At 41.2% G+C, this 128,966-nt stretch overlaps 2 protein-coding genes across 2 annotated transcripts in view; one reads left to right on the top strand and one right to left on the bottom strand.

The window, feature by feature from the left end:
- Positions 1-6,630, bottom strand: part of LOC308306750 (uncharacterized protein) — a gene marked incomplete at its 5' end in the record, with an annotated part of 52,002 nt that extends 45,372 nt beyond the window's left edge. The window contains 2 exons of the mRNA XM_080751795.1: positions 3,788-3,969; positions 6,569-6,630. Coding sequence (XP_080607921.1) covers positions 3,788-3,969; positions 6,569-6,630 — 244 coding nt within the window. The remainder of the gene's footprint in view (positions 1-3,787; positions 3,970-6,568) is intronic.
- Positions 6,631-11,566: 4,936 nt separating this feature from the next.
- On the top strand, positions 11,567-47,419 carry LOC308306749 (cyclic nucleotide-gated channel beta-3-like; the record flags this gene model as incomplete). The annotated part of the gene is made up of 19 exons (XM_080751794.1): positions 11,567-11,680; positions 13,607-13,655; positions 15,839-15,989; positions 18,225-18,385; positions 19,275-19,607; positions 22,729-22,937; positions 24,166-24,216; positions 25,353-25,439; positions 25,595-25,659; positions 26,246-26,368; positions 27,196-27,337; positions 29,240-29,399; positions 29,735-29,832; positions 30,929-31,012; positions 31,551-31,669; positions 32,532-32,684; positions 37,955-38,105; positions 47,133-47,199; positions 47,319-47,419. The coding sequence occupies 19 exons, from the start codon at positions 11,567-11,569 to the stop codon at positions 47,417-47,419; spliced, it is 2,418 nt and encodes an 805-aa protein (XP_080607920.1).
- Positions 47,420-128,966: the final 81,547 nt, after the last annotated feature.

Raw genomic sequence — 128,966 nt, 5'->3', positions numbered from 1 at the left:
CAACATTTAATCACTTAAACGATAACCTAACCCTAACCGATCTACTTTGTCGTATTACTTGAAGATAACCGATCTACAAGCTCTACATGCTCACAGTGAGGCATGCTGTGAGCTTGCAGATCTTTTTTTATATATATTGACATATCCTTATTCAATTAAAAATAAACCAATAAAGAAAGAGGATCATATCAAGGAATGAAGAAGGGACTAGTATAATACAACTATAAAGGGTATGCACCATATGCCACTCAGGATCAACACCATGGACAGACTGAGTGGCAAAACATAAAGCAGCATGAAAAAATGTTGTTTGGAAGCGCTCCTCCTCACTCCTATACTGACTCCTCATGACACCTGCTGACTCCTCATGACTTCTACTGACTCTGTTTTTGCCACTCAGTGGGCGTTCATGCATAACTTCCGGTTATGTTGCACGCCTACCCTCTATAGCAATGGTTCTCAACCTGTGGGTCGGGACCCCCAGGGGGGTCCCCAAATTGTTTTGGGGGGTCCCCAGATGATTAACTTAATGTGCAACATTGTTTTCTCACTCAACAGTAAACAAACCAACATAAAGTTAAAGCGTATAGAGGGTATCTGCACATTTCAAGTGACATTTTAGGACTTTTTAATACCTCTAAAATGACAAATTAAACATTGGCCAAATTGTAAAATATTAGAGGCTGAAATTGTGAAAATAGCAGATCTACATGCTCACAACGCCTCGCAAGAGTCGTTGCGAGGCGGTGTGAGCATGTAGATCTGCTATTTTCACAACGGAACCATGTCATACAAAATGTAATGCCTCAACTATTAGTGCTCGTCAGGGTAGGGGGTCCCCAGTTAAAATATGATTATTTTGGGGGTCGCGGCCTAAAAAGGTTGAGAACCACTGCTCTATTAATAGTGGGACTTCATTCGACTCTTAATTTCTGAGTGAAGAAAATAGAACCGGATGGACTTACAGGTCCATTTGTTTCCATTCCACTATGGATACTAACTGTATACAGCTGAGCACTGAGTCTGCAGAAACGGGTGTGAGCACTGAACTGCACCTGCTGAGCAAGGTGACACCTGAGGGAGTTTGCCATGCCTGCACTGAGTGAGTGCCGGTGGCGAGTCAAAGCCCAAGCCCGAGCAAGGGCACATGCATGCTGACACTGGGTGGTGCCCATGCTGGCACGAAGCAGTGGTGGGAAAAGTACTCACATTCTTTACTTATAGTATCAATATCAATATCAATAATATCAGTATCAATACAGCAATGTAGAAATACAAGTAGAAGTCTGGAATTCAAAATGTACTTGAGTAAAAGTTTGGAAGTGCGTCAAAATGTACTTAAAGTAGCAAAAGTAAATTACAAAATGTTTGAAAATAGACAATGTACAAGCTTGTAGATCGGCTATTTTCAAATAGCCTAGGTATAAAATAGGGCTAAAGTGGATTAACGTATGTTTTATATTAGAATTTAAATCTGCAAATTAAATAGTAACTAAAGTTTTCAAATAATAGCAGTGGAGTAAAAGTACAATATTTGGATCCGAGGTGTAGTGGAGTAAAAGTAAAAGTATTGGAAATTGGATATACTCAAGTAAAGTACAAAATACCTCAACGTTGTACTTAAGTACAGTACTTAATTAAATGTACTTAGTTACTTTACACCACTGGCACGGAGCTTGTGCCAATGCCCACACTGAGCTTTTGCCCACACTGAGCAAGTTCTCGTGCTCACGCTGAGTGGGTACCCACGCTGAGTGGTACCCACGCTGAGTGGGTACCCACACCGAGAGCCTGCGGCAAGCAAATGACCAAGCTGGTGTATTTGACAAGTAGGGCATGAGAACATGGCAACTTGCCGATTACCAGGTTGGGCACAACTTGTGAAGGATCACAAGCGTGGGCATTATGATCCGTTATAATCATATTAGTGTGTGTCATCAAATGACAGCTGGTCAGCTGGTCACTGCCAGTACAGATAACAGGGACAAGTTGTACCAGGCACAGCCTGCCAACATTTAATCACTTAAACCCGATCTACTTTGTCATATTACTTGAAGATAACCGATCTACGATTTTCATATATTGACATATCCTTATTCCTCACTGGGCATTAAAAATAAAAAAGGCTGGCTCATCTCTTTCATCCCTTTCATATCCAGCCATGCCAGAGACTGTTTTGACATGACGGTCAGTGAGGCTGCTGACAGCAACATGCTGCATGAAGAGGGTCATTAATATTTATTGTAACTCAATTGATTGAGAATCAAAACAGGAAGAGAGCAATGGATACACAGATGGATGGAGAGATTATGTGAAAGACAGACATTTCCTATACTGTAAAGCCCATGACTACATTGCATGAAAAACATACATAATGCATTATCTTCGGCTTATAACACTGTGTAAGATAGTATAGTTATAAGAACTCCTAAGTAGTCACAACAATAATCATAACACAATATAAAACATTGTAGAATTACCAATATGTGAAATATGTCACAAATAAAACACATTCTGATCCTTGAAAAAAAAGGCAGTGAGTCACCAACAATTATTAAAGGAGCTATAGTCAACTTTTTCATTTTAGGGCCGACACTTTGTTTACATCCTAGTCTATAGACTAGAATGGTCTGACAATGGCCAAAAATGATTATTGTATCATTATTTTAAGCTTTTTTTGGTCATTTTTGAATAGAACACATATATGAAGCTTATTTTTTTATAAAATATTTTCGAAACATTATTTTTATTTTAGCACCCGTTTTTCAAGAAAAAGTTGACTATAGCTCCTTTAAGTGTTACTTGACCATATGATTAATGTTATAAAGATGTTATGAGTATTTATAAGTGCTTATAACTATACTTAGTGTATTATAATGCATTATAGCTATGTTTGTATTGCATTATATACATGGTGTTAGCCATCGCGTGCAAACACTGAGGTCAACAGAAGTGTGCAGAAGTGGTTGGTTCTGAATGAATGTGGAACAAAGATGATGGAAAAAGAGCTTCATGTGGAGAAACCAAACTATAATAGTTTAAATCAGTTACGTTGAAACATCTTAAATGAATAATGCCTCTATTACAGAAGCATTCTTCAAAGAGTAATCATCTTACCTCCAACAAAACAAAGTTTACATTGTGAAATGCATTATACTATACTACGCATGGCCAAATAATAAGACCCTTTCTTGTTGTCAGCTACAGTAACAGCCTGGTCAGTCTCCATCAGAGTGAGCAACATCTCAATAACTCATAACGCTGAGGCTATCACATTTAAAGATAACGTGACTTCACGTGTTCTTTGGTCCAGGTTATACTGTTCTTTTGGTTTAAGGTTATACGCAATCCTTTTGGTACACTAGTAGTGTTTTGGTTACACTACTCTGATCTTTTGCTAAAGTTTAGACAAGCTTGTAAATCGGCTATTTTTGGTGAACGTTCCCCCCGGAATAGGTATGCTGGGGTTTAAGTGCATGGTCAAACGCCAAATATAAAAGTTATTTTCAATCTGTTCTAATGGAAACTAATTCTAATTCTCTCAAGTTTTCATTGTAACATATACTGTATCTTAGGGCTAACGATTGACATACTGTAAATGTAAGGCGCTATAAAGTAACAACACAATTCAGGGGTGTCGTGGATGAAAACGTTATTTACAGGGGTGACCCGGTAAAAAAGTGAATGAGAATACACCAAACACACAGACAACAAACACACAAACACAGAACCCACAATGTTTCTCCTTCTCACAACTGACAAGTCTTTATGGGGAAGTCCTCCTTACCTTGGAAGAAGCTCTTGACACGCAGATATGATACAGCGAGGCGGAGGACAGACAGCTTGTCCAGCTTGGCGATGACGTCCGGGGTGAAGGGCAGCAGGCTGGCCAGGCGGTCCAGCTCGGCGTTGAGGCGGTCCCGGTGCCGCTTGGATGGGTTGGTCTTCTCGCTGTTAGCGGACGCTTTCCTGAGGAGAGGACGAGGAAGTGTAATGCAGTGATGTTTCAAAATTGCCCTATAGAAAGGGGTGACATTGCCACTCTTAATTTAACTATTGTACAACATCACTGTCATCGAGTCAAGGTCAATGGTCTCGACCAGTTTGCTGTGACTTCCCTGAAAACAATGTGGCGGAGTCTCTCGTGAGCCAAGGCCAAGATGAGCAAGGTATTCTTACCTAGCACTCACAGTGTGCCAAGTGTTTCTATATGAGCATCTTGCATCCATAGTCAGGATTGATGCTACGATCCTAATATGTTCTGTCTGTCTCATCTCTATTTGAATTGTCACAAATACATACGTATTTACATATGCGTATGTACGTATTTGAGTAAATATTTACTCAAATACATACGCAGGGTAAAATGTTGCATATCACCACATAGTATAGAAATACCATTCCAATAACAATTGAATAGTATATGATCTAAGAAGGAGTGTAAATGCTTCTTCTTTCGTGTATCATCTGAATTTCCATAGCAGATGATGGACTCCACTGCTCCGGATTTTCTTTTCTTGCAGACCAACTCACTCACTCGCTCGCTCACTCACTCACTCACTCACTCACTCACTCACTCACTCACTCACTCGCCTGTCAAACCAACCCTTCCTTTGCTGCTTGTACTTGCAATTAGCCAGTTACCCTCATTTGCTATAGGTCACACTCTTAACATTAGTCGGCTGAAAGTGATTATATTAAATGTTGAGGCTGTAATTGTATTTGACTGATTGCTTATCGCTTATACAGTACAATGACCAATCCCTATAGGCTTGAGACTCAGTGAGTCATTCGCAGTTCGCACAAAACAAATGATAGATTTATCTCTCCTCTAACCAAATACCTTAAGCCTTAGGTTCAAGATACTTGTCTCACAAGCGCTGAATGTGGACTGTCCGAGAGGCTCTGTTCTGTCAGAGACTGTCTGCCCTCAGACCTCCATATTAAAGGAGTAGTTCACCCCCAAAATTACTTTTTTTCTAGTGATTAGTCACGCCATGGAGAGTAGAGTTCAATAATATTTTTAGTTTTTTGTCGCATTCCTAAGACAAAAATGAGATAACAATAAATGTACCCCCATTCGTTCCGTATGGGGACCCGTTTCGAAACAGGTCCCCATCCGGAATCAGTGGGGGTAAATTTACTCGAATCAAATTTTTGTCTTAGGAATGTGACAAAAACCCAAAATTATTATTGAACTCTACTCTCCATGGCGTGAGTAATCAATAGAATAAAAGTCATTTTGGGGGTGAACTACTCCTTTAAGGCTATTGCGATTATCAAAGCAATAATGAAGTGTAATGTTCTATGCTTATATGTCCAAGTATGTGATACAACCTGGTCTATATCCTGGATACTGAACGTCTTTGTTCACACGGACAGCTCCAGCCAATAGCCACTGCCTTTAAATAATTTGATGACCAAGTCCTGTTTCATGTGAAAATGTTGTGCATAATGAGTGTTGTCTGTGTGCGCAACTGTATCTATTTTTCCTCTTATTAATTTTTTTCCTTTCTCACAGAGATGTTAACTTTGTGGATACATAACATATTATAAATCACAAATAAGTGAAGGATTAAATAAGTATAGAATTTTCTGCATTTAAATTATATGAATTCCAAACCCTAATAAGTTTAAGTAGTTCACGTTAATAAATAGGAGTACATTGGAATACAATGTGACAACCAAACAGAGTCGAAACCATCAAAAACACATGAATACTTATACAACCCTTGTACACTACAAACCCTCTTACATAACCTATTTTGACAGCAGCTGGCAAACTTGTACCAAAAGTTTCCCTGTCAGGGTACATCATGCCGAGAATAGCTCAAATTATTCAAATAAAACATAATGTCAACACTCTAACTTTGGGTGAATGCCATGGCTTCAACACATAGAATTATTCTTAACTGCATTACCAACAGTTCAACCCTTACATTATTATGACCGGCTGACTAGCTTGAAGTTGGCTGGAGCCAGGGATCCCTGTATCCAACAACAACTGAAAGCAGCATCAGCAAATGCGTGCCATAAGATTGCACCAAAAATGGATTAAACCAGGGGTCTTCAACGTTTTCAGGCCAACGACCCCTTAGTTGAGAGAGAGAGAGAGAGAGATGAAGCAGGGACCCCCACAACCCATAGATTCCATATGGTTTCATCGTTTGACGGCATAATAATCAGTGTATTTTGGATTTGTGTCAATTTGTGTTTTCAGATATTTAACTACTTGAACCGTCAATAGCCTACTTAGTAAACTTGCAGACCTTTCACTCTGTACTTGGTCTGCCCTTTTTCCCCTCTACACCAAACCGTTTTGCCAAAAATAGCCGATCTACAAGCTCACAACGCCTCAATCGCGCTGCGAGGCGTTGTGAGCTTGTAGATCTGCTATTTTTGGCTAAAGTTCTCAGGATATGTACACTAGGGTTCAAGTGCATGCATATAAAAAAGGACAAAAAAAAAGTTTCTATCACACAAAGATTTGGAGGAACCCCTGTAGTAACTCTGAGGACCCCCTGTTGAAACATTGGATTGAACATTGATGTAGAAAATGCCTCTTAACTGTTTCTGGACGGGCTTCCTCCTCTTTCTGCCTGCGTACATGCAGTCCCCTGGGGGAATCATCCTGACGCTCTCCTCCTGGTTGCAGGTAACAGGTGCGCTGCAGCTCTGCGGAGGAGAGAGAGACTTCATCAACTTCATTCCCCATCATCACGTGGTGCATGGGAGAGAGTGGAGAGAACAACAATAATACACTCAGTTTGGGGTTATTCACATAACAGAAAATTACTAAAACACATGTTTATTAAAAGCAATTAATGCATCTTTTGGATTGATAAATACAGTAGCCTAGCCTAAATTGATTGATTGATTGATTGATTGATTGATTGAGTACTTGATTAGAAGTTTGCATAGGAAAAGGTACAGGACAGTAGGCTATACAGTTCACTGATAAAAGGTCTGCTATATAGGATAAAGACCACAAGAATGCTGTTGGGCTTGATTGCATTGGGGTCCCTTCAAACTCAATGCATACAACATTAAATCAAATGACAGGCAAAAGAATGCACAATAAAATGTACAATAATAGGCAAATATACTAGACAAATCAATAAACTTTTGTCAAAATAGAAGTATAGGCTACTTACCAAAAGGCTCTAAGAATATTCCAAAAATAGTTTTGCTTTGTTGTGTCATTCAACCCAAAATGCAGGGAAATAATATGATGTATCTCCGAGTCAAATTAATAATAATAATAATATATTCCAAGCAAATGAAGCGAAAGTCATTCTCGGATGGTTGTTTTCATTGCAATGCTTGGGGCAGATGTGCTTTCTGATGCTTTATAAGTCGCCTTCACTTCCTCGCGTCTCAGGTGGCAGTCAGTGGATTCCTGTGAATGACATGTCAGAGCTCTTCGCACGCAAGCTCTCGGCTGCCTCGCAAACATGCCGCGAGCGCACACACACGCTCACACGCGATCCTTCTCACACACATCCGATCCGCCCACCGGCTTTACTCTGATGATGATGGTACGGCCCAACCCCCCCCCCCCCCCCCCCCCCCCCCCACCCGGCCGCCACGGCCACACGCACGCGCACGCGCACGCATCCAAGCCAAGGAGTCGTGTGTGTGTGTGTGTGTGTGTGTGTGTGTGTGTGTGTGTGTGTGTGTGTGTGTGTGTGTGTGTGTGTGTGTGTGTGTGTGTGACATATTTGTGTGCAGATCGCATAGAGGAGGGTTCACACGCAATGTTTCCAGCAGCCAAGACCAGTGGAGTATACAGTTCTCTCTTCGAGGCAGCAGAATGCAGACAGCTTCGTCAGTCCGGGTTTGGCAGTCTCTCGGTGCAGTCGGGGCTAGCTGCCAGGGCTGTCCCGTACAAGTCTCACACAGTTAAGGATAGCGACGGATACTTTTTGAAGGACTATATTATTAAACAAACAAGGCTACGGTTCTTGGATATCATGGTTTTTATTATGGACTGGATTAAAACTATACTAGTATGTAATTTGATCGGATATCATTATCCATGTCTTCCAGGTCGAGTCGGTCGTGCGTTTGGAATCTGGATGTTGTAACTGTTCTAGGGCGGTATACTGTTGTTGTTGTTGTTGTTGACTCTTTAGGAACAGCGCTGCCCAAATGTGAGGTTATTATGTGAAACAAATGGGTTTGATCGAAATAAATACAGGCCTATGTGTATTCTGAAAACAAGTCAATTTCTCGGGGGGTACATTCATCAGGCTTTTATTTATTTATGTAGCCTATTTACTGACCCCAGAATAGTCGTAGGACTAATGTAGGCCTATTTATTGTCAAGACATTCTAGCTCACCTCACTTTGCTTTCATTTGAATAAAGTTATTTTGCTATTCGTTCAGTTGTTGTTTTAATGTGTTTTCACCCGAATAATCTCATAGCCAAACCCAATGAAAGGTTTACTCTAATGTATGTTGCAACTTGCCTGTATTGTAGCCTGCCTATCATGGCGCCAAAGGCCTAAACGCATTAAAACTATTTGCCAAAAAAAAAGGAAACAAAAATAAATAAATGGTGTTATTGTGTTGTATTCTGCAACCTTCTGTTAATGTCCTTGTAATTATCATGGGCCATGACTTTGGATGGAGACTCATATGACATTGGAGCTGCAATGTGCATACAGTAAATACATCTACGAGAGTCTTAATCTAAGGCAACAATAATGTCATTAATGTGCATATACAATACTTTGCATGTCGAGGTCAGGAGGAAATGAGAACCAAGGCGGTTAGGAAGGAGGAGCGTCAACTGTCACAATGGCCACACGCCACAACAAAGATGGTGTGGATTATGGAAAGATCAGCCACCTCGAAAGTGGCTTCAGTAACCGATTTACCAGATCGACAGACCTGAGACCAGATTTGAATCTAACAGAATTATAGAAAATAATAATTCTCTAGGCCTATGTAAAATATATATGAGCAGAGCAACTGACTAGTCGTAATATGCTGCTGATATGCTGGAACACATATTCACATACAATGTCTTCATATATTCATAGTCTCCACCGTAAAATAATAATAATAATACAATAATTGTATGGACATTATTAAAAAATAAAACTGAAAAAGAAATGAAGAAAATGCTGCTAACAAAGTATAGGAGTTAAATCAACAGCCTACCAGACATATTCAATAGCATATTAGATATTAGCTACACGTCCAGTTTGACCTGTTTCATGCCATCGGCTTGTAAAAGTAAATATTGTCAACATTGCATATCTTCGACTTTCACACCATCTTTGACAGCTAGAAGGAGGAGGCGGACGATACCTTATTTTACCGACAGATGGCAACCGAAAGCATATTGACCGAGTCAGTGTTCCACAAGAAGAACTGGGGACTGATGTGTTCCACACAATGCTCAAATGAGCCGATTAATTCATACCCCTTTGTAAGTTATTAGTTTCATTGCAATATTGTGAACCACACTATTTTCTGATAATAACGTGTGGTTATCATAAAATCCCTGAACTTTTCTCACATTAAAGTGCCACTGGTAAAAAAGAATCTAGCCCAACCCTACCCTCCCCTGCCCCTTCTTTGTATACTGTTTGTTTTGACTTACTGTCTTCTATTTTGTTTTTCTTTACATATCTACTGCATAGTACTGTGTTCTATTTGTCTGTCATTCAATGTTATATGAGATACTTCAATGGTTTCCAGTGGAAATAAGCTTAGTCTTTTCATGGATCTCCTTTTAGTAGACCTTGTACCAGTGAACTGTACCGTCATGAAACTGTACCTTTTCCTATGCAAACTTCTAATAAAGTCTTCAATCAATCAATCAAACTCTGCAGTCAGCACAGTATCCGGACGGAGACCCCGGAACCATGCAAGTTTAAACAGTCTAAATGGTATGATTTTCAATCTTAGAGGTGACTGCTACAAATGAAAACAAAACCTCCCCCCTGATCTTTCTATTGCCATCATCTATTTTTTCATTGTGTTTTTTTACGACTGTTTTTCTGGTGAGCTGGTATTGGCAAAGGCAATACTAATAATTGTGGGTGTATTTCATTTGTTGTGTTCCAGAATGAACAGCTGCTGGACACTTGTAAGGTCATGCTGCCAGACACATATGTGCAACATAAACACCATGACCTTCAGCTGTGTGTTTACAATATCACAATGTCTACTAGCTTTGATGAGTATGGAGATAACTACATTGCATAATTCTTGATGAGAGGTGGTTCCACAGTGTCAGAGTGGATTTGTAAATGCACTTCTGTCTGACAGTGTCTGTGTGTTGTTGACAGCAGTGGAAAGTCATGCTTCGAGTGCCCTCTGCTGGCAAAATGTGTAAACTGGCAAACTGGATATAGGCCCATTACATCTTTTTATACTACTAGGGCTGGGATGCGATTAAAAATTTTAATCTAATTAAATACAGGCTCTGTGATGAATTAATCGCAATTAATCGCATTTTAATCGCACATCAATATTTGACCTGAGAAGCATTTTTTTTTTCAAGTAAGTGTACGAGTGAATCAAAGAGTGAGTTTTTTTAAATCTAAATTTCGCATCCACTGGGCCAAGCAAAGCGCTCTGATTGGCTACTTCTCCTTTTGCGTTTGTTGTCTCTTCTTGGGTGGTGCATCGCTATGATTGGTATGCCCGAAACTGAAGGTTCTGTGGTGCAAAAACTAAGTGCGATTAAAATGAGTTAATTTTTTTAATCACGTTAATTTCCTGTAATTAATTAATCGCAATTAATCAGTTCCAGCCTTAATATATACATATCCATATATATACACATACATACACATACATATATATATATATATATATATATATATATATATATATATATATATATATATATATATATATATATATATATATATATATGCATATATGCATATATATATCCATGAATTCAAGTGTCCATGGGGTGAGTAATCCATGTCCCCTATGTATTTTGTGTTTGTAGCACTAAAGTGGTAGCCTAAGTGAACATAGTAGATCTACAAGCTCACAACTAGCTTGTAGATCAAAATGTTTACCTCTTTCTTATATTCTTTCTTATATTATTTATATTTGAAAATCATGTGAGGACCCCCCCCCGGGGGTCCCGACCCACAGATTGATAACCCCTGACCTAAGTCTTTACAGACCTCATTCACATTGTGTTGTGAGTCCCCCAGGCTGCCCTCGCACTAAACTCAGCTTCAGAGGTGCTATAATCCTATTGGTTCTCGGCTATATGATAGGTGGTGATGGGGCTTAAACAGACCCAGGAGCTGCGCTGCCAGTGGTCAGAGAAAAAGGTATTAGTGATTCTAAAAGCACTAATAGCATCAAGAGTCCACATGTCACTTCTTTGACAAACAGAGAGAGAGAGACAGACAGACAGACATAAAGAGAGAGAAACGCACACAGAGAGATACAGAGACAGACCACAGCCTCAGTCTTCAGAACTACCGATGAATTGGTAGGGTGTGTTCTTTAGCTATATGCTCACCTTTATGTGGATATAGTGGATTTAGGCCTACTGTACACAGTTAGGTGTCTCTCAACATGTTCAGCAAGTTTAAGGGCCTCTTTAAAGGGCCCCAGCCTCCGGCACCATCACCACCACCTCCAGCACCACCTGCAGCACCAGCCCCTGCTCCAGCTCCAGCTCCTGCACAGGTGAGGTGACTAGTACAATGGGTCGTATCATATCATATGGATACAGGTCAGGTGGGCACTAGAAACATCTGGGCACCTCGATGTAAAATGTGCTATTTTGTCCAAAATGTGGGGAGAACATTTTTTTGTTTGTTGAAAAAATGGCCTTAAGTAATGATGTGAACATGCACGGTAACATCATTATCAGACTTCATTTTATTCTTCAACTTCTTGTTTATGCCTCAAAATGACTGGATATTCAAGTTTTGTAGCAATGTTTTGCTCAGAGCTGAAAGTGCGGAAATCACAAATTAGGCCTATCAAAATTATCAAGCAATGAACTGTGCACTGCAGACATTGAAACAATCAACAGTATTACAGCCAGTTCTATTTCTTATTTGGATCGGATATTTCCAAAGCATGCTAATAACAACCTCGACTCAAATTAAACATCTATAACACTCATCCAAAAGGGAGGTATTGGGTAAAAAAAAAAAGAAAAAGAGAGAGAGAGCACTCAAAAATGTGGAGGAGTTAAAGTTAAAACAAATGTTATTCTATACAGCCAAAATGTTTCGACCGCTTAAGGTCTTCATCAGGGCAAGAGCAGTGATGAAGACCGGTGATCCTAAGCGCCACAAACATTTAAGATCTTTTTGAGCGGTGCTCCTGGAAGAAGCTAGGCTCCAACATCTGGCTTTGCCTGGGACGAGAAGCGTGGCCTACATCTGGCCTACATCTTGGCACGAAGCGCTCAAAGTTTGTTGTATGCCCAGTGTCACATTGGCCAAGCTTTGCGGGGTGCTTAACCCTAGAACACGAACACTTTTTTGTAGAAAACAGAGGGTAAGGAGTGCATCTGTTTGGCTGTAGAGTAAAAATCTCCCACACAAGGTGCTCTTTGGTAGTCAGGTGACAAAATTGATGCAAAAAAAGTTAGACCAAGGCACTCTTGAGGGACAGTTAAAAAGCCTTTATTTTAGGGCTAATGCATAGCAAGAAATATAAAAAAGCACCTACGCGTTGCGGCACAATGCCTTCTTCAGGGTGACTCAAGTCAGACTCAAGTAAAATAAAGGCTTTTTAACTGTCCCTCAAGAGTGCCTTGGTCTAACTTTTTTTGCACGAACACTTTTTTGTTGTTGTCACACCATCACTAACGCCGGGTATATTTTACCCGATATAATACCACCTCGACTCAAATTAAGCCATTTAGACATGGAACGCATCTGTGTCGCGTTAGACTTGAACCGCTTTAAGTACAACAATATATGGCAATTTGGCACTCTACTTTAATATTTCAACATGGAATTTCACAAAAAAAAACTAAAAGCAGATATCATGGGGGCTTATCATGGAGGGCAACATTTTTGAAACAATTGGGTATATATTTTAAAAAATATATATATATAAAAAGTAAAGGCGCTGGGAACTTTTCCTTTTAGTCCAGCCAAGAATGGTCCAGTGAAGGCAAAGTCTACTGCCAATAGTGGGAGTATGTTTTTACCCTTTATTACTAACGCTGGGTGAAATTCAATTCCAACCTGCCTGTGGAATAAAAACAGGAAAGGGGCAGGGAAACACATGCACCTACCTTCTATGATGTCCCACTGAGCATCCTGAAGGTGCAAGGACCCAGACATCTCAGACATCAGCAACATTATGAAAATCACATAAGCATAATTGTCCGGGTGAAAATCAGCTGGCGTTAGTGTTCTAGGGTTAATGAAATTAACTCTAAATAGCACCGCTCACTTCACACTAGGTGTGATTTTTGTATCTCTTGTGAGCACCCAGTTGGCCTCTGTTTTTCTCGGGGAGGTATTAGGCTTCTGTTCTTCAGGCAGGGCTACTCTAATTCCACTCGCTCAGTCTCATGGCCTTTATTTTGTCAAAATGAAGCCAATCATTGAAGTTTGAGGACAGATCTTTGTTTTGTTTGTACAGGAGGAAAAACCCAAGGAGAATGAAGCCAAGACCGAGGACAAGCCACAGGGTAAGCTAGCGTTCATCACTATCACTGTTTCTGATTGACAGGTATTTGCACATACAAGGACTTTGTCTATGTGAGGTTAATGCTTCAAGCCTGATCCATTCTTCATGGTAAATGGTAAATGGTGCATTTATATAGCGCCTTTATCCAAGGCGCTTTACAATGATTGTGCATTACATTCACCCATTCACACACACATTCATACACCGATGGAGGAGGAAACCATGCAAGGCACCAACCTGCTCATCGGGAGAAATTAGGGGTTCAGTGTGTTGCTCAAGAACACTTCGACACTAATTCTGGGGAGCCCGGGATCATACTGGGAACCCTTCGGAACCCTCCGTGTTCTAAGACGGTCACTCTACCCCTGAGCCTCTGCCGCCCCCCACGTACGATGGTGTCACGCCATGTTGTGATTTTGGACCGGATATCTGCTATTTCTCGGCACACTGAAGCAATAGTATCAACACATTAATTATTTAAAAGTGTTTACACAAAATATAAAGATGAGAAAACAGAAGCTATACTGTAGGGCTACATGATATGTATATAATAGTGTATTGTCCAGTTCCCATTAAGGGATAGTTCACCCCAAAACATTCCTAAGACAATAATTTGATGACCAGCGTGGTTCCCTATTGGAGACACAAAGAGCCTGCTTTATTCCCTATGGAGACACAAAGAGTCTCCTCAAATTATTGGTTTAGGAATGCGACAAAACAAAATATCCATGAATTCAAGTCTCCATGGGATGTGTGGTGTTCTGAGGCACTCTTAAGAGAATGAAGTTAGAGTTTCAAAAAAAAGAAAAAGAAAAAAAAATGCATCCAAGCCGTAAAAACTATAAACGGGTAACACACCTGAAATATTGATATGCACATAGGAGTCGTTTTTGTTGTGTGTGCCTACATGTATGGCCTACTTGTGTGCCAGCTAGCAGACCACGCCATGGTCCACGCCGTGCGCTCACCACTGGCATCACCACTGGCATCACCAGGAATGCTGGTCCCTCATTGGCTGTTAATGATGACTTTGCCAGAAATGCTGGTCCCTGATTGGGCTACCGGCTTAGCTACCCACCTACCTACTTACGCAGCCAAACGCAGTACGTGTGCGCTCTGCTGGCGCAAGTAAAAACACCTGCCAATGCTTCAAACAGCTAAGAATAAAGCTCCAACTCAAGGCTTGCACTACCAGTGGTGTAAAGTGACGAAGTACTGTACTTAAGTACAATTTTGAGGTACTTTTACTTTACTGGAGTATTTCCACATGCCTCTCTCCTGAGAGGCAAGTGAAAAAGCTGAATTATTATTAACCAGCCAGGGTCAAGCACCACCACCAAGTTAGCCCACTAATGATCTTGGAGGCTCGACATGCTTCCCTTTCCTGAAAAATGCAAATAATGGAGTTGGCATGAAAAAAAAGATATATATTTCACCCACTTCTTAACTGTAAACCTGTGAAGTGACAATACATCTGATTCAGATGCTGCCAGGGCCCTTTCTATGTTGATTAATTCTGTACCGTTTCCCCTGATATGATTTGTTGAGGCTTTACATTAAAACCATCAAGCCTGAGTGTGACTGGGCAGCGGGTCTCCTACCAGTGGGACGTGTAGCGAGCACCTCCCTATGGAGACGTTCCTAAGCTGGCTCCTTACAAGTGAAGGAGCAGCGGTTCTACTCCAAGTCTCTCTCTGGTGACTGAACCTCTGACCATATCTCTAAGGGGGATGCCAGCCAACCGTCTGAGAAAACTCATTTCAGCCGCTTGTATCCGCGACCTTATTCTTGCGGTCATGACACACACTTCATGACCATAGGTCAAGGGTCTTCAACAGGGGGTCTGGCACCACGCCTCGCGCTGCGAGGCATTGCGAGCTTGTAGATCGTCTATTTTTAGCAAAGAGATTTGAGTGGAAAAAGTGCAGACTAAGTATAGTGAAACGTCAAGTTTATTAAGTATTGACGGTTCAAGTGGTTAAACATCTGAAAACACAAATTGACATGAATCCAAAATACACTGATGATCGAGTTGTCAAACGATTGAACTATATGGAATCTATGAAAAGGTTGTGGGGGTCCCCGCTTCATATCTCTCTCAACTAAGGGGTCCTTAACTAGCTGGACACATTGAAGACCCCTGCCATAGGTTATTCATTTGTTTATTTATGTATTATGGAACAGAACCAGCAGCAGCAGCACCAGCCCCTGCCCCAGAACCAGCAGCTGCTCCAGCACCGGCCCCAGCACCTGCCCCTGCCCCTGCACCTGCCCCTGCACCTGCCCCTGCACCTGCCCCAGCCCAGACTAACCCTGAGCAACCTGGAACAGAAGGGTAAGAGCATAATGTTTCACCCCATACAACCTGGGTCTCCAGTGCAGGAGACCAACGACCAAACGTCAAGGACCCCCAAATTGACACTTATTAGCCTGCAGACCCCCATTTTAAAAGATATATGCCAGGGACACCCATAAGAGAAGATTTTCATGGCTATAACAGTGATTTCAAGGACCCCCAGTTTGACATGCATTAGGCAACAGACCCCCCCATTTAATGTCATTTCTACCCCAATTTATATAGTAAAATCAATGTTAATCTAACTCTGAGAGTGTACAAATGGAACCAAAATGAGTGTACAAATGGAACAATTTGTACAACCTCTGAGTTAAATACTAGGGGTGTAATGATACATTTTAACAACGATACGATATGCATCACGATACATGGTTAACAATACGATACATGGAAAATATTAGTTCATTCATGGCGATACGATGCGATTCAGTTCAATGATTTTAAATTGATATAGTAACTATTTAGCAAAGAAATAAAAATTGTGTAAAACGTTTAAAAATACATGGATGGACATAATATTTCAATACATACTGTATGGACAAACCCACCTTGACATGAATACAGAGATTACACACATTTATCGATAGACCAAGATTAGCTATACCATATGGAATGGAGAGGTAATTAGACCCCTCTTTTTCATTTTGCCAAATACAAGGCACAAATACATACAATCAATTATTTGCATTGCAAAACGATTCGATACCGGGGCGCCCGCTGGCCTGGTGATCTAGGCGCATACCACATACTAGGCTATGATGCCTGCTCAGTAAGGGCAATTCCCGATCCAGACGACCTTTGCCACATGTCATTCCCCATCTCTCTCCCCATTTCCTGTCAGTCTACTGTATCCTATCAAATAAAGGCATAAAAAGCCCCAAAACAAATCTTAAAAAAAAAAAAAAAAAAAAAAAAAAAAGATTCGATTCCGATTACCACATTTTAAAACGATACGATACGATACAAAGCCAAAACGGTACGATATTTTACTTTTGCAAACGATATAGTAGATCATTGCAAATTAAAATCGATTTTTTGATTCAGTTACTATATTGTTACACCCCAATTAAATACCCATAAGGGTCCATTTGGTTCCTAACTATCATTTAGCTGGGGACCCCTTTGAACTCCCTCAAGGACCCCTGGGGGTCCCTGGACCCCACTTTGACAACCAATGATCTAGCCAATAGGGATCCACACTTGACTAGATTGGGTTTAAAAGTTTTATGTAGGGCTACTTGTCGGTCGGTAGGTGTCCTACCCAACTCCAGGGTCTAAAGGTCTCAATGAATAGGGAGAACTACCTCCAACCACTGCAGATGAGTTAGTAATATTCATTAGCATACTCTACCATACAGATGAGTTAAAAGAGAGTTGGGTCGACACTAAATTGATTAGTTGAATCAACCATTTAACCCTGTATTATACTTCATTGTACAAAGGGGCATGTAAACATCTTTTTGACAATTTTGTTGCACTTCTGTGCTGCTTTGTGTCGGGTGCAGGTTTTCGGGAAATGTATAATTAACCACACATACAGCTATGGTAACCATTTTCAATTAAACAAAACATATCCTTCATAAACTCTGGACCCCATGGGGGTCCTTTAGGGGGATTCAGCACAGAAGGTTTCTATGTGTGAGTGCTAGAGTGCTCCAACGTGCAGATCAGATTGGAGAAGCTCAAAGTAGCTTAAAGGCTTTTCAGCTTTGTATAAGCTCAGCGAGGCTGCTTAAGACGGAGCAATCAAACAAGTGAAGATAGATAGATACACAATCAGTACACATGTAGACATGTCCACTGAGCTCATCAAAATGCATCAGTTCATGGCACAAAAAATTAAATAAAAATAAAGAAAGATATGTCTAGTGTTGAAGTGGCTTACGTCACAGAGGTTCCCAAACTGGGGTCCAGAGATCCCCAGGGGTCTTTGAGGTGGTTGCAGGGGGTCCCCCAGCTAAATAAGCTAATATAGCACCAAAACAGTTTAACCCCTAAATACGTACAGTAGGCTATTTGAAAAAAGACAATCTTCAAGCTCACAATGCAATGCATTGTGAGTTTGTAGAGCTGCCGTTTTCAAAATAATCTTGAACACAAATCCTGAATTGGGGTCCCTGGCACCAAATATTTTGACATGAGAAAGTATGAGAACCACTGGTTTATGTGATTGCAAGGTTAATTTCAATCAAGGCATGTTGTGTTGTTCTTTAGGCAAGAGGGGGTTCCACCGCCCCCACGGCCCATAGTGGTCAACAAGTACTCTGATGAGATGATGAGAGATATCATCAAACGCCTGAGAGAGCGCACAGAATTGTACAAAGAGAAGGTTGTTGACCAGTACGCCTCCTCCCCAGAGATCACCCCTCCTGTTAGTAAGTACACACACCGACCCACGCATGCACGCATGCACACACGCACACACACCCTCAATTCAGGAGTTTTTGCTTGTGTGATGTTGTAGGTCCATGTTGCGAGCACACATTTCTACCTCCGCCAGGAGATACTATGCGCTTGCATGTGTGCGTGTGTGTGCGTGTGTGTGCGTGTGTGTGTGTGTGTGTGTGTGTGGGTGACGGCCATGTTGGCAAGAGAGCAGAGTTGTAGAGAGCACACTAGTATATTGGCTGATGCTACTGGATTACCTGGAATCCTAATTTATTGAGGCACTACACTGTCTCTGCATTTTATGTGATGATTACCTTGCTCATTGTAAGTGAAGAGCATCTGCTAAATGCTTAAATTGTAATTGTAAATGTAACTCATGGCTTTACCCACCATCAATGGAGACTGTAGCATCTCTTCTCATGTTTAGTTTAGTTTATTTAGCACATTGTTATAACAATATAGAACATATCAAAGAAAACAGGTTACCGTGCGAGGAAAGGAAGACACCTGTGGGATTTGGAATCAAATAGGTCATTAAATAACATTGATTAAAAGTTCAACTAGAAAAATACAAAAGACTACAAGTTTACAAGGGGGGCAATAGTGCAATAAATAGATAAAACACAAAAGCTGCAGAATAGAAGAAAAGAACAAAAAACTAATTTGTAAGGATTATACATCACAACTAAATCATATGGACTAAAGTGAGGAAAAAATGTGATATTGTTTTAGATGTTTCTTAAATATTGCCAAGGATAGTGATGACTTAAGTGACGCATGTAGAGAGCTCCACAACCGAGGGCCTCTAAATTTGATGCTTTAGAAGTACGACAAAAAGGTAAATTTAAACCATCACTTTGATTTGTATTCCTCCAGCGCCACGGCTTCGCAAAGACAGGTACGCCGAAGTGATAGAGGAGAGGAAACGGCAAGCGGAGGAGGACCAGCGCAAGAAAGAGGAGGCCGACAAGAAGAAGAAAGAGGAGGCGGAGAAAAAGAAGCAAGAGGCGGAGCAGAAGAAGAAGGAGGAAGAGGAGAAAAAGAAACTAGAGGCACTGACGGAAGAGGTGAAGGTGGAGAAGCCGCCCATCATGACCAGAGTCAAGGCCTACGTCCACACCAAATTCTGGACCACCTTGGATCTGGTGTTTGAGCCAATAGAGAACCAGATGGACTCAGTGCTGGGCAACACCATTGACCCGTTTACAGGTCTGAACATTCATTACAAAATGGAATCAATTCCGAATACATTTGGGTCCCCATCCGGAATCAATGGTGGTACATTTATTGCAATCAAATTTTTGTCTTAGGAATGCGACACATACAGAAAAATATTATTGAACTCAAGCCTCCATGGCGTGAGTAATCAATATAAAACTAGAAGCAGTGCCGAGCACAGGTCTCCACCAGGTCAGGTTAGGTTATTTTTGCCTCCTGGTGCTAGAATAGGCCAATGTGAAGGGAGCGTGTCGATATTGCGACATAGCATCTGTTCAACGGTCCATTCCTTCGACACAGGTGAATGTTAACCTGGTGAAAAGCTAACCTGCCGACGTGGGTGAGTAGCTAACCTGCCGACGCGGGTGAATGATAAACTCTATGCCTAAACCTAACCCTAACCCTAACCTCAGTAACCGCGACACGGGTAAGTAGCTAACCTGCCGACGCTGGTAGTCGAAATTCCCCAATGTGAAAAGTGTGCCATGTCTTGTTCGGCCCTTCACGGCAATCGGACGCTGCATGCATGATTTGAGGCATTTTGTTCCAAAAATGTGTTTCACAAAAGTCTAAAAGTCGGTGGCGCTATAAAAGGCCAATGTGAGAAAGGTGACATTTGTTTCTTGACCTAGTGGGAATATGCGTGCAAAATTTCACGAAAATCGCAAGCTGGGTTCATGATTTGAGGCATTTTGTTCAAAACGGACCAATCCTGCAAAATTTGGAAGCCAATATTAGCCAATTAGGAGGAAATATCGGACAGATCCGACTTCATAGAGATACTGTGTACTGATTTGCGTGATTTTGGGATAAAATCTGAAGGAGTAATATCAAAAGATGTGTTTTAGATAAGTCGGCCTCCTTGTAGCGCTATAAAAGGCAGATGTGAAAAATGCAGGGCAAAGGTCTTTCCATTGCCTCTAGGGAGTGAGCATACAAAGTTTTCCTCTGATGGGTGGAATTATAGGTAAAAAAAAAATGTTTTAGTGGCATTTCTTCCTTTGCCTAGTGGAAACCTGCGTGCCCAATTTCAACAAGATTGAATTCTTTGTTCAAGATTTGAGACATTTTGTCCTGCAAACAAAAATCGGCCTAATGGTGGCGCTAGAACAGGCTCATGTGAAAGATGTGGAGCAGTTCTGAATTGGCATCCAGGGAGTGTGTGGCCAATGGTGCCGGAGAGCGGGTAATAGATGGACGGAAAAAATCAATTTCCAATGATTCCTTGTGGGAAGTTTTCTGCAGACTTCCGGTTCCCATTGCATTTTTTCCCATATTGCTTGTTTGGTCAAAACGTCCTGTTTTCTATGGGCCATAGCTTACACACTGATCATCGTGGCCGATGAGTTTGTGAGTCTTTATGTAGCATGAACTGCAATACCGCTGGGTGGCCAGTGGCAGGCCTGGGTGACCAAGTGGCGCTGTTGACTCTCTCACACACACACGCACGCACGCACACACACACACACACACACACACACACACACACACACACACACACACACACACACACACACACACACAGGTCTGCCTCCAACACTGACCGAGTGTTGTTGCATGCACAAGACACACAAGCACCACAAATTCCACCCCCCACACTCACATAGTGACGGATTTTCATGCTCAACATAAGAATTCCTATATAGGCTATTGCTTAATGAAATGAAAATGCACCGCTCACTTCATACTGGATTTGATTTTTCTTCTCCGCGTGAAAGAAAAGACTTAAACGGCTATGAACCGGAGCCGCCGTGCGCACAATAGGGACTTTAAGCAAGGACGGATACGGCAGTCCGCTACGGTAACCAGAAATGGATCAGTACTCGATAGATAAACCTGCTTGGCGTCAAAGAGTTCAGTAAAATTGGTGGTAACCCGTCACCGACGGCTGTTTGCTTAATGATTTTGACTGCTACGGCGATTGTGTCATAGCAGCTGTACTTCCGCCTAGCGGAGCCGCCCTGAAATCTGTCCTCGCTTTAAGTGCCTACTGCCTAATGTGCACGCGGTAAATACAATAGGATTTGCCTATGGCAGTCAAATTGTTGTTAAGCCCCGTTTACACGTTTTTGAGCGGTGAAAACCGCTCCTACGTTTCACTTTGTGTGTATGAGCACGGATCTCCATGTATTGATAGCCAAAATGTATTATCCAATATTATATTAGTCCGGATCTCCATGTCTGATCATACACATGAAGTAACTGACATCAAAGACGTGTGTCGTGTTTGCACCGCTCACTTCACACTGACAGGTGCGATTCCTCGCCTCGGTTTTTGACCGGACAAAGCCAGATATTGGAGCTATAGCTCCTGTTCCAGGAGCACCGCTCAAAAAATAATATCTGAAACATGGACATACAAGGTTCTGCCCAACGGCAACTGTTATGCCCTCCCCTTTTAATTTTTGAGCGGTGGTCACACCGTCTCCATAGCGTGGCCGTGTGTGTAGGTAGGTATATATGTTTGTTTGTATATATGTATGTATGTATGTATGTGGGTGGGTGGGTCTGTATGTAGCCTCAAGCCTGTGGTGTAGTACCTTTTCTGACCACACATGTTAAGGGAGGGGCGCTGTTGTCTCTTTTTAAAGTGGGAACTGGTAGAAATAACATTAAACAATCTTTGCTACACATACAATACAAAAAACAAACAACAAAATAGAGCATCAATGATACTCCACAAATACAGTACCTAAGATAACTCAAAAGTGATACACAATATAAACGCAATATCAAAAGCCAATATGCTTACATGAAGTAGAAACACACAACCTGTACGAAGAAAGAAAGAAAAAACTACCACGAGGCTAATAAACATCTGAGCAAGAGCAATTGTTTGTGAATATATCTAAGGTGATCCTTTTGATGCGTCTCGGGGAATTAACGCAGCCAACAGGGACCAAAGAAAGAGAGTTTTTTGTACCCCCGTGGGACCATTCCAAACCAGTTTAAATTTGGAGGAAATATACTGTAGGAGGGGAGATCACCAAGAATAGCTTTATAGATGAAATTATACCAGTGTTGGATGTCAAAGAAGACCGTCAACTGAAGCATACAACATGCAGTGGTGTGTCCTACCACCCTGTCTCACCCTCTCTCACCCACTCTGCAGATCGCCGCTACGTCGCCTGGCTGGCGCTGGTGACGCTGGCCTTCAACTACAACACGTGGTTTTCCACGTCGCGTCTGTGCTTCAACTACCACACCCCGGACATGATCCCTTACTGGCTGGCCGCCGACCTGCTGGCTGACTTCATCTACCTCGTCGACTTTATCATCTTCCAGCCACGCAAGCAATTCGTCAAGGGGGGCGATGTCATCGTAAGTAGCCAATTTGACCCCCTTTTCGCCCCAATTTAGTTGTTATGACAATAAATTACAGTTTACAGTTTAGGCATTTAGCAGCTCTTAATCCAGAGCGATTTACAATAAGCAAGGTAATTTCAATACAATAAGCAAGGTAATACGACAATACATCAACATCAATACAACAATTGCATAGAAATATCAATCTAGAAAAAAATAAATGTAGATAGACCAAGCACCTAATCAGTAAAAAACGTTATATAAAACCTAGGAATGCTATCTAGCTTTCATGTATGGTCATTGAGGGTAGGCGAGTGCTTTGGTAAGTGCTATGGGCTTGGATGGAGTCTGAAGAGGTGAGTCTTCAGGCGATGGCGGAAGATAGGGAGTGAGTCTGTCGTTCTAAGTGCGACAAGGGGTTTATTCCACCGCTTGGGAGCCAGGGGGGGCGAATTATCTATAGGAAGAGTGGATCTTTGTCCTGGGGTTTTTAGCGAGGGTTCTGTCAGCATCCCTGTGTTAGCTGATCTGAGTGAACGGGTGGGATTGTAGGGGTTGATCAGGCTGCTTTGAAGGCCAGCATTAGTGTTTTGTATTCTGTGCGGGCCACAACCAGGAGCCTGTGGAGGGAGCGGAGAAGGGGAGACACATGTGAGAATCGTGCCGCGGCATTTTGGATCACTGCTTTGCCACTGTTTCTGCTTCTGCCAGTGAGGAGCAGGGGTCATCCTCATGCTGGCTTGTGGTGGACATCTTTTGACAGCTTTGCTCTGAGCTGTGTTGTGTGTAGAGCATAATAGTGAATCATAGCGACATCCTGGCAAGCGCCGCACTCCCTGCGTTCTCATTGGCTGAATGCAATACTGAGAAAACATGGAGCGAACGAGTCGCCGTGTCGAGTGTTGCGAAGGTCGCTTAAGCCGTCTCAGCGTCGTTGGAGTTATGTAGGCCTACAGATAGGGACAGAATAGTAAATCATGTTTGGGGTGAACTGTCACTGAGAGTGCCTCTGGCCAATCACAGCGTGTCTTTTCCGGGACTTGCCTGAACGTCGCTATCTTCCACTATCATCTGTAGAACCCTTGGTCCCATAGCCGGGGAGGGGGGAGGATACAGTCGACTGAGACAGTGATTGGTTAAGCCAAAACACGCCCCACCATCTGAGCTAAGCTTTGCCAGCAACAAAGCCATTTCATGACATCTTTAATGATCAAAGCTAATTGTTTTATTTTGCCCTTTTCAGAAAGACAGGGTGAGCACGAAGAAGAACTACAGAGAATCAGCTAGACTCACGGTACAGTATTATTGGAGAGCTTTATACTGGACTATTTTGGGAATGTCATTATAGGCGAACAAGCTTGTAGATCAGCTATTTTTGCTGTTTTAGAAATGGAGCTATGGCTATTTTTTGCCACCCCTATTTCTTTCTGAGATGACGCCTCTGTGCATGAACTAACTCTTCAGGCTTCATGTCACATCATTCTAGGGCAGGGGTCGGCAACCTTTTTGACAAGAAGTGCCATGTTTTTATTTTCTTGAAAGCCAAATCGAATACATTTAGCCTAATTATGACACCACATCAGAAATAAAATATTTCCAACATCCGTATATATAACAACCTTTATTTCTTCTTCTTCTTAACTATATACTTTCACATCAGGATATAATGAGCATTAGACGCAAGCAATATATAGCAAGAGCAATAACCCACCTATCTCCCAGACTCCCTCTCCATTCAGAGTTCAGAGTGTGAATGAATGCAGGATTATGTGCAGGATGTCATTTGCATAGAGATGTGAGGGGACTTAAAAAAAAACTCTGTCTCACTCACACTCATGCCATGTGCCAGTGTGCCAGGGATCACCCTCCCCTGTGCCAATGTTGGCACCCGTGCCTAAGGTTGCCTAGCCCTGTTGGCAGTGGTTCTCAACCTGTGGGTCGGGACAGGGGGGTCCCCAAATTATTTTGAGGGGTCCCCAGATGATTAACTTGATGTACAACATTGCTTTCTCACTCAACAGTAAACAACCCAACATAAAGTTTAAGTGTATAGATATAGAGGGTATCTGCACATTTCTAAAGTGACAATTTAATTATCACAACATTTACAGATGTAACAATAAAACAGTAAAAGAAAAAGAAAAAGACAATACAATACAACACAAAACAATACAAAATAAACAGAACAAAAAGACACAACAATGACAAATTAAACATTGGCCAAATTGTCAAATATTAGAGGTAGAAATTGTGAAAATAGCCGATCTACATGCTCACAACGCCATCAAACAAAGTACTGAGGGCACACACCAGTATTGGTGTGGTGCTGCTGCTGACCTTGGTAAATAAGTATAAAGGTGAAGAAAAAGGCTGCACACCCGTAGCCACGTTCACCTAAATGACAATTTTCTGTCTCTTTCTCCTCCACAGCTAGACTTGATATCTCTTGCACCGTTCGACTTGCTGTACCTCCAGTTCGGATTCAAATCCATTTTCAGATTTAATCGTATATTAAAGGTATATTATGTGATACTGACCATATCACAAACTCCTAAATAGTTATTTAACAAGTATGTGATGCATTTCAACAAATACATTGTAAATGTATAAGTTAACAAATAGTTACCTAAGTTTTAGCTATGTGAATTGTATTTTGATTTTGACTTTTGAAGGCGGACACATTCTTTGAGTTCAGCGATCGTCTGGAAAGCATCATGGCCAAAGCTTACATCTGGAGGTGAGACCAAGGTTATAATAGTTTGGGATTTTTCATTATAGTTTAGTTTTAGTTCGTTTTTACACACTTTTAGTAATTACTAATTCAGTTAGTTTTCATTCATTTTTAGAGCTAGTTTTCATTTTTGTGACATTGCGTAGTTTTAGTTATGTCGCAAGTTTACTATGAAAACCGGCACAACTTGTCTGCTTATCTCTGTCTGTAGGTCACACCTGACACTGTGGTTCCCCTGACACAGTAAAAGTCCATATATTGGTATTCCCCAGAATCCCTTTTATGCCCATATATGAAGATCCCTAATGTCATCGATATACATCACTGGCAAGATGGCCAAGTCATGGCCCATATCTTTGTGGCCATGTATGGGCATGAAAGGGATTGTACGTTGTGATGTCATGGGAACCACTCCAAGAGAATCCCTTTTATGCCCTTATATGGAGATCCCTGATCTCAACAATATTAAGCCCATATCTAACAGGACTTCATATGGGAATGCCCATATATGGAGGAAGACAGCCCATATCTGCTGTAGCTATGTTTCTATAGCATGAAGCGAAGCTTACTGGTTTGTGTTTCGTATGTTTAGAGTAATCCGCACCATTGGCTACCTTCTGTTCATGCTCCACCTCAACGCCTGCGTCTACTACGTTGCCTCGGACTACCAGGGCATCGGCAAGACCAAATGGGTCTACTCTGGCCTGGGGAGCGCGTACGTATCCTTTAATTATGTTTTTCATAATTCTATGGTCATTACAGTACATGTGTTTGTGTCTGTAGTCAAACAAGACTAAAATGTATATTGTTTCAGTGGTGGAAAGTAACATTTACAATTTTAGATTTTTTACCTTACTGGAGTATTTCAAAATGTCAGTACTTTTACTTCTACTCCACTACATCTCAGAGGCAAATATTGTAGGCTACTTTAATTTACTCCACTACAATTATTTGAAAACTTGAGTTACTTGTAGATTTTGATTATTATTGCAAAACATACATTAACCACTTCAACCCTATTTACATTATTTGAAAATAGTCGATCTACAAACTCACAATGCGTCGCGATGCGACACATTGTGAGCTTGTACTGTAGATCTGCTATTTTGAAAATAATTGAAAACTTGTGAAATGGGACATTCTGCATGAATTGTACTTTCTACTTTTGATTCTTAAATACATTTTCATACCAACACTTTTGTACTTTTACTCAGGTGAATTTTGAATTCCGGACTTTCACTTGTAATAGAGTGCTTCCACATTGCAGTATTCCTACTTTTACTCAAACGTAAAATATGTGAATACCTTTTCCACCACTGATTAGTTTTAGCTAACTAGTCGTTAGTCGAGCCACAAAGTGATGGCATTACTATTAGTCTGTTTGTCTGTCTATCCACAATGACTCGTTACACTGTGTCAGGCCTGGTGTCAGGGGCTCAAATGATGAAAAGATCCACTTTCCATATTACAGAATATTTACATATCTCTTCTTGAGTTTTTACTTGTAAATTTATATTTTCCAATTGTTTACTGTTGCCATAGCTACCTTAGCTGCTTCTTCTATGCTGAGAAGTCCCTTCTGATGGTGGCTGAGTTACCAATGCCGGACACCGTGTTCGGTCAAGTCTTTCAGATGACAAACTACCTCTTTGGGGCCTTCTTTTTGTCCATCGTTCTTGGACAGGTAGTCTCATAGTTAATTTACTTTTTATGTGGTGTTTTTCTACGATTTTTTTTTCTTTCTTTGCTTCGCCCCTTCACCCCCTTTTTTTATCAACTACGTTGTTTTTGCAACCCATCAATGCAAATTACATTGAAAGGTCTTAATTAAAAGTCCTTAAATTGTCACTATGTTGGTTTGTTTACTGTTGAGTGAGCAAACAATGTTGCACCATTTGAGATCCACTGCTGTAGATGTAAGCTTCCTTTCTCTAACGGCCCAACACTTCTCCACAGGTACCTGCGCTGTTACTACTATGCCGTCCGCAGTCTGATCAACATTGGGGGTCTTAATGAGCCCCACACCGTCTTTGAGATTTCCTTTCAGATGACTAACTTTTTTACGGGTGTCTTTGTGTTCTCCAGTTTGATTGGACAGGTAATATAGAGAGACGTATAGATAGAAGAAAGGCTTATGATCCCTTGAGGTCCCGTAGGAAAGCCGAGGTCCCACAGCAGTCCAGATGAATCTAGAACCTATTGTTACGCCCAAACTCACACCAGCAGCAATGCAGCTGGCTCTGACTGAGCTTCGGGTTTCAATGCAAAGTAAATAATGAGGAGCGTCTCTGCGCTTTTCCACAGCGCCGCGATGCTCGACAGTGAATAGCTTAGTGTCAAAGTAGAGGGAATCGTTAACTGTGACACTAGTCCACTAGCGTCCAATAAATCAATCAATATCTCCCTCTTCTCCATTTCTCCTCCCACTAGGAAGATTTTTTTCTCCCCGTCTGCTAAATGTTACACACCGCATTAAAACCAGGAAATAATTACCCTAACTCTTTGCAACCATGAATTTGTTTTGGATTTTAGCTGTTAATCTGTGTAAGTATAACTATAAATATATATAGTCCTCAGTGAATACCTTATTTACACCAACATTGCTCTTGTGAAGCAGTTTGTGTATGTTTATTTATTAACATTGGAAACTGCAGTGCTGTAAGCGAGCGAGGCCAATCTGCTTTGCTCAGGCAGAGCTCGCTATAGGCGTCGTCCAGTCACACACATAACCTTAGACAACAAATTATTGCATGTAGCATTGCGGACCAGCGTGGATGCATTGCTGCTGGTGTGAATTCAAGTGTCATATCCGACCCCGTCGGCAGAGAAATATTTTGCCATTGTACGTTTCTGCAAATCCCGGATACGTTGAATCTCGATGTTTCTGAATAATGTGTGGACCACGTAGACTCAATAACAATAACAAGGTAGGCCAATGGCCATGATGGCTGTGCTGCCAATTCAACGGCATCCAAACTGTGTGGCAATGCAAAGGGAGCATGGCAATCAGTTACATCATAACCTATAAATTGACACGGTCAACATTTTCAGTCGACATGGTCTGCAACTAGAAAAGATAAAAAACCATGCTTTATAGTTGTCTCAGAAATGTCGACATTCAACACTTCTATGATTTTTTTAAGAATGAAAAAACTCTGGCGACCAGGTTGGTGTACCCCCCCCACCATGCATTGAAAAGGTGCTTTAAATAATAAAAAGGGATATTCACTCGCAACCCATTGTTTTGGAAACACTACTCTAATAGTGATAAAAAGATATTTAGGATTTATTTTCTGAGCAAGGCAACAAGTTATGACCAAAGCGTATCGACCTAAGAGGTCTTCATCAGGGTCTTCATCAGAAACCCTGCTCAGATAAATGCTTTTATTTTTTCACCATTTTCAAGTCTGCAGTCCACAACATTTTGGATCTAAGCATCTTTGAAAACCCCCTTTTTTACATGTTCCTACTTGTATCACCAAAGAGCACCTGTCTATATAGAGCCACTGTCTCTTTTTAAACTGCTCTAATAGTCGTGGTACATTTTCCTAGTGTTTCTTATATCTGACGTGTGTTCTTGTTCCAGATGAGGGATGTTATCGGTGCCGCCACCGCGGGCCAGACTTATTTCCGCAGCTCCATGGATGGCACTGTCGCCTACATGGTGACCAACAACATCCCTAGCTTCTGCCAGAACCGCATCCGCACCTGGTACACTTATACCTGGGACGCCCAGGGCATGCTGGGTCAGTATGATACATGTTACTGACCATTATACTGACCATGATACTGACATGATTCTGACCATGATACTGACATAATACTGACATGACACTGACATAATAAGTGGTGCGATGTGAGCTTGTGGAAAGGCTTTGTTTTATTGTATTTAACATTTTAACGCCATTTCTGGAAAGGGGGCACAGCCAGAGACTATGGCTAGCTGGGATCCTTGTCATGGAAAGATTTGGGATTCGGGTCTTTCTCACATAAACATACATCCAGACAGTTTATGATGATGATGATGATGATGATGATGATGATGATGATGAATGATGGTTTTCCATCTGGATGCTTCCAGATGAGGGAGAGCTGCTGGATAAGATGCCTCTGGTGATGAGGACAGCCATTGCTGTTGATATCAACCTGACCACCTTCCAGAAGATTGAGCTCTTCAAGGTGACAGGCAGCTGCACACTGTAGACCAGAGCTTCTCAAAGTGGGGTCCAGGGACCGCCCAGGGGTCCTTGAGGAGTTCCAGGGGGTCCCCAGCAAAATGATAGTTAGTAACCAAATGGACCGTCATGGGTATACTCAGAGAGTGTACAAATGGAACCAAATGGACCCTAACAAGTTAAATTGAAATTGATTTTATAATATAAATATGGGGTCTCAGAGATAGAAATGCCCTTGAATGGGGGTCCGTAGCCTAATGCATGTCAAACTGGGGGTCCTTGACATGAAAATGTTTGAGAACCACTGCTGTAGACTAGAGGTTCTCAAACATTTTTGTCTCGGGTCACCACTGTAAATAACTTCTTCATCCACGGCCTGAATTACAGTATATTGTTACTTACAGTACCTTACATTTATGGCAAATATGTAAATCTTTCCCCCTAAGATACATGTGTCACAAGGACAACTTGAGATAATATGTGTATAAATAACATTTATACTTGGCGTCTAACCACTTAAACCCCAGCATCTGGGGAGAATATTCACCAAAAATAGCTGATCTACAAGCTCACAACGTGTCACAACTTAACACGTTGTAAGCTTGTACATCTGCTATTTTTGGTAGACTTTACTTTTAGAGCACTGTTGGCTGAAAAAGAACGCACCAAGTAGAGTTTAACTCGAGTAGACTCTATAGTGTTTGAAATTCATCAGTTTAACCCACTCTAAGGGGTTAAACTGATGAATTTCAAACACTATCAAAGTATACAGGGCACCCCTTGACTTGTGTCAAGGCCCCCTAGGGTGCCACACCACACACACACACACACACACACACACACACACACACACACACACACACACACACACACACACACACACACACACACACACACACACACACACAATTTCACATCTCTGCTGTACAAACACAACAAACAAACAAACAAACATACTGTTGTGCTCGGGGGGAAATGACCCTGCATAGCCCATAATAAGCATACTCAATGAAAACAAAACAAAAATGAAGGTTGAATTACTGCTGGTTTCCTACATTTCACAGTCATTAAGCAGCTTGTCGTGTGCTTCCTCTCCCCAGGGTTGTGACCAGCAGATGTTGGTGGACATGTTGCTGAGACTCAAGTCTATCATCTATCTACCTGGAGACTTTGTGGTGAAGAAAGTGAGCACCAATATGTTTACAGTTAATCTTACAGACTTTTGCATCTTGTTTAGGCCGCGTTTACACGGCGAGGGGCTCTAGAAAAAACGACAAAATAAAATGTCAGATATGCCGTCCGTTTTCGGGGGTTGAATCCATAACAAAGTGAAACCAAAGTTGAAGTTGCAGACGCTCTTTTTTTTACATTCCAGTGGTTCACCCTCAAAATTACTTTTTTCCCCTATCGATTACTCACCCCATGAAGACTTGAAGTCATGGGTATTTTTTAGTTTTTGACATTCCCACCAGGTCCAGGAACAAATGCCACCCTTTTCACATTGGCCTGTGATAGCGCCACCAGCAGGTTGACTTTTGCAAAACACATTTTTGGAAAAAAATGCCTCAAATCATGAATGCAGTGTCAGAAAGGCCGAAGAAGACATGGCAACCATTGGACTATCATAGCGCCACCAGGAGGCCACAATAACCTACCTGATCTGGCGGAGACCTGTACTCGGAAGAGCACTGCTTTTAGTTATATTATATTATGTCTCTTCAGGGGGATATCGGTAAGGAGATGTACATCATTAAAGGTGGAGCGGTGCAGGTGGTCGGAGGACCTGACAACAGCATCGTGTTTGTAACACTGAAGGCTGGCTGTGTCTTTGGAGAAATCAGGCAAGATTTATACAATATTATCAATGGCTGTGGCTGTGTGGAGTTTGTATGTTACTGGGGAGGAAGTGAAGAGATATTGAATGAAGCAGCACACAGAGAAAAACTCAATGGCGCCCCCTGTAAGAGGCAATGGTGGAAAAAGTACTCACATTTGTTACTTAAGTAAAAGTAGCAATACTGCAATGTAGAAATAATCAAGTAAAAGTCTGGAATTCAAAATGTACTTGAGTAAAAGTAAAAAAGTATTGGTATCAAAATGTACTTAAAGCAGAATGTCCTATAACAACATTTTGAAACTAGAAGATCTACAAGCTCACAATGCATTGGCTATTTTCAAATGGCCGAAATGTATGTAGGGTTGAAGTGGTTAATGTATGTTTTGTAATTATAATCCAAATCTACAAAGTAATTAGTAAAAAGTTTTCAAATAACTAGTGGATTATCATTCGTAAAATTAATTGACCCTTTGTCAAGTCCCGCTCGTGGTTGTGGCTCTCTTCGCACCTATTGGTTGCTGTTTCTTGGTTGGACAAAAATCCTTTCTCCCCATCCACTATCCACTATTGAAATAACAGGTTTTTCAGTTGCTTGGTCTCAGTAAAAAGGAATATCTCAGCTGCAATAGAGTGACTGAGCATTCAACCATAAGGCGGAACCAGGGCGGAACCAGGGCAGAAAGAGCCTGCTGGTTGGTCAGTCAGGGACCAATCAGAAGGATGACAAAGGGTCAAGTAGTGAGTAGAAGTATTGGACATTGGAAATACTTTTCACCACAGGAAAAACTCAATGGCGCCCCCTCTAAGAGGCAATGGTGGCGCCCTGGAGAATAAGGTGAATATTGAATCTCTCTTTCCATTGCCAGTCTCTTGCAGTCCTCCAAGGACGGAGGGAACAGGAGGACGGCTAACGTCAAAGCGTACGGCTTCGCTAACCTCTTTGTCCTGGAGAAGAAAGACCTGTTTGACATCCTGGTGCACTACCCAGAGTCACAGAAGGTGCTGGCCAGGAAGGGAAGGTGAGTCTCATTCACCACCAAAATCTATCAATCCTTTTCCCAGTGGGGGGTCCTCTACCCAAAGCTTCACAGACACTCAAAGTACAGTTGTACTACAATACTGTAGAGCAGGGGTCTTCAACAGGGGGTCCGCGGCGATACTGCAGGGGGTTCCCGAAATTATACGGCCATCTGTATATGTTTAAAATAAATGCATGAATATATTAATCCATCATTTTAATAGAATAGTATTGAATGCAAAATAACATTGTATGTTTATCAGTGTTGGGTAACGCACGTTAGTAATATAACGCATATTACTAATATATTACCGAAATGCGGTAACGACTAATATAACGCCCTACTAAAAAAAACATCGGTAATATAATGCAGTAATGACAACTTATTTACAGCATTACTTTCCGCGTTACCGGCCAAAGTGAAGGTGCTTTTTTTATTTTCTTTGTATTTCCTATTTTTGTATCCATCCACAATGCGAAGCGTCCAACAGCAGCACCGCCAGCGCCAGAAAACTACAAAACCATTGACACCTGCGACCATTATTTCCTGTTGGCGCGCTGTGCGGTCCTGCCGGTACATCAAACAACAAACAACAACATTAGCAGCAAGCAGCATCAAGTCAGAATGGAGTCGGAATCGGATGAAATATTGGTTGATGAGGAGATCCAGGTCCAGGAGAATGAGCCCGAGCCGGAGCCCGAGCCGGTTGGAGACCCAGGGTCAACGTTTTCAGGATGGGTGTATTCACATTATTTCGAGTTCATTAAACAAAAGGATGAGAAGAACATTGCAGTTAAGTGTAAACTCTGCGATGCGGGGCCAGGGAGGAAGACGAAGGTTCTCTCTACGTCGATAAAAAGCACAAGTAACCTAAAGAAACACCTGGAAACGGTCGTTCACCCTCACACTAAACTAACTGAGAAAAGAAAGGCAGATGGCAGCGGCGGCGCACCGAATCTTAAGCAACAAAAACTCGATTTCTCTCTCCGGGTTGAACGGCTGGAAGTCAAAGAAGTGAGGAGGCTCGTAGCGGAGTATGTTGTTGAGGATATGAAGCCTCTGTCAACAGTAGAATCTCCAGCTTTTCGAAAGCTTGTCAGCAAAATCCCTGTCAAAACTGCTAAGGTAAGATGTCGTTTACAATTTCCTATTATAGCTATGATTTCTATATTAATTAATTAAATTCAATAATCAATACCTACCAGTGCATGCAGAGGCCAATACACAGCCTGCTATTGCCCTCGCCTAGGCGCCTATATAACGCTGATTCATTAAGCTATATGCCTATTTCAAAATCATATTATTAATACAATATTTTCTATACATTTTCAGCCTTTCGTCCCACCAGACAGAAAGACATTTGCCAAAGAGCTGGAGGCGGCATATGCTTTAATGGAGAAGGAATTAAAGAAAACACTGGAGGAGCAGCTATACGTTTCAACAACAGCAGACATATGGAGTGCCAATAATAAGAGTTTCATGGGGGTGACCGTTCACTGGATCGACCCTCGTACATTGAAAAGAGAGAAGGCAGCGATAGCTTGTAAACGATTCCGAGGTCGCCACACCTATGATGCAATTACAACTGAGCTGGAGGACATTTTCTCTAAATATGGACTGAACATTAGTAAAGTGACTGCTCGTGTGACGGACAACGGCAGTAACTTTGTGAAGGCTTTCAAAGAGAATCAACAGCAGCAGCAAGCTGCAGCCGCTGCTGCTCCATCTTCAGACGAAGATGAGGAGCTCCTCGACGAGCACAACGATGAAGGCGAGGTAACCTTTACAGATCTCCATAGTATATTAACCGCAGCCATGAATGATGATGCCCAACCTGGTCTATTTGCATTGCCTACCCACTATAGATGTGCAGCACATACACTTAATTTAATTGCCAACAATGAGGTTGATAAATGGCTGTCATCTAATTCAGAATCGAGGGCTGTGTATCGCAGTGCTACGGCCAAATGTTCCGCGTTGTGGTCAAGAACCAGCCGCTCCTCTACAGCATCAGAGTCCCTGGAGGAGCTCAGTACTCGGAAGCTGATTGTCCCCACAGTGACACGGTGGAACTCATTCCACGATGCATATTCACGGATCACAGCAATGCCTCTCGCTGACATCCAAGATCTCAGCAGAGAGCTTCAGATTAAATGTATGAACGACAGGGAATACCTGTTTCTCAAGGAATATTGTGCTGTTTTGAAGCCCTTCACAGTCGCACTTGACATTCTGCAGGGTGAGAACACTTGTTATTATGGGACGCTTCAGCCAACGCTAGAGATACTAATGGACAGAACCATGGCATTGAAAAATGGCCTATCGCAAATGACCGCCGGACTGCCCGAGGCAATAGTGGGTGCAATTCGAGTTCGATTTGGGGGGATTCTCGACTCCAAAGATGCGCTGCTGGCCGCTGTCTCTCTGCCCAAATTCAAATTGCGCTGGGTTAAAGAAGAGGCGAGAAGAGATCAGATTAAGCTGTTGCTCACTACGGAGTGTCGCAAATTTGAGCCTGCACCCAACAATAATCCGACGCCTGCTGTTGCTGCTGCTAGTGAGGAGGAGGATGACTTCTTTTCCTTTGAGGAAGGACCCGAGGGTGAGAGCGCCGCTATGTCTGTGGAAACCGAGGTAATTACTTATCTGAACAGCGCCACAACGATGGAACACCTGCACCAGTTTAATAGAATAAAACAAATTTCAATCCGTTACAACGCGCCAACAGCATCCAGTGCACCGGTAGAAAGGCTGTTCAGTCTTGGCAGTCTTATACTCACCCCAAAACGAAATCGTCTCGGTGACCGACGCTTCGAACAGCTTCTTCTGATGCGTTTTAACAGGTACTATACTGTTATGGATTAGGCTCCAGAGTCTATCAAGGAAGGCTGGAAGGCTATGCCTTACGTTGTTTCATTTATTTGTCATTTGTTAATTTAGTCTAGGACAGGTCTAGTAGCCTATATTTATTTTATTTTGAGTCTGCCTACATAATGTGAATAGGACATGGTCATTGTTGTTTCCCTAAAATCTGATCTGTGAACTGTCCTTATTGTGTCCTTGTTGGACTGAAATGAGCCATAGACAGTCACATAGGCCTAATAATGGTTTGGTTTTCGTTTGTTCAGTTTTGCTCAGTTTGACAAATAAGGCCAGTGCTGGCCGTAGAGAGGCCTCCAATCCGAGCGAGCGCACGTTTATTTTAATTGTTGTGGGGGTCCGTGCCCTTCTTCAGTAGGTCTAATATTGTTTAATGTGTATATAGATTTTTTTGTTTGTTTTTATTTGTTTTATTTTATTAGGCTGTGTTTTAAGCTGCAATTGAGCCTAAATGGGACTATTTCGTTGGGTCTTACTCTTAAAGCCAATAGGCATGCTCTTTGTGTGTCATTGTTAAAAATGTATGCATGCCTTGTTCTTGAGTGTAATTGCACTATTTCGTTGGCTTATAAAGCCAGTAACCTTTATTTCATTGTTGAAAACATGTCAAGGCCTTGTTCTCATGAACCTGCTAGCTTTTTTCGTTTATACCGTAGGCTAACAAGTGTTTTGTTTACAATGTGTTTGTTCATTCATTATAATGACCGATGTCTTACAGCTAATATGTAGCCCATGTGTTTGTATTTTCCACATGACTGAAATGGTCCACTTGAAGAAAGCACCTTAAACAGCAATTTAATTTGCATTATATGCTGCTGCTCATGCAGATCTTGTTCTGTGGACTTTAATAAAAAAGGCATAGAGGTTTGTATCTTGTTGTCAAACGTGTCATGTCATTATAGGCCACATTTAAGAAGGTATAGGTCTATTGTGTTTCATATGAAAAAACAGACAAAATATAAAATAAAATAATAAAAAATATAAAATATAATAATAAAATATCTAGATAATTATTTGTTCAATTTGAGCTTTTTTTTTTTTTTTTTACCAAAAAGTAATAAGTAAAGTAATATTAATATATTACTCCTCCTCGGGGGGTAATATGTAACGAAAAATATTACTTTAAAATCAAGGTAATATGTAATCAGTCTATATTACTAAAAAAAGTAACGCTACCCAACACTGATGTTTATACATGAAACCCAATTTTATATATAAATATACACTATTATGTTGTAGCCCCACCCCCAGGGGGGTCCTACTCCATTTTTGGAGCTGTGTGGAACACAAGCTCCCTATACGTGGCCGTGTGTGTGGGTCTCCGTCCGTCCGTGTATGTAGCCTAAACTTCGGCGCGCTACTAGTCCCGCACCATTTACGCCACCCCCGCAATATATACATCAAAACGTGCGGCTCGGCCGGGAATGGTGTGCTAGTAACTTTCTTTCCGATCCGCCTTACAATGGCGACGTAATCGGCAAAAAACGACGCTGAATTGTCCCCATTGACTTATAATGGGACAATGCAAGACATCACATTCAAGTATTTTTCTCTCGCAAAGCATAGGAGCTACAGTTTCAAACCTCGGAGAGGAGATTCATAATGATTTTAAGAATGAATCCAAAAATAATTACATCACTCGGCCTCATGGTGGCGCTATAACGGCCCACTTTGCGTTTTGCCCCGTAACTCTTGAACCGTAGATCGGAAAATTAAAATTCTTTTTTCCCTGGATTCCTTGGGTCAAGACGCATCTCCCCATATAGGCCACGCCCATTTGCGCCAGGATAGATTTTCCGCCATCTTGAATTTTCTCCAAAACACACTTTTTGCACCTTTTCCTACATATTTTCTTTAAATGTCACAAAAATCGGTACACATGATCCTGGGTGACCAGAGAGGTGCTACACACACACACACACACACACACACACAGCTCCACTTCGAACAGAGGTTCGATTTTTTTTTTTAACTTGACTGCGCAACTTTAAAATGTGAGTTTGGACTGATGGTCATGACTGCTTTGTCGAGCATATGAACACAACCCGTCCCAGATGAGGAGGGTGATATTTGTCACTACACGTACTCCTACGGGCTGGGGGGGCGGCACCCTTCAGCAGGGAGTGTTTGGTGGGAGGAGTAGGACGAAGGGCTCCTCACTGGCAGTTGAGTCAGTAGGATACGAGAAGAAGAAATGTTATTTCCTTTATTGGAGTTAGGAGGATGAGTTACTGTATCCAAATGCGTGCCATGTATTCATCTGTGTGCATGTGTGTGTGTGTGTGTGTGTGTGTGTGTGTGTGTGTGTGTGTGTGTGTGTGTGTGTGTGTGTGCGTGTGCGTGTGCGTGCGTGTGCGTGCATGCGTGTGTGTCTTTGTTCAATTGAAAAGGAAACTAATGAAGTCTAAAGGTCCTGCAGCAGCCAAAGCAGAAGAGGAGAAGAAGAAGGGTCTGGCCCTGTTTGGACCCAGACCCCCCACCCCAAAACTGCTGCGCGCCGTCGGGGGGAACATCAACAGGAGTATCATCAGCAAACTCAAGGTAATCAGATTTTAATCATCTTTTCTATTTCTAACCACTTTTCCATTTACAAAGAATGGAGAGCTTATGTGGTTAACTCGATTTTATACTTCGACTATTTGAAAATATAGCAAGCGGGGGGGGGGGGGGGGGGGCACGGTGGCGCAGTCAGTAGTGCTGTCTGCTCACGGCTAGAAGGTCCTGGGTTCGATTCCCGCCGGGGACGCTGTGGTGCTGGGGGCGTGTTCTCTCCTCCGTGTCATCAGTGCCCATAACCTAGGTGGGGTTGGCAAAAGGGCCTTTCTGTGTGGAGTTTGCATGTTCTCCCTGTGTCTCCTAGGGTAGGTAGTAGGTACCCTCACAAAAAACATGCAGTAATCCTGGTCTCTACACTGCCTCCCCCTGGCCAGCCGGGGCGTCTGATGGAGGGGAAAGGAACTGGTTGGAATAGCGTGTTCCTTCCACACACAACGTCCAACCGGGTAAACTCCCCCCTATCAGGTGAAACGAAACAACTTGGACTCCTCATGCATAGAAGGAAGCATGAGGTCAGTCCGTTGTCTCCCCAGGTTGGCAAAGGGAGTGCAGCGCCCAAGATTACATTCGATAATTGGCACCGGGTGAAAAATGGCTTACATGGCTTAGGCGTTCCCGCATAACTTCTGGGTATGATGATGTCACGTGCATACCCTCTAAAAGGGGAGATATAATGGACCGAAGTCAAGTTAACTTTTTGTGCTCAGTAGTATCTGAGCTACACAAATCTACTACCAAGAAAAGAAAACAAATCTCAAATCACAAGAATCGAATGCAGTTGTGAAAACTGAAATATTAGGCCTACTGTATAAAACACACATCACAGTTTGTGCTCTGCAGTGCACATTACTGTTGATTCCATCAACTAAAACTAGGACGGATTATCTTGACTACCTTGTTCAATGTTCACTGACTAAATGATACGCTATGATGATTAAAACTAAGACTAAATATATTGAAAATGTTGTCAACAAATAAAAAAAATACTAAAATATTAGGGAGGTACTAGTGGAACTAAAAGACAAGTAATTTTATGTTTGGTTGTGCTCGGGTGTTGCGCTCTGAAAATAGCGAATCTACAAGCTCGTAGATCGGCTTGTAGATAAAATAGATACAATTGTAAATAAAATAGATAAATGACAGTTGTGAGCTTGTAGATCAGCTATTTTCAGCATGCAACCAAGTGTAAAATCAGCCATCAAGGCCTGCCAAAATATATAACGCTAAAACATTTCAGATGACTAAAATATGACTAATTTATTCAAAAGACTGACTAAAACTGAATCAAAATTTGATGTCAAAATCAACACTGCTACAATGTATAACAGATGCATTAAGGTTACCTTAAGGTGTATTTATTTATTGTGTATTGTTTCTTTTCCAGAGTGCTGCTGGTTAACAGTGAAGATTCCAGTCGGTTGTACTTTATACATTTTAATATTTCCTGTTTATTGGGGGATTAATGACTGTTCTAGTAAAGTGTATTTTTCACTTGTTTGTACATGTATTGAGTGTACTATTCCAAAATATTTTTGTCAAATGCTTTTTTTGTTTTTCTTTTCTTTTTTTCTTTTTTGTTGTTGCAATCCTGGATGTATCTGTGTATGAATCGCAACAAGATCAAACTGTATTTGAAATTATTTCTTGACCTTTTGTTTTAGCCTGGTTTATTCTTTTTTGTCAGGATAGTTCATCTGCACATTTTAATTTCCAATATTATGGTTGTTGATTTGTTAGAATAAATGGCTTACTGTTGACCTGTTGTCGATCTGAGAGGTATTTAAAAGGAGGGTTATGTGATGTTTTCTTTTTACACAATGAGTGTAAAATAGCTCTATATTCCCATAGTAATCATTACAAGAGTGTTTGTTCAATAGTACTTTAGTAAACAGAAATAACTCTGTTTAGCAGTCAGAGGACCCCCAAATTGACATGTATTACCCCGTGGACTCCCATTTGAAAATATATGCCAGGGACCCCCTTATAAGAGAAGATGTTTACGGCTATAGCAGTGATTCTGAACCATTTTAATTTCAAGGACCTCCAGTTTGACATGCATTAGGCTACGGACTCCCATTTAATGGCATTTCTATCTCTGAGACCCCAATTTACAATTTAAAATCAATGTTAATTTTACCCTGAGAGTGTACAAATGGAACAGGTCCATTTGGTTCCATTTGTAAACTCCTTCAAGGACCCCACTTAATGAGAACCAATTGGATACTTACAGGATGGAAAACTGGAATTGTAACATTAAATAATAATAAAATAAATAAAATAAAAATAAAATGAATAAAAATGGGTGCTCTCTCTCCTGTTTGGAATTGGTGATCCACCGGGGAAAAGATTGTTCTGCTCATTAAAGAGCAGGAAAGATGGGGAGACTTTTACTGAACAAAGTATTCCATAGCAATGATTACTATCAGAATATTACAGATGTAACTAAATAATGAACATGCACAGGAAGATTGATGCTATTAAGTGTTTTTTGTTTATTTGTTTCTCACTATTCATTTACAATAAACTCACTGTATAGGTGGCATAAATACATTTCTCAAATTGCATATTCAACACACTTCTACCAGGTAACTGCAGTAACAATTTTTTTTTTTTTTTACTTTATTTGTCAGATACATATACTGTAATTGTTTTCCGCCTTTGACCCATCTCTTGGAGCGGTGGTCTGCAGCCATGCCACACTCCGGAATCAGTAACAGTGATCGACCCCCCCAATCCAACCCTTGATGCTGAGTACCAAGCAGGGAGGCATTGGTTCCCATTTTTAGTCTTTGGTATGACCCGACCGTGGAATCGAACCCTTGACCTCCCATTCTCAGGGCGGACACTCCTCAAGGCCACCGAGCTGGTAGCATTTTCACTAATTTTACTTCTACTCCACCATTGGCTGCTGTTTACACCGCGGCAATGGTGGCGGTGCTCTCTACATGCATGGGGACGCTCAAGAAAACGGTCAGTTTCAGTTTCAGTTTAGGCATTCAGCAGAGGCTTTTAATCCAAAGCGACTTACAATAAGCAGATAATACATCACTATAATAAACAAGATAACATGTCAGAACATCAACAATAATATAACAAATGCATATGAATATCAATCTAAAAGAACAATATAATCAGTAAAGAAAAAAGGATTCTAAAAAACTTAAAAACAAATGCTAGCTTCCTGTATGGTCATTGAGTGTTTCAGTAGTGCTATGGCTTTAGGTGGAGTCTGAAAAGGTGAGTCTTCAGTCCACGGCAAAAGCTAGCGAGTGAGTCCGTTGTTTTAAGTGCGACAGGGAGTTTATTCCACAGCTTGGGGGCCAGGAGGGCAAACTGTCTCGGACGAGTGGATTTTTGTCCTGGAGCTTTTAGCGATGGTTCTGTCAGCATCCCTGTGTTGGCTGATCTAAGTGAACGGGTGGGGGTGTAGGGGTTGATCAGGTTTTGGAGGTATGGAGGAGCCATACCTTTGGCTGCTTTGGTCTATACTGTATGTCACCTGGAAATATACATTAGGCTGCTTTTTAGGCTGTCTCTTCATCCATCCGTTTATCCATCTGTCTGTCACCTAGTAATATATTATTTATTATTAACACCACCAATGTCTTTCAAAATCTGACAGGTCGCCGCCACAGACGCCAAACGGTCGCCAAACAGCTTTTTCAGTGGTTTAGGCTTGATGCCGCTCTCCGGCACCCATGAGTGAAAATGTATTCACAAATAATATGTATATAAATTAAACTATATAATTTATCTCTTAATATAGCAAAATTGAAGGAATCGATTCCTGATGAAGCCGGTCGATTTGACATATTTGAGTAGCGCAGCAAAAAAAAGTTTATCTAGGGGGGGATGGAAGATGGATGGATGGATGGATGGAATAAAGTCAGACAAGTACTATAGTCTGGATGCCCTGCAGGGGAAACAATACGTGACAGTTGCTGTGTTAACAATATTGATTTATAGGCTGCTTCTGTCTGTCAGTCTGGCTGTCTGTCTGTCACCTACACCTGGTAGTTTAATCCATTATTAAGAATGTGACTATAAACTATTCCTTAGTTTTGCATTTGTTTTTCTTTTGGCTCCCGGATTCTTTAATTTTTTTCGGTGGAGTCTTCCAACGCAGTGTGAAGTCCGTTGCTCCCTGGTTGGCCAGTGCGTCATGCAACTGAAGGGGAAGATATTTAGAGAGATTTCTCCTTAATTTAATTTGTTCTCTCTTAATTGAACAAGTTATACATACACTTTATAAGAGCTATAATTACCTGTTGTAGGATTTGGGCATTGTTGGCTGGATCTGTCATGTCAGCATCGGTCTGAATCTTCATCCTCATCACCTTCACTTGCTGAAGAGCTGCCTCCCACCACACACAAACCAAATAAAATGCATTATAAAATATGTAAAACCATAGTTTTTTTTTCTATTCATTCAACCTTATTCCGTGGCTAGCTCTGGTCCATAGCGTTAGAAGGAGTTCTCCTTAACACTATGTCACTTTGCATCCGCTGGGAAGGAGACAAAGCCTGTGATCCCTCTTGTCTGGTCCAAAAATAACAAAAACTGTTTCGCTATTCACCAAAACAAAGGTATCTGTGGCGAGTTGAAATCTTACTCTACTTAGTGGACTCACTCTGGGCCCCCCACCACACGCCTAAAATACATTTCTAGGGCGAAATGAAAAATGAATCTGCCAGATGGAGACACTACTTCTTCTAGTATCTTATGATTTGTCCTCGCCATCACGGTGCCAACTCACTACTACCGTGCAAATCAGAGGACCGCGCATTAGTCTTGTTGGGTGTTATTCGGCTCTGCGACGTTGGAAGCGCAGTTTGTGGCTTGGTAGGGGATAGTAGGGGATTTTTTTATTTTTTTTTATCATTTATTTATATAGAAATGAAGCAACACACAGAGAAAAACTCAATGGCGCCCCTGTAAGAGGCATGTCGGCACACTGGAGAAAGCCAGGAATAAGGTGAAAAGATAAGTATAACTTACTTGTGGAGAAGGCACTCACCTCCATAGCAGAAGAATGTGCACTTTTCATGACATTCTTCATCACCCCAAGTCAAATGTGGAGGCCTCAAAATGGCACAGTTACGGCGTCCACCTCTGGGATATCTGCCAGCCCAGTAGGTGAAGGAGACGTTGCTCTGGTCAGACCACTTCCACGGTACTCTGTGAAGGCCGATCCATGACGGATCATATTTTGCTGCATACGCTGCAGACATGACCCGATTGTTTTCTTCTGCACTTGTGATGACTGCTAAGTCATTAATTGAACTAATTAATTAATTAATTAATTCTCACATCTTGAGCTTGTATCAGATTCAGCTATTTCTTTGGTACAGTATATAAAATAGGGCTCAAGTGGTTAATCTGACTAATCATTTTAGTCAATTATAATCAATTGAAACGGTCAAAGACATTATCGATGAAGTTGCAGTCTAGGAATATGAGGAGTATGAGGAGGTTCTTTAAAAGTTGGGAGTAAAGTCTTACCATCATAACAGACATAAAATAAAGAACTTTGACAGCCTACGTCATCCCATAAACCACCAGGACGGACTGCCACACAGAGCTCGCTCCCGATTTTTGGGTGTCTGGAACCCCAGTTATGATACTGTGTCCTGATCGGTGCACCAACCGTTGACCATCTCCAAGAGTCCATGTCATTGCCTATGGTTCCGTTCCAGGACTTGGGGTCGTCGTACAGTCCAAACCATGAATATTCACTGCTATTCAATGCTTTCAGACTGTTGACATCTTCCATGCTCTCTATGGTGGCCAGGTCGGTGTACTTCTCTCTGCAGTAGCGCTGAGCTTCGGTCCAGGTCAGTTCCATGTTGACAAAGTGATACTGGCGAAGGAGCCGACAACCAGATGGTATGTAGAATCCTGAAGGTTGAGCACAGTGGCATGAATGATATGAGAATGTTTCTGACTAATTGATTGATTGAAAAAATATCTTGAAGCCCTAAATCCCTTTAAAGGACAACTTTGTTTTTTTTACAACAAGGGTTCATAATTATTTTAGATTGTAATTAGAGAAAAGAAAAAGGGACGTGGGGGCATGCGTACGCATGGGGGCATGTGTACAAGTGACTAAATATGTATTTTTAGACACAATAAGCCTGCAATTTCTTTATTGCTATTTACAGTAACCCCAGAAGTCACATCTGCCCATGAAAGATTGTGGTGCATCTTGGGAATGGGCTTATTCTGTGTAAAAAGACATATTTAGGCACTTGTACCGCATGCCCCCAGCCACTGAAATCAAAATAATCAAAATATCTAAAAAGTAAATGAAAACATTTTAACTCTCATCTTTTATATTCTTTAATTACGATCTAAAATATGAACCCTTGTTGTAAAAAAACAAAGTTGTCCTTTAAGCCAACTGGCCTGTAAATAATTTAGTTGAATAAAATGTACACTCACCATTTAGAACTCAATGTCTGATGTTTATCGTCTGTTGATTTCCCCAAAGGAATGAATAAACGCGTCTGGCAGATGTGACTTATAAGGATTGGAATGTGACCTGAGGGCAGCATTCAATTTCATTGGTCCTCGCGCCTGGCCAATCAGTAACAGTTGGAGGCGGGGCGGGGGCGGGTTCAATGCAATTTTGAATTGTTCAGTGGCAGCCATCTCTGTATAACATTCAGTCAGTCAGTTAGTCTGCTCCTGCTGCCTTCAGTGAAAGCCTGCTACTGCTTCAGTGCAAGCCTACTACTACACTAAACTATTAAAATCTTCACTACTCGCTACACTGCCTAAGCATATTGCTTCATCTGCAAGGTAAGACTTTTAAATATGAATTTGTTGATGTTTGCTAGAACTACATTTAGAAACTTTCATTAAGCTAAGGTTTGCTAGCTGACTAACTTAGCAAGGTGTTGATTTCATTTAGCTAATGTTAGCCACGGTAGCTTAGCCTTGTTACCATAGATAGTCTGCTATGTTGAAACTAGCTGTTCCAACTCTGCCTTGAATTGTAATGTAATTAAATCATTTTCAAATGTAGCAACCTAACAGGTTGCTAATGTTAACATTTTCAAACATAGCTACCAAGCTACTGTTGTTAGCGAATGCAGCTTGGCCTTGTTACATAGCTACTCTGTTGAAATTAGCTGTTCAAACTGCCTTGAATTGCAATGTTATTTAAATCATTTTGTTGTGTTGAGGCGCCTCAGTACGGCTGCAGAGTTCATGTGCAACCTCTTCCAGAGAGAGATAGAGACACTAGAAACTAGTGTCTCTATCTCATTGCCCTCAGGGCAGCATTTTAACATTGGTCTATGCATATCATTTAAGCTGCCCTCAGACCAGCATTGACTAACTGCACTCAGAGCAACATTTTAACATTGGTCTATGCATGTCATTTAGGCTGCCCCCAGAGCAGCATTGCTCTTTGCATATCATTTAAGCTGCCCTCAGAGCAGCATCTTAACATTGGTCTATGCATATCGTTTAAGCTGCCCTCAGAGCAGCATTGACAAAGTGACCCAAGAGCAGCATTTTAACATTGCTCTTTGCATATTATGTAAGCTGCCCTCAGAGCAGCATTGACCAACTGCCCTCAGAGCAGCATTTTAACATTGGTCTATGCATGTCATTTAGGCTGCCCTCAGAGCAGCATTGAAAAAGTGACCCCAGAGCAGCATTGCTCTTTGCATATCGTTTAAGCTGCCCTCAGAGCAGCATTGACAAAGTGCCCTCAGAGCAGCATTTTAACATTGGTCTATGCATATAATTTAGGCTGCCCTCAGAGCAGCATTGACAAAGTGACCCCAGAGCAGCATTGCTCTTGCTTTTTGTATATCACATAAGCTGCCCTCAGAGCAGCATCTTAACATTGGTCTGTGCATATCGTTTAAGCTGCCCTCAGAGCAACATTGACAAAGTGCCCTCAGAGCAGCATTTTAACATTGCTCTTTGCATATTATGTAAGCTGCCCTCAGAGCAGCATTGAAAAAGTGCCCTCAGAGCAGCATTTTAACATTGCTCTTTGCATATTATGTAAGCTGCCCTCAGAGCAGCATTGACAAAGTGCCCTCAGAGCAGCATTTTAACATTGGTCTATGCAAATCATTTCGGCTGCCCTCAGAGCAGCATTGACAAAGTGCCCCCAGAGCAGCATTTTAACATTGCTCTTTGCATATTATGTATGCTGCCCTCGGAGCAGCATTGACCAACTGCCCTCAGAGCAGCATTTCAGCAATGCTATTTGCATATCATTTAAGCTGCCCTCAGACCAGCATTGACTAACTGCCCTCAGAGCAGCATTTTTAGATTGGTCTATGCATCTCATTTAAGCTGCCCTCAGAGCAGCATTTTAACATTGGTCTATGCATATCATTTAGGCTGCCCCCAGAGCAGCATCTTAACATTGGTCTATGCATATCGTTTAAGCTGCCCTCAGAGCAGCATTGACAAAGTGCCCTCAGAGCAGCATGTTAACATTGCTCTTTGCATATTATGTAAGCTGCCCTCAGAGCAGCATTGACCAACTGCCCTCAGAGCAGCATTTCAGCATTGCTAGCCTATTTGCATATCATTTAAGCTGCCCTCAGAGCAGCATTGACTAACTGCCCTCAGAGCAGCATTTTAACATTGCTCTTTGCATATAATTTAAGCTGCCCTCAGAGCAGCATCTTAACATTGGTCTATGCATATCATTTAAGCTGCCCTCAAAGCAGCATTTTAACATTGCTCCTTGCATATCATTTAAGCTGCCCTCAGAGCAGCATTGACAAAGTTCCCTCAGAGCAGCAATTTAACATAGGTCTGTAACTTTGACAGTGTACAAATGGAAACAAATGGACCTGTTAGGGTCCATTTGGTTCCATTATTACATTGGAACCAAATGGTTCCAAATGGTTCCTGAGGTCAGGTTGCAGCGGTTAACAGCAGCAGGCTGTTGCCGTTCTGGTGTGAACAGTTATTTGCTTTTGTTTTTGTAAAAATGTTTCGTGTGAACTTAATTCCACTCTCATACATTCGTATAGGTTGACGGAGGAGGGGGTTCAAGCATCAGTCTTCTGAGGACCTTAAACACCAACAGCATACTGCAGGGTTAGCATACAAGACCATTCTTGGGCCAAGTCCCATTGTACTGTTTACGGTGCCTGACGAGGTTTAGGGTCCAGCTCCCATATCCTGAGGTCCTCCTACAACTGCATCCTTCCTGACAGGTGGAATCATCGTGTGGTACTGGTACGGGAGCTGTACTGCTCTTCAGTGCGGTCAGCTCAGCGGGCAGTTGGAGATTAGCTTCCTTTCCTCCATGGAATGAGAGGTGATGCATGGCCAAGGCTGAACGGATTGTGGGGGACTTCTGTTCAGGCAAGCGGTACCTTAGCCTTTCCATCCGCTCCAAAAGTACATTCTTCTTGGCTGCCATCAGCCAAATGGACAAACATTGAACACTACATGCCCTGGACTAGGTGGCTATGTGGCCTTTTGTCTGTGGCTTATGTTTGGCCAGATTAATTAAACCTTGTTAGTAATAAAGTATGAAAGAATGAATGTCTCTCCAGCCTTACAGGAAACCTGTTGATTAAAGGTTGAAAATACTTCATAATTCCATTGTAATGTAAATAAATAGTGTTTGCCCTGTGCATGTATGAATAGTAAAAGAGAATGTTACCATGAAGCAGCAATGAAAGTTTAACATGGGAGAGAAAGACAGAATGTTACCAGATGCAATAAGATGAGTCTCTCTCTCTCTCTGTCTGTCTGTCTTTCTGTCTATTTGTACACAGTCAAAGTTACAGACTTGTAGGTCAATTTAGACCCCCATAAAGGAACCTATGAGAGTCCCTGAAATACACTTTACTTTAATACACTACCACTGATATAGACTGTTTAAGCAGCTTTTTAACCTTTAACCTTGGAAGAGGAAAGAAGACAGCTTGACAATGATGTTGTGATATGAGACCATTATCTGTACTGTAACAAAATGGAATGTTTAAGAACCACTGCTCCAGTGAAGTAAGTGAGGTTTTCAGTGTTAATAATTGTTTTAAAACTATAATTGATTTAAAATTGGAATTCTGGTATGACACTGTAAATGATGTTTACAATAAAAAATGATTTCTATCATTTGTATTAAAGTTAGTGTTGAAAACATTAAATAATGATTCTGCATGCTTTATTGGGTAATCTCTATAATCTGCTTATAACACTATAATTATAATATAACGGACTCCTCACAAACACGGGAAACATTGCTACACAAAGCACAAAAAGTAATGTACTGTAAACCTTCATTATACCGAGAATTATTGATAATGGCTTTATATTCATACTATTTTGCTAGAATATGTTTTCACTATAGCATACTGGTCATGATACTCATTTATCTCTTTGTTATTATCTTCCACTATAATAGGTATTACAACAATGAGTCCACTATAGGACCCCCATAACTCAGAGGAAGATATTATGTTCCGTCTGTCTTTCTGTATGTCACACTTCATGCTTCATATATGGCCACACTGCAAGACACTTGCAAATAGACCACGTGAGCCCATATCTGGGAATGCCCATATTGTGTCAATCTCTATCTCTCTATGATGTCAGACGGTCAAAGTTGATCCTATGCCAAAGCTCCAGTGCCCAGCAGTCTGCAGTCACCCAGGCGGGTGCGTGCACACGACCATTTGCACGCGCCCTCGCCCTTATACTAGTAAGGTATTATGATACTTTACCTTATAAAGTATCATGAGTATGTTTTGGATTTTAGTTACTCAAATTATACAGCATTATAAATAGATTAAATGCATTGTAAGTATATTTGTGAAGCTTTATTTGGGATGCAAAGCAAGTGTAGCCAACAATGACTGTAGTCTCCTAAGGTCATAATACGTTCTACCAAAGACTGATATACAGTATGTTATCTGAGACCAGATGAGTGAGTCATGTTCTTATGGGTACCAAGCTCGATTATGCGCTGGCCTGGGAGTGAAACAACCCAAAAGAGTTCATCCAGAGGTCATCAATATGTCCGTACCTGGATAAATGTGTCCATGGCAAAGACCTGTCCTTCTCCGTGCCAAATATTTAGATTTTCTATGGATGACCCGCTTCATCCCTATGCTTCTGTACAGGCCCATATTATATAGAGATAATGTGGTTATTTGTTGTTTCTAAACACTTTAGAAAGTCAGAATGTTAGCTGTCTGACTGACAGTATGAGTATATAGAATGATGGAGGCTAAACCAGTTTGAAGACGACCGTCATGTTGGCAATGACGATAAAAGAAGGCTAGAGACTGGAACACAACCACCCTAAGGACTACAAACCATGGATTATCATCTAGACCTGCTGCACAATATGAAATAGAGCTGCTACCTTTAAAGGACACAATGCGACATAGATCTGTTTACACACTGCTGTACCCCCTCCAACTGTATATACAGTATGTTCCCCATTGTCAACAGTTTTGGCAATGTATGTAAATGTATGTTTTCTCATGTCAATAAAGCAAACATCAATATTGTATATTGAACAAAACTGGCCAACCCCTTAAACCCTACCCAGTTCTAATCCCTCTTCCATAATTGGGTTGATCAATGCTTTAATGTCCTTATAAAGTTTTAAACTAGGACAGCATTGAGGACCGTGACAGTGTCCAATATTGTGGGGCTGTCATTGACGTTATTATTGCCCATACAGTATATGGAACATGAAGTGTTACAGACAGACAGAATGACAGACAGACCATAACTTAATATCTTCCTCAGAGTTATGGGGGTCCTATTGGACTGATTATTAGAGGTTTGCATAGGAAAAGGTACAGTTTAATGAAGGTACAGTTCACTGGTACAAGGTCAACTAAAAGGAGATCGTAGAAAAGCACTTGGCTTATTAACACAGGAAACCATTGAAGTATCTCATATACTCATTGTTGTAATACCTATTATCGTGGAAGATAATAACAAAGAGATAAATCAGTAGCATGACCAGTATGTTATAGATAAAACATCAGTATTCTAGCAAAATAGTATAAATATGAAGCCATTATCAATAATTATCGGTATAATGAAGGTTTACAGTACATTACTCTTTTTGTGCTTTGTGTAGCAATGTTTCTCATGCGTGTGAGGAGGAGTCAGTTATATTAAAGTTATACCCAATTACCCAATAAAGCATGCAAATGATAGAAATCAATTTCTTTATTGTAAACATTGTGGTCATTTACAGTGTTCACAGAAATACATCAGAATCAACTGTCATACCAGAATTACAATTTTAAATCAATTATAGTTTTAAAACATCTATTAACACTCAAACCTCACTTACTTCACTGGAGCAGTTGTTCTCAAACATTCCATTTTGTTACAGTACGGACAATAGTCTCATATCACAACATTGTCATTGTCAAGCTGTCTTCTTTCCTCTTCCAAGGTTCAAGGTTAAAAAAACTAAGCTGCTGAAATTTGTCTATATCAGTGGTTCTCAAAGTGTATTTCAGGGACTCTCTATGTTCCTTTATGGGGGTCTAAATCGACCCTTACACGTCTGTAACTTTGACAGTGTACAAATAGACAGAAAGACACAGAGAGAGATACTGGTCTTATTGCATCTGGTAACATTGTCTTTTTCTCCCATGTTAAACATTCTTTGCTGCTTCATGGTAACATTCTCTTTTACTATTCATACATGTACAGGGCAAACACCATTTATTTACATTACAATGGAATTATGAAGTATTTTCAACCTTCAATCAACAGGTGTCGTGTAAGGCTGGAGAAACAACAAGGTTTAATTAATCTGGCCAAACATAAGCCACAGAAAAATGGCCACATAGTGACTGGAGGGAAGGAAGCTAACCTCCAACTGCTCGCTAAGCTGACCGCACTGAAGAGCAGTACTAGCTCCTGTACCAGTACCACACGATGATTCCACCCGTCAGGATGCAGTTGTAGGAGGACCTCAGGATATGGGAGCTGGACCCTAAACCTCGTCAGGCACCGTAAACAGTACAATGGGACTTGCTCTCCCTGCAGTCTGCTGTTGGTGTTTAAGGTCCTCAGCAGACTGATGCTTGAACCCCCTCCTCCGTCAACCTATATGAATGTATGAGAGTGGAATTAAGTTCACACGAAACATTTTTACAAAAACAAAAGTGCAAAGAACTGTTCACACCAGAACGGCAACAGCCTGCTGCTGTTAACCGCTGCAACCTGACCTCAGGAACCATTTGGTTCCAATGTACAAATGGAACCAAATGGACCCTAACAGGTTCATTTGGTTCCATTTGTACACTGTCAAAGTTACAGACCTATGTTAAATTGCTGCTCTGAGAGAACTTTGTCAATGCTGCTCCGAGGGCAGCTTAAATGATATCCAAGGAGCAAGGTTAAAATGCTGCTTTGAGGGCAGCTTAAATGATATGCATAGACCTATGTTAAATTGCTGCTCCGAGGGCACTTTGTCAATGCTGCTCTGAGGGCAGCTTAAATGAAATGCAAAGACAAATGTTAAAATGCTGCTCTGAGGGCACTTTGTCAATGCTGCTCTGAGGGCAGCTTAAACAATATGCATAGACCAATGTTAAGATATTGCCCTGAGGGCAGCTTAAATGATATGCAAAGAGCAATGCTGCTCTGGGGGCACTTTGTCAATGCTGCACTGAGGGCAGCTTAAATGATATTCAAAGAGCAATGTTAAAATGCTGCCCTGGGGGCACTTTGTCAATGCTGCTCTGAGGGCAGCCTAAATGACATGCATAGACCAATGTTAAAATGCTGCTCTGAAGGCAGTTGGTCAATGCTGCTCTGAGGGCAGCTTACATAATATACAAAGAGCAATGTTAAAATGCTGCTCTGGGGGCAGTTTGTCAATGCTGCTCTGAGGGCAGCCTAAATGACATGCATAGACCAATGTTAAAATGTTGCTCTGAGGGCAGTTAGTCAATGCTGGTCTGAGGGCAGCTTAAATGATATGCAAATAGCAATGCTGAAATGCTGCTCTGAGGGCAGTTGATCAATGCTGCTCTGAGGGCAGCTTACATAATATGCAAAGAGCAATGTTAAAATGCTGCTCTGAGGCAGCTTAAATGATTTTCAAAGAGCAATGCTGCTCTGGGGGCACTTTGTCAATGCTGCTCTGAGGGCAGCCTAAATGATATGCAAATAGCAATGTTAAAATGCTGCTCTGAGGGCAGTTAGTCAATGCTGCTCTGAGGGCAGCTTAAATGAGATGCAAATAGCATTGCTGAAATGCTGCTCTGAGGGCAGTTGCTCAATGCTGCTCTGAGGGCAGCATACATAATATGCAAAGACAAATGTTAAAATGCTGCTCTGGGGGCACTTTGTCAATGCTGCTCTGAGGGCAGCCTAAACGATATGCATAGACCAATGTTAAAATGCTGCTCTGAGGGCAGCTTAAATGATATTCAAAGAGCAATGCTGCTATGGGGGCACTTTGTCAATGCTGCTCTGAGGGCAGCCTAAATGATATGCAAATAGCAATGTTAAAATGCTGCTCTGAGGGCAGTTAGTCAATGCTGCTCTGAGGGCAGCTTAAATTAGATGCAAATAGCATTGCTGAAATGCTGCTCTGAGGGCAGTTGGTCAATGCTGCTCTGAGGGCAGCATACATAATATGCAAAGCGCAATGTTAAAATGCTGCTCTGGGGGCACTTTGTCAATGCTGCTCTGAGGGCAGCCTAAACGATATGCATAGACCAATGTTAAAATGCTGCTCTGAGGGCACCTTAAATGATATTCAAAGAGCAATGCTGCTCTGGGGGCACTTTGTCAATGCTGCTCTGAGGGCAGCCTAAATGATATGCATAGACCAATGTTAAAATGCTGCTCTGGGGGCACTTTGTCAATGCTGCTCTGAGGGCAGCCTAAATGACATGCATAGACCAATGTTAAAATGCTGCTCTGAAGGCAGTTGGTCAATGCTGCTCTGAGGGCAGCTTACATAATATGCAAAGGGCAATGTTAAAATGCTGCTCTGATGGCTCTTTGTCAATGCTGCTCTGAGGGCAGCTTAAATGATATGCATAGACCAATGTTAAAATGCTGCTCTGAGGGCAATGAGATAGAGACACTAGTTCCTAGGGTCTCTATCTCTCTCTGGAAGAGGTTGCACATGAACTCTGCAGCCGCACTGAGGCGCCTCAACAGAACAAAATGATTTAAATAACATTGCAATTCAAGGCAGTTTGAACAGCTAATTTCAACAGAGTAGCTATGTAACAAGGCCAAGCTGCATTAGCTAACAACAGTAGCTTGCTAGCTATTTTTGAAAATGTTAACATTAGCAACCTGCTAGGTTGCTACATTTGAAAATTATTTAATAACATTGCATTTCAAGGCAGAGTTTGAACAGCTAGTTTCAACATAGCAGACTATCTATGGTAACAAGGCTAAGCTACAGTGGCTAACATTAGCTAAATGAAATCAATACCTTGCTAAGTTAGTCAGCTAGCAAACCTTAGCTTAATGAAAGTTTCTAAATGTAGTTCTAGCAAACATCAACAAATTCATATTTAAAAGCCTTACCTTGCAGATGAAGCAATATGCTTAGGCAGTGTAGCTAGTAGTGAAGATTTTAATAGTTTCGTGTAGTAGTAGGCTTGCACTGAAGCAGTAGCAGGCTTTCACTGAAGGCAGCAGGAGCAGACTAACTGACTGACTGACTGACTGAGATACAAAGATGGCTGCCGCTGAACAATTCAAAATTGCATTGAACCCGCCTCCAGCCCCGCCTCCAACTGTTACTGATTGGCCAGGCGCGAGGACCAATGACATTGAATGCTGCCCTCAGGTCACATTCCCACTTGCGACACCTATTATTTGCATACAAATGTACACTTTCAGTGACCTTTTGGTGAGTAGGGTACAGCAGTGGTTCTCAACTAGTAGTCATTGAGGCTGTTCCATGTGGTCCCTACGTAAATGATGGAGAGTTGGTAACCAAAGAGACCCTTATAGATCATTAACTCTTGAGAATGTAAAATTAAACCAAAAGGACCCTTACTGGTCCATTTGGTTTCATTTCACACTCTCAATAGTCAAAAATATTGTTTGACTTTTTCCTTTTTTTACTTGAAAAAGGTGCAATAGCCGGGATTTCTACAGATGTCTTCTGCATGGTTCCAAAGAAACTATCAATCTATTTATCTGTGGATCTATAATTTACTTTAATAGCTAGACTACTAGGCTAGTTATGAAAGTAAATTAACACAAAATGTTAAGGTTTGAAATGAATTGAATGTTTTGGAAAATGTTTGGTTACACATTGTCTTTGGCTATATTAAAATGTGTCCCAAACATGTAGGCCTATAACATTAGGGGAAATATCGAACAAACATCTTGAGAGTGCAAACTGGGGACGTCATGGAGCACTCTGATATCAGTTTATACGAATGGTCACAGGGCATACTCATTAACTAATGTAAACTTTTTTTCATTAATCTTTCAAATTAATCCCATGTTTAAAAACGATAATCCGTTTTGTTGCATGTAGGTGCATGTGCAACTTGGCTTCTAACTCGAGAGTGGTCAGTGTGCACCCTGAGGGCACTTGGGGCCCCATCTTGTGCGCTGCCTTAAGTTCTGAGAACTTTACCCAAAAATAGCAGATCTACAAGCTCACAACGCCTTGCGCTGCGAGGCATTGTGAGCTTGTAGATCGGCTATTTTCAGCAAAGAGGTTTGGTGTAGAGGGGAGAAAGAGCACACTAAGTACAGAGTGAAAGGTCAAGTTTATTAAGTATTGATGCGGTTCAAGCGGTTTGACAACACAAATAACTTTGCCTGTCATTGGGAAAAGTATACTGGAGTAAATGCCTCATTGTACTGTATGATTGCTACTGCCTGGAAATGTGGTCAAATACTTTCAAAAGGTTTTGGAAATTAATTTGTATGGGAGCCCACATCAACTTACTTACCGGTACTTCAATATGGCAGAGATGTAATTGCTGATGTAAAGCAAAATTATGGAAAGTGTGTGTGTGTGTGTGTGTGTGTGTGTGTGTGTGTGTGTGTGTGTGTGTGTGTGTGTGTGTGTGTGTGTGTGCGTGCGTGCGTGCGTGCGTGCGTGCGTGCGTGCGTGCGTGCGTAAGTGCGTGCGTGCGTAAGTGCGTAAGTGCATGCGTGCGTAAGCGCATGCGTGCGTAAGTGCATGCGTGTGTGCGCGGTTGAAGAGGTTGAAAGATGTTAACATAAGAATATACATTTTATTACAGTTGTAATAATGTGTGCAGGCAGGCTTGTCTCAAACAGTGTGCCTGGGAAGGCAACATGACATGTCAAGGCAAGGCAAGGCAAATGTATTTGCATAGCAATTTTCATGCACTTTGAGGCTATTCAAAGTGACTTGAATAAGGCAACAAGGGCATTTAAGGAAAACAAAGAATGTGTTGCCCCAAAACAAGCTTTACAGTCCAATGGCTACATTAACCGTAGAGTAATAGTCAGTAATTATAATTCAATTACTGTGGGCTTCTCTGGGGCCATATTTTTGTCCTTGCCTTACCCCTTATCCCTAAACTCTTTTACTTGTTAACTTTTTTTTAATAGCTGATATACAAGCTCACAATGTTTCGATGTAGATAGGCTGTCAAAGAATTTTTAAATGTTTTTCAAAATAGTAAGAAAAGGCAAATAAGTTTGGAAAAAGGGGTAAGGCATGGACGAAAATATAGCTCAGACTTGGAAAAGGCCTTTGTTACTGTTAAATAAATTATTAAAAGTTAAATAAATATGGATCTATAAATCCATAATTAAAATAAGACAAAGAGACCAAAGGACTATATCTTTTAGATTGCTGTATTTAGAGAGGGTCAGACAAGGAAGACAAAACAGTGAGCTGCCATAGCGGCAGCTTTCTAAATCTCTCTCTCTCCTCCAAGATGGAGGAGAACAGTATATAAAGAGTACAGTTTATGACAGTAAGATCGTGGGACTCATTCATTTGTTCCCAGATCATAACAAGGAAGTCAGTGACATTATAACAGTAGAAGTCGTGGGACTCATTGATTTGTTCCCAGATCATAACAAGGAAGTCAGTGAGTGGTTCCACTAGTGACAGACAGTATATCATGATTTCGTAGCCAGGGCAACCAAAGTTACTATGACCCGCAATCTATTAGCCTGAACCCACAGTATCCGACCAAAATGTGGTCTCTTATACTGTAAGTTCAGTTCATAATATATATTATATGGTCATATGAGCCTCATACACAAATCATGAATTATGTATCATAATTCTTATCTTATCAGTTACAACATCTTATATTTGTGTTTCCCATTTTGAACAGTATCAACAGTAGGTTAACCTATACTTTACTAGTACTACTACTACTATTACTATAGCACCAGTACTCGTACCATAAATTATAACATGATGAAACCATTTCATTTAGCGCTTTTGAAATGTAATAAGTGCTTTAAAACATGCTTAGGTGCATGCATTCCCAACTCCCAAATCCTAACTTAAATAAAATACAGTATGATTCCTCAACATCTGAATGTAGACAAAACCAAATGAATGATGGAACATCAGGGCGTTGGTTCGTTTTCAATGTATTTATTTACATAACATGACATTATATACATCACATGATCACAAAGGAGACTCAAGATCGAAGAGGTCAGATGTCATCGCTGTAAGTCACTCACAAACCCAGTGGTATAAAGTAACTAAGTACAGTACATGTACACAAGTAATGTACTTACAGTAAACGTTGAGGTATATATTTTTTTACTTTACTGGAGTATTTCTAATTCTCAGTACTTTTACATCTACTCAGTCTCCACTACATCTCAGAGGCAAATATTGTACTTTTACTCCACTACAATTATTAAGTTACAAAATTGAATTTGAACAGAGTATAATCTACATTACAGTATAGATACTTTTACTTAAGTAAAAGATGTCCACTGCTCCGCGACCCACATGTGTCACCTGGAACCTCCTCAGGCTTGATGTGAGCAAACCTCTGTAGGAGAGGAGAGAGGAGACAGGACAGCTATCAGGTGCAGTACAGTACAGTACAGTACAGTACAGTACAGTACAGCGCAGCGCAGCGCAGCACAGCACAGCACAGCACAGAAAAACCCACAGAGATGTAACCACAAGAAATTCACATTGTTTCTCCCATTTCTTTTCTTTTCTTTTGATAATGAGTAATAATAGGTTATTTATTTATGAATAAAAAAAAGATGAGATATGGATGTTCAAGTTTGTGTGGCTGTGCAGTGTGCATAAATATTTCCATGTATTTAATTGTTGCAATTCCCAGTGAATGAAAGCACAAGAAGAGTTATGTAATTGCGACCGAAGGTCGCAGTATACCATGAGAAATGTCAGAGCTTGTCTCCGTCTGTGTCAGTCCTTCAGTCAGTACACATTTTTACAGTCTATTGGTTCCCTTATCACTGTGACATCACTCTGACATCATGCTCTGATGTCACTGTGATGTAGTGGAACCACTCTTAAGAGAATGGGTTTGCTGCTCTGACATCACGCTCTGGCTTCATGTCCCTTTTATGCCCATATATTTTATGCCCATATATAGTCGACAATGTGATGTCAGAACATGCTCATATATGGGCATTCCCAGATCACACAATGAATTACATCCTTGTCCGTTTTAAATATGGAGATCCCTGTCCCAGTGTCATCAATATTAAGGGCATATCTATATGCCCATATATGGAGATCCCTGTCCCGATGTCATCAATATTAAGGGCATATCTGGGTATGCCCATATTTGGTAATGCCCATATATGGGCAAGTTCTGCCAATCACAACAGGCACTGTTGAGATTGGGTAACTGGTCCGATATACATCACTGGCCAGATAGCCAAGAATTGGCTCTACCTGGTGAGGTCGAATGTCGCCCTGAGGCGTCTTACTAGTAATAATAACCATAATAATACATACCAGGCTTCCCATCATACAGGTAGTGAGGATCAACAATGAACTTCAGACATTGTGCTTGTTTCTTCATGTATTCGTCCTTAGCTATCAATTTCTCAATCTCCAGATGTTGACCTTCTCTTCCTACGTGCACACGCGCACACGCACACACACACACACACACACACACACACACACACACACACACACACACACACACACACACACACACACACACACACACACACACACACACACACACAGCGTGTTAGACAGAACTAGCAGTCACACACATTGTACTTTTGACATGACATGAATGGTGATTGGCTCCTAGACGATGGGCTCATCTATAAAGCTGCGCTGTCACAAAGGCTGTCAATCACTTTCTCCTGCCCAGCTTCTTAGTCAATATAAGGTGGGTTGCAGCCTTGGTAGTCTAGTGTGGGTGGCCTTACATTTTTGGTGCATGCATGCAGCCGTGCACGCATGCGTGTGTGGTGACTTACTGTAGAAGAAGATGAATCGTGCCTCTTGTCCAGAGTAGGTTCCTTGGTAGATTCTGACCAGGCAGTTAGGACAGGTCTGGTAGAAGACCACATCAGCATCGGCATTATGCTTAGACTGTACACCATCCTGTTCCTTCACTGTAACACACACACACACACACACACACATGCACGCACACACAAATAATGAACGTTGTGACGTTTTAATAAGAACGCTTGGATTTAAATTAGTGTGTTTGTGTGTGTGTGTGTGTGTGTGTGTGTGTGTGGGGGGGGGGGGGGGGGGGGGTCTATCCAATCATAAATTCACTCTACATTTATATGTATTGTACTTTATGTTCCCTGGTTCATCCATTCAGATTCAGTGCAGATATCAAGGGCCAGCAGATCAGTATTTTCTTCTCTATTTGCTTTTATTTCTGTTCTTATTTACTTGGTTTGGTTCTTTCCTCTTACTCTTATACCTGTACCTCTCCTGTGTTTCCCAATGCTGTCTCATCTTACAGCATACATCTTGTATATCTCTACTCCACTCCAGCAAGCCTTTGATGTCAGGCAGAAACCAGCTACAGTATGTTCAAAATATTACCTTTCAGGAAATAAAAAAAAACATACTGCCTCACCAAAGTCGGTATGGTGACTTTATGTCATGTGTGATGTCAGATACTTGAATGTGTCCATATTGTCATCACTTTACCCAAAGTAGTTTTTTGACCATTAATTCGTCCCAACAAGCACGGTCAGGACCTGGACCATTCAGTGACGTCTCGATTGGGGCCAGATCAAGTCAAACCATGAATAGTCGGATCTGGCCTAGAATATCACCTGATTTCAACCAACATAAATCCTGCCCACGAAAACGGACGTCCTGGATTAATCAGAGAGGGGCCGATCGAGGCCAGATAAATATAACTAGTCAGATATATCCCAGAATATAACCTTACATGCTAGTCAGATATATCCCAGAATATAACCTTACATGCTCATATTTCAACTAACATTACAAACAATAACAGTAATCCTATAGTCCATAAGACGTCCTGGTAATGACGTCAAGATCATCCCCATATATATGGGCTGTGATCTGGCTTGGTTCTGAACATCACCGGAGTCACCGGAGGACGTTATCATCACGTCATCATGACGTCATTTGGCTTGCAGGGGTCATTCTACTCAATGGGGGACAAAACATCTAACCTAAAGGGTGTCCAACAGCACTGATTTATAAAAAATCAAACCCAGTTTGAATATTTTAAGTTAATATTTTGAACATACTGTAGCTGGTTTCTGCTTGACATCAAAGATATACAAGATATAAGATGAGACAGCAGTGGGAAACACAGGAGAGGTACAGGTATAAGGGTAAGAGAAAAGAACCAAATGAAGGTAAATATATCACGTAGTGTGGAACTCACCAAATTGACCAACATGCAGAGTGCAAGCTGTAGTCTCTCCATTCACCACAGTGGCATCACTAGTGCGAGCCACACATGCGTTATGTCTGCATGAAAATACATTGCGTTAATGAACAAATACTTCATTAACCCCCAAAATCCTTTACAGCACGTGGATAAGGTACAAGTACTTACAGGTCGTTTATTTCATGGTAGTGAACGGTTTGCTTGTCATCGTTCAGGGACAGATCAAGGTGAGAAGTGGAAAGGTTGCCAATCATTTCAAGACCTGCCTCGAAATCTGCGAACGCTGCAACCAGCAACCAGTGGCCATAGATCTGAGGGATCATATTCATGACATTTTATTTCACTACTTTATGAGGTAGTTCAAAGACTACAGACATCAGAGACAGACATCACAAACAGCTGACTATAAGACTGAGTTTCATCAGTCCATTCCATTACACTGTATTCTAGGTCTTGTTATCTCTGTTTAAAATATCTTTAAAGCATATTTTTAAATAACCATTTCTGCTAAGCAGCAAGCTATGTACTGTATGCTTTGACTAATTTGATTTACAGTAGGATAAATTGTATATGACTAAAACTATACGGTAGTAGGGGAAGCAAGCACTTTACCCCCCGTTGCATTTTCAGAGACTATGTTACTGTTAATCGTCTAGGCTGCAGTGTCCAGGAATGATTAGACAGGATACATTAGACAACAGACATCAGAAAGTGGTCATTAGAAAGGAGGCATTAGACAATGAACATTAGAATACAGTAGGCATGCAGACTAACCATGTGCATCTCAGAGGCTGGCAGAGTCTTGGTCAAGGGTTCACATTCTTCTGGGGTGGGCTCTGCTCTGCAGCTACTAATTACTTAGGAAATAAAAAAAGAACATGCATGTGTTCCAATTGATCCAATGTTGTTATTATTTAGTCACAAGTGCTTGTGAATACATATAATAGGTAGGTTCCTCCTTGGCCTACTGGGAGTGTGCATGCATAGTTTAAAACAGATCGGTCCAAAGGTGCCGCTGACACATTGATGGACTGACAGGGGAGAAAACATAGTCTCTGATCTTCAGCCGGATTATAAAAATAATACATACCAGGCGTCCCATCGTACATGTAGTGAGGATCGGGTAAGAACTTCAGACATTGTGCTAGTTTCTTAATAGATTCTTCATAACCTCTCAACTTCTCAACCTCCTGATGTTTGCCTTCTCTTCCTATTAATCACACACACACACACACACACACACACACACACACACACACACACACACACACACACACACACACACACACACACACACACACACACACACACACACACAGAGAGAGAGTTGAGGAAGTATATTGTGAAACCTTGTTGAGGATATTAGGGAGAACAAAAAAGTGCTAAATATACAGTCAGACACTGTGTAAGAAAATAAACACTCTGCAAACACACTGTGAAAGTGAAAGGTGTTAGTGTGTGACTTACTGTAGAAGAGGAGAAGTCGTGCCTCTTGTCCAGAGTAGGTTGCTTGGTAGATTCTGACCAGGCAGTTGGGACAGGTCTGGTAGAAGACCACATCAGCATCGGCATTATGCTTAGACTGTACACCATCCTGTTCCTTCACTGTAACACACACACACACACACACGCACACACGCACACACGCACACACGCACACACGCACACACACACACACACACACACACACACACACACCCGCTTCAATTTGCAATAACAATGTATCTTATGCTCTGCTTCTGGGATCTCAGATTCTGAGTCATGCCGGCAAACTGAATTAGCATTGCATGGTTCATCCTGAGCTGACCTGTCTGAATGGAATCTCATTTAATTTAATTTCATCTCACCTCAACTCATCTCTTATCGTATAGCGTATCGAATGAATGAATGAATGAATTAATTAATTAATTAATTAATTTATGGCATTTTTTTTTTTGTGTCATGCCACCCTTTTGTCCCATCCCATATGGGATTATATTACACATTACACATAAAGAAAACAACTGACAGCAATACTTCCTGTTGGTATTACACCCTGCCCCTTGATCGTATGCATATACGGTAGGCTACTACATATATAAACATGCATACAGTATATCGTATATCTTGTATCTATAGTGTGGAACTCACCGAATTCACCAACATGCAGAGTGAGAGTTGTAATATCTCTGATCACCACAGTGGCATCACTAGAGCGACTAACACATGCGCCATTTCTGCATGACAATACAAACGCACACACACACGGACACACAAAGAGCTGTAAACCTAGACAGTGATATCTATTAATGGTCATTTGAGACTAACAGAAAACCACTTTTGCACGCATAAGTGGACAAGTTACTGTACAAGTACTTACAGGTCTTTGTTAATTTCCTGGTAGTGAATGGTTTGCTTATCACCGTTCAAGGACAGATCGAGATGAGAAGTGGAAATGTTGCCAATCATTTCAAGACCAGCCTCAAAATCTGCGAACGCTGCAACCAGCACCCAGTGGCCGTAGATCTGAGGGGTCACATTCATTACATTCAATTTAACTACTCTATTACTTTATCCACTGTACCAATTTTCAACTATCCCTCTATAGTGTTCAGGAACAATTATTAGACAGGAGATGTTAGACAGTGTACATTTGAAGACAGCATACACCAGACAGTGAACATTAGACAGCAGATATCGGACAGCGGACATAAGATAATTTTACTTTAGAATACAGTAGGCATGCAGACTAACCGTTTGCATCTCAGAGGCTGGCAGAGTCTTGGTCAGGGGTTCACATTCTTCTGGGGTGGGCTCTGCTCTGCAGCTAGTAGTTACTGTTCAGGAAACAGAAAAAAGAATGTGTTCCAATGGTTCCAATGTAGCTGTTTAGTTACATACTATACGTATATGATTTGTTAAATATTTACAAAACCCACAGACAGATGTAACCAATTTTAACCTGGCATCCAGATTTTGTAAATGTCACAGGTGGAAATTCTTACTGCTTATTCTCATTTTTCTCAAGTCTTAATTTGAGTTTTTGAATTGGCCAACACACTTGTGCACAGAGAAGTTTTTTGTTCTTTTTAGAGGGAAATAAAAGACTTATAGTCCATGGGCCAGACGAGATGTCGGTATCAAAAAGGTGGCAAAGGTTACCATACATTTTTGAAAAGCTCTACATCTGTAGATTATATTTTTGTATGATAACCCTTTCAGAGACCCAGCTAAATTGGTGTTATCAGCCGCTGGAGTTGGTGTCCCATTAACTTTACATTACAGGGGAAAAAGCAAAAAAATAATCTGCTTTTAGTAGCATAAGAGGGGTCAAACTAGGGGTTTGTCATGATGCCGAATCCATTGCAAGCATTTGTTTTGCACAAAAAACATTCCTTGGGCTATAAATGGCCTCAGAAAATGATGCATGTATGGGTGTGCATTCATGTTAGTCAGAGGCCTTAGGGTTTTATTTCTCGTGCTAATCAGTCTAAAAGCGCCAAATTTTGCACAGAAGTAGCCCAGGGCATGCTCTAATGATTTAGCTAGGGCGCCCGAGTCGGTGACCTTCGAGGTCGCCACAGCTCCAGAAAAACAATGGTTTAGTGATGAAAAGTGATGAGTCATCACTTTTCAGAGTTTTGTGGATGTTTTCTGGGGCCCGAAGGTCATCGACTCGGGCGCCCTAGCTAAATCATTAGAGCATGCCCTGGGCTACATCTGTGCGAAATTTGGCGCTTTTAGACTGATTAGCATGAGAAATAAAACCCTAAGGCCTCCGACTAACATGAATGCACACCCATACATGCATCATCTTCTGAGGCCATTTATAGCCCAAGGAATGTTTTTTGTGCAAAACAGATGCTTGCAATGGATTCGGCATCATGAAAACCCCCTAGTTTGACCCCTCTTATGCTACTAAAAGCAGATTAATCTTTTTACCTTTTTTCCTGTAATGTAATGTTAATGGGACACCAACTCTAGAGGCGGATAACACCAATTTAGCTGGGTCTCTGAAAGGGTTATCATACAAAAATATAATCTACAGATGTGGAGCTTTTCAAAAATGTATGGTAACCTTTGCCACCTTTTTGATACCGACATCTCGTCTGGCCCATGGACTATTAGAAGTGTTCTGAACTTGGTAACTTTTGGAGAATTGGTCGTTCGGGCAACTGTAACAAGGCCGATTTGAAGAATGTGGTGCAGATGTTCTTCTTTAGCATAGTTTTGCGCCCACCGGTCCATATGGTGCCGGAGATTAACTGTTCACAACAGGGGCGCAGGAGGCATTTTAAAAGTGAAGGGGACACATCTGGGAGGTATGTGTGAAAAATTTTGGGGTATCCCCCCCACTTTTGGTGATATCCCCCCCACTTTTGCCCCGAGGAGGGGGGGACATATCCCCTCCACTTGAGCTGAATTACACAGTTGTTTTACACAGATTTCAAGGCATTTTTAAAATGAAATACACATGAATTCATTAAGTCTATATTAGATCTTTTTATTGAACCACAGTAACAAGAGGAAACGTAACTTAAAATGTGTTGACAAACGAAATTGCATTTCCATTATGCATCTGTTCAAAGGTACTTACATTGTTGCTTGATTTAAAGAACGACGTTATCGTTTTTTGGTTTTTTGACCGTTTCATTTTGACTGAGAATGATGTGAGACTAGCCTACACACACCAGCAGCAGGTCCAGCACCTGCAATGACGGTCTCCTTCTGCCACTGCCTGCCTGCTTGTCACTATCGCGTTGCATTAATTAAACTCATTCAGAACAGCTGAGCTGAGCTGCCGACTGCACTGTGACTGCACTGGTGGGACTGTGCCTCTAGAGGGCAGTAATACGCCTTGAAATGAGAACTACTCAGTGTGTACAGTATAATCGATCATATTTGCGGCTTTTTCTTGGACCTGAACACTGGAGGGGATATCCCCCCCACCCAAAAAAAGTGGAGGTGTTAATCCCCCCCGCCCCCCCCTGTGAACCATGCGCGCAGGGCGCATGGTTCACAATCAGACTGACGGGTGGACAGACACTGTCAGACGAACAGGGGCAAAAACATAGTCTCTGGCCTCTGGTGGAGACAATAAGAATGACAAATAATAATAAAAAGAATACATACCAGGCGTCCCATCATACACGTAGTGAGGATCGGGTATTAAGAACTTCAGACATTGTGCTTGTTTCTTAATAGATTCTTCATAACCTCTCAACTTCTCAACCTCCTGATGTTTACCTGCTCTTCCTATTAATCACACACACACGCACGCACGCACGCACGCACGCACGCACGCACGCACGCACACACACACACACACACACACACACACACACACACACACACACACACACACACACACACACACACACACACACACACAGAGTTGAGGAAGTATATTGTGAAACCTTGTTGAGGATATTAGGGAGAACAAAAAAGTGCTAAATGTACAGTCAGAGACACTGTGTAAGAAAATAAACACTTTCTGCAAACACACTGTGAAAGTGAAACGTGTTTACCGTCCAAACATTTGCGAAAGCTATCGTGTCCGTGTCATTTGAGAATGAGGGGTAGAGGGTGGGTCCAATTCATTCTCAATGAAGGTCACGTGGTTTTTTGTCTCTTGCAAATCTCTTGGCCAAAAGACAGCCTTCGGTTGAGCAAGAGACACGGCAACGACATGAAACCACGTGACTTACATAGAAAATGAATTGGATTCCCCCTCCCCCCCTCATTCTCAAAAGATACGGAGAAGATGTCTCACACATATGTGTGATTGCGGCCTTAGTGTGTGACTTACTGTAGAAGAGGAGAAGTCGTGCCTCTTGTCCAGAGTAGGTTGCTTGGTAGATTCTGACCAGGCAGTTAGGACAGGTCTGGTAGAAGACCACATCAGCATCAGCATTATGCTTAGACTGTACACCATCCTGTTCCTTCACTGTAACACACACACACACACACACACACACACACACACACACACACACACACACACACACACACACACACACACACACACACACACACACACACACACACACACACACACACAAACACACTTCAACGTTAATGCAATAACAATGCATCTTATGCTCTGCTTCTGTGGGGGTTCGTGATCTCAGATTCTGAGTCACACCGGCAAACTGAATGCATAGCATTGCAATAAATGATTAATGGTTTATCCTGCGTTGACGTGTCTGAATGAAATCTCATTTAATTTCATCCCACCTCATCTCATCTCTTATCGTATTATCGAATATGGGTGTAAGTAGCTATCTGTCAGTGAGCTGTACGATGCCAGGGTCAGGAAGCGGGCAGGGAGGATCTTCTCTGACCCCTCTCACCCTGGTAATGGTCTTTTTAAGAAGCTCCCCTCAGGAAGACGCTTCCGTGCCATAGGGACGAAGACCACTCGTCACCTGAATAGCTTTTTCCCGAGGGCAGTGTCCCTCCTCAATAAGGACCTCTCCACCACCCCCCGTTGTTCTTGTTAGCTAGTTTGTATTCTACTGTTTTTAAAGACTCTAATGATGCTTCACGTATATTATAGTTTTTAGTTTTTATTATATCATGTCTTGAGTGTATTGTCTTAGATGTGTTCTGTCTGTGTGTTTTTATCTGTGCTGTAACACCACAATAAATTCCTGTGTGTCCTTGTGACGCATTTGGCAATAAAGTGTTTCTGATTCTGATTCTGATTCTGTAACGATACTTTTTAATAGCGATACGATACGCATCACAATACATGGTTGACGATAGGATACATGGACAATATTTGTTCATTCATGGTGATACGATACGATTCGATTCAATGATTTAAAATCGATATAGTAACTTTTTAGCAAATAAATTAAATCTGTGTGAAACGTGTCAATAGTGCAGTTTTTTATAGGAAAAATTATTATTGTGGATATAAATAAGTAAACACTGTGATTCTCTAGCAAATACGTACCTGGACATTATATTTCAACTCATATAGACAAACCCACACTTTGACATGAACACAGAGATTACACTCATTTATCGATAGATCAAGAGTAGCTATATGGAATGGAAAAGTAATTAGACTAATTTAAAATTGCTAAATACGAGGCACAAGTATGCGCACGTTTCGTGTCAGGCCACCGTTTTGGCCCATTATACGTATTACACATAAAGAAAACAACTGACATCAGCAATACTTCCTGCCTTAATCTTATGCATACGGTATTACACAGATAAACATGCATACAGTATATAACTATATATCTTCATATTATAAAGTGTGGAACTCACCGAATTCACCAACATGCAGAGTGAGAGCTGCACTCTCTCTGATCACCACGGTGGCATCACTAGAGCGACTCACACATCCACCATTTCTGCATGACAACATACACACACACACACACACACACACACACACACACACACACACACACACACACACACACACACACACACACACACACACACACACACACACACACACACACACACAGTCTGAGTCAAACAATGAGCTGAAAACCTAGACAGTGATGTGATGTATGTAAACGGTCATTTGAGACTAATACAAATCACTTTCGCACGTTTAAGTGGATCATTTTGCAAGTACAAGTACTTACAGGTCTTTGTTTATTTCATGGTAGTGAACGGTTTGCTTGTCATCGTTCAGGGACAGATCGAGGTGAGAAGTGGAAATGTTGCCAATCATTTCAAGACCAGCCTCGAAATCTGTGAACGCTGCAACCAGCACCCAGTGGCCGTAGATCTGAGGGATCACATTCATGACATTTATTGAACTAATTTATGAGGTGGTTCAGAGACTACAGACATCAGAGACAGCAGACCTCACATATAGTGAACTAACAATCTAACATAGTAACACAGTACAGTACATAGTGACACACAATGAACAGAGATAACAGGCATCAAATACAGTGTAATGGAATGATCGGTATATCAGTGCAATGGTTTCACCAGACACTACTTTATGTTATAGTCTTACGTAGTCTCTGGATGCTTATAGAGTCTTGAACTACCCATTGCCTAATTGCATAACTAATACAGACACAAAATTCACCTTTAAGATAAAGTTAAAAGAACATCTAATTCAAAGAAGCCTGTACTAATCCTCAGAGGCACGATGTATTGTAACTGATTTTGGCTTAATTGTGCTACTGTTATTGTACTTTTGTTTTACATTTCTATTTATTTTCTATTTTTAGATTATAGCGATTGTAAAGTTGATTACATATAATGTTTTTTATGATTTTTTGTCTGTGTCGAACTAGCTTTTGTCATGGCAAAAGCTAATGGGGATCCTAATAAACAATAAACAATAAACTACATCTGAAAAAACGATAAAGGAAGCCGTTATCTATTCGTCACTTCAGTTCACGGAAATATACAGGAGGGCAGGCTATTCAAAAGAAGCAGTGCACTTCCGAGCACAGGTCTCCACCAGGTCAGGTAGATTATTGCGGCCTCCTGGTGGTGCTATAATCTGCCAATGTGAAAGGGTGCCATGTCTTCGTCGGCCTTTCACGCCAATCTGACTCTGCATTCATGATTTGAAGCATTTTGTTCCAAAATTGTGTTTTACAAAAGTTAATCTGCTGGTAGCGCCATAACAGGCCAATGTGAAAAGAGTGGATGGCATTTGTTCCTCGACCTAGTGGGAATGTGCGTGCAAAAGTTCACAGAAATCGCACGCTGCGTTCATGATTTGAGGCATTTTGTTCAACACAGACCAATCCTGCAAAGTTTGGAAGCCAACGTCCATTAGGATGGACTATGAAATATCGGACAGATCTGTCTTTATCACATGACTATAGAGATACTGTGTACGGATTTTTTGACAAAATCTGAAGGAGTAATATAAAAAAAAAGGTTTTACAAAAGTCGGCCTCCTGTTGCCGCTATATAAGGCAGGGCAATGTATTTTCCTTGGCTTCTAGGGAGTGCGCAACTGCGCATACAAAGTTTAACACTGATCGGTGTGGAGTTATAAGTCAAAACACAAATCAGCCTGTTATTGCTCCACCACGAGGCTGATTTGAAAATATTTAAGTAGCATTCCTATCTCTTCCTAGTGGGAATTTATGTGCACAATTTCATCAAAATCGCGCACTGCATTCATGATTTGAGGCATAAAAACAGAGCAATCCTGTAAACTTTGGAAGCCAATCTTAGCCAACATGATGGAATATGGAAAATCAGACAGATCCATGTTCATCACATGACTATGCATGATCTATGTACTATGTACTCTCAAAAAATATGTTTTGCAATAATCGGCCTCAAGGTGGCGCTAGAACAGGCCAATGTGAGAAATGTGGGGCAGAGTTTCTGAATTGGCATCCAGGGTGTGTGTGTGTGTGTGCACAGTTTGGCTGCGACTGGGCCAACAGTGCAGACGGCTGGTAATAGACAGACGGATGGACACACGGACACACACACAAACATAAGAAGACGGTAGACATTAGAATATAGTAAATGTTATGTTAGACCGTAGCCATTAGACAGTGGACATGCAGACTAACCGTGTGCATCTCAGAGGCTGGCAGAGTCTTGGTCAGGGGTTCACATTCTTCTGGGGTGGGCTCTGCTCTGCAGCTAGTAGTTACTGTTCAGGAAATAGAAACAAGTATGTTTGTTCCAATGGTTCCAATGTAGTTATTATTTAGTCACAAGCTATACGTATATGATTTGTTAAATATTTACAAAACCCACCGACAGATGTAACCACTTTTAACCTGGCATCCGTATTTTATAAATGTCACTTGAAAATTCTCACTTTCTTATTCAAATATTTCTCAAGTCTTACTTTTAGACAATAAGAATGACAAATAAAAATAATACATACCAGGCTTCCCATCATACATGTAGTGAGAGTCGGTTAAGAACTTCAGACATTGTGCTTGTTTCTTAATGGATTCTTCATAACCTCTCAACTTCTCAACCTCCTGATGTTTACCTTCTCTTCCTACAATCACACGCATATGCGCACGCACGCACGCACGCACGCACGCACGCACGCACGCACGCACGCACGCACGCACGCACACACACACACACACACACACACACACACACACACACACACACAGTTTAGAAAACCTTATGGAGAACTCACACTGACTCACTGTGTAAGAAAATAAACAAACACTACAGACAAACAGTGTAGTGAAACATGTTAGTGTGTGACTTACTGTAGAAGAGGAGAAGTCGTGCTTCTTGTCCAGAGTAGGTTGCTTGGTAGATTCTGACCAGGCAGTTAGGACAGGTCTGGTAGAAGACCACATTAGCATCGGCATTATGCTTAGACTGTACACCATCCCGTTCCCTCACTGTAACACACACAACAATCAATCAATCAATCAATCAATCAATCAATCAATCAATCAATCAATCAATCAGTGAATCAATTGATTAAATATTTATTTTCATATCATGACACCATTTTGGCCCATCCCATATGGGATTATATTACACATTACACATAAAGAAGGTATTACACCCTGCCATGATATTATGCCTACAGTACTACATAGAATAGATAAACAAGTACAGTATATATCTTATATCTGGTATCTATGGTGTGGAACTCACCAAATTCACCAACACGCAGTGTGAGAGCTGCATTCTCTGCTTTCACCACAGTGGCATCACTAGAGCGACTCACACATACGCCATTTCTGCATGGCCACACACACACACACACACACACACACACACACGCACACGCGCACGCACGCACGCACGCACGCACGCACATGCACGCACGCACATGCACACACACAGTCCATTAGTTGAACAATTAACTGAAAATGGTCATTTGAGAAAGAGAAACTAAAAGAAAGAAGATAACCAGATGAGAGGTACACAGTAACTAGTGTTCGCCTAGCCACAAATTGCAACACTAGGTTTTTTTTTATAATCGGATGAATCTAGGGTTGCAATACCTCCCATAGGCAACCAATGCATCAAAACAGTTTTTTGCTATCTGATTGTAATAAACAACTTCAAATTCACCTATATTGGGGCTCTATGGAAAGCTCGGAGTATCCTCTTTCTATCTGCAAAGAGTTTGTTTCATAAAACTCCACCGTAGACATGTTATGAGCTACTTTCTGTCAAGAAATGCGAGCAGAAATGGTTTATTTTCTAAGTGTTGAACTTCGGAAGCGCTCGTCTTCTATTATGCAGCGTCCCGCTGCCTCCTGCATTATGTGACATTTAGAACCGGGCAGGTGGTACACAGGACCGCTGAATGACTTCCCACAAGCGCTTCCAAACTCCAGCATATAGAAAAAATAATCACCTGAAGCCAATTGCTTGATAGAAAGTAGCTCCTAACATGTCTACGTGGATTTTTATGAAACAAACACTTTGCAGATAGAAAGAGGATACTCCAAGCTTTCCATATACAGCCCCAATATTGGTGAGTTTGACGCCGTTTAATACAATCAGATAGCAAAAAAACAGTTTTGATGCATTGGCTGCCTATGGGAGGTATTGCAACCCAGCCCATTCTCACCCCCTTTGTGTTCATAGCGGTATCGAATCTCGCTTCGGGAACTACTTTTTTTTCCTTTCTTCTTAGACCACCCAATGCGTCCAACCCTTGACACAGTAGGCAATCCCAAAGCGTCTATCGTCCGACGCAGTACAGTACTTCACAACGCGTCGGACGTATGACGCTTTAGAGGTGAGAATATGTTGCAGCCACCCTAGATTCATCCGATTAAAATAAAATCTAGTGTTGCAATTTGCGGCTAGCGTTCGCCATAGTTGTGGAGTGGAATGGACTCTGCCATCCACATGGCTTAACTCTGGCCTCAATATCTCCCTGTCCCTATCAAAATAGCGATAATACTAGATCTACATAACAAATCACCACGCAACTCCTTGTGAGCTTGTCTTAAAGGGGGTGTAAGTGATTATTGAATATTAGCCTATGTTGAATATTGATTATGATGATTATTATCATTATCTTTCCTGACAAGATGAATTTGTTGACCTACCTAAAAAGAAAAGTATTTTCCGTTAACTTAAGAGCTGGAGAGACAGGGAGACCCCTGCTATTGAACAAACACTTTATAGCAATTATTACTATCAGAATATAGAGCTAATAACTTTTAAATTAAAACACTTATTGTTTTATCCCCAGAAAAATCACTTACAGCACATTTAAGTGGACAAGTTACAAGTACAGTACTTACAGGCCTTTGTTAATTTCGTGGTAGTAAATGGTTTGCTTGTCATCGTTCAGGGACAGATCAAGGTGAGAAGTGGAAATGTTGCCAATCATTTCAAGACCTGCCTCGAAATCTGCGAACGCTGCAGCCAGCACCCAGTGGCCGTAGATCTGAGGGGTCACATTCATTACAATTTATTTCACTACTTTATGAGGTGGTTCAGACCCAAATTAAAATATGATTATTTTGGGGGTCGCTGCCTGAAAAGGTTAACCACTGCATTAGACAGTAGGCATGGCAGATTAGAATACAGACATGCAGACTAACCGTGTGCATCTCAGAGGCTGGCAGAGTCTTGGTCAGGGGTTCACATTCTTCTGGGGTGGGCTCTGCTCTGCAGCTAGTAGTTACTAGGGGTGTAACGATACATTTTAATAGCGATTCGATACATATCACGATACATGGTTGACGATACGATACATGGACGATATTGGTTCATTCATGGCGATACGATACGATTCAATTTAATTATTTAAAATCGATATAGTAACTATTTAGCAAAGAAATTAAATCTGTGTGAAAGGTGTGAATATTGCAGTTTTTTAAGGGAAACATGTATTATTATGGATATAAATAAGTAAACACAGTGATTATCTGCCAAATACATGGACATTGTATATTGACAAACCTGCACCTTGATATGAACCCAGAGATTACACACATTTATCGATAGACCAGTGTAGCTATATGGAAAGGAAAAGTAATTAAACCCCTCCTTTTATTTTTTTCTTCTTAAAAATACTAAATACAATGCACAAGTAGGTAGTAACGATACAATCGATTCTTTGCACTGCCGATTCGATACGATACAAAATAAAACGATACGATTCGATTTTAGCTGTTTTCATTTCGATCTACTTCGATTTTTTAAGTTAAAAACGATATTTCGATACAGTTACTATATCGTTACACCCCTAGTAGTTACTGTTCAGGAAATAGTAAAAAAGAATGTGTTCCAATGTAGTTATTATTTAGTCACAAGCTCTTGTTATACATTTGTTAAATATTATAAAACATACAGATAGAATTAACCACTTTTAACCTGGCAATGTCCACACACACACACACACACACACACACACACACACACACACACACACACACACACACACACACACACACACACACACACACACACACACACACACACACACACACACACACAAACAAACACACAATTTAAAACGTTTTTCAAAATAGTAAAAAACAAAGGCAAAGAAGTTTAGGGATGGACGAAAATAGGGCCCATAGGCCAAAACATTAAGTGCCCTACCGGTATATATGGTGCCACGATTTGAAACATTTGGGGCAGAGGTTATTCCTTGGCCTATGGAGTGTGCGTGCAAAGGTTGTGTGCAGATCGGTCCAACAGTGCCGGAGATTAGCTGTTCATAGTAAGACTGACAAACGGACAAACGGACACACTGACGGACGGACAGGGGTGAAAACATAATCTGGATTATAATAATAAATACATACCAGGCTTCCCATCATACATGTAGTGAGGATCTGGTAAGAATTTCAGACATTCCGCTTGTCTCTTAATGGATTCTCCATAGTCTCTCAACTTCTCAGCCTCCATATGTTTGCCTTTTCTTCCTACAAACGCACGCACGCACACACAAACACACACACGTGCGCGGGCACACACACACACACACACACACACACACACACACACACACACACACACACACACACACACACACACACACACACACACACACACACGCAAACAATTGAGGAGGTATTCTGAAACATTATGGAGAAAGAAATTGTGCTCACAGTACAGTCAGACAAATGTGTAAGAAATATACAAGCGAACAGAGAAACACATTGTGTATAGTGAAACATGTTAGTGTGTGACTTACTGTAGAAGAGGAGAAGTCGTGCCTCTTGTCCAGAGTAGGTTGCTTGGTAGATTCTGACCAGGCAGTTAGGACAGGTCTGGTAGAAGACCACATCAGCATCGGCATTATGCTTAGACTGTACACCATCCTGTTCCTTCACTGTAACACACACACGCACGCACGCACGCACGCACGCACGCACGCACGCACGCACGCACGCACGCACGCACGCACGCACGCACACACACACACACACACACACACACACACACACACACACACACACAGGTTTGCAATTGCTACTTTGTGGGGACATTACACATAGTCTACTATCTTTGTGGGGACATTCCATTCATTTTGAACCCTAACCCTAACCCTTAACCTAACCGCTAAACACCTTGTGGGGACCTATTAATAAGCCCCCACAAGGTTTTTTCCTCTGATTGTACTATCTTTGTGGGGACATGAGGTCCCCACAAAGTAGTAATTCCCTGTCTGTCCACACACACACACACACACACACACACACACACACACACACACACACACACACACACACACACACACACACACGTCATGTTAATGCAATAACTCTGTATCTAATGCTCTGTGAACTCATTTAATCTCATCTCTTAACTTATTATTGTTTGAATGAATGAATGAATGAATTCATTAATTCATGAAAAGAAAACAACTGACATTAACAATCCATGACATTAACAAAGTATTTGACATCAAAGTCACCATACTGACTTTGATGAGGCAGTATTGTGTTTGTAGTGTAGTATGTTTTTAGTTTGTTTGTTTAATTCGGAAAAATAAATATTTTGGACATGGGCTACGCCCGACAGCAGAGTTTGCTTATATCTTCTATAATGTACAACTCACCGAATTCACCAACATGCAGAGTGAGCGCTGCACTCTGTCCGTTCACCACAGTGGCATCACTAGTGCGACTCACACATGCGCCATTTCTGCATGACAACATAATCAGTAAAGTCATAGTCAAACAAGAGCTGAAAACCTAGACAGTGATGTCTGTAAATGGCCATTTAAGAAAGAAAGACTAAAGAAATCCCTTACAGCTACCTTTGAGTGGATACAAGTACTTACGTGTCTTGGTTCATTTCATGGTAGTGAACGGTTTGCTTGTCATCGTTCAGGGACAGATCAAGGTGAGAAGTGGAAATGTTGCCAATCATTCCAAGACCCGCCTCGAAATCTGCGAACGCTGCAACCAGCACCCAGTGGCCGTAGATCTGAGGGGTCACATTCATGACATTTTATTTCACTACTTTAGTGAGAGACTACAGACATCAGACACAACAGACCTCACAAACAATATACAAAACTGACTCACGTAGCACAGATACAACAGACCTCAAATACAGTGTAAAGGAATGTTAAACTTCTGGCTGCATGTCTACAGCAGCACTGTAAAGGGACAGAGCAGCTGTCCATTGGACCACATTCTACTGAACGCCAACCATCCCACAATTATTAGACAACAAGAGAGATTAGACATTAGACATAGACAAAGATCATTAGAAACAGTAGGCATCAGACAGTGGACATGAGACTACAGTAAACAGTAGACAGACAGTGGAAATTGGAATACAGTAGACATAGCCAAGACAGAGAACATGAGAAGACAGTAGACATTAGAAGACAGTAGATGTTACAAAGTATAGACAGTAGGCATTGCAAATTAGAATACAGTAAAATGAGACTAACCTTGTGCATCTCAGAGGCTGGCAGAGTCTTGGTCAGGGGCTCACATTGCTCTGGGGTGGGTTGTGCTCTGCAGCTCAGAGCCAGCTGTGCAAGCAGTGCAATCAGTTTGTACAGAGCACACATTGTGGAAGTGACACTAGTGTCTGCTGCCTGTTCTGGAACCGTGGAAGTAAGAGTTGAGTCTAGTTGATGAGAGTTCCTGCTGGTCCTTATAAAGACCCCCCTGCCTTCATTGGTACAGCTATGGCAGATCTTTGGACTCCAAAGTCCAAAGAGTCCGGATGTGTGATTGTTTATGTAATAAGAGGGCTTTTTGCATCCTTGAGCACCTCTTCCTCTTTTCCCTCTCTTTTTAGTGCCTTCCCAACACACGTGGCCCATATCAAGAAGACTTTTTCGACAAAAGTATAATACTTTTACTCTGTCAGTTTCACTTTTCACCTAATTAAGTAATGCAAAATGTGCTGTTATGCTCATTTGAGCACAGGCAGAGAGTCTGTTTCAACTAATCAGATTGCTTGTTCGGAACTAATGGCTACATTAGATACTAACTTGCATGTGGACATTGTCACAGATCTTACGGCTATGTGTTTCTTACAGTTACTGCATTCCCTTGATTTTGTTCAGCATGTTACCGGGCCAACACACAATCAAGGCCACACCCTTGATCTCGTGATCTCTAAAGGGCTAAATATTTCTATGGACAGGATTATCGCTAAGCCTGACTTATCAGACCACTATTTACTGTGTTTTAATATGACTGTCTCTGATCTAGAAAAAAACAATAGAGAATATACTATAAAAAAGAGATTTTTCGGGTCTTCGGCAGCAGAAGAGTTTGCTAGCCATCTTGCATGTGCACCCTGCCTTCCTGATACTCCCTCAGTAAATGATATGGTTCAACGTTTTAATCTTAAATTAGAGTCAGCTCTGGATACAGTGGCTCCTATGAAAACTAAAAAGAAATATAACTCCAAAATAACACCCTGGATAAACGATCATATACGTTCACTCAAAAAACAATGCCGCAGAGCAGAGCGAGCTTGGAGAAAAAATAAATTAGCTATCCACCTAGAGATATTTAAGTTGTCAACAGCCACCTATAATAAAACCATGCGTCTGGCTAGGCAGGCCTATTTTTCCGGAATTATTAATGAGAATAAGAACAATGCTAGGGTCTTATTCTCTACCATTGAACGCCTTTTAAACCCCCCCCAGTCCTACAAGCAGTCACTCCCTGCCTCTAAAGCAAAGTGTAATGAGTTTGCATCCTTCTTTGACAACAAAATTGTTAACATTCGAGCTGGTATTATGAATAATACTGTCACAAATGCAAATGCGGTTAATGGTGCCATTTGTAAAAGCGTTGATAAATCTAGGGGGAGCCTAGTATCATTTTGTGCAATTGATGAAGAGGAACTTCGTAAAACCATATCGCAAATGACATCGTCTTCTTGCTCGCTGGATGTAATACCCACGCCGTTTCTTAAAGAGGTTGTAGACTGTGTTATTGAAGATATCCTAAAAATAGTAAACAGCTCTATACAATCAGGCGTCTTCCCAGACTCACTTAAAACGGCCGTAGTTAAGCCCTTACTCAAAAAACCCAACCTTGACCCGTCAGTGCTGGATAATTATAGACCCATCTCTAATTTGCCTTTTCTGGGCAAGGTCCTAGAAAAAATTATCTTTCATCAATTGGATGTGTTTCTGCAGAACAATAAGGTGCACAACAAATTCCAATCCGGTTTCAGGAAAGGACACAGCACAGAAACTGCACTTTTAAAAGTTATTAATGATCTTAGGGTGGCTGCTGACAACAAAGATGTGTCCGTTCTCCTACTGCTGGACCTATCGGCGGCTTTTGACACAATTGACCATACAATTCTAATACAACGTCTCGAACACTGGGTAGGACTGTCAGGGACAGCTCTGTCCTGGTTTTACTCTTACCTAACAGGCAGAAGCTACTCTGTTAATCTAGCTGACTTTGAGTCAAACAAACACAACATCTGCTCTGGTATTCCACAGGGCTCGATTCTTGGTCCTTTATTATTCTCCCTCTATATACTGCCGCTGGGAGAACTTATTTCCGCTCACGGTGTGAATTTCCATTTCTATGCTGATGACACCCAGTTGTACCTTTCGGTGGCTCCGGATGACCCCTGTGCTCTAGACCCATTGCTGACGTGTGTGTCTAGCATAAAATGCTGGATGAGTGAGAACTTTCTCAAGCTAAATGAGGACAAGACAGAAGTTCTCATAATAGGTTCTACTGCCCAGAGAGAATCAATAATAAGTAGACTTGGTAACCTGGCTAAAGAAAGTAACACCTCTGTAAAGAACCTGGGGGTGATCATTGATGCTGAATTAAATTTTAATACACACATTAATCATGTCACGAAGATTGCCTTCTTTCACCTTAGAAATATTGCGCGAATTAGAGCCTATCTGTCACTGAACGATGCAAAAACGCTGATCCACGCTTTTGTTTTCTCTCGGCTTGATTACTGCAATGCACTTCTCTCCGGTCTGCCAAAGAAATCAACTGACAGACTACAACTTGTTCAAAATGCAGCAGCCAGAGTTTTAACTAAAACTAAGATAAGAGAACATATTACTCCAGTTTTAGCGTCGCTACACTGGCTCCCGGTTGTTTTTAGGATTGATTTTAAAATTATTTTACTTGTTTATAAAGCTCTAAATGGTCTGGCACCTTCGTACCTCTATGACTGCCTGCATAGATATGTTCCAACCCGCCCACTCAGGTCCTCTAGTGCAGACCTACTTGAGGCGCCAACAATGACATATAAAAAATATGGTGAAGCAGCTTTCTGCTTCTATGGACCGACAGCTTGGAATAAACTCCCACTACACCTAAGACAGGCAGCCTCGGTGGATAGCTTTAAAGCACAGCTCAAGACCTATTTCTTTACTCTTGCTTTTAGCTGAATGTTTAAATCCCTGTGCTGCTACTGACGTCCGCACTGCTCTGAAATTGTTCTTCAATGTTTTATGTTTTTATTTTTCTGCTTTATTGTAATCATTTTAATTATTTCTTTTTATTATGTATTTTTTATTTTATTTTACTTTTCTCTGTTAAGCACTTGTGCTTCATTTTATGCTCTGTAAAGCACTTTGAGCTGCATTTCATGTCATGAAAGGTGCTATACAAATAAAGTTTTATTATTTTATTATTATTATTATTGTTGTATGAGGTAGCCTAATGTAAACATAGTATACAGTATGAAAACATAATATTATCAGTCTCTGTCTATCACAGTGGTGAAGTGTCACACATGTGAGCCAGCCTTGCATCACAGCATATACCAACACACACACACACACACACACACACACACACACACACACACACACACACACACACACACACACACACACACACACACACACACACTCGCTCGTGCACACAAACACAGACACACGGACACGCAGAGAGGGGTAGGGGGTGACATTTCCAAAAGTGCACTTTTTCCGGATCTTTTATTTGTTTAATTTGCCATGTATAGCCCCAAAATTGCTGATTTACAAGCTTGTAGATCTGCTATTTTCAGTGCCCAACACAGCACTCAAATAAATACACTTTATGTCTTTACTAGAGATGCGGCGTACGTGGAGCATGGATTTATAGACAGAGAGCAATTCTTTCCACATAAAATGCTGCGTTCAAGTTCAGGAGAGTTTGTAAAAGGCAATTCTCTGATCTACAGAGCCGATAGCCGATCGACTTTTTTAACTATTTTAAATCATTTTTTGAGCGGTGGTCACAACGCTCCTATACGTGGCCGTGTGTGTGGGTATGTCTGTCTGTCTGCGTGTCTGTCTGTCTGTATGTAGCCTACAGTACCTTTTTTGACCACACATGTTAAGGGAGGGGCGCTGTTGTTCAGGCCAGGCCAGACCAGACACACACACACACACACACACACACACACACACACACACACACACACACACACACACACACACACACACTGATGGATGGATACCAGTGGCGGCCTGAGTGACATGCATTTTATTATTAATATTTTGTTTAATATTGTTTTAATATTTTGTATTATATATATATGGGTGGGTGACGTGACGTAACGTTTTCGCTGTCCTCAGTGTCAAACATGTATAAATAAAAAATATATTTGTCAAAAACCTTCTGAATATTGTGCAGGACATTAAGCTTTATGTGAACTTACTCAAGATTAAAACATTTCATTCCTCATTTCTTCAAAATTTTCAACCAAACATGGCAAAGCTCATATGGTGTGACTGTCCTGACCTTGTTTCTCAAAGTGGGAACTTGAATAAAACTAAGAAAAAGAATTGCTAAAAATCATTTGAAAATTAATTTAGGCTAAAAAAATGTCTATTTGTGAGCCTATATCTTTTCAAAGTCAAAGCATAATGTTTTCAGTCATTTCTGATCAAAAACATTTTGTCCCCCAAACCAAAATCATTTGGTGTGACACTAGTTTGGACAAATTAAACAGGCAATTATTTGGACACCTATTGGCTAGAGAGGTCCTTCTTCTGTAAGGCTATTCAGCACTCCCAGCACAACTGCAAGACAGGTGTCTGAGGTGAGTTATGATTTTAACATTTTCATGAAATGCCATCTTGTTGAAACTTTGACAAACTCACCACTTTGGATGTCTGTTGGTGTGACACCTTTTCATTAAAAAAAGCTTAAGTTATTTGAAGTTTTGGTCATATTTCCATGTAGATCTAGGTTGCTTTGTTATAGCTAGCATGCTGTTAGCATGCTAATGTGTACATAGTAGCCTCAAGGTAAACCTAAATGCAGAAAACGTAATATGGTGTGACACTTAATCATAATGGTGTGACATGTCTGCTTGTCACGCCATATGACTTGATTGTCACACCATATGATTTATACTGTATTTAACTACAGATATAACAATAAATAACAAAGTTCCATGTTTCTTTTGTACATTTAAACATTTGTTTTAAACATTTTTACATAAAATGTAATTTAGCTTCATTCAGTGATACTTCAAATTCATCAGACAGAGCAGACACCCCTTCACAGAAACCTTAACATATTGTTTCAATCTATACAATATTTTCTCGTTGTCTTAAACTATACATTCCATTTTCTTTTGTCAGCTGGAAAATGACAAGTGCTGAGAGAACGAGAAAGTACAGGGAGAAACTAAACAATGACCCAGCAAGGAGAGAGGAGCCAAAGGGGCGAGACTGCATTTTCTACGAAGAGCAGGAGGTTGTCTGTGGCATAGCAGAACCGCAACAAGGCAGCCGGTTTGCTACCCTCACCAAATACGACTGGCTGATGTACAATACAGTCTAAATGTATAATCTAATCTGATCTAATACTTTTGTACTTTCACTCACTGGACTGGACAGTGGACAGTGTTAAGGTAGGACCCGAGACAAAACTGGCGAAAATAGCTGATCTACAAGCTCTCAACACGTTGTGCTGCGAGAGCTTGTAAATCAGCTATTTTCGGATTTGCGCAACCCAGCACTCTTTAGCTAGTGGAGATGTGGTGTAATGTCATGATTCCCAATTACATTTGTTCAACACAAAATGCTGTGTTCAAGTTCAGGAGACTTCGGAAAAAAGCAATTTACCTGAATGCTGAGTTCTGTTTCCACTAATTGGTGTTAATAAAATGTTGCCTTGGCTCCAAGTGTGCCTATGCGCCTTATTGTCTCTTTAGGATCCTTCTGCCGTGGGCCGGCAGAAGAAGTGCACATCCTCATCATCCATCTACTACTACAATTCTTTCTTATCCCATGTTAAAGCCCTACAATAATATCCTGTTCAGAAATATTAAGGCCATGTTATCCTGGGTAATTGTTTAATGAATCAGTAAAGTTCAGTACTCACTAATAGGTAGGTTAAAACACAGTTTGCTTTGACACATGAAGATATGATCATACGGTGTGACACTAAATCATTTGGTGTGACATTCCAAATAGTGAAAAATCATACCTTTATTAATGATTAAGCCAAAAAAATGTTTATGGATTACATAGAGAATATTATCAGGAAGAGTCACAAATATTTGTGTAATTTTAGAGAAAGTTTTGACAGAATACATTTAAAATATGTTGTAAGATCATGAACATGGGCCTCACACAGAGTGTCGATTATGAAAAAAATATACAGATATAATTAATTTTCAAAAAACTATAGTGGATCACTGGTTAGTTATGATAAAGGACTTTGATAAAGTGAGTAACTTAAGAAAGATGTACTCCATTTTCATTTTATGAACAATTATTTTCATGTCACACCATATGACGATTTTAGGCACAAGTACAACAAACTGCTGAATAAAGTCTGATTCCAATAAAATATCTAAAAACAAAATGTATTTCCATAAGGTTGAGAGTGAGTAGAACAAAAGTAAATAACTTTTATGCCTGCAATTTAAAGTTTTTTTAAAAACACATTTTTTGGGGCGTCACGTCACTGACCCACATACAGGTATATATATATATATTTGTTTTGCTGTTGCGCAGCCTCCACGACCACCGCTCAGTTCACACGGGTGTGATTTTAAATAAATGTTAGATAAATACAAAACAGACGGTTTTGGATGAAATGCTACAGTCATGGACTGGAGAGGGCACTTTTTAACTGGCGGGTAAAAGGGCACGGCCTCGAGCCCCCTTTGATGTTTACTGTACGTGTGCATGCATGTGTGCATACAGTAAGTACAGTAAGTACAGTTCATTGGTAGCGGTTACATGAGGTAATGTAAACATATTATGAGTGGAGTTATGGAAGCGTCCCACACGTGTGCCAGCCTTGCATCACACGTGTGCCAGCCTTGCATCACACACGCACGCGCACGCACACGCACACGCACACGCACGCACGCACGCACGCACGCACGCACGCACGCACGCACGCACGCACGCACGCACGCACGCACGCACGCACACACACACACACACACACACACACACACACACACACACACTATTGTGGTTGTAAGTTAGTTTTCTGCTGACTGCTTATTGTTCACAACATTTGAGGATCCCGGACATTCACACAACATTTCTTCCTTTGTCCCTGTAGGAAAAGTAAAACTGCAATTTGCATGTTTATTATTTTCCCTTTATTCTGTTTTATTTTAATTCTCTATTACATTGACTAGTTTGTTTTTAATTCTCTGTTTATCCTGTACGTGCAAACCAAATGGTCAATGCCCTTGTTGCCTTATGCAAGACACTTTGCATACAAAGTACTATACAAATACATTTGCCTTGTCTTCCCTGGGTCAAACACCACATCATGTTGTCTTCCTTCCCTAGTCCAGTGGTTCTCAACCTGTGGGTCGGGACCCCCAGGAGGGGTCCCTACATGATTTTAGGGGGTCCCCAGATCAAATGCAGTAAAGTGACACATTTAAGGACCTTTTTAATACCTCAACAAAAGAAAAGGACCATTACTGCATCAAAATGTATCCATTGGCCAAATTGTCAAATAAAATAAGAACTACAAGCCTCGTTGTGAGGCCGAAAATTGGAAATACATGGAGTAAAAGAAATACCTAAACATTGTGTACAATACTTGAAACGAACCGTCTCTCTCCACGGTCAAGGAAGGGCTGCAAGTGACCTGACTAACAGCCAAGTTGTAGCACCTACTGTACTCACACCATGGGTCACTGAAGGTTTTCATAATCCTCGTTCCAGAACTGGGGCAGACCTGTGCTCCGAAGAGCACTGTTTCTAGTTTGAACCCTAGTTTGAATTAGAACATATTCTTCTAAAATGTAACCAATGATAATTTGTAGGCTACTTGTTACTGCACTTGCCTCATGAGAAATGTACTTATGCCACATATACATTGACTTTCTTGTAAGTGAATAGAGTGAGATATTACAAATAAATGCATACAATAAAGGATGCTATATTGTAGTTGTGCTTGATCTAATTGATTTACAACAATCTCATGAATCCAGTCTTAATACTTTTCATAATTATACTGCATTTATAGCCTTAATCTTCTTGTGCACATTATAAATATATAGGCCTAAATTAAATATATAACTGTGAATTTTGACAGGACATTTTGATTTTGTTTTAGTCATAGTTTTATTAATTGTCATACCAAAAATAGCAGATCTACAAGCTCACAGCAGGTTGTTGTGGGCCTGCAGATCTGCCACCAAATGTCATGACATGTCCAATTGTCCATTGAAGGAAGAGATTTGAGAACACAGTATAGCTTCTCAGGTCATCTTCATCAGTGGACATTGACTAAGTACATTTACTGTGACTCCAAGCCAAGGTATTTGAGGGGATCCATATTAACGACATATACATATTTAAAAAATAGCGAGACAAGGTTTCACCATAGATTGTTAGCAGTGCTTAATTTGTCAATGAACAAGTGCCGGATCCCGGTCTGCGTGCGCACGCGGGATGCACACGTAAACGTAAACTGCGCACAATTTACTGTTGTTTTTTATTATTATTATTATTATTATTATTTTTACCTAAATGTACACACCCAATATTAGCAGCAACATTTGGCACATGTGGCCCATCAGAACATTGGTAGTCAATCTATCAATTTGGGATGATCAATCTGAATAACTGGCATATTAAAAAAATATGTTTGTATTTTTAACCAAATTCTATGACACCATGTATGTGTGTGTATATATAGCATGTCTATTGTGTGTCACTGTCACCTATGAAGTGAAGCATCACCTCAGAAATATTACAAGAAATTGAACAAAGCCTAAAGGTGCCGGATCCAATCAAAGAGGTGAGGGAACTTGTTTCCCCTTGTTCCCCCTCAAATTAAGCACTGACTGACAGCAAATGGAGAGAGAAAATATGTCCTCCATCTTCACTCAACACAACACCGCAGCAACTGATAAAGATGCTATGGTATTTCACACCACACAACAAGGTTCTTCCAAAGTTCAACATCATTTTTAAATGTTGTCATGTGTCCTTGAGCAAGACATTGAACCCCTATAGTTGCTCCCAATGAGCAGGTTGTCACCCTTGCTGAGTGAATGGGGGGTTCAATTATTATGTCTTGCTCAAGGACACAACACTATAACCCAGGGAGAGCAGAAGGAGAATAAATGCTATCAATACACAACAATACCTATGATGAAGACAGTTTTAGACTATTTTTGATGATGCAAAAAGGAAAACAAAATATATATTTCTTAAACAATACCCTTTTCCAATAGGAGAGTAGAAGCACATATTTAATTTGGAACACTGACTGATAGCCCTTTAACTGTAGAAAGCTTTGTTGCAACTACTGTAGGCCCCATTCTCTTTCTACCTGCAAAGTGTTTAAAAGACTCACCATAGAAATGCATTTACCACATCACAAACAGTTTGTTGCTTGTGTGATGTTTGCCCTGACAGTTGCTACTCCTGTGAGTAGAGAGGGCAGAGACAGGGTGATGAACATTGTTGTGGCAATGAATGTCATACTTAGCCACATGAGGGCAGCATTTAACAACCCATTGCAGATAGTGGTTGCCTAAAAGAAAGCAACTCAGACATGCTTCATAACATAGCCCTCAACCATAGTGAAAACCTACAGGGATGCTCACTGAGTCAGCTGGCCCCAGGGACTCTGGGCACAAACGCAATCCCAACTACCAGACGGAAAACCCATTGGACCAAACCAGATTATAAGAAAACTGTTGCGATAAAAGAAGGCTATAGAGTATGGAATACAACCACCCCAAGGAGTCAATGACTACAAACCATTGAGATGCATCTAGACCTACAGCACATATACAGTATAAACAGAGCTGCTACCTTTAAACACGTTTTACTTTTTTTTCTTTTCCTTCATTTGTATGCTATTGAAATTGTATCGAGAAAAAATAAATGCTGATATTAAATATCAGCATTTATTTTTTCTCCAAAAAGCTTCATACCCTGAACGACAAATATGACATTTTGCTCTGTTTTACATAATGCTGTACCCCTCCAATTGTATATATGTTCCCCATTTTCAACTGTTTGGAAACTTGCTTTGGCAATTTTGCAAACATGTTATCTCATGCCAAAAAAGCTGAATTAATTGGTTGCCTTGTTCATGGTCAATGGTGAGATCCTGAGCAACAATACATCTGTAATCCAGGTCTGTGACAGAGCCTTGGAGACAGGAACTGCAGCAAGCAGATGATTATCATGCATCATGTACAGTAGATAAATTCAAAATATTATCAAAGTATTCTGAGGCACCCCTGGACTTGTGTCACGGCACCCACTTTGAGAAAACCTGGTGTAGGTCTTCTTTTATAATCATTAGCATGCATCATGCTGTAATATGCAGATTTGCATATCCTATGTGATGCGATAAGGCTGGGGTTACAGAAAGTGCAGCATGGTAATGTAAAAATAGAAAGATACATATTTCAAAACACCTCATGCAGGCAGGCGGTATCAATGCCCGCCTGAGGCAGATGAAATGTTGAGACAAGCTCCCTGGTGGTAATTTGTGAAGTCCATCGAAGAGGGGAATGAATCTGCAGGCCATCTGTAGGAGGGTTCATTGTTCCGTGAGCTTGGCCAGCGACGGGGACAGGATGCGAGCCAGTGGTCAGCAGGCCAAACAGCTTTGTCTGTGTATAAACAGCTAAATCTCCACTGGCCCTGAAGCCCAAACACTTGATAAGAAGACAAACATCCTTCCCCTGAGGCCGGTGTGACAATGATGAGAATCTCTGCGGACTTAAATTAAACCCTGTTATCTATCTATCTATCTATCTATCTATCTATCTATCTATCTATCTATAGTATTTCTGTAATTATGTATATTTGTCTCACTGGCCTTAAAGATTCTTCTGCGAAAAACATGTAAAAAAATATATTTTTGCACTACACCCATGCTACACCTCCCTCATTTTTTTGACCCTCTAATGCTGTTCGCGGGTCATTTTGGGGGATATTTGGTTAAAAAAAACAATACTAATATAATTTTTAACTTAACAAATCATCATCATACATTGACTTTGTCTCAATTCCAAACAATCCAAATGATAGAAATGGTAAAATAAACAGTGAACTTAGAGTTGAAGCATCTGGCAAGAGAAAGCGCTGTTCATTGTATCCTACAACAGCAGACAGGAAGACAGACTGCTTGCAGGAGGTGCAAGAAGCTCATAATGTGCCTCATATGCAGTCTGTGTTTGTGAAGCATGTGCTTCCTAGTGTATTATGTACAAGTGTACATTCATATGTGACATTAATGTGTGTTCCCATGTTCACATGTGCTCAGCTCTTATTATACATGAATTAAGTGTTTCAGTGTTTAATGTGATATAGCAAAGCATAAATGCAAACATTTACCATATATATCATATGAATTGTTTGGAATTGAGACAAAGTCAATATATGATGATGATTTGTTAAGTTAAAATTTAAATTAGTGTTGTTTTTTAAACCAAATATCCCGCGGGTCAAAATGACCCGAACAGAACGAACGAAGGTGTAGTGAATCTGAACAGAACTTAAGGGTTAATACTGTTTAATACAGTATTATAAATATTGTGGATACAGAGGGATATATATAGACGTGGGACTCACTTTGTGAGCTGTGTGTGTTGGACAATGACCCAGGCTTGTTGCTTACATTTTGGGATAGTTAATGACGTATCTCTGCCTCGTGATTAAGACACTCAACATCGCCTGTATTTACACAAATGCCCTTGTCGACGACATGTTTGACTTCCATTATGCCTTGAGATCTTCACCCCATTAGCCCCACTGTCCCTATTTTTGGCCAATGTTTGTAAAGATTTCCCAGACAGTTTTATTTAGCGGATCAGCCGATCTACAAGCTCTACTACAAGCTCACAACGTGTCGTGATGCCGCGAGTTGTGAGATAGATAGGCTAGATTCGTTTAGCATTGTGCAGGGAAGTACCGGTACATGTTCAATAATAATTAGTATACGAAGTATATAGTGCGCAAGTGTGCATGCTTGCATACATGTTTGTGTATGCGTGTGCGTGCATTTGTGTGTGTGTGTGCGTGCGTGCGTGTGTCGTGTACCTGTATGTGCATGCCACCAGTTGCTCCCTGCACTAGCACAAAACACTGATGTTGGCCTACAAAGTGACCAAAGGCATGGCACCCGCCTTCAAAGCCTGATCCAACCCAACCCCTCCCGCTCACTCAAATCGGCACAGGGAAGCTGTCCGAACCTTTCCTAAAATACCAGGGAGGGACAACGCTAGCCTTGCTTCCTTCTTTCCAAGGGGCGGATAAAAAAAAATGTATCTGGACACAATTGGTTAGACCAGACCAATACTGGGCCCTGATTGGTCACCCAACTCTTTGGGTGAGGAAATTAATTCACAATTGAGCGGGGCCAGACCCATATCAGCCAAGGGCAAGTTTTTTTTGCCCAGGCGTGTTGATCTGGTTCCAGGCTAGGACGGCTCCACACATCCCAGACTCTTCTCCCTTCCCTAAAACACCAGGGACAGCGCTCCACACGTCGCAGACTCGTGTCCCTTCCCTAAAACACCAGAGACAGCGCTCCACACGTCCCAGACTTTTCTCCCTTCCCTAAAACACCAGGGACAGCGCTCCACACGTCCCACACTCGTCTCCCTTCCCCACCAGGGACAGTGCTCCACACATCCCAGACTATTCTCCCTTCTCAAACTGTGGAACAAACAAACTCCCCATCGCAGTTAGAACTTCAGAATCACTCACTCCCAGTTTCCTACTTTAATGTGAAAACTGACCTCTTTAGACCCATAGAGTTATAATAAGAATAGAGAGGACACCAGATATCCCCGCCCGTCCACTTGCATTGAGTTGCTCACCCAGCGCATGAGGCGTTTTCACCCCTCCTTCCGTGTAGTAAAACCGTGATGTAGTGGGGCCACTGTGACGCATTTTTCGTCATAGTTTGTATTCATGGACGTCCTTCACCAGCTATGACTAAAGGTGTTAATGTCTGTCTGAGCTATGTTGATTGTAAGTCAATGGCCCTTTTGCTTACTGTCAAGTCAAATGAATGTCCTGTTCCTGGGTGTCAAATATCTCACTTTGGTCTTCTTGATCTGAACAGCTGTCTGTCTAGGCTATGTGATTTGTGTATTCGACATTGTATGTAAAGCCAATGTATTCTTGAAGTTAGGAACAGAAACCTACCTGTCACACCGCGAGGTGGTCAGGCCTTTTTGTCTCTCTTCTGTATCCTGTACGGGTTTTTGCTATGCTGTTTGCCATTCTTGGATTATTCGGTTACTGCCTTCTAAAATAAACGCTTGGACATCTACTTATCACCGTTCTGGAATCATATTCTTATTAGTTATAGTTAAGGATTTTGAGTAAATTTCCTACTTAACACAGTGTATATTGATGAACAGAACACTACATAAAGCAATGTAAATATACCGGACTTAGCAAGAATGCTAAATTCCATCCGTAGTCCCCACATGAAACACAAAACAAAACATATACCAACAACAGTCTTACATCAAGAGAAGACACCTAAAACACGTATACAAGTACTATACTATTCCAACAGCAAGAACCCTACATTCGCAAAAAGGAAAGCCTGTGAGGATGAATGCTATACTTTGTTTATTCTACTTCATGTTTATACATGTTTCCACTCTTATTTCCTGTTCTCATTATTGAGATGGGGTCCACATTCCAAAGGGTTAAAAGTGAAACGCTATGGGGTGTGGGCGGGAGGTCCTCTTTATTACAAATTTGCCAATGTCCCAGTGTCTGAAATATTTTAGCTAAATAAAACAAAGCCCAGGAAGTGTTGCTTGGTCTAAATAAACCCCAGTGTGGGACAGAATGTATAACACAATATCAGGGGTCATCACCATGGCAGCTCGTGAGGGACAATTTCATCAATATTTCATTTTTGCCACGGACATGCAAAATAATCATTTTGACCTAAAACACATTGGTCTTGCCCTAAGTGTATACTAATGCAGTGGCGTCAGTTCAGCAAAAGCTAGAGTATGGCAAAGATGGGAGTCCTCATGGAAAATAGGCATTACATTTTGGATAACACGGTTCTATTGTGAAAATAGCAGATCTACATGCTCACAACGCCTCGCGCTTGTAGATCGGCTATTTTCACAATGTCTGAAAAAAAAAGACTTTTTGTCCGTTTTTTACACAGGTTTCTACGGTTTCTTGGTATGGATATGGCAGCCTGGAATTGTGGCACGTTTACTAACATGCCAAGTTTAGCTGCACAGTGCAGCTAAACTTGGCATGTTAGTAAACGTGCCACAATTAACAATAATGCATTGCACCTGTGCAGCTGACCTGAGGAACCTGGTAATATACCATTTTGTCAAGCTGGGGAGAATACAAATGTGGAGAATATAATTATAATACCTTGTTAAAGTGACCATTATGTAAACTTTTGCATTTGTAGTTATGTTACTGTAATTTAACAACATAATAACCAGCGCAGATAGACAAAGAGACATTCATGGATTTATATTTAAAAGTAAAAGAAAAATCCCCCCCTGGACCCAGGGTATGGCAGCTGCATACCTCTGCCATACCCAATTGACGCCCCTGTACTAATGCACTCCTAGTGTGTCATAGGGTCTATTCCAATGTGCTGCAAACAAAGAATCCTAATTATTTTGGATAATAATTAGTCTCATCAGTACAGACAGTGATCTCAAAATGGCCACACAGTAATTCTAACAACTAAACCATTTGTTTGGTTTGACAAGGTAGCTTCAATAGTTTGAAGCTATACCTTAATGCAATAGGTTTACATTAAGGAGAGCAGGTATGCTCTGTTCATGAGAAAGTACGGCATGCAAATGTAACAATGCATGGTAAAAAAAACAAGCTACACTTGATTTGATTTTGCCACAGACACGTTTGTCCGTGTACGGATATGTTGATGACCACGGGAGTGTAGCGATATTTTGACGTAACATTTGTTCGACGTCCCATTAGTTCACTAACCTGGTGAAATGCTAACCTGCCGACAATGGTGAATGCTAACATGGTGAATGTTAACCTGGTGAAAGATTTTACTGATGACCCCATGCACACTATTATGAGGCACTCTCATCTTCAGGTGAAATAATGATTAATCTGTTCTCTTGAGCAAGACAAACAAATTGACCGATATTTAAATAAATGGTGAAATAGAGAAAAATACAATTAGATTTTTTTGATTCACTGAATACATTTGTATAAACTACCGATCTACAGATTGGTATTTCAACAAATTGGTTTAAATAAAGTTACAAGTTACAAGTGGGTGAATGAACACTGTGTGCATGGATATGGATCTCTGGTGTTTTGTGAGTGTGTTTTTGTGCTTGGCAAGTTGGCGTGTGGTCGTAAATAAAGCTTTTGCACAAAGGGAAGTAGAACCACAGCTGGTGAGGTCACACTGTTATCCTGTTTAGAAACAATTCAGCTGGACTAGCAGTGCACTGTGGGATTTTTCACACAGTTGGCAAGGGCGCCGTGTTGTGCCTTGCAGTGCTTCTCAAACATAGTTTTTTGGCCTCTGTACAGTCGTAACCCCATGTTCTGGTTTCTGAGTTCTTCTGAATGGGCTCTATATGCACAGCTGCCATATTGGAAAGAAATTGGGCCTCTTCCCTTACTTCCTTGCCTGGCTCTATCACACACTTTGTTTTGGGAAGAAAGTCTGGTATTTCGGGGAGACATTCCACTTCTGGGGGGGCGGGCTAAAGCCAATTGACACACACACACACACACACACACACACACACACACACACACACACACACACACACACACGCTTCGAGCCCCCGACGGTGACGTGGCGTGACATTGCAAAAATAAGTTATTTCTTATAACATATTATATGATTGCATGTTTACGTTAGTGCAAAATGGTATTAAAACGGCACTATTGTATAGTTTATTAAAATAATTCGAGTCGAGTGGGCGTCCGCCTGACTCCGCCATGACAGTTTTCACGGACCAATCAGAGTCCACTAGCGACTCTCACGTGGGCAGAAGAGCTCTGAAGGGAGGGGGCTGGGGGGGGGGCTGGGACCGGCCAGCCATGGGAATCCACCAGACGCCAAACCACGTGCCCCAAGCATACAACCCTGATTGGCCAAACAGTGAAGCTGTTTGGGGAAAAAGAATCTAAACCAAGCCATACCAGATCATACTACAACACCACTACCGCCAGGGGGTGTTGTTGTGTTCGGTCTGGTTTACCAGGCAACTTACTTCCCTCACAGGTGAACTTACCAATGATACTAACGAAGGCTCTGTTCCATTCTGGTCAAACAGAGTCTGATATTGTGCATGTTGGCTCATTGGAAACACTCATGCTGTTTAAGCTCAACAGCTGGATTTGATGAAATGTAAATATACGTCCAAAGAAACAAGCAGCCAGGTCTATGAAAATAAGTCCAATCGAAGGCACAGTTTTACTAGATTTACATTTGAAAATAGCAGATCAGCATGCTCACAATGTGTCACATCGTGAGCTTGTATATCTGCTATTTAAAAAGATATTGAGAAAAATTTAATATTTTGAATATTTATTAAACAACACAACACAAATCTTGTGTGGAGGTGCCTGGCACCACATAATTTCAGGGACTGCGTTGGGTTGGCAGGTTAGATAATCACTCACCAGCGTCTGCAGGCTAGATAATCACCCGTGTCACGGTTACTGACGTTAGGGTTAGTGTTAGGGTTAGGTTTAGGCATAGTTTTACTGAGGTTAGGTTTAGGGTTAAGGTTAGGTTTTGGTGGTCGGACCAAAGGGTGTTCGACCTAATGACATGTTACCATAATTTCAGATAGTCTGCGACTGTGGACAAATATTAATCTGGGGTCCTTGATATGAAAAGATGTGGGAACCACTGTTTTAAAAAACATTCGAAAGCAAGCCCATGCAATAAACAACTACGCTATTTTTTTTAAAGACACAAATTGCTTATTATAGAGTCCAACATCATTGAGTTTCCTGTTTACCACTTTCCCAGGTGTTTCCCCAAGCCCAGGTGTTTGGCCCTACTTCCTGGGAGTGGCCATGCAGGAATAAGGTGAATAGTATAACGTATGTGTATTAAAAAGGGAATGTATAAGTAATCACACAAAACAAGTGTTATTGTTTTAATTGCTATGATAACCAGGACCGGTGAATGTTGAAAACCGGGACATTCGAGTGTTTACAGATTTTGGTAGCAACTCAGGACACCCAACTTGAAACCGGGTGTGTGTGAAGCAATAACATAATTTACAGTTCGTGGAGGAGGAGGCGGAGGAGTGGGAGGATGAGATGAATGTGTGGAGGCGAGCGGAGGGGAGGGAAGGAGAGGGGAGGGGAGGGGTGCTGGTGCTGGTCAGTCCTGGGAGGATGTCCTGTTTGGGTCATGTGCCTTTACTGTGGGAAAACGGACTGTGTGTGTGTGTGTGTGTGTGTGTGTGTGTGTGTGTGTGTGTGTGTGTGTGTGTGTGTGTGTGTGTGTGTGTGTGTGCGCGCCTGCTTGCTGAGTCTTGTTCCCATAAATCAAAAAGAAAGAGATAACACAAAACAAACAAAACCAAAAGGAACTTTTGCAGCAGCTGCTAACAGTATGTGTCGACACTGTCGGGCAGAAACCTTGTATATCATCTATATTTAATATTTTTTATGTCATTAGTTCAGTACAGTGTTTCGCAAACATGTTCATGTCAAGAACCCAAATTGACACGCAGTAGACCTCCATTAGATTTTGTTGTTGTCAGAAATGCCATAAGTCGATGTTTTAGACTTTTAGTTGCTTATACAGCTGTCAGCTGTCCATAGCAGTGGTTCTCAACCTTTTCATGCCGTGACCCCCAAAAAGAATCATATTTGAACTGGGGACCCCCCACAGTGACAAGCACTTGGAATTGTAGGAGTTGAGGCATTACATATAGTTTGACTCAGTTCCAGAGATATTGTGAAAATAGCACATCCACAAGCTTACAAGTTGTGTGCAGGTAGATCGGATATGTTCACAATATTTGCCTCTTTCTTATTATATGAGAATTTGTATAGTGTTTTGATTACTTTTATTGCAGTAATCAACAATTCTTTTCTTTCTTTCTTGAGATGTTCAAAAGGTCTTAAACATCCTTAAATTGTCACAGTTCTCTGTCATCTGGGGACCCCCCAAAATCGTGTGGGGACCCCTCCCGACCCATAGGTTGAAAACCACTGGTCTATCATGGGTCTTCAACAGGGGATCCCGATTCGCTGGAAATACTAGCAGATTGGCTATTTTCCAATAAGACATTTGATGTGGAAAAGGAGCAGACCAATACACAGCCAAAGGTCAAGTTTACTAATGAGGGTTTAAGTGGTCAAGTATCTGAAAACACATTAACATGAATAGAACATCAAGTAAAAAGATAATGTGTAAACAAACAGACACAAATTAATTTACACAGATGATAGTGCTGTCTATGAAGCTATCTAAGAAACGTATGAAAACAAGTTTTTATCTGTAATCAATATGTCCGTACGGGGACAAATGTGTGCATGGCAAAGACTTATTTTAGATATTCTTTTTTACACACCATTTATACTTTTCTTGTTTTGATCATAAAACCCACTTACTGAATGTCAAGTCTACAGGTTTTCTTCAGAATATGACACTTATTTACTACGACACTATGGCATATTAGGAGTCCAACTAGTACTAGTGCTTCTCAAATGTTTTATTTTACAAGGATCCCCTTAACTGCAACTCTAAGAGTGCATGTACGGTACAAATGAAACCAAATGGACCGCTAAGTGTCCATTTGGTTCCATTTGTACACTCTCAGAGTTATAGATTATTATTACAGTTATGGTCATTCATGTGTTTCTTGTAATACTAGTAAGATGGCTCGTGGCATCCGACGAGGTCATGCCAATTCTTTGCCATCTGGCCAGTGATGTATATCGGACCAGTTACCCATATATGGAGATCCATGTACTGTATATAGTACATCCCTTTTATGCCCATACATAGAGATCCCTGTCTGAACCAGCCGCGCAGATATGGGCTGTCTTCCCCCATATATGGGCATTCCCATATGAATATCCTGTTAGATATGGGCTTGATATTGATGACATCAAGGATCTCCATATATGGGCATAAAAGGGATTCTGTTAGAGTTCTTCCCATGACATCACAACATACAATATATTTTATGCCCATGGAGATCCCTATCTGAACCAGCCACAAAGATATTGGCGATGTCTTGGCCATCTGGCCAGTGATATATATTGATGACATCAGGGAACTTCATATATGGGCATAAAAGGGATTCTGGGGAATACCCATACATGGACTTTTACATAGGTGATGTCACCTGTGATATCACCTGTGAGGTCACAGTGATGTGTCAAGGGAACCAACCCATAGACTGTAAAAATGTGTACACACACGTCTAAACACACGTCTAGACGGACACGGACAAGCTGTGACATTTCTCATGGTAAACTGCGACCTTCGGTCGCAATAATTGTCCACTCACTTTGTATGTCTGTGGCAAAAATGTAATTCTGACAAAAACAAGACAGTATGGCGATGAGTCATCGCCATCTCTCAGCTAAGGGGGTCCTTGGCCTGAAAAATATTACTTTATTCTTATACTCTCATTAGGATAACCTCAATGTTTTATTTTGTTAATGTCTTTTATGTGAAAAACATTGAATTTATTGTTTTTGTTTGTATTTTATCATGCTCCCTGCAGGCCTGCATTCCTTCCCCAAACAGGACCACAATGGAAACGTGCCTTTGGGCTTTTTGAGGGTTTTATCTTTTTTAATTCATCAATTCCCCATGGTAAAATGATCAAACTGTTCCTTGTTTAGCTAGGGAACCCTGGAAACCCCTCAAGGAACCATGGTGGTTCCCAGACAACACTTTCAGTCAGGCTTGACTGCATCGGAAATGCTACTGGGCAGTGGTGGAAAAAGTACTCAAATGTTTTACATTAAAGTATCAATACTGCAATATAGAAATACTCTGTATGGGTACGTCACACCGGAAAAATACTCTACCGAGAGTGGATTCCGCCAATGCATTACTGCCACATTTCAATGGGAATGGCGTGGATTTATGGTCTTGCGCAGCTTTCAGCGTGCCGCGCAGACCTTGCGTTTATGCTTGAAGCACTGTTTTTCCCCTCTGTCCAATGGGGTGAGTCGAAGGTGGACCGTCCCAAGACTCAGGAACTGATAAGTTGTTGTCATTGGTTATTGGGAGAATCAGCTGGCTGCGAAAAACAGTCGGCTGAACACAACAAGAGTGCCGCCAGCATACTTTGGTGTGACTTTTACAAATAAAAGTCCAGAATTCTAAATGTGCTTGGGTAAAAGTACAAAAGTATTGGCATCAAGATATACAAAGTACCAAAAGTAGAAGTACTCATTGTGCAGCATGTCCCATTTCAAGTTTTCAAATGTATAAAAATCTGTTGGAAATAGCAGATGTACAAGTTCACAATGTCCTGCCAGGCGATGCATTGTGAGCTTTTTTATTTTCAAATGGTCGAAAGGAATATAGGATTGAAGTAGTACCCGGAAAATACACAAACCCAAGGCCAGTGGCCATAAAACAGTCATAACTAGAACCTTAAGACCTACTCCAGTGAGGCCTTTAATCACAAACTGGCGAGTTTAGATTGGTCCCCAGAACTTCAGAGTTCACAGTTTGAAGAAGTATGGTTTGGTTTTAAAACCAAATATAATGCTACTTTAGACGACGTGGCTCCATTGAAAACCACCAGGGTTAAAGCCCGCCAAGAGCCATGGTTTAACTCAGATATTCAGGAATCAATAAAACTCAGAAACAAAAAATATGAAGAAAAACAAAAGTGCAGCGCTAAACTCAAAAAGCGATTCAACCCCAACCTCAAAGTCCACCACAAGCATCTTACTGCTCAGGCAAAGAGACTTAGAAACCAGGCCACCGCTCTAGTTAGATCCGCCCAAAAAAACTACATCGACGACAAAATCGACGAATACAAAAACAAACCACGTGACCCATGGAAGTTGCTTAACAACCAATTAGGCTTAAAACTTAAAACCATATGCCATAACATAAACATCAAAACGGCCACCACTTTCATTTCTGACAAATGTGAAGTGGCTACCCATCTTAACTAAACCTTTACCACCACAGGTCCACAGCCCATTCACTGGTCCAAAGACTGGTCTCCCCATCTGGGCAGTATGGTGAAAGGTTTGTTAATAAACACTACAAAAAACGGGGGGTTAGCAAAGATAGTTTTAAACTCGCCAACAACTGATGAAGTGTTTGAAAAATTGAGCACCCTCCCTCAACACGAGGCCACTGGCCTTGATAAAATTCCCGCTAGATTTCTGAGAGACTCAGCCGCCTCCATTGCTCCAATCATTAGCCACTTAATTAACCTATCTATCGAACAGGGTCATGTCCCCCAGGACTTCAAACTAGCAAAAGTAACACCCCTGCACAAAAAAGGTAGAAAACTTGACCCTGGCAACTACCGTCCCATATCCATTCTTAGTTCCATATCCAAAGTCATGGAAAAAATAGTCTACAAACAGATTGCAAGATATCTCGATGAGAATAATCTGATTTATGAGTTCCAATCTGGATTCAGAAAATTCCATTCCACTGACACATGCCTTCTCTATTTGACTGACCAAATCAAACACAAAGCGGATTTGGGCAAAAATAGCGGCATGGTCAAAATGGACCTCCAGAAGGCATTTGACACCGTAAATTGCTCTGTTCTGATTGAGAAACTAAAAGCTATTGGTCTTGACAGCGCAGCAGTGAGTTGGATGCAGTCTTACCTGTGGGGAGGGAACAAGTGGTGTAGGTGAACGGTACCCTGTCCCCCCCCCCCCCAGCATACTGGGGCCTCTGTTGTTCCTAATATATGTAAACGACATGGCATCCGCTTGCGACTGCAACCTGTTCCTGTTCGCGGATGACTCGGCTCTCCTAGTCTCAGGCAAGGACCATTTGCAGGTTGAAAAGACACTCAACTCTGAACTAAGTAAGATCTGCACATGGCTTAATGACAACAAATTATCAATTCACCTGGGAAAAACTGAATCCATCCTCTTTGGATCAAATCATAACCTCAAAAAGGTCGATAACTTCACAATCAAAGTGGGCGACAAGGTCATAACACGAAAAAACGAAATCTCCTACTTAGGATGTATCCTTGAAGCTAATCTTTCTAGCAAAAAGATGACTTCAAAGGTAATAAATAAAATCAACCAACAAACTTTTTTCCTACAGAGGATCGCCCCGATGGTCAACTTCAACACACTGAAGACCATAGCTGGTGCAATAATCCAGCCCCTCTTTGACTACGGAGTCCACGTATGGTATCGTGACGCCCCACAAGCCCTGAAAACTAAGCTCCAAACAGCCCAAACCTTCCCTATCAGACTCACCTCACCACTACTCACCAGTTAAGAGTGGGGTGGCTCAGAGTAGATGACAGAGTGCAGCAACTTACAATGGGCCTGGGCGGGGTTGCACCAGCTGTTACTAAGTTATAACGTAGCCTAGTTGTAACGTAAATGGCTTCTAAGTCAAGACTTACGCATTACTAAAATGTCAGGTGTTGCACCACACAAATTAGTTCTTACGTATCTCTAAGTAACAACTAAATATTTACACCACCCCTTGGGCAGCACTAAGTCTTTACTAAGTAACCTATCTCTATGAGAGTAGAGCAACTTCACTACTAACGTGGCAGACAGCATTATATCGGCTATTTAATTAATTCAACAATGAAACGACCCATCTGTTTAAAACATACATTAAGCCCTATATACATTTCGGCCATTTGAAAATAGCCGATCTACAAGCTCACGATGTGTCTGCTATTAATAGAGTATTAATTGCAGGATTGATACTTTTTTAATTCATTTGAGTACTTTTCAACCACTGCATATCAGCGATTTGAACGGTGCGCTCTCTTCTCCTGTGTCTACAATTATGCGTTGCTCTGCGTTACTTCACAACGGGGGAAAATGTATGATGCCAATATAATTTGTGATACAATCCGTTTGCAGGGCAGTGCGCTGCGCAGGGATGCGCTCGCCCTGTGCACGCATATCAGTGACTTGTGTACAGTACTGCACATGCCAGTGGAGAGACGGAGCTCTCTGTTGACAAAAGACGATACAAGCTTTATTTCCTTACTAGAAACAGTTCGCTTTCATTGGATTCGGGAGCTATGACGTCATTTTATGCGACTATACATTACGTTAGGAACGGTCTACGCATTACTAGTTACGTTATGCCTTAAGAAGTCGTGGTGCAACACCATAGTGCAACACCTGTTAGTAACTCACTTAGTTACAAACTAACTAGTAGTTACTAAGCCTCTAGTAAGGACTTTACTCCCTAACTTAGGGCAGAACTTACGTTCTGGTGGTGCAACTGGCCCCTGGTGTACAAGATACACTAGACACCACTAAGGGGGTCTTTATACCAGGACGATTGGAAACGCTGCCGGTCTCGTTTTGGGTTTATTACCCAAAAAACTTCGCGTTTACACCTGGTTGTTGGTTCGTTTTTCTGTGTTTATACGACAAGTTGACAACGCATGAATTCAAGCAAAATGTGTCATGTTCCCAGCCTACATAGGCCTATACTGTGTATTTACCCTTCAACTATAAAATATATATTGTTTTTAATGAGACATGCTTTGTAATTAGGCTATGCTCCCAAATCCATATTATTATCGTCTGTTCGCATATTCAATGAGTCCCGCAAAAGGAGGTTTTTAGCGAGGTGAAGTGAAACACCAACAAAAGTCACCTGGAAGATGAAGGTCGGAACATTTATAGCCTATGGAGCATATTTCTGGACATTATCTACGGGGATGGGCTATATAAAGTGAGTTCTGTCTTCTATCTGCAACACAGAAGTAGACCTATAACGCAACATGCTGCGAGGCAGCGAACGCAGTAGCCTACAGAGGCACATATGGGTATGGTAGTCTACCATACCTTGATTACAAGGGGAAATAATAAAATGTACTTCTTAAAATAAATTCATCATGCCTGTTGCTAAGTATTGGCAACATGACTGGTGTATTGCATGCATGCCTTCACACGTGCAAGACAACAGCCATGTTGCCATACCTTTGCATTTGCAGAACTGACGCTGCTGGCGGCCAGCAGCGCCGGAGGAGGAGGAGGAGGAGGAATTTCTTTCTTTTTTTTTGTGACATTATGAGCGAGTGGCCTATTCGTGGACTCTGACTGGACAGTAAAAGTTAGGAGCGATAGGAGGACGTTTTTTTTGTGATATGAGCAGTTTCTTTTATCTGTCTGTCTGTCTGTCAGCATATTCATTACTCGTGTGAGTAGCCTAATTGCAAAGCATCTGGATAAGTCACAATAATTACCTTGAGTGCGCTGCATCTGTGACGTGATGTAGTCCACATTTTGAAGAATTAATCCAGTTTTTAGGTAAAAACAAGGGGAATGCATTATTGCCTGGAATACCATAAATGTTACATGATAAAGTGTACAGTTTACAGCTCCTCGCTGTCAATCAGAACAGCGCACGGCTGCACTGCAAGTGGATGGATCGGCACATGAAGGCAGAGAGCCCGAGAGAGGGACGCACAACTATGGGCTTTAATAATCATTAAATGGTCGGTCTCTTGGAAACTCGGAAATAAATGGATTTAATAATTAGTTGGCTGAGAATGGAATACTGGTTTAAAGTAACTTTGATGAGAGGAGAGCTGTTGGTAGCCTAGTGGGCTTGCGACTCCTGTCAAACGAGCTGTATAGTAGCCAGCTGCGCTAAATACTAAATTGATCGGACCTACATAATCTTTACGTCTTTTGCTGGCAGTTGTAATTGATTGGTTTGGAGAAGGATTCCAATTGTAGGCTATAAACATTTTTAAAAGGCTTTCATATAGGCTAGCCTACTCCTGATATTTTCCAAATGAGGTTTGGGCTAATAGATCACTATGTGTTCAGTTTTGGCTATTTTCTGGGTTTTAATTAGGCCTACAACAACACAAATAATAATAATACATTTTCGGTTAGTATGACAGACTGACACTGTATGCAGCAGGGGAGGGGGAGCAGGGGGCTATGACATCATCGCACTTTCCCTCGCCGCCGATTTCCTATATTATTCTACACCGGTGCGAAACCAATGCGAAACCGCAGAAATGCACTTTCAGAGCCGAATTCCGAAAAGTATCGGTTAGGGTCATGAAACCGCGTCTCCGTGTGTCAAAATGGCCGAATCAATAGTAAAAACTATCGTCTACAAAAAAATCGACCTCATTAATGACCCCCTAAGAATCTAAGATACCCATGTACCTGGCAAAATACTTTATAAACGTTAAGGATGTCCACAATTACAACACCAGAGGCAGCGCCACAGATCATGTTCAACCCAAAGTCAACTCAAACAAAGGGTAAAACTTGTTCTTCTGCTATACAACCAAAATGTGGAACGCCCTACTGAAGGCCTTAAAGGAGTGTGGTTTCCTAGCATCCTTTAAACACTTACAGGCGGCAGCCATTCGCAACTTTTAGTTGACCTTGTACCAGTGAACTGTACACTAGTGAACTGTACCGTCTAATAAGGTCTTCAATCAATCAATCAATCAAAGTTGTTAATGTATGCTTGTTTTGTAATAATAATAATAATAATCTACAAAGTAACTTGTAACTACATTTCTCAAATAATTTTATTGTAAGAGTAAAAGTAAAATAGTAGTCTCTGAGATATTGTGTGGTGTAAGTAAAAGTACTGAAAGTGGTAAAGTAAAGATTCCTCATAATTGTGCTTAAGTACAGTACTTGTACTTAGTTACTTTTACATCACTGCTACTGGGAGCCAAACAGGAAAACAGTGGCTTCCATTTGAAGCCAAATTGGTCGCTGTGTAGTGTGTATATAAAAAAACAAAACGTAAGAAACCCTGAAAAAATAAAGTGTGTGTGTGTGTGTGTGTAAGTGCGTGCGTGCGTGCGTGCGTATGTGTGTGTGTGTGTGCGTGTGTGCTTGCGTGTGTGCGTGCACGCATTTCCCTGAATTCTCCTATAAACTCTGGGAAAAGCTACAATATCCTTCCTGCCTGGCCTGTGGCGTAGAGACGTCGAATGCTATGATACTGCATTGGCCCATTGTCCTCTCTTGTTTGCGTTCCCCAAAACCCCTGTTTGTCTTCAAAACCATCTCAAAGCCACTTCATTGGGCCATTTCTTATGACATAGAAAATGGTCCACCCGTTTGTTTGTGGAAGACTGTTTTCATATTTTAGATTGTAATTAGAGAAAGAAAAGATGAGTGTTAAAATGTTTTTATTTACTGCTTTCTATGATTTTTGCGATTTTAGCGATTTAGATTTCAGTGGGTGTGCTGGGGGCATGCGTACAAGTGGCTAAATAGGGTTAGGGGGAGAATTATTGGGTCTAAAAATACATATTTAGCCACTTGTATGCATGCCCCCAACCACTGAAATAAAAAAAAAATGTTAAAATCACTAAAACGATAAAAAGCAGTAAATTAAAACATTTCAACACTTTTCTTGTCTCTAATTACAATCTAAAATATGAACCCTTGTTGTAAAAAAAACAAAGTTAGTTGTCCTTTAACCACTTATACGGATCAATACAGATCCTTTTTCAGCCTACATGTACACCAAAAGTGTCTCCAGTCTCTCCACCAAAAATAGCAGATAGACACTGAGCTTGTAGATCTGCTATTTCTTGGTGAAGAGACCAGGATGCTGAACGACAAGTATGGAAGTTATATGTTCAATCTGTCCTAATGGAAACAGATATTCTCTTGTGACACATATCTGAAAGATTTACATATTTGACATAAATGTAAGCTACTCTAAAGTAACAATGCAATTAAAATGGGTGCCGTGTATGGAAAAAGTTATTTACAGGGGGTCTAAACTTCCCCTCTTTTTTTCCCTCTTCACCAAAATGTTTTTGTTGAAAATAGCCAAACCTACTGTACTGTACAAGCCCACAACGTGTCGAAATGCACGTTGCAAGCTTGTAGATTGGCTATATCCGCCTTAATGTTGACCTATTTTGGGGATCCGCCCTAGGGTTCAAGTGATTCATATTGTTCACTGGATGTTCGCTGGCATGAACAATGAGGTGAAAGATTAATCTTACACACCATCAGTGGTGGAGAAAGTATTCTGCCATGTGGAAATACTCTGTTACAAGTAAAAGTCAAGAATTCAAAATATACTTGAGTAAAAGTACAAAAGTATTGGTATCAACATCTATTTAAAGGGGAAAACCACCCATTTTCAACATTGATTATGTCATTAATATACCGGAGTTGTTTGTAAATAAGAAAAAAATTCCCCCCCTTCTGTGTTGCTTATACAAACCCCAAAATTAATCCTCCAGTTCTAGGCAACACAGAAGGGTGGGAACTTTTTTCTTATTTCCACACAACTCCTCTAAGGAATATAAATGACATAGTTCAATGTTGAAAATGGGTTTCCCCTTTAAGTATCTAAAGTAGAAAGTCATTATACAGAATGTCCAATTTCACAAGTTTTCAATTGTATAAAATGTATAAAAATAGAAGATCTACAAGCTCACAATGCATCGCATTGTGAGCTTGTAGATCGGATATTTCCAAAGGCCGAGATGTATAGAGTTTGTGTATAAAGTGAAGTAGTTAATGTTTGTTTTGTAATAATAATCAAAATCTACAAAGTATAAGTAAAGTTTTAAAATAATTGCAGTGGAGTAAAAGTACAATATTCGCATCTGAGATGTAGTGGAGTAGAAGTAAAGTAAAAATAGATCAAAATTGTACTTACAGTAAGTACAGCACTTGAGCAAATGTACTTAGTTACTTTATACACCACTGCTACACACCATTAATGACATTTATTGCAAAGAGGCACACTGTCTGGAAGGGAAACATGGGAGAAATCTTTAATGCAAGCTGCATTAAGCCACTGATGAGGCCATCTCAGTCCATTTGAACACACTGTACAGTAAGTATATATATACTACTGTATACTGCTAACACAAAGTGATTTGTTGGCTCTACCCTTCTCTGGTTTATCAAATCTTAACAATTAAGGAAGACAGTTAGAAATCTAAAATACATCAATTGCACTTGAGTCAGTGAAAAACAGTAATCAAACAAAGCAAATACATTTGTTACAGAGGAAAACATTTCTTGACTCACAAGGTACGACTGTATAAATTATAATACAATTTAAATAGATAAACCTGTCCCAACTGATGATCCATGATCCATTTAGTATTATACAGTATATTCTGCAATAGTTTGATTGAAGCGCAAATACAGTAGATGGCACTGGACGAGAAGATCACGCAGTTAAGACTCAATGGCCCCAGATTCAAAGTAATTCCATCGAGATCAGTAAATACAGTTTGCTTCATTTAAGTCTTATAAACTGTGCTAAATGAGCTCCTCGAGCTTCAGTTCATTGAGGAAACTAAACTCACAAGAATATCTTGACTTCAGTCCCAGATGCCTCAGATTTGAGTTAAATATACATCCTGTCCAGTGAAATTACACAATTCGGTTCTACAATGAACATCATCTTCTTCTACAAACATAGGGAGTGTGATAAGACATGCTAAATGCCACATTCAAGAAATAAATGAGTCATATTTCTCCATGAATTCAAGAATCCTTCCACTTTTTGTGGTCCTTTGGCCCTGTATACCACCGCGGCAGCACATCTATCATCAGGGGTTGCTAGGATTGGTCAGCTGTCCAGGAATAATGCAGTTAAAAAGCCCCATGTCTGCTCTGTACGTGATTCACAAGCCTAACCAGGGATCTAATGCAACCATAATTCTTTGTGTCCGCCACCGTCTCCCCTATGTCGGAACACAAAAGTCTCCGGTTCCATTAGAAGCAGTGTAATCGTTTAGTAGCAAGGGCAGGGACGTGCATGGAGAGAATGTTAGGGAGGCAGGGGCTGTAATTCCCTAAAGGGCACTTTTGGCAAAGAAAATAGTGGATCTACAAGCTCAGAACACGTCACGCTGTAGATCCACTATATTTTTCGCCGCGCGACTCCACACTCTTTAGCTACTGAAGATGCGCCGTACGACATGGGATTTCTACACAGAACGAATTCTTTCATCGCGTACGTCCTATTTTTACTGGTGCTAGATCCTGCGAGAGTGTGTTGCTGGGACAGAGAAAAAGGTCAATAATAAAGTAGATTTTCTCTTGATTTGTCTCACTGGAAGAAAAAAAAACGATTTTAGTATGAACGTTTTGGGAATATTGTGTGGCTTGTGGTGATCGGGGTCCAATATTTAGTTCAGTGACCGCGGGGCTAAAGAATGGTTCAGAAGCTGTGTTCACGGCACGTTCACTCTCTCATTGGAATGAATAGACTCCAACCGGCTTCCCGTCTAAAACGGAGATGGCGAGTCTTGCTTTTCCCGTCTTGGTTCATGGTCTGGAGGGCAGTGTTTTTACAGACGGGTAAAATGGCAGTAAGCTCAAGCCCCTGTTGATGTTTATGTTTGCACGACTCTTTTCTTTCACCCGGAAAAGAAAAAGTATAACCGCAATCATCTGTGCTTTAGTTTTGGTCAGTAGAAAAAGGCTTGTTTTGACCAAAAAACGCACCTGGGAAAAGAATCCGAGATACTGTAGATGCATTTTTCTAAAACCATTCACATGGAAGTGGGTGACGCAGAGAATTTTGTGATTAGCCTACGTCATTTCCTGTTGCATTGTGGGAATTGTAGACCTTGGACCACTCACGGGTACGGGAAAGTGGCATCAAGCCTAAACCACTGAAAATTCTAAAAGACGACTTTAGTCGTTCTTGGTGGTGAACCGTTGGATTTGATGTCTATTCACAAGCCTCATGTCTCTTCATTCAGCCCATGATGTCGCCCCTCTTGCTGCACCAGACCACCAGGGCGATCATGGCCAGCGTGAGGAAGACAGGCACGAGGATGAGCGTGGCAAGCATGTCGTCGGGCGGGTCCACCCACGCCGCGCGCTCCGCCGTGCAGTTGCTGAAGAAGTGCTTGTGCACCAGGATGATGTAGCTCTCCACCAGCGGGTTGGGCCAGTAGCAGTTGACGTCCTTGGACTTGTCCTCCGTGCACTTGGTGAATATGTGGTATTCACTGAGAGAGAGAGAGAGAGAGAGAGAGAGAGAGAGAGAGAGAGAGAGAGAGAGAGAGAGAGAGAGAGATAAGTTGTTGAAACACTGTACATACAGACAGAGAAATTACCCTTAACTGCTATTTGTGCACAACCTTTCCTATGTGGTTATAATAGGCCAACTATTCATTCCTGACAGCAGTTGCAATGTAACAGCTTTGAGAACACATCATTTCTATTCCCTTTCAGTTGTACATACATTATTTAGTTTTTATTGTATTGTTCCACTTTCGCCTTGGCAATGTTGACGTATGTTTTCTCATGCCAATAAAGCCCTTTGAATTGAATTGAGAGAGAGAGAGAGAGAGAGAGAGAGAGAGAGAGAGAGAGAGAGAGAGAGAGCGCGTTGTAACCCTGTTAAATACTTTATTTTGTAACTACTTTTGTGGCCTACTTCCAGTGTGCCTATAAAGAAGATGATCTCAAACATTTTAGGTTTCAGGTCACCCCTGTACATAATGTTTTCACCCACGGCACCCCTGAATTACATTGTTGCGACCGTCAGGTCGCAGTTACTACCAAAACCTCGACAGGCTGTCTGTCCGTCCGTCTGTCCGTCAGTCTGTCCGTCTGTCCGTCACGTCACACCTTTCCCCAACTCATATCTCCGCCACCGTTGCCCCAATCCATGCCAAACTTTGCACACACACTCCTTGCCTGCCAATCCACAACCTCCACCCCTCCCGGGACCCCCAGAGCTCCAGGGACCCCCAGGGACCCCCTGTCGCCGCCGCCAAAAAGTGCTAAAATGACCAATGACCACCCTAACGGGGCTGTTCACGGGAAATTCCCAGGGACCACCGACTCCTGGTGCTCTAGAATGGATGCAAAAGTGGTCGCACCCCTAGTGGAGGACCCTCGCCACTGCAGCGCACATAAAATGCCGTAACTCGGGCTAGGAGCGACCGGGAGAGCCGGGGCCGGTACCCACGCACCTGCCTCGGCGGTGCCAAGAGAGCCGTCAACATGAATCTGTCCCATATAGCGCCACCATCAGGCCCATTTTTTCAAACACATCTTTGGACACTGCTCCTACAGATTTTGCCCTAAAATCACGCAAATTGGTACACAGTATGTCTACACTCATGTCATCAACATGGATTTGTCCTAGCCTTACATTAAGACGCACCTGCAGTGGCTTCCGCATTCTGGCTTTAGGATGGCTGCAGGGAGCGTCTTACCGCTTATACAGACAGGTCGGGGGCATGGTCGGCAAAACTGCAATTGCGACTCTAGACATGCACACATGCGAGACATATCTTCCGTACAAGTTCTGCAAGGTTTTTGCGACTTGTTCGGTAGCCTTGTTTAATGTATTAGTCTGTATTTTTAAATAAAATTAGTTTTTACCAAGTGTACAGCTTTTCCTCGTTTGCTACAACGTTAGCTGCAACAGCGCCCGTTGGTGGCTGGAAGCATTATTGTGCATTCTTCCGTATACACTTACGTCATGTCCTTGTATGAGCGAATGGGGGAATGGATGAACGTCACGTGATAAGTGCAGCCATCTTTAACCAAACCAGAGATGCTAGATTTGGAAAAGACACACACTTGGTAAAAACTCATTTTATTTAACAATACGGACTAATACATTAAACAAGGCTACCGAACAAGTCGCAAAAACCTTGCAGAACTTGTACGGAAGATATGTCTCGCATGTGTGCATGTGTAGAGCCGCAGTAGCAGTTTTGCAGACCATACTCCCAACCTGTCTGTCTATGCTGTAAGACGCTCCTGTAGCCATATACGTCATCAATGCAGAAGCCACTACGGGAGCGGTTTAATGTAAGGCTAGATCTGTCCCATATAGCGCCACCATCAGGCCCATTTTTTCAAAGACATTTTTGGACACTGCTTCTACAGATTTTGCCCTAAAATCAAGCAAATCGGTACACAGTATGTCTACACTCATGCCATCAACATTGATCTGTCCCATATAGCGCCACCATCAGGCCGACTTTTTCAAACATATATTTTTTCAAACACATTGTTTGGACACTGCTCCTACACATTTTGCCCTAAAATCACGCTGCAACCTAACGGTCGCTTATCTCCCGATTAGGGAGTCTTACTGGTTACTTTACAGTACCTTACATTTATGTCAAATATGTAAATCTTTCCCCCTAAGATACAGTATGCCAGGAAGAAAATGTTTTTGGAGCGGTGAAAGCGCTCCCAATAGACAGGTATGTCCGTGGGTGGCTATGTGGCTGGCTGGCTGGCTGGCTATGTCTGTAGCCTGGCAATACCTTGAGTGGCCACACAAGTTAAAGGAGGGGCGCTGTTGTGCAGGCACACACACACACACACACACACACACACACACACACACACACACACACACACACACACACACACACACGCGCACACACACACACACAGACAGGGTATAGCTGCTCAGATTCACCGCTCCACTTCGAACCGAGGTTTGATTTTCCCATTAGGACAGATTGAAAATAACTTTTATATTTGGCATTTAACCACTTAAACCCCATCAACCTATTCTGGGGGAGTGCATTCACCAATGTGGCGTGCTGTGAGCTTGTAGATCTGCTATTTTGGTGAAGATACTTGGTGTACTTTAGGCTGAAACCGCACCAAATACAGTGCAACTCAGGTCTGGTTTATACTAAGTATAAGTGGTTAAACTGAAGTGATAACGATCAATTTGAGAAACCCTGCTATAAAGTTTGGTGGTGATTTGCAGAGATATAGTGCCAATGTTTTCTCTGGTGACAGCGAACGCATGCACACACACACACACACACACACACACACACACACACACACACACACACACACACACACACACACACACACATTTGTTGTGACTGCAGGTTGCATTTACTATGAAAACCTGTGTGTCAGTCAGTCACGCCTCATGTCATGCTCCATATATGGCCAAGACAGAATTCATTTGCAAGTGTGACTCGCGTCACAGCAACCACACTTGCAAATTAATTCTGTCCTTGTCCCTTTTATGCCCATATATGGAGATCCCTGATGTCATTAATATTAAACCCATATCTCTTAATGCTCATGTCTCATGATAACCAGTGTGGTTGTCGCGACACGAGTCACACATGCCAATGAATTCCGTCCTTGTCCCTTTTATGCCCATATATGGAGATCCCTGATGTCATCAATATTAAGCCCATAGCATGTCTGGGAATGCCCATATGTCTGGGAATGCCCATACTGTATATGGACATATTGTGTCAGTCTCTGTTGTTGCAGCGCTTCTCGCCCTTAGGGCGTCTTGCTGGTATTACTATACTTGTGAGGACATAAAATGTTTTAGGACAGCATTGTAGAAATGGCAAACGCCTAGACAATAACCTAAAAAATAGCAGAGCATTTTTACTCTGAGACACACGTTATGAGCTTGTCAATCTGGCTAGCCATCGTCAAAGAAAAGGTCCCTTTGTCCTTTTAACTGGAGCTCAGTTGTAACTGGAGCTCAGTTAGTCTGCTCTCGAGAGACTATGAGCTTGTAGATCGGCTATTTTTCCAGAGTGTGTCATCGCCGCACATTCACAACAAAGTATTTCAGAAGGAAAACTCTAAACACCTAAACCTAACCTCAAAATGTTTAATCCTAACACTAACCCAAACCTCAATCTTTTTGTAATTGTAAACCAAAAAATATATAAAAAAAAATAATATTGAATCATAAAACAACCTTTTACAATTTATCTTGTGAAGACCAGGAAAATGGTCCTCACATTGTCTATTCTTTCTTTTCTTTTTTGGCTTTTATGCATTTATTGATAGAAATAGGACAGTAGGTTGGACAGGAAATGGGGAAGAGAGATGGGGAATGACATGCATTAAAGGCCACCGGGATTGGGACTCGAACTTGTGACACGCTGTCAGGCTACACTGAGCCTACAGTAGGTTACAGTAGGCCCACAATCCCACATGGTATATTTCTGAAATTATACTATACAGGTAACACACACACACTCTCACACGCACGCACGCACGCACGCACGCACACACACACACACACACACACACACACACACACACACACACACACACACAGATGTCTTACCTAATAAAATATGTGAGGTTACACCAGTGCATTGGGTCTATGTGAGCCATGTTCTTCTTGAAGCCTTCCCCACAACCCTCCATCTCCCAGAGCAAGTGAGACTCGTTGCACGGCAGGGCCGCTCTGGTGGGGACCCCCGGGGTGCCAGGCGGACTGCTGGGCTCCAGACCCCAGGAGTACGTGGCTAAAAGAGGCAGACAGAATGACAACAACACTATGAGACCAGAACAATAATATACGGGTGTGTTGGGAAATACAGGGGGAAAAAATAAAATACAAACAATGGCAGAGGAAGTCATTGTGAAAAAGAAAAACTCCTGCACACCGTACTTTATATAAAGATAGCCTGAAGGTCTAAACGAAAATGTGTCCGAAAATGTTGTGTATTCCCATTAAAGCTTTTTCTCCCCCTTTTATTGCATTTGAAGACAGTGTGCGGGAGTTTTTATTTTTCAGTTAGTTGGACCCTTGTTTGGTCTTCTCCTCGACGCACCTGTTGCATTTGTTGGTGTGCAAGATACTTTTATTGGAGGAAGTCATTGAATAATGCGATGGTTGCAGCTTGTTTGGTACTCTATATGGCAGTGATCCTCAAATGTTTTAATATCAAGGACCCTCAATTTACTATGCCCCGTTCCTTAGCACGAATCGCTCGCGAATTGCAGATGCAGTACAGTATCCCGACCACACACAGATCATTTCTGCCTCTTTCTCAGACCTGCGGGCCGACAGATGAAAAAAGAAAATATATATATTAATGATTTTTCACCGATGACACCGTTTGTCCATCCGACCTTCAGCACTGTACACCCCAGAGTTATCTGAGACACACACACGCCGAGCTTGAGACCGAATGGTCAGACGCTGTCCTTTTGAGTGACTGACAGATAAAACCCTGAGGAAGACTGACACAGTCGAAACGTTGGTTTGACATTAAAGTTTTGCATCGTGGCTGAAGAGCTGTGCGGCCTCTTTCTTCCTTAAACATGACTGACAGACAGACACAGATATAGAAGATGTATTTCTGGACAACCTCTCAAATCTTTTCTGGGACAAAGTACAGACCAAAGCATGGCAGAAGTTCAGACAGCGGCCGTATACCACAGCCAGGATGAAGAGGATAAGGAAAACAAAGGCACTCCCTTGGGTCCTCTGTGATACACACACCAAGTTTGAAGTTGATCGGGTGGGTGGTACGTGAACACACACACACACACACACACACACACACACACACACACACATGCACACTTGTGCATATCTAGATAAAAGATAATTTCTCATAACAAATGTATGAGTGGAATTGGAAGTGATGAAACAAAAACAAATTAGCATGTACAATGAACTCGAACACTATAAAAATGAGTTATCTCTGGGATGAAATTGGTATCTCAACCAGAAAACGACATTTCTGTTTACTAAAGCAGTGGAGAGACAGGGAGCCGGGAGGCCCCTGCTACTGAACAAATAAATGCTTACTAAGAAGAGAATGTAGAGCTTTACCCTTTTATCAAACATACACACATAAAAAAGATATAATAATAACTTCCAGCACAAAAGCAAAATGTTATTATTTGACTCAACATTATTCGAAATGCTCCATGGCTTTGAGGTGCATTTTGGAACAGTTTACAATTTAGGCATTAGCAGACACTCGTAATTTACAATAGTTGACTTAAAATAAGCAAGGTAATACATCAACACCTCATTGATGTCTGTATATTCATTCTATCTCAGTTGTTTGGACATGTTGAGTGTGCTCACTCAAATAACAAGACCCTGTAAAACAAACTGCACTCAGGAAGAGTAACTTCTTTCATTATTGATTTGACATTTCCAAGATGTCCTGGTTTGGGCTCTGCTGCCTTCTTCAGTGGCTGTGTCTATCCATCTTTCCATGTTTACTGATGCACAGATGCACACAGTACATGCACACATGCACACAGTAGTCTACATGCAGACATGCATAAACACAGTACATGCACACATGCACACAGTACATGCACACATGCACACAGTACATGAACACATGCACACAGTACATGCAGTGATGCAGACATGCATAAACAGAACATTTCGTTGTTGTCGGGTGGAAATCTAAATCTTGTAGGCTATGTCCAGTATTTTATTTATCATTTTTAACATTTTGTTTGTAAGATGGTTGCCTGACCTCAGTGCTCTGTGTGGGCCTTGCAGGTCGTGCAAAGATTTGTAATTGTGGGCTCGCCTGGAAGGCGAGCACACGTATGTTATCTTCATTATTTATTTATCTATCAGTCAGTATCTCCTCAATATTTTGGCGCGATTCATCTCTTAAACGCTTACACCTTTCAACACCATTCAAATTTTTATGTGTTCAGCTTACTGAGGACACGTGTGCTTGTACTTTTGGTTTTGAAATGTTTTGTAGTATAAATATAAAAAAATAAAAATGTTTAACTTTAAGCACCCAATGCATTTCCAATGGGTTTAGTGAGTGGGGACAGAGTGGAGAGAAGGATAATAGACCCATGTTTATGTTAAGGCGCTGTGGCTGCAGTGTTCACACTTCAGATATGCTATCTATATCAATGCGTTCACACAGGTCTGCTCTCTGATTTGATCCAAATATCTAAGCTGTGTGATGTATATATTCAGAGTTAAAACTATAAGTGTCTATAAATGTCCCTCTCCACTCTAATGATTGACACAGCTGTGATTAAAGCCCTGTCTGTCATTGGCTGTTCTGTGGTGCTGTAGCCTTACATAAGTCGACCTGCAGTGACAATGCGAAAGTCTCGGCAGAAAGCGTCTTAATGTAAGGCTAGTGGTGCTGCAAAGTAACCAAGTACATTTACTCAAGTATATACAAACAAGTACTTGTACCTACAGTACAATTTTTAGGTACTTTTACTCTAATTTCCATTTTTGTTACTTATACTCTACTATAAATACAGCATTTGACAGCTTCAGTTACTTGTTATTTTGCAGATTTTATTATTAATAATAATAATAATTATTAACACGCACGCACACACACACACACACACACGCACACGCACACGCATACATACACACACACACAAACAACTGTTACTGTGTTACTGTGGAGACGTTTGCTTGTATTTGTCTTTGACACATGTTTTGTAGTGTTTTAGAAATTTAACTTAAAAAGAATAAGGTTCCCGGGCGATGGGATTTACAGTATATATCCTAGAACCCGCAGGGACACTCTGTGTGGTTGTTGTTGGTTGTCAGGGAGATATCACAACCAATGCATTTCCAAATCAGACGATCAACCGAAGTGGACCCACCTGGCAAAACCACACCCCAAACACTTTAAAAGCCATGAATTGTAGCCTGTTTGCATTTGGATCCTAGTATATCCTATATGCATTTGGATCAGCATGTCCCGTACTGTATACCAACTTTTACTTTACACTTTTGTTACTTATACTCCACTGCAATTGCATTTGGCAGCTTTAGTTACTTGTTACTTTGCAGATTTTATTATTAATACAAAACATACGGTAGATAAATCACTTAATACTTTGTCTAATTGTAAGAAGCTGATCTACAATGTGACATTGCGACATGTTGTGATCTTGTAGATCTGCTGTTTTTAAAAAGCTTGTCAATATTAGGACCATCTGCGTACTATTACTTTGATGTGGTTTGCTGGTTTGCAAAGTGTAGTTCAGGGACCCCTGAGGACACACACACACACACACACACACACACACACACACACACACACACACACACACACACACACACACACACACACACACACACACAGGTCCCCCATCTTTCTTCCCAGGCTTTAAACAGCCATAACTTCAGTTCCCAACATGCTACTGGTCTCGAACTTTTGTTGTTGGTTACCCGTCCACATTATATTTTAATTTTATTTTGATTTAATTGTCCATACCGTTAAAGGACCAGGTCACCTCTGGGACAACCAGATCTTATTTTATTGTTGTGTGGGACACGATCAACACGATCCTGTAATTTATTGTGTTCAATCTGTGTTTTTAGATATTTTAGTATTTCAGCATGCTACAACTGGTCATATGATGCTTTGTAGATATTGCATCATCTCATGCATCATATGATGCAAAATGCATCATATGACCAGTTGTAGCATACTGAAATACTAAAATATCTAAAAACACAGATTGTTGTGTGTCCCACACAACAATAAAATAAGATCTGGTTGTCCCAAAGGTGACCTGGTCCTTTAAGTTCATGTAATAACACTGCTTGTCTACATTGTATTTGCATTACCATTTTACGTCAGTAAAATTAAAGAGAGCATTGCCTGGGAACTTGACACTTACTATTATTGTTTTGGGTTGGAAGCGAGCCCACACTGTTTCGAAGGAACAGTATTTCTAGTTAAATAAAAGAAGCTTCTACCACTTTTTCTAGTCACATGTTCAAATACTGGATTCTGATTGGCTAAATTCCGGAGGTTATGGCAGAACAACCGCCGCAGTTGTGTGAGGACGAGATCAATGCGCCTCAGTGTACATCCGGGGACTTCAGGAGGTAGTCGGAACACCTTTCCCCCAACCAACATATGACGGTCGTAGCGGTCCTATGTTTACTAACGTGCGTACGACGTCGCCGATTTATTTGGATCCAATGCAATCCGCCAACTTTAAAGCCCCTTTTCTCTGAACCTATGCCTTTCTGGAAGCGAACAGCCTCTATTTACGGCCGGAACGGTCCTTCTAACTGACGTTAGCTTAGCTGTATGCTAGACATCTTTCTCTGCATGGAGTTGGCGTCATCTGGTGGTGAGTAGAAGATGTTGTTTGTGGAACTATTTGCTGTCGTCGCGGAAGTTTTATAGGCAATAATGATTGTAACTTAATATCCTTGCAAGTTACAACTATGTGTTTTCTTTCATGTATACGGAAAAAAGTGGTAGAAAAGCTATTTACCACTCGGGGTCGGACATTATGCTCTGATAATGTCCTGTGTGAGGGTGTTATCGGACTCGGCTTCGCCTCGTCCGATCACCCCCTCACACAGGACATTATCAGAGCATAATGTCCTCTCACTCGGGGTAAATTGCTTACTTCAAATCTATTCTGAAATTGACAGGGAGCCAGTGCGGTGCAGCTAAAACTGGGGTTACGTGTCTCTTGCTTTTTTTTGTGCCTGTGAGGAGGCGAGCAGCCGTTTTTTGCACCAGCTGCAGACGAGTGAGGATTGGTCAATAATACTAGAGAGAAGGGAGTTGCAGTAGTCCAGTCTGTAAGATATAAAGGCAGTGGTGTAAAGTGCATTTGCTTAAGTACTGTACTTGAGTACAAATTTGAGTTATTTGTACTTGAGTATTTTCAATTTCCAATACTTTTACTTCTACTCCACTACATTTCGGATCCAAATATTGTACTTTACTCCACTACATTTATCTGAACACACTGTGAGCTTGTAGATCTGCTATTTTCAAAAGATGTTTGTAGATTTTGAAAACTTGAAATGGGACATTCTGCATAATGAGTACTTTTGGTACTTATATTTTATATTTTGATGGCAATACTTCTGTATTTTTACTCAATTACATTTTGAATTCCGGACTTTTACTTGTAACAGAGTATTTCTACATTGCAGTTTGTACGTAGTTTGATTTATTTGAACGGCTGTGGGGCGTTCCTCTAAAGACAGGGAAATAATTATTATAGCCAGAAGATGGTGATGCCCACTAGGTCATAGCCTGGCACACTGCCCACAAGATGGCGGTGTACTCTAGTCTAGGGTATAGCATCAAAACACTGGTATAAGTCATGTCACATGACAGTCTTCTGTCATGTGATTTGCAGCAGATTCTGATGATATCAGTGAAACTCACTTTCACGTGTCATCAGGTGAGGTTTTTAGTGCCTACAAGAAAAAACACTCAGTAAAACAGTAAAAAATGTGAGTACTTTTTCCACCACTAAAAGCATGGATTTCCATGCTGTATTAAGCTTGTATTATGAACAATTATATTCCATTATGATTAGTGTTGCCCGATCCCGATCACGTGATCGGATCGGCCGCGATATGGTCATTTTTATAAGATCGGAGATCGGGAAAAGAATATCAAAAAAAAAAAAAGATTTCAAAAAAATATTTTCTGGGAGTAGTGAAAGTTACAGGTAAGGTGAATGCGATATGAAACGTAAGCTTACCATAATCACAGTAATCCTTAATCATTTTCAATCATATTCAAGGGCTTTTGGAGAAATGAGACAGACACAGAGCCCTGCAGAGGGGATTGTGGCCATAGACTGTAGAAAAATATGGACGAAGCGACGCCATTGGTTTCTATGCAGCGCAAATGGCACTTTTCCACGCCTTGAAATGGGTGTCGCCATCATAGAAATAAATAGAATTGTAAAAGCACCAGAGATGCTATTGGCTGCCAACGGTCACGTGCAACGCAAGGATACTCGGGAGAATGCGTTGAGCTCTGCCGAAAATATAGCAGACGAAGAAGAAAACGTGGACCGCCCACAAGCCAGCCAGCGAAAAAGAAATCCAGTATGGCTGACACAGACGGACCGCAGTGACAGTAAATGTCCGAAAAACTTTTTCATTTTACCACGGACTACAGAGATTTGTGCACCGAAAGTTTGGACTGCAGCCACCGCTAACCTGACCGGGCCGTCTAGGACTCTGTACCCCGCATTGGAAGCCTTGTTGAGGACTCTACTTTTGAAAGTGCCCGTGCAGTTCTGCAGGGTCTTATAATAATCCAGTTGTCCACTAGACTTTTCACAAAGCAAAGAGGCATTCGTCCAGAGAATTATGCATGGGTTTATTCATATTTATTAACAGGGATTTGTGATGTTTATAGGACTGAAGTTGCACTAATAGTTTTCATTCACACCTCTTAACAAAAGCTGTCAACAATGTCAATGTGACACCTATGTTAACAATGTGATTAATGTAGGAATGGATGCAATATGCATATGAATTGTCCATTGTGACTACAGTCTATGATTGTGACATGCTAAGTATGCTACAGTAGCGAGAAGCTGGATTAATGAATTGATTCGTGAACTAATTATTGAGCTGACATTATGCAGTATCGTGGGTTAATTATTCCTACATATTAAAGAGGTTATTTCAATCAGCGATCGTTAACGTAAATGCGCTTTATTCATGTCATTTTTGTTTGATTGAGGTATTTACAGTAGTAGCCTACATCATTCAGCCTATTCCTCCTCTTTGATTCAGTCAATTTCATTCTGGTTTATATTTTGGAAATAAAATGTGAGATCAACCAATGCCTATTTGTGTGCGTTCCTATGCTAATTTGTGTGACATTTGTATGTGTGAATGTAAGTGCTAACTTTGTTTGACGTGCAGTCTGTGACAATTATACTGTAGCCTCAGTGTCGTTTTCAAATGTTTTAATTAATACCATTTGGCGAGGCGCTAAATGTTGAGTGTTTCTTTTGTTTAGTTTTATATTCTATTATATGCTATACCACTTTATATACGAGTGGTTACTTGGGGGAAATACATTATTATACTAGCCGTTCTAAACCTACAAAAAGCCAGATAATTGCCATAACATCACGTCGCCGAAGCCTGCTATGACCAACTTCAAATTCCGACCAAGATCTCCCATACTCAGCTGGCTTCAACAACAGGTATATGAGGTGCCAAGGGATACAGGATAGCAGGACATGCAACTTATGTAAAAAGTGCTGTTTTCAGTTTCCAAAATGTTACATGAAATATTTGATAAATAGTCTGAAGTAGGCCTAATGTAAAGTAAGTCTGTGGTAGGCATACATGACAAATTATCAAGAATGCCATATGCCAATGTTAAAGACGAGTTCATAAAATAATATAGGCTTCCATTGGCTTAGAACAGCGCTACTCAACCCGCGGCCCGCGGGCCGCATGCGGCCCTTTCCGCATGTCTGTGCGGCCCGTCATGATCTAATAAAAATATAGTTTTTCTATCGAGTGAACGCAGCATTTCTCAGTGTGTATCGGTACAAATTGACGGCTGAAATCATGATGTATCATTCGCTGAGTGTCTGGATCGGTAAACTCCACGGCTGTATCGTTTTTTCATGTAGTATTTCATTCTATCCTATGTTTCCGAGGCACATTGAATGCACCATCTCAGCCCCCTCCCCAAAAGCCAATCTTTAACGCGAGTCGCCACAGTGACAGTGACAGCACTCGGACATTCATTCTGCAGGCAGGCAGGCAGACAGTGCAGAAGTGCACACAGACGAACTAGCTATGCAGCAGCAGCCGCACAGGTTAAAAATGCAAGATTAGCAGTACAGTAATTAGCGTTATAATAACATCCATGATTGTCCGCTGCGCTGATTGTTGTCACAGAGTAGCACAGCTGAGTGTAATCAACGGCCGTTTCTTGGCGAATCTCCGACGGTATTGATTGAGATCATTTTGTTAAAGAAAGCTTCTGCGCTATATCTGCACACACAAAACAACAATGTTGCTGGGTGTTGTAGGACTACTGCTTGCGTTTAAAACAAAGTAGTTTTCACTCTTTTACAACTTTCCTGTTGAGTGTTGATGCAATGGTGCAACTCTCTCTTTCTCTGCTGCTGTTCTGTTCTGGGAAAGAAGCCTAATTTATACTTAGCAGTACAAGGGTGTCGCACCTAAAATAGGAGACCTACAAGCTCACAACGCGTCGTGGATGTGACGCGCTGTGAGCTTGTAGGTCTATGTTTTTAAAACATTTTTGGCTAAAATGGCATAATCTTGGATATTATTATAATATAACAAACCAGGCAGTTGTTTTTCAGGTGAAGGACCCCTTAGCTGAGAGAGAGATAAAGCAGGGACCCTCACTGTAGGCTAGGTATTATAGCCTACTGTAGGCTATTATATAAAACTGTATCACACAAATATTTGGCAGCCCCCCCTGTAATAACCTGAGGATTGGGGTCCCTAACCCCCAGTTGAAGACATGTACTAAGAAATAGGCCTACTATATGATTAGTAATCAAACAATTCTACAATAGCAGCAGTTGGGTTGTCTTGTTAGACCCAAAATGTGGCTGTTTTCTGTGTGTTTCCTTAATTATTAGACAAATTATTAGACAAAATCATTGTAAACGTTCAAAATGGGACCGTCATTTTTAGCTTGCGGCCCTTTGACTTTTGGCATTTTGCTGAGTGGCCCCTGAGCCATCTTAAGTTGAGTAGCCCTGGCTTAGAACATAGGCTATTTTGGCTGTGAGTGGCGGCAGTGGCCACTGATAATCTGTAGGCTCATGTCGATCACGGATTGATGTGGCATGCCATACTTGCACAAATCATGACGAGAAAAATAAAATAAAGACGCATTGTTTTGGTGGCATTATATATAGCTCTCATAAATTGTTACACAATCGGGCTGGTATAGCCTTAATTCATAATAAATAAATACAAAGTCGTGTGGCTGATATGCCTATAAGAGTAAATAAGTTATAGGCGTATTAACAAAAACGATGTTTTAACATTTATAGCCTATAATTATACAGAATTGCCTATATGTGTGTTTATGTCCTCGCTCATTTTAATAGCTCTGGATTAAGAGCGTCTGCCTATATTGTACAGTGTTTATTTATGTCCTCGCTCATTTTAATAGCCCTGGATTAAGAGCGTCTGCCTATATTGTACAGACAGTGTAACCTGGGTTTGTATAATAGTTTTATATTGTAACAATGTTTATACGCCGTTGTACAAAGAAAACCGACCTACAAGCTAACAGTGCGTCGCATTACGACCAACGCTGATGAGCTGATGTGGGCAAAGGCTGATCTGGGATCAGCCGCGCCCCTGCAACTTTATCATCTATTTTAAAAGAAATTTACCAAATTTCGACAAAACGCATATGATGGTGATTGAAAGGCATTTTTTAACTAGCGATAGGAACCATAAAGTATTCATGAAATGTTAATTAAGGCTAGAACACGAAAGGGGAAAATGAATGGGATCCAATGGAGAACAATTCTTTTTGCAACCGGCCGGGGGGGAAAACAGCGCAACTAGCGGCCAATCATAGGAAGTTTTACTTCCGTATTGGAGTCATTTTAAATCGGCAGAACTTGCCCCTTGATTGTGGCAGACTCTGGGTCCAGCTGGCAGCTGATGCCAATAAGTAGTAATGGCCCCCTTGTTAATGGATCAAAGGAAGGCAATTATGTCTCTCTGCACTGTCAACTGAGACTTTCAAGCAGACTGGTTAATTGGTTCTTAACTTATTTTGTTTCAACTTTAAAAATGGCCAATGTTTTACCAGTTTTTATATAGTTTGTTGATTATTTTTGATGCTGTAATGGTCTATTTTATTTTATTTTTTGAGGTATTAAACAGGTTTTAAAAGTCCTTAAATCGTGACTTCACTGCCAAATTTCAAATGCCACACCAAAGGTCCGCTGCACAATGCTTGAGAAACACTGCACTAGTAGGCCTATATCACTATACACTACTCATAAGCTTTGTTTTTAATTTGTTGATTCAGTGCTGCACTAAGTGATAGAATGAATAGATTTTTTTTCTTCTTAATGCCTTACCAAAAGATCGGATCGGGAAAGATCGGGATCGAATCGGAAGCAATAATATTTGATCGGTATCGGATCGGGAGCAAAAAAAACGTGATCGGGGCATCCCTAATTATGATCTTTGACACCTATTACCAATACAATAATATATTGAACTTTAACCATTGAATCTTCTTATTCGGATTTATATTACCGTTTATGAAAATATCTGTGAAGCTAAATATATGGTTATTTTATGAAAGATTAAAGTTAAGCGATGACTCATAAATCTGTCTGTCCGTCCGTCCGTCCGTCCGTCCGTCCATCCATCCATCCATCCATCATCTATCTATCTATCTATCTATCTATCTATCTATCTATCTATCTATCTATCTATCTATCTATCTATCTATTTCAGACAACATACATAATATGAAACCTCTGAAAGAAAACATCTCAACTCAGAGACTCAGTGAAAGGTGATTTACCTCGGCTGAACTCACACTCATACAGTGATGATGATCACAGAAGTGACAGTGGGTGTGAGATTGAAAATGGAGCTAGTGGACACAAGCTCAGCTTTGATATGTGGCCTCTGCCCTCTCATGACTACAAACAGCTGTTATCGCACTGTGCCGCCGGGGTGAAAAGTGCTGCTGCTAAAGAGACATATACACTATACAGGAAAGAGAGTGCTCCCCAAAGGGAAAATAAAAGTGACAGTGATATACAAAGAGTAAAGCACAGAGGATGTCCCCTCTGTAGGCTATTTCAAATGGAAGACCCTGTCACTGAACCCAGCAAGACTTTAACTATAGGCCTATAAAGATGAAATAAACTCTACGTGCTATATGTCAGCCAAACATCCGGTTCCATCTATTTCTGGCACAGGGTTAAAACTGAAGACAATTTTCCTCAAAATAGGAACATAATATATTAATCAAAATAATGAAACATCGATCCTCACTGGGAGGAATGAACTGGCATAACAACTAAATTGAGGAGAAAAAGGGGGTAAAAAAAAAGAGAGAGAATCAGTGCAGTACACGAGAGAGGGTTCCATGGGTACTGGGTATACAAACAAAAGCAGGAAGAGAGTTTAAAAGCAGAGCAGGGGAGAGCAAGGACACCATGATGGAGTAGAAAATGTCTTGAAAGGCTCTGGGAAGGTGGGGGGTCACGACGGGGGCTTTCCACAGACAAAAGAAGGCTTTCTTTACTTGTTACAACTGGAGCGTACAACACAACAGCCAGCCTTCAGCAGCAGGGAGGCAGCCATCTGTTGGTTCAGAGCTGAGTCATAGATGTCTCAATGTCAGAGGCCATGTCTGTTTGAAGGTAGTCCAAACCGTCTACTCCCAAGTGTGACATGAAGCGAATTGTATAATTTAACCACTTTCTAGTCTACCTATCATCCCTTTAGTTTCGGTATGTCATTATTATATTGTCAAAAAGGGTCAACTTTATTTTTGGACGTTTCTGTAACCCAGGTTTCAAATGCAAAGTATTGGTATTGTACTTTACTTGAGTACCTCCACTTTCCAATACTTTTACTTCTACTCCACTGAATCTCAGAGACAAATAGTGTACTAATTTATTTGGAAACTTTAGTTACTTCTATGTTGATTAATAGTACAACATATACATTAACCATTTCAGCCCTATTATATAAATGTAGGCTATTCAGCCATTATTTGAAAATAGACGGTCTACAGTACAAGCTCACAATGTGTTGCATCGTGACGCATTGTGAGCTTGTAGATCTGCTATTTTCAAATGATTTTCATACATTTGAAAACTTTAAATGGCACATATTCTGCACAATGAGTACTTTCTACTTTTTGATACCAATACTTTTTCTCAAGCTAATTTTTATTAGTACTTCTACTTGTAACAGAGTGTTTCTACATTGCAGTATTGATACATTTACCTCAGTAAAGAATGTGAGTACTTTTTCCATCACTGCTTACTAGTCACACCATGATTGCCAATTTGCAATCACTGACTACCAGCCACACCCTAGTATAAAATCACTCCAGTCAGCCTGCACAACTTTGGAGCTACTGCTATGGGGCTTTTAAGCCGTGACATCATTTTGTAGGCAGAGGAGAATCTGCCCCCAGAGCATTTTCTGTCCCTCGCTATTTTCAACAGATCCGAGACAAAAAAAACGACTAAAGTATAGTTCTAACACTTTCCTTTCAACAACAAAGAGAAGAAAAATGTGTAAATAGTAAAAATAGTAAAAAGATTCACGGAAACTGGGGCAGAAATTCTCCTCTGCCTACAAAATGATGTCATACTTAACAGCCCCTAACCAACCACATTCATCCAAATTCTACAAACTTTATGTGTCATTCAGGGGCGTCAATTGGTTATGGCAGGGGTATGCAGCTGCCAACCCTAGGTCCAGGGGGGGAAATAAAAGTTATAAATAAATATAAATCCATGAATGTCTCTTTGCCTATCTGTGCTGCTTATTATGTTGTTATATTACAGTAAAATAATTACAAAAGCAAAATGTAACAAAAATGTCTCTTTAACATGCTATTATAATTATATTCTCCACACTTGTATTCTCCCCATCTTGACAAATTGGTATATTCCCAGGTTCCGCAGGTCAGCTGCACAGGTGCAATGCATTATTATTAATTGTTTCAGACATTGTGAAAATAGCCGATCTACATGCTGTAGGTCTGCTATTTTCACAATAGAACTGTGTTGTACAAAATATAATGCCTGTTTTCCATGATAACTCCCATCTTTGCCATACCCTAGCTTTTGCTGAACTGACGCCACTGGCGTCATTGTCCAAATAACTCAAACTTGGTTGTAATCTGGCTTTTAGATGCCTGATCCATGAGTCCTGATTGAACCTATACTGGCTGTGTGGCTTGAGACTGAATTGGTAAGTGACCATGAGGTTTAAATAGTTTGTTCTGATTTGATGTTAGTTTTTTTGCTTTGGAATGTAGATGTATTTATGCGTGTAGATGAGTTTCTTTTATTTTAGTTTATTGAGTGGACAATAATATCAAACACAAAGCTAGTCCTGAATAACAGGTCTGTAACTGAGATGGCCGCAAATTGCAACATTAGATTTTTATATAATACCACCCATTGGCAGCCAATGCATCCAAACAGTTTTTTTGCTATCTGATACAAACGTCAAATTTGCCAAGATTTCGGCTGTATGGAAGACTTTAATTATCCTCTCTATCTGAAAAGTGTTTGTTTCATAAATATGCACCATAGACATGTTATGAGCTACTTTCTGGCAAGAAATTCCATGCAGGAGATAATTTCTCTAAGTGTTGGAGTTTGGAAGCACTCGTAGGAAATCATTCAACGGTCCTGTGTACCACCTGTTTCTAAATTGCACATAATGCAGGAGGCAGCGGGACGTTCCGTTATTGAAGACGTGCGCTTCCAAAGTTCAACACTTGCACCTGCACGGAATTAATTGGCAGAAAGTAGCTCATAGCATATCTACGGTGGATTTTTATGAAACAAACACTTTGCAGATGAGGATAATTCAAGCTTTCTATACAGCCGCAATGTTGGTGAGTTTGACGTTGTTTAATACAATCAGATAGCAATTTTTTTTGGATGCATTGGCTGCCAATGGGTGGTATTGCAACTCTAGATTCAACATATTAAAAAACAATCTAGTGTTGCAATTTGTGGCTAACTCTTGAGTACAAATGGACCCAAATGGACCTGTAAGGTCAGAGTTCCTTTCAAATAAAACTTGAAAACCATAGTACTAGTTGTACTCTTAATATGCCATGTCGTAGTGATAGTGTTATACATATTCTGAAGAAAACCTGTAATTGGGGTTTATGATCAAAATAAGAACATTATAATGGGGTAAAAAAGAAAAAAAAAATCTAAAATTTACCAAGGACACATTTGTCTGTGTACGGACATTGATGACCCCTGATTATGGTGATCTTGTAGATCAGCTGTTTTTATTTAATTTGTTTATTTTGAAGATGTACCCAGAGTAACTACGAGTGTCTACCAAAAGTTTGTCCTGCCAGAGCGGGTGGGCCAAAGTACTGCAGCAGCCATACTCCCACATTGCCCTCTGATCATTGACAATAGACTCTTTGACTACCCGCAGCCCGTCCATCAGGGGCAGGCTGTGTTCCTCAAACTTGGAGGCGATGAGCATGGTGGTTGAGCCAATGAGCTGCAGGCTCTCCCTGTTGATCGTAATGCTAGCCAGATAGTGGTCTGTCAGCATCACCGCGGGGTACAGGGTCTCATCGTTCAGCTAAAGGATTTGGATGTTGAACATGATGAACATGTGTTGAATCCTCATATGGTATTACCTTCTTTTTTCTTATTTGAAAATGTTAAAATGCCTTTAATAGTTTGGCTAATGCACAAGAATAAAAATGGCACCTAATATACGCGTTTCGGCATAAGGGTAACGAGAAAAAAAATGTTATCCCACGATTTTGTAACCAATTTTTCACCCGGTGTCAATTATCGAATGTAATCCTCGGCGCTACACTCCCTCTGCCAACCTGGGGAGACAACGGACTGACCTCATGCTTCCTTTTATGCATGAGGAGTCCCAAGTTGCTGCTTTTCACGAGACAGGGGAGTTTCCCCAGTGTCATGACTGGCTCAGGTCACAACAAAAGATTGGGGAGAGGAGACATGGCAAAAGTATAACAAAGTGTATTTATTAAAGATGGGCCTAGGACATTAACTAAATAATGTTTTGAAACAGCTGAACTCAACATAATGCCAAAAGGATCCTATGAAGTGTGGAGTCAGTGATCAGTGGTGTAAATGTGGATGTATGGGACATGGTGTGGTGCAGAGTGTTGGATGGAAAGTAAAGGTAGAACTAACTAAACATAACAAAAGGGCATGGTGGAGACAGGTCTGGCTTCTCTGTATCTCTCCTTCAGACTGGCATGGACAGGGCTTTTGTAGACTCCTGGAGGCACCCGGGCCCAGGTGCTCTCCCATGAGCCATTAGCCCAACGAGCCAATGAGGCCCCACCCTGCTCAGGAAGACAGTTAGCAGGCAACGAGCCCAAATGACCCAGACTTAATATGAAAAAGTTTTAACCACAGCATGGCAGCCTCACACTCCTCCTGGGTCATATTGAGATGGTCTCTAGTGGCAAGAATAAGTCAGTTTGTCCAGAGACGAAGATAGACGACACTGAAGTGGTTCAGAATGTAATCCATGTTGCATTATGAATTGCTGTTTGTTTTTATTTTTATAGCGTGTACTTAATGCACTTTATCATGGTTCGTTCATTCATACATTGGGAACTGAAGCAGCGAACAGTCACTTCCCATGTTCACACACCAATGATGGCAAGCTAACTCGGACCAACTCATTGGAGGCAATGTGGGGTTCAGTGTCTTGCCCAAGGACACTTTGCGAGGTGCAAGAAGCTCATCTGTGTCTCACATGCAGTCTTTGTTTGTGAAGCAGGTGCCTCCTATTGTATACATACAAGTGTACATTCATTTGTGACGTTCATGTGTGTTCACATGTGTCCAGCTCTTATTTTACATGCATTTCAGCTATCTACTATTACATTTTTCTTAGAGCCGCATCCCACTTCCAAAGCCATACCCGCCCCTTTACATCGACTTCAACTCATAGCTAGCTCCGATGTCGGTAGAACGCCATACACGCCCCCTTTACATCGACTTCAACTCATAGCTAGCTCCGATGTCGGTAGAATGCACAGCACAGCCGTCCGCTGATTCGCCCCCCGTCGCCATGGTGTGAGAGACTTTACAAAACCTTTATTTACAATCTATTTACAGACATTTTACAATAAAAACATTCTCTTTTATAGCCTACTTAAAAATGATACTGAAAATTAATTCATCATCTACAACAGAACAAATTGCATCATTATAACACCATTTTATCACAAATTCTTCAATATTGTTCATTCCCTTATAGAATCTGTAATCAATCCATACTCTGGCTTTTACTAATGAAATAAAAATTGCAAGAGCTTCCTGCCCGGCACAGTCTTCGATTTTATTTTTCCGACTACTGTAAATAGACAATTTAGCTTCTCCCAATATTAAGTTCAACAATTGCCATTTCCAACAATCAATTCTTTTATAGCCCGCCCCAAAAATGAATTTGGTCTTGGTCCACTCCTCACCAAACATATTAAAGATATTCATCAGAGTATCAAAAAGATAACAGAGTCTTTTACATTCAAAAAAACAGTGAAACACTGTCTCTTCTTTTTCACAAAAAGGGCATTTGTTTGAAACTGTATGATTTATCGTAGCAATGAACTTATTCACTGCAATGGCCCCATGTAAAATTCTCCACTGCAAATCTCCTGTTCTTTTCTTTACAGGTGGCTTGTATAAAACTCTCCATAATGGTTTTACATCACTGTCCACCTCCAGGTTTTGTCGCCACACTGTGTCAACCCTCCCATTTAGTTTATTCTTATTTAATGCTTTTACATAGCACTTATATGCAGCTTTTCCTTTAGCTGTATACAGGTCCACAAAAGTACTGTCCCCACCAATTAAAAAAGGCCCTGAAAACCCTTCCAGGTCTGGAGTAAACCCCAACTCTGGAAACGGATCACCTTCATCTGGAGCTTCCACTCCATTACTGTACTCTCCTAGCATCTTTACCTCTTCATCAGTCAGTCTTTTTAACCACATATTTAAAATGTTTCTGGTCTGTCGTAGTGACCTCATCCCAAGAAAAGAGGCCACCGCTTGAGTATCATTCAACCCAGGGCCAGCAACATCTATAATTTTCCTCAAAGTGACAGCGCCTTTGTTACATAGCATACTGTTCAGACCCGGTGTTGTACTGTCCTGAATATCCATTCTGGCCCTATTAATTAGAGGTTCTTCTAGTAACCAATGTAAAGAGTAAGTAGGCTCTAGCCTCTCCCATTTAAGATGGTTCCACGTTCTAAAGAGTGCTTTGTAAAAGGGAGGTAATCTATCCAGATTTAAACACGTGCAGTCCATTAAAAACAGTGCAGCGTCCAACCCCAAGTCAGAAACCCTCCTCAAGATACTACTTGCTGTCTCTCTCCAAACAACCTCTTTTAGACCTGTAAGATACCGCTGTACAAATTGCAATCTAAATGCTGCTATCCTGCTCTCGATATGAATAAGCCCTTGCCCCCCTTCTTCTTTTGGTAGAAATAGTACACTCTGAGGAACCCAGTGTAACTTGTCCCAAAAAAAGTCTACTAAAATGGCTTGTAATTTTTGCACTAGACCTCTAGGTGGCTCCATACATGCCAGCCGATGCCACAGAGCAGAAGCTACCAGGTTATTAATGACCAGTGCTCTGCCTCTAAAAGACATCTGTGACTTCAACCATTTCCATTTATTTAACCTTCCTTCAAACTTTTCTACCACCCCTTCCCAATTCTTTTGGACTACAGTTTCATTCCCTAGAAACACCCCAAGATACTTTAAACCATCTCTCTTCCAAATCAACCCCCCTGGTAGACTGGGCAACCCCCTCTTCCATCTCCCAACTGCTAATGCTTCACTTTTCCCCCAATTTACTTTTGCAGATGATATTACTCCAAAAAGAGTTACAATGTTTTCCAGTTTCCTTATATCTTCTTTGTTTTTTATCAGTACAATTAAATCATCTGCATATGCTGATAAAATGTGTCTTTTGCTAAAACCTTTTAATAATATACCTTCAATACCTTCCCTTATTTTACAAAGCATAGGTTCAATGGATAACGAGTACAGCATACCGGATAACGAGCAGCCCTGTCGAACCCCCCTCCCCACCTTAAAAGGGGCACTTAGACCTCCATTAATCTTCAGTACACTCTCAATGTCTTGATACAAAACCTTGATCATAGCTATTAGACCTGGACTGAGGCCAAACCTCTGGAGAATCCTCCAGAGGTAAGGTAGCTCAATCCTATCGAATGCCTTTTCCTGATCCAGCGAAATTAGACCAGTATCAATGCCCAATGAACTAGAGATGTCCAAAATATCCCGAATTAAGGACACATTGTCCAGGATGGACCTACCAGGCACGCAATACGTTTGATCCTGGTGAATCACAAGGTCCATCACTTCTCGCAGTCGGTTGGCCAACGCTTTTGACAGAATTTTATAGTCTATACAAAGCAGTGACACAGGACGCCAATTCTTTATCTCCTGCAGATCTCCTTTTTTGGGTAAGAGAGTTATTACCGCCCTCCTGCAACTTTGCGGTAACAACATGTCTTTAAAGCTTTCATTAAAGACATTTAAAAGGTCCTCACCCATTTCAGTCCAGAACTCTTTAAAGAACTCCACCGGAAGTCCATCGATGCCAGGGGCTTTGCCCCCCTCCATGCCCTGCAAGGCTGTATGAAGTTCTTGTAGCTTCAGTGGTTTCCCCAGTTCAATGTTAACATCCTCTGGAACCTTGGGTAGATTATCACAAAAAGAGTCAAACAGTTCCTCATCATCTTCGTACT

The sequence above is a fragment of the Nannobrachium achirus genome, assembly GCF_963921795.1.
Source record: "Nannobrachium achirus genome assembly, chromosome: 21".
NCBI lineage: Eukaryota > Metazoa > Chordata > Actinopteri > Myctophiformes > Myctophidae > Nannobrachium > Nannobrachium achirus.
Note: the sequence above shows the minus strand (reverse complement) of the source record. Positions and strands in the feature narration are given on the sequence as shown.